This window comes from Venturia canescens, chromosome 9 (assembly GCF_019457755.1).
Source record: "Venturia canescens isolate UGA chromosome 9, ASM1945775v1, whole genome shotgun sequence".
Taxonomy (NCBI): domain Eukaryota; kingdom Metazoa; phylum Arthropoda; class Insecta; order Hymenoptera; family Ichneumonidae; genus Venturia; species Venturia canescens.
This window is the reverse complement of record NC_057429.1, coordinates 13,306,909-13,447,912: the sequence shown is the minus strand read 5'-3', so window position 1 is coordinate 13,447,912 and position 141,004 is coordinate 13,306,909. Positions and strand designations below refer to the sequence as shown.

Sequence of the window (141,004 nt, the reverse complement as noted above, 5' to 3'; positions counted from 1 at the left end):
TTGTTACACCGGATCGATCATGGCCTTCATCACGGTTCCCGTTTATCCCACAGCGATGGAGACCGCCGATCAATTGCATAGGAATCGCTATCAAATTGCAACACTTGGTAACGTGCCGCTGTTAAATTGTTGATTGTTAAAAGGAGGATGCTCGAGTGGAAAATGAGGGATAAAAACTTTGATGGGGTCGCTTCGATCGTGGCCTGGCGCGCAGTTGTTTCGGCTCGGTTGGGCAGTCGAGTAGAGCAGAGTCCGATGTTGGCGTGGAGATTTCGTGCTTTCGTGTTTATCGTGATTTTTATTCAGCATATTTCATTCAGTGCATTTTTTAACGATCGTACTGAAAAATCGTTTTTGTTGATACTCTGAATGAAACGATTCTGCTTCGTAACACAGATCACGACGGATGGGAGAAATGGTTCAATTACACGAGACTCGACGACCCACTCGCGATAAAACTGCTGAAAAATCTCGAATACGTGCCCACGGTTAAAGAAGGCGTCAGGAACGCTAGTCGAGCTTATTTCTGGCCTTACGCCTTCCTCGGCTCTCGAATACTCCTCGAGTACATCGTCCAAGCGGATTTCGCACCCAAGTAAACATTTTTGGTCAATTAACCGCGGGATTTCGCTCGATAAATTCAATATTTTCGGGGGTCAGAAAGAATTTAGCTGAATCGAGTTTTCCGATGTGATTTTTTTAATTTTCTTATCAACGATCAACTGTACGCGGTAATTAGCCAGTTTCAGTAAGTTCGAAGTTCCCAGATCATTAAAATTGTTTAATCATAAATAAAGTTGGGCCACGAAGAGATCGCTCATGCACATAAGCAGCGAATGCTTCGTCCGATATGAGGTCACGATGGTTCTGCCGATCGAATCGATTTATACCGAGACCTTTAACAAAGTGATCATTCGAGCTCGGCAATCGGGACTTGCGCAAAAAATCGTTCGCGACGTTGAGTGGGACGTGCAGAGATCGTCCACGGGAAAATTATTATCGGTACAACTTTCACATATTTATTTATCGTTTACGCCACCATTTTCACTGCTTCACTGATAAATATCCGCTGAAAAATTAACTTGCGCAGCACCGAATGGAACGAATGATTTTTCCGATCGTCCAATGAAGCAACCAAAGTTTATGAGACTTTGTATAATTAATTCCTTTCTCCAATTAAGGTTTCCGGCGGAGTCAAACTTCAACGCGTTTCGGTAGAAGAACGTCAACTCGCCCTCGACGACACTCAGGGAATATTCTTGATCCTCGGGGCCGGGATCCTCATAGGATTTTTCGTTCTTTCGATCGAATGCTGTTTCCACCGCGTCACAATGCGCTGCAAAGCAAAACAGGTTTACGATGACTCAGATATTTCTTCGGAGAATTTGTACCAGAGAAATGTGGACATTTGGGTAAACGACCACGAGGAAAATACGCGACGCAGATACTCTTCGAGCAGCGTTTGAGACCAGCTCATCACTCCAAAAAGCCAATTACAAAATATTTACTGGACTCAAATTTACTGGACTCCAAGTGGGTCAACAATCATGCAGTTTTTCTTCGTCGTTATTTTCTCCAATAATTACTCGTAATTGGAGTTTTATAATTATCAGTGGCAAATGACGGCGCTTTTCTGGCGATTCTATTATTCAATAATTATTTTTGACAAATTTTGCAGAGGCTAGTTTCATCAAAACTTGAGCGAGTGATCAAATTAATTTTGTATGTATAATTTTGTTTTTTTTTTAATCTATCCAACAATTCGAACAATGCTGAGTTTTTTTTGGCATATGACGTCAGCCAAGAACTTGCAAACGTGTAATTAAAATGTAGAATCTGAATAAACGATGAAGCATTTTGAGGATCGACATTCATTTTTTTCACCGTGAGCGATAAAAATAATTTGACGTTTACGAGGAAGTTAATGTCCAAAGACGCATAACCCTGACCTCATTTTCTCAATTGTCGACAATGTTTCGCCTCAGGATACTGGAAAAGCTCTCGAGACTCGCTTCTCCGAGTAAGCAGATGGAGAAATTTTCAGCGTTGGCACAAATCGATGGACGGCTCGGTGAGTTGCGAAGAGTCATGAAATATATCCGGGGAATTCTGGTCGATCGATAACCGACTTCTCGTTCGACAGAACACCTTTTCTCCGCAGAATTATCGGCTTTCAAAAGATCAGCTCATACCGACATACCGCCACCGGATTTCGACGATTATCGGAGAGAATCTGTGAAAAATCCTAACGTTCCGGCCAAATGTAGCTCGCAAGAACGCAAAGTTGCCATGTACGTGACGTCGTTGGGTAAGAAAATTGAGGAAACAAATTTCCCATCTAAAAAACATTTGATTTCAAGCGACTTTGTTGCAAATCTGCATAAACAATGTGCCTCTTTGACGTCGATTGATGAACATCGATCGATCGATACAGCCGCCGGTGTCATGGGCCTCTACGCCTACAAATCTTTCGTCGTACAGCTTGCAATGTTGATAGCACCGTCACGTGACGTTTTGGCAATTGCGCAGACAGAATTCAAGATAAAAAACATCCCCGAGGGGAAGGTCGTTGTGGCCAAATGGCGGGGCAAACCAGTCTTCGTTTATCACAGGTAAACGAATCCTCGATGTTTTTTATATTGAGAGAGCGAAAAAAGAAGATCCTCGTATCAATTCAAAGATCTCGTTAGAAGTGAAAAGTTAATACGATCCATCGACATTTCTGCCAGTCAGAGAGTTAAAACAACAATCGGAGAAACTCTCGTGCGTCATCGCGAAAGATAAAAGTAGCGGAGAGTCTAAAATCTTTAAACAACAAAATGATGTATCGCATACAATAAACGTCGGGTCGTTACAGATCGCAAGAGACAATAGAACAGGAAAGGACCACCAACGTGATGGAGCTTAGAGATCCCGAAGCGGACGAGGCGAGAGTTCAGCGACCCGAGTGGCTCGTAGTTATCGGTATATGCACACATCTCGGCTGTGTACCCATACCTGGTGCAGGTATTATACGCGGAGGATTTTACTGTCCATGTCACGGATCTCACTACGATGGGGCGGGACGAATCCGCAAAGGACCTGCCCCAAGAAATCTCGACATACCCGAGTACCATTTCATCGATGACGAAACCTTGCTCATCGGTTGAACGAGATCGCTGTGAATTCGAGTAAATGTACGAAGGAGAAGAAACTGTGTCTGTATAACTGTTTGATCGTTGCGTTTTTATTTGCTTCCCGCTTTGGTGAAATCGTTTTTTACTACTCGAGTTGAGGCTGGCCCTTGGAAATTTTGTTAATTTATTTTTTCTCCTAAAAATCGTGTTTTCGCGTGCGAACGCGAGTATTAAAAAAAAGGGAAAAATTTCATCGAATCCTCGCTTTGACAGAATCCGTTCTGGCCTGAAACTCACTTTTTCACTTTCCCTCAATCATCCAAAATAACGAAAGCAAAAGAATGAGTTTGAGAGGACAATTTTGAATGAGCTTTATTCGGAAAAGTGTGACAATATGCAACGTGAGTTTTGTACAAAATATTCTCAGCAGTTTAGACAATCGTAAAAAACGAGAGTGTTTTATTGAAAATGTGAATTTTCAGCTATGAAAAGGGGTCAAAGAAGGCCGAGTGCATCTTCACTAATGAAAGGAATTCAATATCCGGCGTGCCAAAGATCAAGAATTTTCTACAGTACACCGTTATTAAAGGTACGCGAGACTTTTGTGTCTGTTTGAGAGGAGAGGGACAGTTTGGTGAAAGGTAAATGCGGCTTTACGGATATCGAGAGTCTTTATTTCTGTTGGAGAAGAAAAAATGAGGAGTCTGCGCTTCATTGCTCAGTGTTTAATCATCATTGCGAATTCGTCGTTTGTTTATCGTCGTTGTTGACTGAATTTGGAGTCGTTTTTACTGTTTCGATCTGCTCGACGCCCTCGAAGATGGTCTGCTGGCATCGTCCATTTTTTTATCCAAACTGTGAAAAAAAATCAACAGTTTTTGTCAAGTGTTCGAGCTATTGATTTTCGTGAATGATTTATTTCTTTACCCGTTGCTTCTTGAACTTCGTTTGAACATGTCCGTCAACTTTTTCTTCAAATTTCTCTTCTCGTGCTTCGCCTCGTCCGCAGTGATGCTGGCCTCGGAACCGGAGGTCTGATAAAAAGGATTTTTCATAAACATGTACGACGAAAATGAATGAAAAGTTGGTTTTTGCTAATCACCTGCATGGAATAATCGAACGACGCATTCGGATCGTCAACGCTCGCTGATTTAGTTAGTTTCGTCGTGATTTTACGAATGATGTTTTTATTGTATTTCTTGTCCCTCTGGAGCATTTCGCTCTTCGTAGAGCCTCCGGAGAGTCGACTGAAAAATCAGAGTTTCGTGATTGAAATAAACGAAGTGGAAGTCAATGAAATTTCGAGTAAAATTCCTTCGTTTTTTTCACCTGTCGACGCTCGAGTCCCTCTGCATACTGAAGTGACGGGAATCGACCTCGGAATCCAGAGACTGCATGCTCGAGACGTTACTGTCCGTGCCCCAGATTAGCTGCGATGAAAGAAAGAATTGAACGAACAGCAAATTCCATCAACGAGAAAACGAGAAATAAACATGTTCTAAATCATCGATTTTCACTCGAATTCGTTTGAATTTTACCTGATCATTCTTCCCAGCAGTTTGTTCCAACGACAAACTCTTCCGTTTCAAGCTCGGCTTGCCTCGACTCGGGGTCGACCCTCTTCCACTGTCATTATCGATGGAGGTCGACCTGTAAGCAAAAGTGGTGCGATGAGCACAGCGATCGTTTGCAGCTTCCAACGCGAAATAATTATATTATCGAACGTTTTTTACCGTTTGCCAAACTTCTTGGATCTCGAAGAATTGCTGTCGTCAATCGCTTTCTTCGAGTCTTGGAGCTCTTTGGCAACTTCCATGAGCTTGCCAATCGTGTATTCAAGTTTTTCCGTCCTTCCTGCCAAGTTCGTTGTCGAACCTGAAGAAAAGTTGAATAAAAAATCGTATTTTCACCGAAAAATGTGCTTTATATTGGCGCAACAAATGATCGTTCGACAACGCACCTCTGATTTCGTCTTTTCCCTCCAACATCGGCGAAGATTCCCTCGATTTTGGTCCCTCGAAAGAATAACAATGTAAAAAAAATACTCCAAAAATTGTGCTTTTTAATATTTTTAAAAATAATTTCCAGACTTTTTTTCTCGCGATTCGAAGCATCGAATAACCTCTCCAATTCGTCAATGTCAGTCGATCGTTAATAAAAAAAAATTCTACAATCGTGAATACCTTGGTTCTTCGTGGCGGTGTTGGAGTATAAGTATCAGGCATTTTTCCGTCAGTCCTATTGGTGCTGAGCTCCGGAAAGAGACGCATCAAGTCGTCGACCTGTTGAAGCAAAACGTTAATGTTCCTCGCCTCTGCTTGCTCGAGACGTCTCTTGTTGCTGATAACGTCGCGAAGTTCCTCGCGTTCCCTTTCATGACGCTCCTTTTCTCTCCTCATCTTCTCGTTGCTTGTTCGCAGCTTTGCATGAGCGTCTCTCAGCTCGAGAAGATCGCATTGCAGCTAAACGTGAGAAAACACGTTACGGACTCATTATTTACACAATCCGTTGAGATCCTTAATGAGCATAATTCAGCTACATTTCGTCGAATAGTTCGTTTGCAAATTCATCGATTAAAAATAACCTCAAGGTCTCCCTTCGCATCGATTATTCGACCGGAGTTCCTGTTCTATTCGTCAATAAACATTTCTCGAGCGTTTGACAATTGAAAATCACGATGATTCGTTAGTTCGATGAAAATACGAAAACTTGAATTTCATGGGCCACTGTAAATACTGCGTTTCGATGCAACGATCGCTATTCATAGAACACAGTAAGAAAAAAAAAAAGGATTTTGAGATGACAAAAGTTCAAGATTACTAACTTCCACCAGTTTCTTCTTGTTTTCGTCTTTCTCCTCGTCGAATACTTTCTTCAATTGATCCTGGCGTCTCTTGTTCTCAAGACGCTCCTTGTCACGCTCCCTCTCGACCTTTGAAAAGCACGAGGTGCGAGCGAATAAATTGCATTGTAACATAATGTTATTACGAATAGTGTATGCACCCTGGATTCGCTCTTATCGTGAATAAAACAAATGGATTCCACACAAAGTTACGTCGAGAGCCAGTTTTCGTACTGAGAGAATATCAGGTTCATCGACAGTGTATATATTTGTATATATATATGAGGAAGGAGTATTATTTTTGAATGGTGATTCATATGCCATTTTATACCTCGAACAGAGTTTGCCTGAGATCTCTCGCCAGAGTTGCAGTCTCCTGCAACAATCTCTGCTGCTCCTCTCGTTCTTTCTGCCAGGCCAACTCCATGCGAACTTTTAGACCTGGAATCTTTGTTCTTCCACTTGCGAGTAAACGTTCTTCTTCCAGCTGTAATTATTTTTGAAACTGAACAACGAGTATGAGGAGCCTGGAAAAGCTTCGAAATACTGTTTTGAGCCTGCGAGCGAAAAAGGATCGTTAATTTTTGTTGACACTATTTGTTAGTCCAATTTTTTCGTACATTTTTGGAAATGAGCAAGTTCTAATTCGTGTCCCTACGGCTGATAATTTACTGTGAACTCGGTAATAACGAATTCACAAATCTCGTCACAGCAAGCGGATTAAAGTTGAAAATAATAATATAACGCCGTTTGAAACATGGAATATTCGTCCCTCTTGTGAAACCTCAGTGGCTTGCATACCTCGTTGATTCTGGACTGCATCTCGGCGAGTTTGATCTGCCAGCCAGACTTCTCGGAAACGAGCTCGGTCTTGAGCTTGGATGCCTCGAGCCTGCTCTCGGATAGTTCGTCCTCCATGCAGCTTATTTGTCTCTCGAGAACCGAGACATTTGTCGTTGATGAATTCTCGTCGTCCTGCGTGAAAACACAAATTGTGTGATAATCGTTCAACGGCCAAGGGAATTCATGAAATCCGTCGTTTTGATTCGGGTCCGATTTTTATCCTCGCACGAAAATATCGTTCGACAGAAAAATCGAGCGATTTTTTCGAAGAGCAAACTCGAAAGTTCGAAACAAAATTTCACTCGATTCGGGTTCAAAGCTAGAAACTTTGGTAACATTTTTTTTTCCTCGATCTGTTCGATTTTTTCTGATGAATTCTCACCTCGTCGGATTTTCCTGTGGATGTTGTCGACTGTCGTCTCTGCCTAACGACTTTAAGATCAGCGATAGTTTTCTGAGCGCCCTCAAGCATGTGCTTGTAAGTGTCACGTTCTCTCTTGTATCTCGATAGCTGATTCTGTATCGACTGTATCTCATCGTTTATCGCCTTAATCCTGTGCTCGTAGCGCAATTTACACTGTGCCATATCGGCCTTCTTCGATTTCTCGGCATTGGCAAGCGCGTTCTTGGTACGACGAAGTTCGGCCTCAAGAGCATCGGTGTCAGCTGTAAAGTTACGTTGGACTTTCGATACCGAATTGTAATCTTTTAGTTTGCTCGTGAGATCTTCGTTCTGCGAAAGAAAAAAAATTCCATTTGCTAATGAAAAATCGCTTGAGGTCGAATTCGATCGATTATCGAACGACAAATAATCGATGAATTCGCTTAAATTATTGACAGAAAAAAATTTTAAACATTCAATGATTAAAGATTATTCAAAATGAGATTGCTGCTGGTCTTTCGTACTTTCGAATCAATAATTCACTCACCATTTTCCTCAAATCGGATAATTGATCGGTCAGGGAATTGTTCTCTTTAACAAGACGATTTATTTCCTCCTTAGCTTCGGTCAGCTGGAAATTGCTCTGAGATTTTTCCAGCTCTCGTAATTTGTCCTGAATAAAAATAAAGACGATTGGCTTTCGACTTTTCGATCGTTTTCTCACCTGTTTAATTGAGTTTCTACCTCGAGTCGACTTTTCTCCTTGGTCCAAGCACTCATTTGCGAATTGTGAGTTTCTTGGAGTGTCTTTAATTCGCTCTCGAGTCTAACAAAGCGTTCCTTTTGCTCGGATAATTTGCTGCGTAACGGAACAGAAAAAAAGGGCAATAGAGAGATAATTGTGATTAATCGGATCGGTTTTCGATCGCACTGTTATTCTACACCTCCAAAGCAAAGTCTCACTTTTCACCTGGTTAGTGTCTGATTCTCGTTCTCGAGACGTTCACGCGATTCGAGCATCTTTCCATGCTTCCCGTTCAATTCGTCGTACCTCTCGAGGTTTCGCTTCACTTCGTCCTCGAGATCTGCACAAATTGGAATAACAGCGTAGGATTAAGAAAGTGAGAAAAAAATATTGAAAAACGACCTCGAACGAAGTTGTTTGAAAATTCGATCGAAACATTTTTAGGAATCATTCGATAATGAGCTGATGATTCTTTCATTCCCAAAGAAAAAAATACTCGAAATTACTCGAAATAATTGAATTTGTATAATTTCTATGTAAAAATGACTCACGAGATATTCTATCGGTGTAGCTTTGCTTCAATTCGTTCATTTTTTTGGCATTGAGTCCAGCCTTTTCCAAGGAGGCCATTTTCTTTTTCAAGCTTCCGATTTCAGTGTCTTTCGACAATTTCTCTTCTTCCGCTTGCGCCTTAATAGTGTCTCGTTCCTTCTTGACTTCTGCTAGTTCGGCTGTTATTTTAGCGAGTTTGAAGGACGTCGAAGACTTGGATGTTTCCAAGTCTTGTTTCGCGCGTTTGAGTTCCCCTTCGAGCAGAACTTTCGTTTGTTCCACCTGCAGTGAAGAGAGAAAAATGAAAAAAAAAAAAAGAAAAACAACAACGATGGGGAGTTGGGGACGTCAAGGAAAAACGCGAAAATTAAAAAAAACTGAGGGCAGGGGAGTGAAAAGGGACTCAAGCGAGCAAACGAATGATTGGCTGAATGCTCACTGAGGCGATTGTCTTGGACATTCGGCTCTCTCGGTCCGTCGACGAGTACAAATCGTCTTGGAACTTTTTAGACTTGTCCCTCTCCACGGACAATTCTTTTTTCAGCTCACTCACCATGACCTCCATTTTCGCTGTGTTCGTTTCCGTGGACGTTGCCATTTCTGTGTAATTAACAGTTATGGAAAGATTAATTGGAAATTATTTTAAAAAGTGCCGAGAGTAAGAGCTTGATGATTGAGAAAACGCTCGTTAAACTTACCCAAATCCTTTTTAAGTTGTGTAACCTCGTTGTGAGTTTTGAGCTTCTCAGCCGAGAGTGACAACAATTTCAATTTCAATTTTTCTTTTTCCTCCTGAAGCTTCACTCGCTCGGAATCCCAAGATTTTTTCTCCAATTCTCTCGTCGCCATGGAATCCTCCAATTTTTTCTTCACTGCCATCGCGAGCATGCAAATAGTGTCATTCATTCTTCAATATCCTTCCGTATACACGAAAAAAGAAAAAAAAACTTACGACTTTGAGCATCGGCGTTTTTGTTGTCGACCACCAACTTGGCCTCTGCTTTCTTCTTCTCCTTCTCGATCGCTAATTCCTTCATTGTGTTTTCTAATTTCAATTTCACTGTTTCGTGCTCCTTCAGAAGTTTCTCGTACTTTGCATTGTTTTCGGGACCCTTCACTGCCGTCGCATCAAATCCTTTGCCTTCAATTATACTCGCGAAAATACCAAAAACGTCACCTGCAAGGAGAAAATTCGCGAGGCTCAATAAACTCTGAATCTACGATATTTTTGTCGAACTCAAACCCTACAGCCAAGTCGAAGGAAAGACCAAGCGTCTCGTTGGCTTAGTTTCTTCTTTTTTTTCATATTTCCATTGATTTTTCGATAACGAAGAAAATTGTGAATTTAAAAAAGTCGGAAAAGGAGCTTTCCGCTTGGTTGGATAAAGTTTTGAAACGTTGTTTCGATACTCACCAATTTCTTTCTCCATGTCTTCGACCATTTTCTTCAGTTGAACCCTCGTAGAGTAATCAGAATTGGATTTTTTCTGACTGCGATTTTTGTACTCGTCGCCAAACTTTTTCAACACTTCTTCTATCCTCTTAACCTCATCATATTTTTTCTCGATGTCACCTTTCTCCGTTTCCAATTGTTCAGCCTTGCGTTCAATCTTTCTTAGTTTGAATGACAAAATGCGACAATTTTTGTTGGACTGTTCGAGGCTTTTTCTCAAGCTGGTATACTCGTCGGCCTGTTCCTCCCTAAAATTATCCTGCATCTCGTAAATCTCTTCCTCGAGATCTCGTATTTCTTTCTTCATGTCCTCGTTCTCATCCATCAGACTTTCGCAGAGTGTCTCGGCTGCCTTGAGCTTCGATCGAAGCTCTTCGCTCGCTTTTTCTCGCTCGTTTCTTCCGAGTCTAGAATTCGTGTCTCTCTCAAGGTTTCTTATTTTGGTCATCAAACTGGTCTTCTCTTCGGACAAGGCTGTCGAAAAACATCATATTCAATTGAGAACGAAAATTAATACCGGGAAAAAACGTCCACGAGTACAAAGCAAACAGACGAAGGATAATCTTACTCTCGTTTTTGGCTTGAAGCTCCTTAACAGTTTTTTGAAGTTTGGTCAGTTCGTTGCTGGAGCTTTTGGAGGACACTGTATCGATCGTTGCCAAGCGTCGCAGCAAAATATCACTCTTTTCTCTCTCCACACGCTCGCATCTCGCTTTCATGTCGCTCAATTGTGCCCTCAGTTTCTCAATCTCGTTCTTAAACGATAAATTCACCAATATTTATCGGGATTCGCGACAAGGAACGAGATTCGTTTCGTTAACCCCCTGTGGCCAGCAGGGGTCAAAATGACCTCAAGCGCAACGTTAATCTAGAGATTATAAATTACTGGCGCCCGAGGAAGCTGGGTAAACCATTTCCAGAATTATTTCAGTGAAAAATGGCTTTTTCTTAAACATCGCCGCGTTGCTGATTTTTTTTCGCCGCTTTGAAAATTGCATAAAAATTTTTCCCATGACATTTTTATTTGGGAAGGTTCGAAATAATACCCTGAATTTTTATGTGTCGTTCGAAACGATACTGGCAACGCGGTAAGCGTTTAAACATGGCTGGGCTCATTCCGACCCCGTGTGACCGTGTGACCACGGAGGGTTGACATTAACAAAAAAATCAGCGTTTTATCTTACTTTTTCAGTTTTTCCGCCCTTCTCCGACATCTCAGGCGGTGCCTCGTCGCCCGGTCCGTTGTTTTTACTCGCGACATCGTTCGACCTCGATTTCCTAACTTGTATAATGAATTCAACATCATGATCCGAATTGGTTCCATTGCTATTGTCAATGACATTTTTTATTTGAAGTTTCGGGGGTCTTTCGAGCATGGTTTCATCGATCGAGTGGCGTCTGTAGTTGAAGCTGTCGGATTGGGAGCCCGCGTAGTTCCTCGATCGCTGGCCGGGGGGAGGGTTTGCGTCCGAGGCAACGGAGGATTCTTGTGGATCTTGAGAGATGTCCAATGCCGAGCTCCAGGTCAAGGAGGTGGTAGATTTTTGTGGGCTTTTCTCGTCCTTCGTAAGATTCGAGGTCGAAGCCCACGTCCGCCTCGACTCCGGGCTCTCGCTCGAGCGTCTTGTCAATTACAGCGAAAAACAAAAAGAAAATGAGCATCGCAATCTCCGAGGAAAAATCATTGAGAAGCCCAAAATAACTCGTATGTTTACCGTGTTGGGGATGCTTCCCATGCTTTTCCCGAGAGGCTCGGCGACGATGCTGTCGTGTCTTTCAGGCTCCCTCGTTTCCCAACGTGATCCTTGTAATCCCTGATCAAATAAAACCAAACAAAAAACTCCCTTCTCAAAAGAGATCGAGCAAGATTGTCGTCCATAACGCTCATACGTGAAACAATCGTACGAAATTGGCATCGCTTCCATCAAGAAAAGCTGCCAAGAATTTGATAAAAGTGGCTGCTCTTCGTAATTGAAATGAAGGAGAAAAACATTGCGATTTTAATGACACGCGGTGATAGAGAACACCGCGCGAACGTGAGAAATCTTGGGTACAGTGGCTCGTTAAAAATGAGCTCAAGGTCAATAATTTAACACCTGAGTCGCTGTGGCCACTCGTTTATATCAGGGGAGTCCTGAATACGAGAATTCCCTCGTAAATATCAGTGGAACACATCCTTGGATAAACGGACGATTTGTATTCCGTCGTTAAAAAGTATAGATATATGAAGGGAGGAAACATGTTACACAGATATGTATGAGAGCCCGAGAAAAGGGTAGTCTCGCTCCTACGTTTCCGCATATTTTTCTTCCTTTTATTCCGCTCCCCTCCCAAGTATGGTGTTACCACTTTACTCGCGCGTATTTACAACGGCATAGTAGAACACGCTGTTAACAAGCGCAAACTATATGCGAAGCTCGCCGTTTAACTCGCAATTTATCGAACGATCGCGTACACCGTCCGAATGGCATATTTCGTACAGAAAATACTCCAAATGGAAAATAAATTCGTGCTGTTCTATATACGGTAATAGTGTGTTCACCCAATGAGAGCATTGCTCGTAACACACCTCGTTGCAAATTGCTCTAGCAAATGGGATGTCGCGTTTATTTATGAGGCTACGAATTCACGTGTGCAGCCTTCACGCCTTTTCTCCTTCATGGAAATTCAATTGACGATGAGAAAAAGTTCTTTTTGTCACATTCCAAGTCACTAACTCGCACGTTTTTCTCCTTTTATCCAAGTGCGCTTGCATCCTTTTTAGTATTAAAAGTTATGAAGTCCCAGTCTTTTTTTTTAAAACGGAAGCAAAAAGTCTTCTCGTTTGTGGTTAGCTTAGGAGTCTATGTGTACCTGAAACAGCGTTTACATCGCGTTGGCCATCGCACCTGAGGATGAAAGCCGAGGGGACACAAAGTGTCGCCCGTTACCGAACCGTACGCTTTATGGTGCATCCTAAACGTTTTTATATTTTCAATTTATTTTTCTTCGTACACCAAAATTTCGTTACAACGTTTGAACTTTGTTGAGCATCGTTCTATGCAACTTCGAGCAAATTTACGACGATTTTTAAGAAACTTTCATCGGCATGGGGATGCACGATTCGAGGATCGAGGGAGCTGCATGGATTCGTTTCGCTCAACAGAGTGAACGTTTTTTTATGAAGACAGTAAATAATTGGAGCACAATGATGATGCCAGGTGAAGCCAGAGAGACTCGGAAATATGACGATATGTTTTTTATGAAGGTAGTAAACGCCGACGGGATGAACATTGCTTACGTTTATTCTCGACGCTGGGACGCTCTCTCAGAGATCTATCTTTAGATCAATCATAGTAAGATTTAGTGCGGTTGAATGACGATAGTAACTCAACGTATCCGGATGTTGCACCTTCCGAGCATTCACAATGGTTTCAACGATAACTCACGATGAAATTTTTACCACGAATCGACACTATTCAATTTGGAAAATTCCTTCGCTATTATGTAATTAAAAAAGAAAAAAAAACACAAAAACAACACACGCACACGAAAAGGCAAAGCGTCGGCTCGCGTACGAAAACTGCTGGCAAAGTGCACTTTTTTCTCTATCACATCACGGACACTTCTCGCAGTCACCCCTCTCGCCAGTTCACCGCATTCGTCGACTCGGTTCTCGCCTATTTTCCTCTGGTTTGGTAAATTATTTATTGTTATTTTTTTTTTTTTTTTTTTTTTTTTGGAAAACTCGAATCTCACTTACGTAATTAGCTCATCTCGGACTATTCTAATTCGTCGTTCGCGTCGACGTCGACGACGACGAACTTTACTGGCATTGCCGGCTCTCAGACTAACGCGTCTCTTCGTTCTCTAACCCAAATGCAGCGTTCGACGTGATTAAATTTATCCCCGGGATTGTACGAGCGCGTGTTGGGCCAAGAGCTTCGAGTCTCGGTCACCAACTTTGCGCGCCCTCATCCACCACACTTCTCGAGCTACTCTCTCGCTCTCTCTTCCTCACTCTTCTATATTTATTAGTGCCACGAGACTACGAGAATAAAAAAGAATCGACGATCGTCGCGATCCTCACTTTTTTCAACTAGTTTTACAGGCTACAAAAATTTCAGGAGAACCAACGCATTTTTCCAAGAGTCTTATCTTCTCGATTTCATCTCCCCAATCTCGCTTCATCGTAGCAAATAAAATAGACTCTTTCAACGTTCGAGACGTTCCCACAGCTCTCCGCAGGGTCACGAAAACATTTGAAATCTTCGGATTTAAGTATTTTCCAATTTTTCGACGTTGCTACATGAAATTTCTGGCTCCTCACGTACGAGTTATCAAAACTTTTATACACCTCCAACTACCAATAACGATATCGTTTGCCTGTCGAAAGAAAACTTTTATTTTGCCTATTTCTGTCCACTCGGACTTGGGCGATCTGTTTGAGACCGTAAAATTCTTAGAGACTCGTAAAAGTCGATCTAAAAATGATGTTGTGCTAGAAATGTTTGCTTACAAATGAACACGAAGCATTAAAAAATGTGGAATCCCAAGCGTAAAATTCTACGCGTTTATTCAACATGCCAGTTATGTCCGTGCTGGAGAACTCGATTCGATTTTTTCGTAGCGCCGTGAAACTCGAAGGTGTTTTTTTATGGGCTTATTGCTATTACGAAATTCTCGCGCTTTCGGGGCGTATGATATCGCACACTTGGGCTCAAAAGTAAGGGAATCTCTCGGGTTGTGAGAGAAGGAAGAGCGAGAACGAGCAAGCTTCGATGTAGGAGGACAGGAGGAGCGAGCATGCACGCTGGATTCTTGCCAGATTATATATTTATCTCTAGGATATATATAGTTCGTAACTCGAGGGCGTAAGCTCACGAGCGCCGAAAGTTGCATGTGGATGCTAAGCCGAGATCGAGCAAGACTCGCGTCCGCCGGTCACGTCGTGCGAAATCCTGTACGATTTATAAATCCAATTAAATTTGAGGCCAGATGATCGGCGGCTATCCTTTGGTTTTCAATGGAGGCACGAATTCTTGAGTTCGTTATTAAAATTTGTCGATCAAAGTCCAACGAGATTTGGAGTCACCGAAGACAAAACTTTTGCTTTGAAATTCTGCGAGTAGAAACGGAGTGTGTTGCTCCGGCAATTTCGAACTCTACATTATCGGCCTCTGGCTACGATATTCTTCGGGAAAATTGTAAGCTAAAAGTGGGAAATATCGCTTTTGAAAGCGATACGGAAAGTGAGCGAGGGACGGAACTCCTTTTTAGGGTTTGCGCGTCATTTAGCGAGGGATAAAGTTGGAAAATACGCGGAATTCCAGAGACTGGGAATTTAGATATTCAATAAAAATCGTTGGATATAAATAAACTGAATAGCTTGCGGAGAATATGCGTGGGAACGGCTAAGCGCCGATGATTGGAAAAATGTGAATGAAAATGAAAGAATAAGTGTTGGAGCTTAAATTTAGTAGATAAATGTTTATTTGTATATTTATTCTGAACTATGAGAAATAAATGCATGGGGGAAGTAGGAGACGATGTTAAGCTTGTCCGAGGTAGAATGAGTAAGCGGTGGATAACGTGCCCACGCATTTCGCGAATCTCCATGAGAATACAAGAGTGAAAGAGAGAGACGAGGCGGGGAGACAGGAGGAAGGATGGAGCAGGAGAGAAAACGAGTGAATATGAAATTCCTCGCGATCCACTCGTGTTTTCTTCTTTTCCCCGCGTAGTTTCATCTCCTCCAAAGATGGGAGAGAGCAAGAGAACGAGAAATTCTACCAGGGCGTCAACATAACACGTCCGTATATCTTCGCCCCTGAGAGAGAGTTGCATTGACGAAGTTACGTGCGCCGCTTTGAGCCAATTCAGAGATCTTAAATTCCAATCGATGACGCGCTTGTTTTATGCTTTTGTCTTCATCGTCGGCATAGATCAACATTTTTCTATCCACAATCCTACAAACGACTCAATGCTTTTCATTTTTTCGCCGTGCTTCATCAACGGTTTCGACGTCCTGAGACAAAGGTAATCCAATCGTTTCTTGACAAAAATTTTTTTTTATCGAACACAGTGAGAAAAGGTTTTCAACGATTTAACAAAAATTTTGTTGAATCTACAAGTCTCCGGGGACCAACCGAAATTCGTTGAAGTAGAAGACAGAAATTGAGTTCATTAAAATACTTAATTTGTTGACTCAAATAATGATTTCTCACCGCAACAAAAGCGTCGTGGTAGCAAAAAAAGTTTTGTTGAATCAACAAACTTAATTTGCTCGTCAAACGAAAAAACTTGACGGATCGCAGCTAATTTCTTTTCTCAGACCTCCAAGTTCGATTTTTCGGTGCATTTTCCTCAAGATTTTGTGACTTCTGAATTGTTTGAGATAATTGTTAGATTATTTACAAAAAAACGTTTAATCGCGCACATCCCGAAGATATTCGCGTAATTTCTGTCGACAACGACATTTCTGGCGTTCCGGCTCCTCTTCGACAGAACAATTCGATGAAGCATACCCGCTGACACGCATAAAGCTTCTGCGGCATGAGAGGAAAATATAGAAAGACGCGCCGACGAGGCTCTTCAACGTCCGGATAAATCTCGACGCCGCGCATCGAGATGAGTTGAATGAAAAGAAACTATTAGAGGTGTCGGTACATCAGTGAGCGTAGCTACTGAAAGATCCGATGACGTTTCATGGCGTCACGCCGGGGCCTATCGCATTCACCTCCAACGTACTCATCTCCTGTGCCGAGAGAGCGAGAGACGAAAAAAACGTTAAATAAGAAGTTGAAACAGCTCGCCTACGATCATAACACACATTTATAAATCAACTGTATATACAGATACGATCATAACGGTCCAACTGAAGAAGCACCAGCAGCATCAACAGCCTTTATACCGGGTGACCAAAATTCAAAATTATGTCAATAAATGACGAATGAATCTCGTGCGTTCCATTGAAGAAATTTCGTGCTGCTTTCGTTCGCAATTTCTCGATTAAACTGAGCGCGAATTTTCTTTGTTTTTTGAATTGGCATTCTTCAGAAATTCAAGAGCAGTGAGAAGAGGAAAGAAAACGTACCGCGGTCCAGACACCCGGTAGAGGCTTCGAATATTGAATTTTGGAATCGTAGTCGCTGGAGAAGAGTGTTTTACGATTACGTCATTCCTCACCTTGGTTCAACGATTGCTCGAAGCCGCTGCCAATTAATGATGCACTCGAGAAGTATTTCAAAACAATTGAATCGAGGCAGGCGAGGACTTGACGCGCAGTTTCAACGTGCCGAATTTATTTATTCCATTTTTCAATCGTTCTGAACGAACAATCGTTGAGAATGTTTCAGCGGCGTGCTCATTGTGTGACGAAAATTCCACAATTGAATAAAAATATGTGGGAACATCCACTGGCTCATTCCCACGTGACAAACGAAATTCGTATCGAAGCAACAAGATTTTTCGCTCCTGAAATACCGCTCGAGTTTCTACGCCTCGTATCCTCCAGGAAAGTCTCTGAAAGAATGCTCAAATGACGAAAAAAAAGTGGTTTCACTCCTACCAAAATCTCCACTTTTCACGACCATTTTTCCCAACATTTTAACCCGAAAATCCCGAAATTTTCGACCTCCGTTAAAAGTACTTTACTCCCCCAAATATTTCGATTCGAAGCTGCCCACGTTTCGATTGTAATCTCATTTTTTTATGACATTAAAATCAAATTTGCAATGACGTCGAAGAATTTACTGACTCTGCGCTTCGAAGAGTCAGTAAATTTATGAATTCGTTAAATTTGAGTTTTAAAAAACTTTTACATCGATGAGAACATCACGAAGAATATGCTTTCATTGATTTTTTTTTTCATTTTTATTTATAGGCATAACATGTTTGGTAACGTATAGATCTGCCAAGCGCGATGACGCTCGCGCATCACGACATAATTACGAAAGGATGATGAAAGATTCTCCTTCGAGCATCGATGATGGTACAACATAAACTGTAGATCAGTGGATACAGTGCGAGGTGAAAAGGTAAGAGGCGCAATGGGCTGCACTCAAAGTCAGTTTATCGAGCGGGAGAAGAAGCATGTTGTGTTCGTCGTTTGGTTCATGGAGTTCGTAAGTGTCGAACCGTAAATAAAGGACACCGAGAGCTCATGGGCTCATTACAATTACGCCAAAAGGATGGGCGCACTCTTCATTAAACTATTACGAATTATAAACCGAGCGGTGCGCTGCTATTCGCAAACGAGGATTTTCTGCCATTTTTACGAGCGTTTTACAATCACGTTGATTACGAGCAGAGCTTTTTCCTCTCGTTCTCTCCGACTCAATATTAGTCGTATTAACAGACTACTGTTAATCGTCCAGGGAAAATAAGTGGAAAAAAATATTTTTCCACGCAGTTTGTATTCGTGAAATGAATTATTCCTTCATCGAAGCGTGCTGGTCGATCGAAAAATACCGAAAATTTGTCTGCATCGTCGGTGCAGTACAATTTCTCCGAATCTTGTCTCGTTGAAGGAAAATTAAACTGAAAAATTCATTAATTTATATCTGTGCTAAGTCATTAGTTAAAACAGTCTCAGGATACAAAGTTCCTTGTCCCGTGGGGAGATAACGATCGGGACAACTTATCGGAGGGTTCTAATTGCGACCTCCTTAACGAGGCAATTAGCGAGCCCTTTATGGTGATAAATAGTTCTCATATATTGACCATTCGAAGAGTCTGCGATCTCTGAATTATCCAATGTAAATGAGATTTTTCGAATTCATTGAGCTAACGATGTTTCTATTGAGTGCCAGCTCTGCTGATTTCTAAGCTCATTTATCATATTCACTCTCGATAAATCTTCCGATTTTACTCGTATGCTAAATACGAGAAATTCAAATCAGCGAAATCAGCTACGAAATTTCGATTCTCGCTATTTCTGTCGCTTTACCAACGATCTTCAGTGAGCTTCGTTCCAAAGCAAGCTTCGTATATTATCGAAGTTTCGAAAACTCTTCAGCGATTTAAATCTCATACGATCTATTTAAATAAGAAAAAATCGTTGTAGACGCTATAACGGAGCACGAATCTCGATTCCTTACGAAAATCTCGTCTGAACAGCGAACGACATTGGTATCGTTTACAAATGTCATATCAGAAATAGTCTCGTAAGAAGCTTAGAGAGACGCCAATCGATATGAGGCTGCTCCCTAGGGCAGAATAAATCGAGAAGGACGTTGGGACTGTCTCTCGGTGTTTTTCAATCGCACGAGGGGTATATCTGTATGGGGACATATATAAATATACATAATAGAAGTGAGTAGTGGAGGTCCAGTGCAGATCAGACAAGACGAGGAACGTGTCGGGCGAAGAGCGGAGGCGGAGGGGACGAGAAGTCGCGACCACGAGCAGAGAGCAAAAAAGAATGAGAGAGAGAGAGAGAGAGGGAGGTAAAATCAAGACAGTTCAGTGGCCCCTCTCTTCATTCCTCTCCGTTCACCGCGCGCGTCCGGACTCTCGAGTTTAGCCGTCGCTACTTTTACCGTGTGTTCTGTTGAGCTGTGTGGCTCTGTCGCTTTTATGTGCAGCTCCGCTCTCGGAGTGTTGGGATTCTCTCGCCCCTCGCCGCGGCCGCTGCGTCTCTCTCTCTCTCTCTCTCTCTCTAGCTTGCTTACATCGTGCGCGATCCCTCCCACGGTTTCGTAGGATAAGAAGGTAGGATATATAGAGCCAAAGGCCACTAGCGCCTTGTCCTATTTCTGACGTCACGGAGCCCGCGCGAGCCGAACCCGCGAGAGTGCGCCAAGCAGGAAAGGGAAAAAGGCGCGTACATGAGCAGCCAGCGAACAACATGCCTCGAGCCCCTCCTCTCACCCAGTAGTTACGGATATCAAATTTTCTGCACACCTACGTCTACTCACATACGAGAATATACGAATACAAATAAATAATCGTCCCATTGTAAATGGAGAGATGAAAGAGCTCGAGCGACCTTGGATTACGGTTCCATCCTAGCGCTTCCGGCCCATTCCTTCGACAGTTATTTGTACGCGTTTATATCTGTGTTTGGACAGTTATTATATAGTCAGCGAGAAAATAAAAAAAGGCTACACGATGATCTAACGAACGGTGTCTATTGACCCACGCCCTCTTGTTTCACGGACAAAGCGATGCGCGTGATTTTTGAAATTTTACCTCCCTGGAGCCTCGATTAGCGACCAAGCCTCGTATACGCCTTTTTCATTATAATCGAGCAATATTTGAAGCTACGAGGGCTTTCCGGGCAAAGAGCTCACAGGCTACCCGCGGATAACGGCGCATGCGCGGGCCGTTCACCACTCCGGGCTTACCCACACCATTGGCGCAAACTTTTCGTTGCTGTTTGAGTGAACGCGCGCGCCCGCGTTCACCAACATGGTGAACGTCTCTTGTAACTCTCACTCACGGCAAAGCTGTCTCCGCGCGCGCGCGTGTCCCGCTCCAGACTCAAAGGAGGAGAGACTCTCCGAATCTTCGCGACGATCTTGTCCGCACTCAATGTCCGGATAGATTAAAAACGACGAGGAAACACAACTGCGAGGGGCGAAAGGGAGGGACAGAACCCGCGGAAATTTGACTCTCGGCTTTTCCCCGCGTTTCATTTCCTTCGCGCAAATTTATGTCGCTGCAAAGTGCTCGCGCTCGTTTAACGTGCCACAGATTTTGAAGAATTTTTAAGAATAACAGTGACGTGAACCGTTCGCGCGTTTATTCTACTTTGTTTCTCATACGAAATAGTGCTGTTGATAGAATTTTTGTCAAGTGATACCAACCGAGTTTTCCAGTGAATTGAGAGGAACGAAATTCAGGATACTTTCTCGAAGCCTGTCGCAGTCCTCGTTTCCACCGAATTTCCGCTCCAACTTTTTGTGTGTTTTCTCCTTTCTCATGCTCCAACGCAACCGTTTTGTTTTACTCGCGTTTTTGCCGCTCTGTGAATCCTGAAGAGGAACAACGCCGTTGCTCAATAGATTATGGAAGCTATCGGTGATACCAGGAAACACGAAAATATTTGACATCTTACGAGGTTTGAGAGAACGCTTCGAACCCTAAGAGGGGACCATATTGCGGTGAAGGCGCTACGACGCCTACGTCCAGATCTCCTGTCACCTCGCAAAGGTATGTAACCACACCACGCACACACTTCATGTCCGCAATAATATCGCTCTATAAGGCGAGGGTGCCAGTTACTGACCCCTCGCCGCGCCGCCGCCAATTGCTCTACGTTTTAATAACCGTTAATATTTCGTCCTTCACTTCGGTTAGCCAATTCCACCTTGTCTCATTTGAATAACACGAAAACCGTTCACAGCTCATTTTTTTACTATCCCTCAAGACGGTAAGCCACGTTTTCGTCGCTCTTTAGTGCAACGCGGCTCCGAAATCCATTTGTTTCGTAACCGTCATTCAAATCTGGGTATCGAACAGGATGTTTGCACGAAATTTTGCTTTCCCCCAAACTTGAGCCTCTTTTCGGGACAAAATATCTGACGAGTCGAAATTGCCGATCGGAGCCGAAGAAATCGCTCTCCGAGCGATGAGCACTTTTGACTGTCGTCGACGATGATTTTTCTGGGGATTTATGGGACATGATTAGAACACGATCATCTTCCGTCTGATCCGAGGCCAAGAAAGCTGGCGAATGAGCTCAATCTATGGAGCCAAAGTTCCATTAATGAGAACGTAAGAATTAAGGTCGAGAGGCTTCGACAAAGTCCGGATGTTCGATCAACGGAAACGCATGCTAATTAAATATAAATGTCAGAATTGAATGGGGAATAATTGGAGCAGATATTTAGTCCGGAATACGAATATGGCGAAGCACTGATGCAACTGTGGATTTAATGGTTTTAATGTAACGATTCGACGTGGCGAATAGATGGCTGGTACAATGCACGATATAGAACGAGCGAGCTCGCTCGATCGTTAACGGTACATATTTTCTCGAGGCTCGTTTGCTCGCGCTATGAATACTCGAGTACGAGTTACGATGACGAGACTCTCTCGCGGCGTTCGAATGTACACATTCGCACGCAGCCAGACAGACGCGAGGAGCGTGTGTTGGTGTGTTAACGCATATTTGCATAGTCTTCCGATTAACTATTAGAAGCACGAGCTTCCACGGAAACGTGAGGAAAAGTAAACGAGGACACTGGTCCTTCTCTCGATAAATCGCACTCGCGAGCTAAGAGTGTGTCACAAACGAGTTTTACGTACTAAATTCTCGTGTTAAGGGTAAGAAGAGCCTCGTCCTCTGTTAACGAAGACGAGAGAGTGTGAAATTACGCGCTGAGTCTACTTCTCTGCGGGCCCGAGACGAGAGAAAGATCAAATGAGATTCCCTCGCGCGCGCGCGAGTGTGTGCTGTAACCAGAGGAAATTCTCGTGGCTCCTCGCTCAACGCATCTAAGCACATTGGATTTCTCTCGATTTCTTTCGCCCTAGATATTAAGGAAGCTTATTATTCAACAAGCTGTGCGTACATACCCATCGGTCACTCCATCCCGCGGAGAATCGTTTTCAAAAACGTTCGCGTTAATCCGACGTTTGTGTTGATGGAAGCGTGGCTCAATCGAGAGAAGATGCAATAGAGAATAAAACCTTCGATTAATTATGCACGCAGTAAAAGCCGCGATTGCGAAGTCATTTTGATGCTCTAACGTCGCAGGTATGAATCTGCCTCGTGATAAATTCCATTTATTTCAATATTTGAAAAATTTTCATATTTTATCAATTAAATTCACGTGTTGAGCAAGAAAAAAATTTTCGTAGTAGTAAATTCATTGGATCGACAAAAAATCTGGTGGATTCAACTAAATTTTTGTTTTTCCATGTCAAAGCATTCGGTTTGTTCAAATAAAAATAACCGTCGAATCCGCAGCACCAATTCATGTCCAACTGGGTTTTGTTCGACGAGTGGTTTTCTCGGTGTGCGTTTGTAAACTTCAAGATTGAGTTATCGGCGGGAAACAATAAATCATCGACAGATGAGACTTCTTTCGAGTCCAATCGCGCGAAGCTTCAATATCTCGAATCGATTGCTATCAATAACGCTGATAAAATCAAGCGATAGCGAAGCATTATAAATCAATAATGAAATCCGATGATTAAATAGCAATTGGCGAAGACGCAACAATTCCGTTGAGAAAGTGAGGAGAGGCTTCGTTGAAATTTTATTATTAAATAAAGTCTATGCTAATTTGATGTATATGAAGAGAAACCGAGTGGAACGAGAGAATGGGAAAAGGGAGAGAATGAGCAGGGGAGGATTTTGTGCGAAGATAAAAGAAGGAGCGATGATCGGAATGGAAACGAGCGGTATGTGCGTGTATCTATAGAGACGGAGAGATAATAAAAAGGAAAAGAAATTGATAAAAAGAAGGATGGAAGAGAAATGCCAGGATCGACGCGAGCAGGGGGAGGGAGAGAGAGAGACAAAAAATAATGGAAACAAAAGTGTTTTCTTCTTTGCAACTATATCTGTATTTGCATATACATTGTTATATATACACACATATATATATATATATAAATAAGAATGGCCCATAGGACAGCCTACACTGGAACGGGCGCGTCCGTGCATAACCAGTTTCTTATTCCACTCGTTGAAATCTCTGGGCGGTCAGAGAGCCGCGAGAGAAGCCCAGCATCAGCGGTCCCCACTCGTTCAAATCTCTCTCTCTCTCTCTCTCTTGCTCGCTCCTCGTTCCTTTTCGCATGCAACTCTTCGATTCTTCGAGCTGGGCGCATTTCGAAGTTTAAATCCGACGTGCTATAATTAACCCTGTACAATCGGTACGAGGCTTATCTCGACGTAGTTCGCAAATGTCGTAATTCCATTTAGTTTTTCTCCCTCCGGATTAAAACAATCGTAATTATAACTTCGGTGGCGCAATTTTTAGCGGAAAGAACGAGAAGCACTTGGGAGCCGTGACACAGCAGTTATTTTGAGTGAAAAATTACGAAAGTGCTGAAAATTTTGCGTATCCAAGTTGCACAGGTCACTTTGGTTTTTCGAATGTTTACAAAAATCCAAATTCACTCGACGCTTTCCATATTCGTCTGTCCAGTCCTGTTCGAATTCAAATAAATAAATGTGTTCGTTTGTGAATCAATGTAATTTCATTATTTTTTGCATAATACGAATATCCATTTATTTGAATTAAAATTGTATGCACGGAGGATAAGCAATTTGCAATGAAAATTACTGTAATATATGATTAATCAAGTTAATTCAGCTTCTCAATTATTTTCGTTTCATTTAAATTGATCCTTTTTTTTCGCTTTCGTCTCTCATGCCGAAGAGCTGGAGAATGAGCGCGAACAAGCTTCGCTGTAATAGAACTCCACCGAGAATTATAGCGAGTGTATATAATGATACTGCCTCCGTGCCGCTCTCTGTAGGTCTGTAAGTCGGTGCATGTGCACTCTCGCACCTCTTGAATGTGTGTTGCGCACCGTCGACTTCACGCTCCCGGCACTAACTATTATTACAATATATATATACGTATATAAATATTGCCAGGAGAGCAATCTCCGTCTCTACATCGGCCCTTCCGAGTCGAGTCGACGCGGAGCAGAAACGCGATAATAAAAAATGAGGAAAAAAATCAGAACTTGATCAATCCTTCCAAGTATCAACGCAATTTCCGCTCGCTTCGGTCCCTCCAGCCAAGAATAATTATCTGAAACGACGAAACTCAATCGCGAACAAAAATTATCGATCGATTTTCACCTGGAAATACCTCGCACGCCTCGAAAAATTGATTTTTAACTAAAAATATTGATTTCAGACTTCGAAAAATCGTTTTTCAGGTACGAATGCGCTCGTTTCGCTCCACACCACGGGTTTTTACGTTTCGTATCAGTATGATTGGGCGTAACGACGGTGTTTTTAGTAACCGAAGTTTGAAAAATATTGCATGAAAAGCAATATGAATTTTCTCATCTTTTAACAAATCGTCGAAAACCAAATGAACTTTTAAGAAAGCACGACGAGAGCGGATGATCACGAGTTTGGTATTTTTTATGTTGTTACGATTATCGAGAATCTGACATCGATTGGAAATGCGAATGGATAAAAAAAAAAGGATTATATGAAAAGAAAGAATTGCGAAGATGATTGAGATCGAAAGAGCCTGTACAAGTGCATGTACACAGACAAAGTGACGGTATAAGCTTAGTAGCATTCTGCGGCGTGCTACTCGAGCCCCGTAAGAAGTGAAAGCTAGCTGTTTCAGGGAAATTCTGACGCGATTCGCTTGCCACAGCAGCCTCGCGCGCTTCTACCTGTACATATATTCACGAGGAGTCCCGCGCGCAGCAATCTTCGGCCAATTTCTGTATAGAGACTCGTTTTGCCGATTTTTTGTCATCCGTAGTTTCACGCCTATTTTTTTGCGTTTAATGTTTTGCCGCGGCCACTAATAGCTCACTTCCAGGAGAAAATTCCCGTTCGCTTGGACCGCGACCTTAACCGATATAAAAGCGATAGCCGTGCGAAGATTGCGAATCCCGGTATCGGGAGGAGAAATGTTCAGAGCTTTCATTCGACAAAGATGAATAAGCAAAGTCGAAGCGACGCTCGATAATCGGCTGCTCTGTACGGAGTCTTGCGACCGTTTCTAAAAGCCTCGTGAAAAAACACAAAGTGGACGCGAAATAGTGATCCGAAACTTTCTAAACTGAAATTCTCGAGTCGTAAAAAAGAGAGGAAAAAGAAAAGGTTATGAATCGGTAAGCGATTCGTGAATATATTCGATTGAAACTTTAGCCGCGTGTGGATCCTCGATTCGAGGTGTCGTCGCTCCTCCGGCGCGTATCACACGCTGAACGATAGAGGGAGAGAGGGAGAGAGCGCGCGAGAAGTGAGAGCGTGCAGGGGATAAGACGTGCCGATCGAAGCCCCGAAGCGTGTATGGCGCAACGGAAGACGCGCGAGAGAATCGGCCTTCAGAAAACAGGAGGTTATAAATTCTTCTTTTTTATAATATTCTGAAAAAATAAAAATGAAAATAAAACGATAAAAACGAGGAGAAAGAGTGCACGCACTTTCTTGATGGAAGTTCCTTCGTGCACAAGTGAAAGCCACCTGTCTGAGGAAAAATTTCCGATCGGCTGTTCCTACACAAACTTGCAGCCTCTTAAAGCCGATTTGCAACGAACCGATCGCTCTCGCGACTCGCGCGATTAATTCGCGTGACGCATTTTCTATCCCTTTACTCATTTTTTCGATCCAGGACCGGTACATAACCGGATACAATTCACTACGATCTCGCGAGGGAACAAAAGACCGTAACCCACGTGATTTTCACGCGGCGAACAATGTGGGCTGCCGTCGTGGCCTCCGATCGATCGCTTCGCATCGGTATATCCGCACCGTCCCCCCCCTTCGAATCCAAGACCCAGTTGAAGTGCCCGCGATCCCATCGAAAACGGTGGCGAATCGTCCTCGAGGTCGCGTCATTACTCCGACAAACTTTATACATACCTCTCGATGCCGCTGGAACTCGAAGCCTGCTCTCGTACAAAAACAGCAGAACATGCCGCGAGAGAAGCCAGCGCGAGAGGATCCGTCAAAAGGGAAAGTTAAACTCGGCTCGGGCCCCGTGCACCGTCGCTGTAAGCCGCTGCATGTACCTACTTACGTATCGTAACGATAGTCGCCTGCTTCTCTCGCGAACTCGCTCGAATCTTCACTTTGTTGGCCCATTGTTTCCCATTAACATTCATTTTTTCCTGCAAACCGTTTTTTCAACGTTAGAAAAAGGCAATTTTACGTTTTTGCTTCCTCATCGGGTTCCTCATCGTTTCGGTCGATTTTTTTTCTCCCCCCAAATATGCATGGTTTCGAAGAATTATCGTAAAAATAATCATAACGATTGTGAAGCCTCATATAATGAGGGGAAAAAGAACTTTTGTTTGTTTAAAAAAATTCTAAGTTCCAATTCGATTTGCTTTGACGGATTCAATTCTCGAATTTTTCATGTGAAAAAAACAAAAGTCACGAAAAATTCTGGCATTTTGTCCAACGAATATTCCCTCTTTTGAGTACCCGTTGAAAAAGATCTTGCAACGTTTCGTTAAATTGGGCTTACCGTTCAACGAGATTGGCCCCCAAAATGGGCAGCCTTAAGTCCGGTGACCTCAGACTTCATTCGGTCCATTAAATCGCTATGAAGATCGACGGCGGAGCTCGGAGGATAGGATAACATGACATAATATCGTTTTTTTCTGTAATTACTATACTTTCCGAGTTTTTTGTTATCGTTGTAAAAAAGTGGTACACACACGAGTGTGAACGTATGTAAAATGTCGATGACCCTGCGCTACCGAACCCGAACGATATTTCTTTGGTGAATTTCATTCCGTTGAGCACGATGCCCTCCGATGATCCTGGTCGATGGCTCTCTCGAGATCGCTAAAAATATCTGAAACGCGTTCGGCTGCTTAATAAACTTCTGGCGAGTCAGAAAACGGCTCCCTTTTTTTCTCTCTCTCTCTCTCGTTCTCTTTTTTTTCGCCACCCCACTGTTTATCCCTTTTCATACTCCAGTCCCCGCTGATAAGATTCGTCCTTTACGGCCCTTTTTATCGAATCGTTTCCGTCCCCGGTGCACATTCCAACCGAAAAACAAGTATCGAGATCGTACTTGCCGCTGGCCACTCGCGATGAAAAATAATTCGCCTGGAAACTCGCCGAGCGAATAATCTCCACCGAAAAACGTCAATTAAAAATGATTCACTTATTTATGCCTCTAAGATATGGTCGCTCAACAAGATTGTTTTAATCCCATTAAAAGGTTTCTTTCGTACTGAGCTGTGAATTTATCGGCGGATTCATTAAAATTCTTTTCCCACAAAGTTTCGTTGTATTCACTTTTAATATTTAATGCAGTAATTTTCGAGTGCTATCACAGCGGAAATGAGGACGTGAAATTGAAGTGTAAGAACATGAAGAAAACTGTTACGAACTTGAGGGAATACAATTGTTTGAAGAATCGCCTTGACCTTTCCTTGCTCCACCTAACAAGCTGACGTGAAAATGACGCAATTGGCCGAATGCCAATTTGGGAAGATCTCGGTAGCTGGAAAATGTATGACAAACGATTAAGGCGGGATTCCCGAAGAAGTTGAAAGGGGATCGTCGAAGTGACGTAGCCTTTCGGCCTCGAGGATGATCGTGTCTCGCACTTCACACTTGCCGGGATCCTTTTTTCAAGGTCTCCCACTCGGTGCTCGTTCAACTGACATCCGGTTGTCTCGGGACACCGGCTGGGGCTAGTGAATTCCTCTAAAATGCAAAGCACCCGGACACGAGAGTGGCCGGCTTTTTCTCTCTCGATGCCAAAGCGAACGGAGATTTCATCAGTTATTAATATCGCACCTCGCTGCGGTGACATTAGAAAATGCCGTTTTTTCCACTAGATTTCTTGAGTCATCAAATACCCTCGACCGGATATGAATCGAGGCAACGCACTCGCTGGGGACGAGTTTCTCCGGTATCCTGCTCGGTTCAAGATCGCAGCGCTGGAATCGAATCGATTTTCATTCGTAACACACACGCGCGCGCGCACCACGCGAGTTGTCAATTGCTCAAGAATTTTTTACGACTCGTCATCGTGCAGGATCGAGTTATACATTTCGACACGTTAAAGGTGTGGATTTTATCGTGCTCCACATATGTACAGGGCTGCTACGTAAGATACGTCTAATGTATGTATATTGATTTGAGAAATCGAGAATGCAGATGTCGAGTGCGTGCTTCAAAGTCACGTACCATTCATCCTTATTCATTACATTACATTTCACCGTGATTTTTCTTCTCATACTTTTACGAATAGAAAGACTCTGAATAAATTTATGAACACGCGTAACCACTTGGCCAATTCTATTTCGTATTTGGGATCGTTCTTTAAACATATATCGAATAATGGGCACTGAGAAAAAAACGTCGAACAAAATCTGTTGAGTTGGGCGGAAGGGAAGCGGATGCGACTCTTCCGTGTGTCGAATGAACTGAATCGTTTGATATTTCAAAAATAAAATCTTCGGATCCTCCTTGTCGTTCAACTGAATGGATTTTGTTCGATTAACAAAACTTTTTCCCCACTCACAAGAATGATTTTGATACTCCATTAAAACGATGTTAAATTTATTCGTTTTTCACTTGCACTTTGACTCCGTTGGAATGCAGACAAGCAAGGTTGCTCGACGATAATTGATGGGTGATTGCGACAAGATTGACAGTAATTTGAAAACAATAGAAAGTGACGTTGGTACTTTAGTTCCTCGGATATGTTGAATGGGAAAGCGACGAAGAAAAATTATCATAAATTAATGAATTTCCGACGTTTCTTCTTCGCTCATCGATAATTCCGGATCGTTGCGGAGATTTTTTCGTCTGTATACCTTGATATTTGGGTTTTCGAACGGCATGCCTCGTACCGATAATTCGTTGAGCCACGCAAGCCCGGGAAGCACGCGAGTGCTACAGCGCGTTCGTGCAAAGTGAGCAAGAAGTTTGGCGCAAACTTCGGCCTCTTTCGCTCGCTCGCAACCCCTCGTCGGGAGTATACATTATGAAATCCGTGAGCTCGTTCGCTCGTTCCGCGACTTCTCGCGTTATATAAAAGCCCCGGAGGTGTACGGGTGTCTCGTAATTGAAGAGTGAAAATATGAAAGGAGTTTTCGTCGACGTCGTCTCGCGTTTAGTCGCGGCGACCGCGAGACAACTTTTTTCCCCTGGCTTGGCGCTTCTTTTTTTCGCGCAAAAACATAAACACAAAGAGCAACACAAAGCGGCAATGTTCGACGAGATTTTCACGTACGTGAAAAAAAAAAAAAAAAAAAAAAAAACTAGTAAAAACGAGCCTAATTTCATCAGGAAAGAAGAATCGAGGAACGAGCGTTGCAAATTTAAGGCAAATGGCGATAATTTATTGTCCGGAATATAAAATTTCACGAGACTTCCTTACACTTGTACGATATTCGCCCCCGTCAAGCCTGCGAGAGGGTATCGTACGATCGTAAATTCGAGCGTAACTTTTAACAGTCCAAAGTGCAGTAGTTCAGCGCGTCGGAGAGTCGTCGAGTTATTAGACGAAGCGCGGAGCTCCGGGGGCGTGCGTATTCTCGCCGGAGAATGACTCGTTTCGTGCCAAATTCTCAAGTTTATAATTGCGAGGCTTAAGGTATCATTAGAGTCGGTTGGAGTGTGACGCACAAAGCAGTAATGAGCTTGTTGCCGGCGTCGAGTATTTGCTCGGAACAATGATCGGGCGCGCGTTGCGCCCGGCGAAGAATTCGAGGGGATCGTCTCCGCGCGCGCCCTCGCGCGAATACTTGGCGTTAAATCTTTCGACGGCGTATGCCCGGCGCGCATATACACACACGTACGGGAGAAGCGTTCGTAGCATATACTCGGATACTTTATATGACTGTGCTATAAAGCCTCGGAGGGAAGATATTGCTCTCGAGGAATTGCACCGAGGGATATATACGCGTACGAGGAATATTATTATAAAATCTTATGCGAAGGGGATACAACGCACGTGCGAGAGCTTTGCACTTTTTCTCCGTGGCATATGTTGCCTGCAAATACACACGAGTACAGATGCGCGCCGCGGTACGTAAACGTACGTACACGTCGAGAGGTACACCTAATACTTGGATTTTATATGTGCTCGCGCCGAGTGTCGGATCGGAGCCACGTATATGCGCGAATTGCAGTATATTCCTTTCTCTTCCCGCCTGTGTACAGCCGATTCGGCGTAACTCCCGCGGCGAGAGTTATACACGGCAGCGTTAGCTCGCGCGCGCGAGCCGCCGCGGATTAAAAGCCTGCTATATTGGCGATGATGGCCATCCTCAGATTCTGGTGTGTTACCGACGAGTAACCATACACGAAAGACCGGTTAACTCGCAGCTTTTAATACGTACAGGCACTTGAGCATGTGTGGGCGCGTTGTCGCGCACGAAAAGGGCGTAACCGAGGGCCCTCCGGGCACTAAATTACCTCGCGGGCTGCCCTTCCGTTGCCTCAATCCCGATTTATACCGGCTTCACCATTCGCAATCGTGTACCTACAGATATGAAAATATTCACGTACGTGTGTACGCGGAGGGAGAAAGAAATACGCGGAAAGGGAGAGAGAACGCTTTGACAGCATGCACGGACACACACGAGCCGGACGTTATCGCCGAATCGTAACTTCCGGACGTCCACTTAAATAATATAAACCCCACAAGATCGAGATAACTCGAGGATTTTTCCACTCCGCCCGCTGGCTGGACCCAGACGTGCATGCTGCGTTACAAAAAGAGTCCGCGTCACGTTATTCCCTGGAGATAAGATTACGAGGCACTTGCGAAAGACACGAGATTTTTAAGTAATTGCTATTGTTATTTTATCTTTATTGAAAAGGCTCGCGAAGCTCCGTGGGAAGCGAATTTTACGGTGACGGATTTTGCAATGAAACGTTAACTGACTTTGTTTCTTCGGACTTTTGTTATATTGAAGAACGTTTTGTCGCACATGCGTTCGGGCACCAAGACCCATTTTTTTCCATTTTCCAATGTCCCGCCCCCGCGTCCCATCCAACAGTCAAGTCTCAGTGACAATAGTCGAAAGAAACGAAACGCGAGAGGATTGGAAACTTTCGTTTGCAAGCGCGCGAATGACTCTCGCGAGTTTACTCGCTGTATCATTGTTTGCTAATGTTCCCTCTGACCGGGAACAATTAAGTTAATGGGATTTCGGAGGGAACGCGCGCGAGAGCTGCAGAAACTCGGGGTACTCGCTACCGTGGTTTGCCGTCAGCGGGGAGATATATTCTCGCGCGTATACTGTTCCAGAGGTGTAGCCGCGTACGTCGGTGAAAAGTTTTTTTCACGAGCTCTCTCCCGCCCGCGTATGTATGCCGCGTGAGAAAAAAAAGTCGGCCAACTTTTCCACTCTCTAACGATCGTGATGATAAGTCAGACGTAATGTAACAATAATAATAATCGTTACAATGATAATCATAACGAGAGAAGTGAGACGACGGAGTATAAGAGCAAAAAGTACAACGTTTCCTGCTGAAAAAACGTTATTTCTATAATATTTTCATTTTTTACGTAAACTCATTCGCTTTGGTGAAGGAAACGTGAGGACCGATGGGGACAGTCGCAAAGATGAGACGCGTCGAAACTCGGCGAAGCAAAGTCGCTTCAACGTTCCTTGAAATTTAGCATCGTCTCTTGAGATCCTGAGCACTCGGTTGGAAACACGTTCATTGAAAGCCGTGCCCAGCGTCGCAGGAATAGCAAATCATGAGAAAATGAAAAGTGCAAGCACATTAATATCGCGGATGAGAGAGAAAAGAGTAAAATTCAGCGCGCGGGGGGAGGGTGAAATTGGCTTGACAAAGAAACTTGGAAGATCCGGGAGGATTGGTGCATCACGCGCTGCGAGAGCCGCCATACGGGAGGCTCGCAGAAATGCGTTTCAGGGTTAAAAACCGCATAAGACGAAAGGGAAATCCTTGCGTCTCGCTCTTCTCCCTCTCGTGGCCCCTCTCGCTCGCGCAGTCGGTTCCTGATCTCGCGGAGGCTGTGAGAGTCGTCGAGTCGCCTAGAGCCCAAGGCCGTTGAAGGTCACTCGAGTTCATTTTCTTCTTTTTTCTTTTCCATTTTTTTCTTTCCTCGTTTTTTTTTTTTTTTTTTTTTTTTTTTTATTTTCTACTCCTCCTGTTGGATCTGCCTTTCTCCTTTGCGGTGTCCGGATCTCAGCCTTGAGTTCCATATTCTCGATTCCCTCGAGCGACCGAGAAATAGTGGTGAACGCGGTCCTGTCCACGAAGTGGTCAACCCAGCCCTTGTTTCGTGTATATATAAATATACAATATATGTATGAATATAACTACCAAGCAATAAAGTCCTTTTGTCTCGGAAACTCTCGAAGGACTCCCATTTTCATGTTTTTTTTTTTTTTTTTTTTTTTTAATTTTTTCCCCTCTTTTCTCGGTCTGTCCTCCGCTCTTATCTTCCCCCGGTTCTGCGCCCATTACCTCGCGTTCACCCACAAATATATGTACATGCACGCAGTAGAAATGCAGCGCACAATCTCAGCACGCGCACGCATACTTTTCCTTGGCATAATCTCGTTTGCGCATTTAACTTGCTCTGAAATCGTCTTACACGCTCGCAAGCAAGATCCCCTCGGTGTCTGGTGAGCGGTAAAAAATCTTGGCGTACTTGAGACCTCTTTAAACCTCGAAATATCAGGCTTCCACATGTGGCCCTCGATATATGAATTTCACGCCAATTTTCGTTTACGACTTTCCAACGTCGAGAACTCTCCGGAATTTTTTTCCTTCCCTTCCCTCGTCCCCGGAATGGCTGAGTTCCTCAAACGATTTTTCTCGCAAAAAAGCACGCAGCCGTAAATCACGTATGGGCAAGTGGAAAAATAGTGGTTGCGTCCGGTACCGGTCCGACTAGTACGATCGCTAAGGAGATCGTTCCTGCTTCGCCTTAAATGCGCACGTCGATTAAGCTCAGGAAAAAACGTGCACGAGCTAAGTAAAAATGTGTCGATTGAGTTTTGCTGAACCAATAACTAATCGCGTCGGGAAGGCGATGAAATTTCTGAAAAAACCCAAATTCCGTTGAATTCAATCCCTCGACTTATAGCGTCCTCAAATAAACTTTGCTCACCGCCTCGAAAACGCAAGATTCAACGAAAGATCAGTCGAGTCAACAAACTCCGTTTCCTTCGCCACGATCCTCGATCGAACGAATACTTCGTCGAATCAACCCCGTGTGCACGCCGGGAATTCCATATCGTGAATCCGACCATTTCACAGTTTCTTTCGATCCAAAGTCCATATCCCGATTGAGAAATGAAGGGAAAAGTAGCTCCGCTCCGCAGATTCCGTTGTCAGAGCATTTTTAATTGTCTTATACCCGGCGTCGTTAGCCACCGAGTAAAATCCCAAAAAAACGGCGTTGCGCATAATTTTACAAATTTATACGCGGTCTCTCATGTGTAAATATACTCGATAAGTGGTCATTATTATTTTTTAGTCATACAAAAGTTTTTAATGGAAGGATCGGGCTGAAAGTTTGGTTGCGCGGGGGGGGGGGGGGGGGGAGGATAATGGCGTGCGTGGGCCAAGAGGATCCCGAGGGTCCAGCGGTAACAAGAGACGCTATAAAAACCCGCAAGGTGTAACACTCAAAAGGCCTCTCACGCGAAATCCTTCTAATTTTCTCGAGGAGACCAAGAAGAAGAAGAAGAAGAAGAAGAAGCAGAAGCAGGCAAAACGAAGACGAAGCGAGTGAAAAGGACAAGGATGGACCCACGAGGTGAAAGCACCACTCGCTATAAATAGCAACGGCCCCACAACGTGATTATATACATTCAACCGGTACACTCGCGCCACGTACGTACGCACACATGTACACAAACTGCAAATATCCTTTATTTTTGTTATCCGAGCATCCGATGCATTTGACAACGCGTGAAGGCGTTGAGTAGCGTCTTCATACAGTGTCTGTATGTATATACATGCCTACCAAGTACATATGTACCGAAGCCGCGCGCAGCAAGAGCAACGAGCATTTTTATGAACATAAAATGAGGATCCCTCGCAATTTAAACCTCCCTCCCCCATTATCATCGCGTTTCGTCGAGCTTTAAAATCAAAACGCCCACCGACCAGCTTTAACAACTATTTATTACAAGCTTACTTTCCTCCGTTCATGACACGAGTGCGACTCAATCGCGATATTCTTCGAGCTCTACCGTCTTGCACAACGTAATTAAATGCGTTATATATATTTATGTAAATACGATTCGACGTTATGAAACTTCTTCACATTTTTGTATAACACGAACGAATTTTCGTTATACTTTTTTGAAGAATCTTCCGCCAAAGTAACATTTGAAGTTGCAACTCGAAGTAAAAATATCACTTACGTCGAAGTCACGAGTATTTGAAGTATTTTCAAATATGTGTTTCAACGATACCGAGACGTTCAGCCTATCGCCGCTCTACGGTGAAATTCTTTTTTGTCAAATTCAATGGAAATTGCCATCAACGGCCGCGTGTACTGCGAAAAGATACTTTGTCCGCGCACAAAATCCAGCTGCGATCAAAAGTGTGCCGGATTCGGATTTTTTGTTGAGCGAGAAAATGATTTGTCATTTAAAACAACGTTTTTTATTTTTATTTTCACTTTTATAAACGACGTTTTATTTCGTGACGAATGCGAGTTTAGAAAACGGCGCGTTCGGCGCGTCAGTGGCACGTGGAAAAGCAGAATGTTTAGTGCAGCAATTGCATCGTTTTCGTATCAAAAAACGATATTTTCTGTGTACGTATACGAGCAATTTGCGATATCCAAGCGCATTTACAATCTCCCCGATCGTTTCTCGAGGTTGATCACTGTGTGGCGGTCTGCGCCGCGACGTTATAAATTACCGGTTGGTAGGCCACTCCTCGTCGTGGCATTTGATGAGCCCTAATAGAGGACACACTGGAATTGCGATGCTTTACCGTCTCCTCAATGTGTGTTAACTCCACCAGGCGAGTAATACACGACGAATTTGGGTTAACGACAAGCGGCTTTAAAAAATTGCACTTCGAGCGCTCTCCCTGCTATGTATATATTTATAAACGAGGGTTTATGTGTATATTTATACGTACAGGTGCACAGGATGCTGCATACGCAGTTACCAGCTATCCTCCAACTCACTCGTTTTATATGCATCCACAGCCACTGTGCAGTGGCGAACGGGCGTCGGGGACAACATTCTCTGAGCACGCGCACACGCACACACACACACACACACACGCGCGCGCGCGTGTTTCGTATGCCCCATTCACCGCACACGTATTTCTGGAGAAACGAAAGAAAATGTCGAACCAACATTGAGAAACGACTTCAGTCAAATTCAAACACGAGATTCGTCAAATTTCATCGTTTGCAAAACAATTGCAAAAAGTGTATCATTTTTTTGAAAATTTGTCTTCTGAAAGTTTGCAAAGTCCATTAGAAAAATGATAAAAATAAAACAGTAAAAACAATTGAAGCAAACGAAGCTGTTTGCAAATTTGGTTTTTTACAGCCGTTCAATGAGGGGAGGAAAAGCGACTCGCCCGTGGCGTCGGACCTCGCAGCTTTTTAAACTGAGCTCAATTCATTTTTTCTACTCTTAGATTCAAAGTTCGTGAAAAGAGCCGGAACGCTCGTTTTCTCACGGTCATTGAATGGGGCAAGGAAAAACGACTGTTTCGTTAAACTTTTGCTTTTTGAGCCGGGCTCGATCCAATACTCGTACGCTGCTCCCCGTTTCGTCATGAAAGTGAAAAAAAGATTGAGGAAAATTGCAGTAATGAGGGTACCCGAGGTATTCCGAGATATCTAATACAACAATGTAATAAATGAAACTCAGAAATTCCCATAGGGAGGCATACCTACGTATTTCTATGTCTGTATCCACTGGAATAGTATATAAGAATCACGTGGATATGGATCTCGATATATTTATACGTAGTCATGTGCGGTTCGAACAATCACGCTTTTAAACCGCAGAAGTAAGTGCCCACACGTCGGGCTTTTCTCTTCATATTCACCCGCAAATATCCAAGCTTCTTAGAGCCTGGGTACGAGAGCATAACGACGCAGAGCTAACAAAGGTTGCTCCGTCTCAAACCGGCCAGATTTTAAATCTTCCATTTCGACTCGAACCCAAAACGGATGGGAGCCGACCAATGAATTTTCAGTCGTACCAAACCAACCAGAATCCTCGTTAATTTACGATCGAAAACTCACACTTTTTCGGACCTTCTTTACCAAAGGTCCAGCCCGCTCCTTCAACCAATTCGAAAAGCCCCATACGCCCTCGTAAAAATACGAATATGTGACGCAAAGTTCTCCGCACTGCTGCTGTTCTCCTGTCCAAACATTTACATACACGAGACTCACGTGGCTATAGCTACATGTATGTACTCATCCAATAGACTTACATGCGCGCATGAGCATGTATAAACGCGTACATAAACTGACACGAAACTATAAGCTGGCCTCTCGCACTCGGAGCTTAGCCTACGCGAAACCGGAAATAAGGAGCTAAACTGCAAGCGCTCCTCCGAGTATTGGACCCCGAGAGATCTCTGTACGGCACATAATATATTTCAATATTTATGTAGACAAGCGAGCAAGCGAGTCTGCCTCATCGATGTACTTCTCTACTTGGAGGATCGTGTACACCGCGCGCTATTGGTTTTTAACGAAACTCGATACCTCGTAAACATTTGTCGATCCTCTTCTCCTCCGCTGTGTATATACAGATCCATTCAGAATCATATTTGTTCAGTTAGTTACTAATTTAGGCTCGGAATCACTGGAAAAAATGTGTTCGAGCACAAGTTCTCCGGGGGCGAGGTGTATCGTGCTGTTCAAATAACTGGGATTTAATCACGACTCGATTCGAAACTAGCGAAGTTGATTAAAACGTAAAGGAGAAAACGCGGAGAGTGCAAATTGCAGATTTTATTATTGCAGGCATTCAGTCTCGTCGTAAATTTACCAGGGAAATTCTGCGCTCCACAAAAATATCCTTCGATCACTGTTTCGAGGTTTCTGTACAAATCCCTGTTTTTACGCAACACGAAAAAAATTGACTCGTTGCCCCGGACAGTTTTTCTCCTGACGCGAATTTTGGGAAAAATGAATTTGAAGAAAGCTTGGAGCAGATGATAAAATTATAGGAAATCGAACGTTTGCGATCGCGATGCCGATCAGGACCGAAAATGAGTGAAGATTTGTTCCACTTCTCGTTTTGAACGGACCTCTATGCACCGAATGGTATCGAGTGTAGTCGTTGGGAGTGTTCTATATACCAGTTTGTGAGGAGGATGTTGGAATGGTTGGAAAAAGTTCTAGAGGACAGAGGACGAAGACATCTCAGTATTGAGGTCTGCCCATATACGTGCAACTTTCGGATGTATTAAGCGCATCAGGAAGGGTATTCCGGTACTCGTTGGACGAGTATTTGTACACACGAAGCTGAAAGGATCGTGGCAGAAAGTGCAAGTGGATCGAGAGCGACTCGCAAACTCTCGCTGGTTACAAGAGCTTCGAGATGCAATTCTTGGCCTGCTCCGAGACTCATCTCGCTGGATCTTGAGCATGCGAATATTATCGACGTGTGCATGAGGATTGCACGAATACGTTGCTTCGGTGGGACGAGTAAAAAACTGTTTCTCGTTACGAGTTCCAGGTACGGCGATTATTTTGCCAGGCCCCAAAGGGCTTGGGTTTGTCGAGAGAAATAAAATATGTAATCGCTGACCCATCCATTGTCGTTATTTATTTATTTTCATCGGTCGCCACGTAACTTCGCAACATTGCACTTGGCTCGCACATCGAAATGTTATGCGGTATGCATACTCATGGGATAATTATGCTAAGCGATGAACGATCGTTGTTCGATCGAAAATGAACTCGTGCGATATGTAAGTTTTGTTGGGAGGCATTTTTTCACTGGAATTGGATAACATTATTGTTCAGGTGGGTCGGGAATAGGAATTACTCGAATGAAATCGTGCTCGCAGACTTTATTCATGGGAGAATCGCGATGCAACTTTTTAGCGCACATTTTTCGAGATGCTCAGTCATCGGTTAGAGGACTCATTGACGACTCGTTGCGTCACGGAGCTCGGAAGGAATTTTTTTCTAGTTTTTATGCCCGGATCTAGTGCGAAGATCTGTCGACCTACTTATTCGAGTAACGCGCACCCGATCGGCGGGTAATTCATCAAATGAATTCGCCTGCGGGCCTCACTGAGCCGACGATTATTCAGCGATCGCATTGAAATCGCTTAAAAATCGTTCTCATTGAGAAACGAGGAAAGCTAAATTGATTCCAATGTGAAAAGATATTTTAGCATAACGCCCCGGGATCGTGGGGCAATTCCGAGGCTGCGTGAAGAAAATAAAATTGTTTCGTTCCTCATCCTTGTCTCTTGAACCGTGCAGTTTGAGCATGATGCTCTTTCCGAGTGCGGGTCGCAGCATAAATTCCAGCCACGCTCGTAACTCATCCGGCAAACGATGCTCGGAAGATTCCTCGTACAGCCGCGCCGGTGTCAAATCGCAGCGCTCGCTTCGACGGAAGAGAGATCGCCCTTTGGAAAATAAAAAGAAGAAATATTTGAAAAAAGGCGTCGAAAATGGAGGCTTCCACTCTGACGATTAGAAATGATTCTCAGAATCTCTGAACGTTGATATAATCCACGTGGCATCGGAATGGGATTCCGAGATTTTCGGCGCGCGGAGCCTCGCCGCTGCTGCCCTGTGCAACGGAGGATCGAATTTCTTTCTACAGTCGCAAACCTCTCGCTACGCAGTCTCAAAGACTCGATCATCTTTACTCAATCTCAAGTTTGCAGCGGCGAAAGAGCTGCGATTCCTTTCCAGCCGATCGGCTCGAGGCGGCAAATTCGCGAAGTGCAGTAACCCGGACACCCTTCGTATATGAGAATGAAGAATAAAAAATGTGAAGAGGGAAAAAAGTGAGCGGGTTCAGAAAATGATAGAGGACACGAGAATGAGATGAAATAAAGTGGCGAATTTAGATTCATCCGCGGTAAATTGGCGAGGTCAACAAACAGCAATCGGCGTTTGTTTTTCAACGGGACACGAACGAGCGTTTCTGGGCTGCTCCTCAGGCTCTTGGTATTCGGAGCACGAGACTCCCAAAACTGACGGGAGTTAAGAATGCGAGAAAAATAAAAAATCGCGCAGAATGAGTGCGCGGCCTCGTGTTTCGCGGAAAAAAAAATAAATCGTTTCCAAAGATGCGTCAGCGCGATGCAGTGAAGCGAATAAAAAGATGAAAAAAATCATGTATGAAAGAAAACAAAGTTGAGCAAAACTGAGATGAACTTTGCAGGAGCAATTAGGCGGTAATTATGAGTGGAAAAAATGAGCTCTCGAACGATTCGGTAAACTGTTTTTAATGATCTCTCTCTCTCCTCGCGTGAAAATAAAACTTTGGTAAAACCTCACGAAATATATTTTAATTGAGCGTAACTGAAACGAACTATGATTTGTCATCGAGCGAACAAATATCCCATATAAATAGGTGTTTAAATAATTGTATTTCGTTTTTTCAAGCGTTCGCAAGATAAAAAGAAGCAAATGTATGATCTTATGAAGAACTCGAAGTCGGTCCGCACAAACGGACTGTTACGTTTCCTTCTTTTTATTTCGTCTCTTTATTCGCCAGTCCTTCTTCGTTCCTTTTTATCCGTTTTTTCTTCGCGGTCGCTTCGCGTTCGCGATTCATCCTCGTTTATCCTTCTTTTTCTTGCCTCGCCCTTTTGTTCGACGAGCAATCGAGAGTGTGCCTTTTCTTTCCGATCGCTCTTTTCGCTACTTCACAATACACGCACCGCGTGTGTCTGTACCGAATGTACATACGCACGAGAGAGCGAGATCCATTCTTGCCCGTCCACCCGAGAAATTGAGATTAGCATGCTTTTAGCGCGAGCACTCTTTGGACTTTTGCTTTTGGGAGTCTCGAGAGAGACCCACACGAAACGCGGAGAGCGAGGGACAACGAGAGAGCCCCGGAGAGACCCTGTACAATCGCCATTGTTTAGTTCTTACAGACTCAAAAGAATGACGAAATTCGTCCTTACAATGCAACAATGAATTTGCCGAATTGTTTTTTAGCCCCCAGAAGACGATCGATCTTATCGCGCGAGCTACATTTTCCTGCGCGTAGACGTTTGACAAAAACGAATGATCCTTTCGTTCCGGATCGCGAGTGTCGAAAATTTGAAATAAAATCGATCTAATTACAGACGAAATCGATCGAGCTCTCGATTAAATACCAATCAAACGTTTGCCTCTCGGTAGCCCCGCGGAAGATTACACTTTCTCTCTCGACTTTCTCGCTTATTCACTTTTCGCGTCCGCATCCCACAGTCATGATTATATCGAGAAAGTCAAAATTGATTGATCCCCCGGTAAACGAAAAACGACGAGAGATCAACTGGCGAGCCTAAAATTAATTCAACACAGTAAAGCGAGTATTTACACGAGATGCGTATCGCTCAAGTTCCTCTTCGCTCTCCGTTATGCCTCGACGCACTTTGCCCTCGAGCCATGAGCCTACCGATGACACTTTACATAACGCACTCGAAGCGCGATCTTCCTCTCATAAAAGTCTCTTCACAAATCCCACTTTTTTCATTCCTTTACTTTGTTTCGTTCTCCCTTTCGCACACTCTCGTTTATGCTAATCTCTCGCTTGTTCGTTATGCACAATTTCTCATCTCCACGCTTATCACGCTCTATCATACCTATTAACATGTGTACGGTAAATTAACTATCCTCTCGTAGAAGTTCAAGGCAAACGACGATAAGCACACATGCGGTAACGCTCCTTCGTGTGTACGCGCGCCGCGCTGCTGTGCCCGGACTCGTCAATGCCGCTTAACGGTACTGTCACGTCATTTTCTATGTAAACCAATCATTCTCACTATTATTTTATCGTCTTTTCTCGCTAATCGTCAAGTTTTTCTTCCTTTCTAGACAAATATGATTAGTGACGATAGCAGCCAGTGAGCAATGATGCGTTCGAGACGGCTTAGCACTGATAAATATTATTTCATAACGTTTGTTATTGTTTGGAATAAGAATAAAGGGATTTCGAACTTCTGAACACAGCTAGTCAATTCACTGAAAATAAATTGATAATCGTTCGAATGGATTGGTGAATCAATTTGTTGGAAGGAATTTAAATAAATTTTTGAATTTAATAAATTTATAAATAAACTTATTTTTCAGCGAATTAAATTACAAGCCATTAATTAGACGGGGATCCATCACTGACTGAAACCAAAATTTTATTCGTCCCTGGCCAAAATACCATAGTTTTTATGTAAAAAATCGCTTTAGAGAGCGCAAAGGGAAATGGATCAAGAAAAAAGTGTTAAAAAGACAGAAGGCTGTGACACGAGTGGACCAAGCCAAGAAGAAACAAAATTCTGAAATAGACAAATGTGAGGAAATAGACAAGTGCTCATTTTACTAATTTCGTTCAATCTTTAACGTAATATATCTTATATTATATACTTCTTTGTTATTGTGTACTTTTTCATAAACTTGGTAAGAAGCGTTCATTCGTTATATGGAAAAATAAACAATTTTTTACGCACAATCCCTTCTTCATATTTAAACACATTTATCCAAATAACCAATAAGACGAACCCTTTAAGATTTAATATGCGTGTCAGTCGACCACCGATTTAAACTCTGTGTAAATTTCAAGACTGTCTTAATAAATTAGTTTCGTGCATGAACTGCCTTAATAGAGTACGAATTTAAAGAAAGTGAGTTAACTGATTGTAAAGAAATTTTAATATCGAAATTCATCGAGCTAATAAGAAGTTTGAAAACTTTCAGAAACAAGGCTAATTGCCATAAATTTTCAAACGACGAATTTATGATCGTGAAATATAAAATAAGAGGAGGCTCGCGACCTTTCGATGATCGGCAAAGCGGCCTGTTAATTGAGCTGCTCGCACTTCAATTATTTATCCCACTTTAGAGAAGGATTTTAAACAGGCAACCACAGGAATGTACTTAGCCGCCTTTTTCAGTGAGAAACTATGTTCACTGTACACGTTTCGTAATTACAAGTTTCTAGCACCTTTGCTACTATGCGAGGTACCGCTCGGCAACTTTCAATTTCATTCGTACACATTAAAATGAATCGATGAACGATTATACCAGTCCCCTGAGAACCCTCGTTTTCGAGCAGATTTATTTTTATGATCGAACGATTTCATTATTTTTTGTTTGTGCGAATGCTAAACGAAGTTGCTATTCTACACTTTTACTTCCAGGCTCTTTATTTGTCAGTCAGAAATAAACAGACGGTCGCGCCGTTTCCTGGAGACTTTTATAAAGCAAATTAATCATTCATGAGATGGAAAAAGTTGTCGAGACCTTTACAGCAGAAAAACGGTTTCTGATTTACCTGTTTTCGTACGTTGAAAAATATCTTCCCGCCCTTCGGCCTCTCAGTTCTTATTGAACCGTCACTTTTGTTCGTCCACGTTCCATGGACCGTTTTGGCCTAGAGGACAAGCCGAGTAGCGGCGTAGCGATATTCGATAGAAAACATGCATTCCGAATGAATTGTAGTAACGCAATGAAACGCGATTGGAATTCCGACGAGTGTGTGTGTGGGACATGGCGTTTTAGGTCATAATTCGAAAGCGAATGAATTATGGAAGCTCGTTTCTTATACTATGTGCGCTCGTCAATTATGTGTGTTCTGAATGCGTGTGTAGGAAACGTATGTCGAGAATCCGTACCGAACTAGCCCGAGTTTTGCAGCAACACAATGAGACGACGTCGAGCATTATACGAGTTTGGAAAAGAATTTCATAAGTGTGAGGGAGAGAGAGAGTCGACATATTATGGCACAGAACGAATTTTTTTCTCCTTTACGAAAGACTCTTTCACTCTCCTTTTGCCCCATACCTCGATAAATACGTATCGCTTCAGTTATTTTTTACCTCGAGGGCAAAATATGCTGGTTCGAAATAAACGAATCGGAATAGTGCATGGAACGGCCTGTGATTGGGGTCTGATTTTTTGAGGTACGAGATTATGCACGAATGTTTATCGTCGAGGAAAAAAGCAGCAACGGTAACGAGGAATAATAATAAATAATATTCCTGAGGAAACGATCGACCGAACCACATTTCGATTATATAGTGAACGTTCATTTTTGGGTTAAAATGTGTGAAAAACTAAAGGTAAAAACTTTGATTGCTTATCGATATTTTTTTTGGCCCATTTATCGAAATACTTTTCCGAAAGTTGTACCGATAACGAAACAACTGTAAAGCCTGCCCGTTCTAGTGAGGAATCTTTGGTCGACGTGAGTATCGAGTTGTAATTACGAAATGGCAAAAGCCAATTAAGATTCGTTCAATAATTAGCAGTTCTCTATTTAGTTTGATTAACACCATTAAAAATGGTATTCTCCTCGATCGAAGTTTTGTAATAAAGTTTCACGATAATTACTGCAATTATTAATTATTTCGTAAATGTTTGACGAAAAATTAGTTGCGATCAACGGCTCTCCTCGCTTCGTCGTGATCTCTTGGCGAAGTATTTACGCAGAGGAAAGAGGACAAAGGAAAAATGTATCGGATCAATTGCCAGGACGTTTAAATGAGTTTCCCGTGAATCGATCGAGCATTTTATAGAACGAAAAATAGCTCAAGCGCGGTGAAAACTGCGCTGTATTTGTGGTATCGTTATTCCAGATCAGCTGAGCTCAATTTCCGTTTCGTACGAGTGTTGTTTTCTGCATATATGAGAGTTTTACTAACTTTGAAGAGAGAAAAAATGGACGTACGATTTGTGTTGACCAACAGACAGGCTGCTCGTTCGAAAGAATTTACTTGCAGCGCTCATTCCACTTACGCCTTTCCGTTCGTCGTGGTTTCGATGATCAACGAACCGCCTCGCACCAGACATGATCGACTTTTCACAGCGTAACGCGGCCACTCAGCCGCGCCCATGCTAATTCGCTACAATATGCAATGAGAAAGGATTACCTGGCTTGTGGCACTCTCCTTCTCTCTCCCATTCTGCCGCCTCAGTGAAAGTTCAGAAAGAACGAATGCGCGATATCGCTCTCTCGGTCTCTCGTTCATCGGAGCGAGCCTGCTCTACAAGCTCTCAATATTTATCGACTAATCCATTCCCAATAATGTTTCGAGACCTTTCTTTTGACCTCCGGTTGCCTGGCTTTGGCTCATTTTGACTCGGCTCAATACGCGGCGGTGCGCGGTCCTTAACTCGATTCGGTGCGGTTCGCTCATTTCGATTCAGCTCGATACGATTAGCTCATTCGAATTCAGCTCGATACGCGATTGAGACATTTCGGCTCAATTCGACCCAGTTCGAATCGGCTAGATTATTGGATTGGATCATTTTGCCCCAGAAGCAAGTGCCGAATTCGCGTGAATTCCAAATAAACTAACTTCGCACTAGGACCACCAAGGAACGGAGTGTTCGGTGACACGGGGAGTGCCTGACACCGCGAGGACTCCCAGTAAGTGAACTCGATTTCTTTTCGCCAACGAAAACTCCTCGGGGCTGACGTGCCAGGGAATACGAAGGGGGCAAGCGCGAGGCAAGATGAAAGATGAGAACTTGAACAACGAGAATGGAAGAGGGGGCACGAAATTCCAGAGATTCAGATGTTGGATAAAAAGATTCATGAATATAACGCTCCGCGGAGATTCTCTTCGTAAGATTCCTCTGCTTCCTCTCGTATTTGTCCGATACATGAATGTAAATATTATGCAGCAAAACAGAAAGAAAAAAGAGAGAAAGAGGGGAAAAAACGAAGCACAGAAGAGGAAGAGAAACGCCACGTTGGGCACATAAATGCAGGCAATTTTTAACCTTTTTTCTTCAAGTCCGAGTACGATGACACGGGCAGTTGGCACATATATTTATTGCATGAGTATGTACCCACGTTTTTGTATTTTCGTATGTAATCCTGTATATATTATTCAACAGTACTGGTTCATTACGTGGAATCGCGATTTCAAGTCTTCCGCGAGGATTCTCGTGTTATGCGGATTATAAAATCAATGAAAATCGTGATATATGTATAAATATAAATATGTATAGACGATCGGAGATCCGAGGATAAAAATAACTTTTTATCCTCGTTCTCCTCTCCCAAATGAATGATCTCTCGTTTATGCGAATCCGTCACTGTTTTTATGCTTTTTTCTTCCTCTCTCTCTCTCTCTCTCTCTCTTTTCTCGTATTTTTAACTGCCATTCCATCAGGTTCTTTCACATTTTATACACACACTAATGAAATCAAATTAATTCAGCAGTCCGGAGATAACTCGTCATCGTGATCAACCGCACTCGAATTTCAATATTCAAAAGGTCGTATCTACACTTGCGGCTCAAACGAGACGCAAGGCTCTGCGTACGAAAACCGCAAACCAATCATTTCAACGATCCATACGCACGTGCTGCATTACACACATGTGGGAATACCGCGTTCGTGTTTAAGTTCCGTGTGGTCGCCCAAGTGGACCACTGCAAATGTAGACACAACCGCCCCGACACCGCCACGATTCTCACGAGAAAAGCACGCGTAGGGAAATTGTTTAGCCCTGCAAACACTGATCGCGAAGCATCCGTCACATTCGACTATGGATATTTGTATGCAAATAACTCAAAATCGATTTTAACAAAGATTTTAAACATGGAGATAGATTCGAATAGTCATTTATCTTGATGAAAACTATTTATTGGTTCTTTCATCTGAGAATATTGAAATTCAAGTTAATTGGATATATTAAAAGTAAAACCAGAACTCACAATAAATAGTTGTTCATTTTGAATAAATCATAGATTTATAAAAACGAGTATTTTAAATTATGAATCCAACAAGGTCTCACCACAAAATCGACAAATAAAGTCCAACTAGAATTTTGTTTAACTGATCACTAATGTAAGTCATTAAATCAGACACGATTTTGCCTTAAATGTGATCAAATTCAATGAGCGAAATTGTTTCACCGTGAAATATCCGTTGACAGTCAAATCAACGATAAACAAATTGATGTTAAAACCAACGGTTGAATACGTTCGTATGTCGTGATCTTATTTCGTCGAGATTTGTCGATTGAAAAATCATTGAGCAACCAAACAACAAAAGCCGTATCAAAACTATTTTTTTTTTTCACTCATTTCTAGTTTCTTATGTTTCAGTAAATCGTCAATTATAAATCGGCAATATTCACACTGGATAATAAACGTCGAATAATTGACGTCGACATTTAAGATTTCAAACGGTCTGATGCACTCCGCAAGAGAATTTATCGTATGGAAACGATAAAAGTTTGAAACTAAAATAGCTGAGCGTGGAATTTAGATGAAATATTTAATCGGTGAATACGTTGAGTTAAAAATTCGAACAAAAATGGAGCAAAAATTTAGTTTTCATCGTACAATTCGTAAAACCCATTGGAATTAGGTCGAATCTGTTATCGCGTAGTGAAAGGATTTCCTGTAAGCTCGGAACAGCGTTAAACTTTATTCCCAAAGTAATGAAAAAAGTGTGAAGAAAAGGCAACGATTATGGATTACGTGAACAATAAGATCGAGTATTTCCGCGTTAGTGAAAAGCCGGACTTTTGGTTGGTCACGACAAGTCCGAGGACATAGTATATGCGGTGGTCGGAGACACAATGGGCGAGAAAGCAGAGTAATAAAGTCGAGCAGGAACAGCTGGCTGACGAATGCAAGTAGAAAAGCATTAAAGGAGGCAGTGAAGAGAGGAGAAAAAATGGGATATTACAAAAGATGCAATGACCACACGAGATCGAGAAGCAATAAAAAAAACTAGAGAACCACTAGAAATTCTCGGTGCTGGTTACGTGTCTGTAAAGTCGGATAGAAAGTTTCCATTCATGCTCGAACGATCATCGATCTCTTGAGAGCCGGAGTGCGCGAGAAAATCGCACAATGCAATATACAACGTACACACACACATCAACGTCGTATATCCGTCTATAATTATTTATTTATGTGCACGAAAGTGCAGACTAAAAAGACGAGTCTGCAGCGGATGGACCACGAGCCTTGAAGCACTTTTTTCGCAATTCCCATACAACAACCTCGCACGCGCTCGCATTAAATGAGTAATCGGCCGAGCTAACGCTCGCGCGTGTGCGCGAATTTATGGGGTTACAACTATTTATTACATTTTCCGGGCTCGTGTACAGCAATGATCATTATTAAAGACCGCATCGAGGAGGCTTTATATCCTGCACAATACGACTGCTTACGCGTGTATTGTTTTCCTTCGATAGGTAATTACCCATAAGACTTTCTACCGCGGATGTATGGACCGTAAAATATCAAAGTTTTTCACCGAGTTCCGTTTTCTGACAAATTTTCGAGTCACCGAAGCGATTTTCATTCTTCTGTTTTCTCGTCACTCGTTTTTACTCCGTTTTCGTCAAAGTGCAGATAATTTATATTCTTCATTTCTTTGCCCAAATACGTTTTTTTTCCTCAGTCCGATCTTGGGTGAAGAAAAATCTGACGGAAGATTCGTTCCAAAGTCTGTTTTCGTTTGGGAAATCCCAACGGAAATGGACCAAAGCGATTCTCAGAGTGAAGCAAAGATTCTTGGCTCACGTGATCGATGCACTCCGGTTCGGAGAATGCGACATGGAATCTCCCGCTGCACGAATTTGAAGGTAGAGAGACGAGCTGGTTACGCACGTCGAGCTCATCGTTAATTGATTCTTGACCAAGGACGACTCTTGACTCACGTTCCCACGTTACAATTTTCTAGCGGCGTGTATACACGCTCAGGTTCTATTATTACCCGTGCGATACGAGAAGCCGGGATGGCGCATCTGAAGCACAAGTAAAAACAATAAAACAATTTGCTCGAGGCGGTGGTGGGAAAGAGTCGTCGGTTGGAAGAGGCGCGCGAGCTTGTCTCGTAATCAGCGAGCAGGGCTCGAGCCTGCTCGGCATTTTCCAATCAACGGGTGTACTTAGCTCTGCGCAATTCTCACCTTCGCAGCTCAAAGTTTCACGCAAAAACGTGTAATTTCGTGGGCTTGCGTAAGTTCCGACGTTCTTTACCTCCCCCGTGACCCTCGGCACAGGGAAAAGTTTCTTCTTCGACAAAATCCGGAGATACGAATTATCGAAAGTCATTAAAATCGATATAGAAAGCCTTAATCCCTTCTCGTCGATTAGCGAAGCCTATCAGCCCCGTGAAAACGAATTGAAAACCCATAAATATTCACATTTTAATACGCGCGTACAGCGCGCCCTCTCTGCGTAAAATCCAACTCTATTTTTCTTCCATTAGAGCGAACTAAGCGGTAGTCCGAGAGCGAATGCTCGATCGCGCGTTACGAGGCAGCTGCAAAGAAGGTTTCGAACTTCTCGAGTGCTCGTATGAGTTTCTCATATGAACCGATGCCTAAGAACGGTCATAGCATTAGCGGTACTTTTTTCCTCTCATTCTTCTTTTATATTCTCATAAAGGCTGAGCAGGCACGTACGTTTGACATAGACGCGCGGGATGGAGAAGGGGCGATAATGATATTCGAGGGGCCAGTGCGATGGAGAGAGACAAAAGGAGAGAAAACACGCTCGCGTTGGAGAAAGAGCGAGAAGAATGTTGCGATCGTAGGCGAGCGTCGGTTTTGAGGGTCTCATCGATACGAAATATAATGAGAAGTTGCATCGAAGAATGCAATGCACTTTGAATACGTATAAGTCCGAAAGAATTGTTAAGTTTCGAACATTCGAGTGCTCGTAACGGTACCTTTTGGCCGCACACGAGTCGCGCTCGAAGCGACGCGAGCCCGGGGAATAGGCCGAGCAGCTCGGCTTCCATTCAGTAATTTACAACATCCGACTTCAATCCGAGGGGGGCGGATAAAAAATCCGATGAAACGTGGCTGGCGAAGAAAAATCAGACGCTGCGCCGACAAACGCGTGGCCTCCTCTTTCCTGTCGTTATTCAATTTCTTGTCCAACCATCGTGTCTCGTAAGTTCATTGCGAGTCGACGAAATGCACGACTCGAATCGGTTCGTTCGGGAATGGGACACGGAGGAAAAAGCGGTGGGAATTTCGAGAGCTGCGCCCAATCGTTTGATCGTTTTTCGCGGGGAAGAGAAACCTCTTCCGATGCGATACTTATTCACGCGCCCCGTGCGTGCAGCTTCCGATGCAGATTTCTTCGAATCTTCGCAACGGAGTTGCTAAGCAACAGCGCAGGAGGAAAAAAGTAGTGACTGCGATTTGCACAGTCAAGGGCAGACTCGCGCGGGATGATTGTCGGGTGGCTCAGGGGGCCGGCTCTTCTCCTTTTTTCCCCGCGATTATCGTACGGCGAGAAAAAACGTGTGGAAGAGACCCCAATATTTTCTTCGGCTTCGAATATCGCGGGGAGAAATGAATAAGATCCGTTGTCTCAGGGACTCGCGAATCGGTTTTTCTCTCGAGAGCCTGAACTTCGAGGTGCGAATATCTCCAGGGTGACTCAACCCCCGGGACATGAAGCATCGGACAAGCATACGATACGAGGCTCCTGGCATCCGATTAACGATTTCGTAAGAACTTACGTACGAATATAAGCACGGCACAGCTGCGCGCAGGGACCGGGCGGTTGCGAGCATCGATCAGGATCGCCTACAGGCTTTACGCGCACAAAAAACTCGCCACACATAATGCACGTCGGTGAATAAGCGCGTTGAGCGAGCGTGTGTACATATAATTGCGGCGCGCGATGTCGGCCGAGAAAGTTTCGCCGCGTATGCCGGGGTCGCGATCTATTGGCCGTTTGATCTTTGGTCATCGAGACCCGCATTCGACGTAACATTTTTTTCCATTAATTATTATCGAATTCGACATTGACAACTGGTAATAAATAAAAGGAGAATGAATGATGGACAACGCTAAGGAGGAATCCGACTTTCACGACATTTCACTTATTCCACACGATTTTCGACTCGTCGAAAAAACTAATGATAACGCAATTTCGCTTTTTCTCACACTCTTTTTATCGAAGATAAATTATCTCGCGCGTCGAATATTCCCAGGGAGAAAAGCAGCCGTAAAAACCTCAGCGTTTATTCTCATTTTCATTTTTCTCGGCAACACATACCTTCGCGGGTATCAATAAAACACAGAAAACATTATACGAAACTTGTTCGATTTCAGCCTGCCCATTTAACTGTGTCTGCCTTCTCATTAATCCTCATATTACGGAATAAATCGTCGCGAAATAATTACAACTCGAGGATTTATAATGCACAGAGATAAAAGAGCTACGAGAGGCACGTGTCGAGCATTCTTTCTCTCGGGAGAGCCTTAATGACGTTATATGCACACTCTACTTAGTCTGTGTGTGTGTGTACTTTGTGTGGACGCGCGACACAAAGTTGACGCGTCGTCTGAGGCTGCGACGAGGGACGACACGCTCGTCTCCGTTTTCCTACCGGTTCACGTAAGCAAGAAAATTGGTATGGTAATTGTTTTGTAATGGAGCATCGAAGCGTGGTGCAAAATCACATAAGAAGAATAACGGTCTATCCTCCGCTCATTTTCTCTTTTATTTCTCTGCTTTTATCGAGCTGCATTTAATTAATGCACTCGAAAGAGTTTACTTCACTGCTGGCGCTGCTGCTGCTGCTTTTTATTGTCATCGTAATATTCCGGATACGAGAGCCCGACGCTCGAGGATCACTGCCCGGGATTATACTTAGACTACATTTAATACCCATTCATAGAGAGACTCCATATATATTTTTATTTCTTACGTATTGCCCGTCGTGATGTACGTGCTTCTCCGAGCATGAGGACATGCCTGTGCTCCACATACAAGGAGAGGACTGTTCGGCTCAGGCCTTTCATATTTCGAGAATAAAAATTTCGTTTTCCAACGTTACTCAACACTCACCGCGATTCAGAAGTTTTTCACGGAATTTTGAAACGAATTTAGAAATTTGAGTTCCCGGAAAACGCACTAGAGTTTTTCACCTATTTTTTAATTTTCACGCCGCAGGGCTCGAACGAATCGACGAGGAAAAGAGAAATTGAGAATTTCGATCACGTTCTCGATCGAGAAATCGGTACTTTTTTTCGTTTTGTATTAGATTTTTCAGTATCGAGCGTACCGACGGACATTGAATTCGGGGATCTCTTGATTCAAAGGCCTCATGAACGTATTCCAGCGGAGTCTCGTACGACGAAGAATGCACGAGAAGTGCTCGATGGGCCACTTTCGTACACCTCGAGTACGTGACACTTTTTCGAGGGCCTCGAACATCGTGAATTTCTATTTTCTTCGACGCTCGCTGTGCGGAATCTTCGACGCACCTCTGAAAACCAGTAGCTCGTTCTGTCGCGCGATGCAAGCGAAAAAGTACCGATGAGAGTGGCCAGATCTGGGGAGAGAGCAAGAAAAATATGAAAATTAATTATTCGATAAAAAACCGAACGGAGAAGTGAAGGCAAATGGAACGAATTGCAAATTTCCGGTTCGCTCGTTGCGAAAAGTTCTTCGGAGCGGAATTAAAATGGGGGAAAAATAAGGAAACCAGAAAAACTCGAACAGCCGCGCGACCAGAACGCTCCTCCCATATCTCACGTTCGAATCCAGTTCTAAATATTGATTCGCCGGTAAATCGACAATATTTAATCCGCTACAACTACAAAGTGAAAGGGACACGTGCGCGTTTCGAAATTGTTAAAAACCAGTAAAACCTTCGAGCCACGAAATTTTTCAAACTCGAAATGAAGCCTGATCGCGATTCCCGATCAATCTGGAGCACCTTGCGAATGAGAACCGCTGTCCTCGGAGCTCCGGGGTGCCTTTCCTCAACGCTGCTTTGCTTACGTTATACAACGCGCGCGCGCGCGCAAGACCAACCGTAATTTCTACTCGCCTTCTCGTGACTTTATGTACCACCAGTTTTGTACTGTTCTACTCTCATGACACGACGGATATCACATTCAGTCGTCAGAGTGTGAGGAAAGTTCAATTCACCGGAGCTTTGGGGCAATGAGAGTCAGCCCTTGGAGAAAAAATTCATAAAAATGGTTCAACCGAGAGAAAAACTTTGAATATCCCAGTCAGCGACGTAACGAACGCAAAGAGCTTTGTTGACACGGAATATTACGCCGGTCAGACTACTCTTCTGTTCATTTTATTAGAGAAACCTGAAAAAGCCTCATTTTCTCAAGAATTCTATTTACCAATCGTCTATTTTTATGTCCCCTCGGACTCGAGTGATTAAAAAATTAAAACATTTACTCAACAATGACTGAAAGGATAATTGCAGTCGTCGAGCTCACCCGAATCACCCGGTCACCTGGAGGAGAAACAATTGTTCTTAATAATCAGTTATGCCACCGCGAGATACGTAATTACCGTTTATTTTTTGAACTTTACGATTCCCTCGGTTGTCCCATTGAAATGCTCTCGATTTACGGTGTCATCGATCCACTGTCGTAAGAGATTTCCAATGTTTACGAACGGGATCACTTTCCTTCTATCTGGAAGGAGAACGGCCGTAGAAATTCCGTGATTGTCTCGCACCAATTGAGAAAAGCCTGTCGCGCAAGTGACGTTTGAAGCTTCCGTAGCTCAGCCACGAGCAAAGCTTACTCGAGAATTAATTTTTCAAGAATCCAGTCATCGGTGGAGGGTTCATTCGCCCCAAATTTTTTGATCCCCGCGTCGATCGTTCTTCCTCCTGCAAACAAATTGCGAAATTCATGAAAAAAACCATTTCGAGGAAATTTTATACGAGGATTCGGACTCCGAAGATGGGGAGATTCACGAAGGAGCGAATCAACGAAGGAATCCTCTAAATTGGCGAGTTTCCAAAACGAAACGGACGTCCCTTATTGGGTCGACTCGATCTGCAACGGAATTGAGTTTGACAGCGATGGATCGCAGTTCCCGAGAGTACTTGAACGCAGATGAAATTCGAAGTGTTTGTAATAGCAGTAGAAGTGGGTCGGCCCGGATTCGAATTACTGTGCAATTTCGTCAAATTCCCACCGTTCGAGTGTGCTTCCTTCTGAAAAAATGAGACGGTGTCAATTAGTCATGGCAAAACGTAAGCGTCAGCTCTTGAGTTGAGTATTTGAGAGTTTTACGAGCGCGGAAAAGAAAGAAAAGGGATCGACATTCAAAGAAAAGTGAGAGACGTGGAAAAGTGGTAAGCAGCGTTGCGGAGCGTTTGACGGCGCGTGTGGTGCACGGCAGTACGAGAGGCGAGCGCGCGCACCGGCGGTAGCGCGGCAGCGGCAAAAAGCAGGCCTTCGCATTTTATTAGAAGTGAAAGTCGCCGGTTTTAGGTTGGCTACGTATAAAATATGCCGTACTACGAGAGCGAGCTCGAGCTATGCGCGATTGCGAGGCTGTGCCGCCGCTGTTACCGGGGCGCCTCGAAACCTAAATATATCGCTATTGAAACACTGTTCAAATGTCCACAGGATACGCCAGAGATATGCTCGTACAAACGAAAAATCATTCTTATCCGGATCGATACTTTATTCCAGTCATTTCATTCGTTCTCTCGGTATTTATCTTCGGGAAGTGTCCATTGTGTGCTGTTAAAACGATTATTACAATTGTTATTATTCGCATTGTCGTTGGTCTCCGATTGTTGAGGAGGTTTCGGTCTGGTTCCGTGCGATGGAGACTCGAAAAGGGGGCTCCTTGAGAGAAACTCCTCGAATTTCGTTCGTTTTTGTTTTCGCTTGTTCTTCTCGATGATTTCCGTCCAGACTCAGGCCGAGAGACATTTCGTATACGATATTTTGTAAAATTCAATGAAAAATGAAGTTTCTTCGGAGGTCGAGTCAGAGATCGAATGTGACAAGATAATATTTCTCCGGAATGACGCTCGCGTCAACTCGCTCGAGAATTAATATGAACCTTCCTCAAGGAATTCTCCGTTGACCAATATATCGGTGGCGTGTGCAAGGCGAGAAGGCCTCTCGTTGAGAAGATTGAGTCCCTCCCAAAGGTGGCTCGTGCTTTATTTTATGGGGTATCCTGGTGCCGGGGCGAGATATAAATAGGCGTAGAATGAAAAGGACGTAAGCAGCATCCCTCTGGAGAGGCTCGATCGCATTGGTCCACTTCCTTTCGTTCGTTCGCGATCGTTTAACGTGTCCTATATATCACTCTCAACATCTTTGCCAAAGGAGTTTGTATTGTGCACGGGGAATATACAGTTGGAAAGTACTCGAGGTTCTTACTTTCGAGATTGTCGATTCCAAGTTTCCTCGTCAAGGGCGACGAGCCGAGGAATATTCTCCTTCCAAGCCTCTTCGTGCTCGAATATATACGATGGGGAGACACACCCACACTCTCCGAGGCAGCGAACTCACATCTGCATTCGTGCCTCTTTGTACGTGTAAATTATATTTACAAAGACGCGCACACGCACTTAGAGCGCGAGTCGTGGCTCAATTTAATGTGACTCTTTATGTACGACCTCGATCTTTGAAGCAGTGGCAGCGTCTCGTTAGAGACAAGATTTTCTGTCAATTTGTCATCAATTTTGAAACGATCGCTTCTGTGTCTATTCCCTCGGATGATTATTTTTGCCATAAAATTTCTAGCAAGACCGAAACGCTCGTAAAATCTGTACACTTTACGTCTCCTGGTGCTGGCCAACTAATCGAGCCCCCGGGGGTGAACATTCCCAACTTTGTGTTTCTCAAAGAGCTGCGCGAAAAACAAACTTTCCAGTTGGCTCTCTTCGTACCTCCGGAAATGAGTCGCAACGCGAGGAGCAAACTTTTCCATTTTCTTTCAGCAGAAAAAAAGATTCAACCTGAATGAAGAAATCCAGAAAATATTCACTGCTTCCTGCTCAGAAAAAAAGGTCTAGCCGAGTACCTCTCCGTAAAGGAGGAAGCGCAGGGGCATCAGCAGCTCCGATAGAATTGACCGTTCGACCCGAGGCTACGGTAAACCGTAGTTCGATCCGGAGAGAAGTCTTGCGACACATCGGACGAGAAGGAGGCGAAAAAACCTCCGCGCGATAAAAAGGTGGAAGGTCAGGTGTGAAATTCTTTAATGATGTACAAGCTCCGAGCCGAGAAATTAGAGGTCCATCCGATCTTTCGTTGTGCGTATGTCCATTTATAGACCCCGAGAGCTACTGTTGCCTCGACCGTCCTTTTCTACGTGTGGCATTCGGTGACATCCGGGACGAGAGAATGAGATTGTGATGAGTCCCTCTCGTGCTATTTAATTATATACATAGCAGTCGTGATCCTCGAGGAGGATGCTGCGAGATAAAACGAGCGAGCAGCACCTTTCGATTAACCTTCCCGGAAGCGAAGCAGTTCATTTGGCTTCTCACGGCTCTCGACGAGGACTCCCGATGTTTCTTCTGCTGGGCCAACGTAAATCCATACGTTTGTACCTTCAGGTGGCCTCTCGTAACGCTCCTAAAAAATGAATGAAAAAATGAAAGATTCATCCAGATAAACGAAGAGATAAATATCTTCGTACATACATTTGGGTCAAAGATCGAAATCTTCCGTCATCTTACCTCGATCGAACAACTCGAACATCCGGAGTCTCAGGCTCGCATCAACAAAGTCGAAATGCCCGAAAAATTCCCATCTTTCTTGTAGGCCGAGCTATTTTTCTTCCCATATCCATCGCGCTTTCTATCGCCTGCTCCTCCAAGTCCCTCTCGTAACGTTTCGAAAGTGAGAGTCTCGACGAAAACTTCCAGCATTCGCAAGGTCGTATCACCCGAAGCGACATTTGGTCCACGTCTACAGGAAATAACTGAGCCAGCGACGATTCGTTCTCCGGTGGATCCTCACTTTCGCCTCTGCTATAATTAACGAAAAATCATAATAAACTCGATAAGTTTATTGGAATATATGGAAATTCTCGGATTTTCGTCGAATGGTTCGATCATCGTTGACCAACTGCGACGGATGCTCCACGAATCGTATTTAAATTTCTCAATGACCTTTCCATTCTAAAATCTACTGGAATTATACACCGCTGTAATTTTCGTATCGACCTTTGTTACTTTTTTTTCTCTCTTCTGTAGGAGGATTATCAATTTGAATGGTAATTTATCGATGGTTTCGCGACTCCGTTATTGCTTTAAAGGTTCTCATCTCTCATTTTTTAATCGCCTGATCGGTAACAGCTGAGGCCTTCGAAAACGGTTTATTTTCTGAAGTTATAAAAATCATATTTTTTTCACAAATTCTTCAGCAATATTCGACTTTTCGAACACCCGGTTTCGAGTTGTTTTCAAGGCTTTCTTGTCACCGCTCGAATAAATTGGCGCGGTCGGCTTCCAAAAAAAAGATTCGATTATAAAACTGCTCAGCCAATAATTAAACAAGCCACGAGTCTTACGAAACTGTTGCGAGAACTCTTTCGGAAATGGGGAGATTTTTAAACGGCGTTTATGGAAAACTCGATAACCGGATTCTCGTCAAACTCGATCAATATTCATTCCTATTTTCATAAACTTTGCGACTTTTTTCCCTCGAATCCACCGACGAAGCGCGTTTGACATTTCATTTAAATATCCTGTCCTGACATTTAGCGAGACCGAATGTGCTGAGGAGAGAAAGGAACGAAGTACGACTTCACCAATCGATATGAGCAGAGAACTCCAGCGCATTTTATTGTCAAAACTTTAAATGGGCTAACGAAAACTCGTTCGCCGGACGTTCCCCATTCGGGAGCCGACCCATTTTTCACACTTGTCCGAAAGTGATCATGGGACTTTTCATCGCGACCAACTTTGATTTCTTTCGTAACATGACGATTATCGTTTTCGATGAGGCTGAAGTTTGCAACGTTGGAGTCCAACGAAATGATCCAAAAAAATTCTCCAATTTCGTTTCCTGGCGAATTTGCAATTCGTAGTTTTTCAAGCTGCGCTGATACTTTGTGAAATGAAAAATTGGTGAATTAAAAATAATGTTTTTTCCGTCATTTCGTTGGACTCCAACGTTGCGAACTTCAGTATTGTCGTTTTTTAAAAAGCACCAATAAAATACTTTTCAAACGTAAATTCATGAGTCTCTACACGATGAAAAGAGAGTGAAAAAATAATGTCATTTTCATCGACATTATGCGGCTCCGCGAATCGATGAATTTTTGAATAAATACTGGAAAAAAAAATTCGTTTATCGAAACAAGAATTTGTTGGATTTTCCAACTGAATCATCAATTTTAATTGTCAACATTTAATTATTAATTATTATTTATTGACAAATCATAGTCGTCAATAATATTCAATGAAATATTAATGTCAATTGAAATTAATTGAAAACTCGATTCGTCGGCTCGAATGGATCTCGCAACACCGCGAAAGCATCGTTTAATAAACAAAAGTTTGGTTGACAACCAACGAAATTTAAAGAGTTTCGGTACAGAAGTCTAAACATTAAGAAATTGATCAAATTTGGTGATAATGTTCTTCAACATCGAGTGCGAAAAGACAAATTTCTTCAAAATTTTCTTCTACTCAGTTATCGAGTAATTACGCATTAAAGCAGATTTCTTATGCCCGGAAACGCTATGCTCATAAACGTGAACTTTAGTGATCAATTACTCGATAACTGTGTAAAAGAAAAATCTTTAAAAATTTGTATTGTCAAATTTGGCACTAAATAATATGTTGACCAAATTTTATAAAATTCTGAGCTTTTTGAATTTTTTATGTTTTTAGCATGGTTTAGCATGGCAATATTGTATCGCCTGTACCGAAACTCCTTAAGATGATGGATCAGTCGGTAATCACAACCGTGAGTGCGAGAGAGATAGCTGCAAATTTTGAAAAGGAAATTTTTCCACATAGAGTTTGTCTGATCGAAAAAATAAAAATGTCATCGGATTTTTGTGATCGTGCTGCGTACGATGACATTTTTATTATTTTAATCGGACGAACGATGTCAAAGAGTTTCAATTTCAAAAATTCGAGGTGTGATTACCAACTGATCCATCATCTTAAGAGTATGGATCAGTCGACTAACCTCACTTGGAATTTTCGAAATTTAAATTCTCTGACACAGTTTGATCGATTGAAAAAAGGCTCTGTCAGCCTACGCAGAACGATGGCAAAAATCGACTGACAGAGCCTTTTTTTAATCGGTTAAACTGTGTCAAAGAATTTCGATTTCGAAATTTGCGGCTGTCTCTCTCGCACTCACGGTTGCGATATACCAACTGATCCATCCTCTTAAGAGTTCGCCACGCGATTTGTTCAGCCGAAAAAAAACGTTGGCAAATCCACGAATTTCTTTTCTCGGTGCACAAATGATCGAATATTAGCCAGTGTTTATAAGACAAAGCGCCGCGTGTCGTTGTGTCTCGTGCGGAAGCTGAAAGTCGTAATTGAAGACGAGAATAATAAATAAAAAGGGTTTCCCATTATATTGTCGGCTGTAAAAGCTCTCGCCAGAGTTTTGTTAAGCGTTGCGCAACAATACGTTCCTTTGCACGTGGTGGCGCGGTGAGAACAAACATGTTTGTATATCTATAGATATAGAGCACCGAGGAACTATTCAGCTGACCGTTACTATGCAAATATAGTTGAGTATATACGGCAAATGAAAAAAAGAGAGACAGAGGGAGAGAGATTAAAAGCCGGGAGCGATACACAAGCGAGTTAAAACGTTCGTTGATATGGTCGATTGTCTTAAAAGACCGAAAGTTTCACGGATCGTGATTTATACGATCGTTGAATAATTTAATTGTTTTCGTGTAGTCCTGTCAACGGTTATCGTTGCGAAATCAACCTTTCGGTATCCACACCCGCCTGTGCCGTATTCGTGAAACGCCAAAAGTCGTGAAAAAAGCAGAAACCGTATTTTCGAAACGTTCTCGTACTCCGGGGCAACTCAATCCATGCGTGGGAGAATCCTTTCGCCGCGTTATTGCTTTGTAACGGTGTCGAAACCGTTGGCAATATTCGTTGACGGAATTTTTTCGATGAATTGGACGAGCGATGGTAAAATTGTGAGGAGCTGTCAAACAAAAGCTGTTTTTTCGATTTTCAACGGATTTCCAGGTTCGATCTGTCGTCACTTGGGACGATGAAAACAAGATAAATTCGTCCTCGTATTTTGTTGCTTGACAACTGTCAATTGTGGGCTCGAAGATTTTACTCGACAGCGTCCTATGGAACGATTTATTTTCATAGCTCGAAGTTCAGTTATCAGAGATAATCGAATAATGAAATAGCCTAGAGTAAAATGTACGAGTTCACTTTCTTTCGAAATTAATAATACGGGGCACCGGTTAGCGTCAATCTCAATATACTGATTTACCGATGCCCCGTAATTCTCTCGAGGCTGCTTTTATTGCTCTCGATCACGAGAGACTGCACGTCTTGGCATATAACAACTTTTGCACGATTCACGATCCCACACACTTGAGCATTTCCGAATTGGCAAACCGTGACGCATGTAATTTCACGAGCAACTTTGGGCCACTCGAAAAGCCGTCATTAGGACACAATTGGGCACAAAGCGATCGAGAGTTCGGAACACGGGAAACCTCTCAAAAGATGATTAATCGGTTAATCGATAATTCGAGAATTGGAATTGTCAGTCTGCGAAAATGACGGGGAACAAAATCTACAGCACTTCGTTGACCTTTGAATATCCTCAAATGTCAATATTCTTTCGAAAATCTTTGTAATTCCGAGTTTTGTTTATCACCATTTTCATAGCCGTGAACAACAACTCGATATTGAATTTCAAGATGGCGAAATTAATAAGAAGAAATAACATAATTATACATAACCTCGTTAGTAAAACGCGCGGACGTGATTGAAAAAAGGTTACAATGCCACCCGAAACAGCCGAGGTTTAACGAATCCTTGAGTAAATTGGTTGTCGTAAAAACACAAAGATCAAGAGTACAATCTTCGTTTTATTCGTGGATATGATTTAAACCAGAAGCTTTGGGTTAAAAGACCGTTTAATCAATCATCGAGCTGCTCAATCTCGTTATCCCACACTGCGCGATACGATAAAATCGTTCTCGCGTTACGTTGCAACATGCGTATATAAATCATAGAGCACAGAAGCATTGCAAGAATGGATTTAATCAACTCCCTGAACACTTCCGTTGCCCTTGACAGTTTTTTTTTCGTTTGTGAAATAACTTTTAAAAACTCTACGCACAAATCACATTCTCCGCGCGTTCTTTGACGCAAAGGCAAGCCTTACGAAGCTTGGCTATCTATTGCCAGTCAAGATCACAGTTTATTCATCCGGTACTTAACGCGCGGGATTAATATTTTCCAAACATTTCATCAACACGTCAACGCACAGAAATTTCTTCCTTTTTTTGCCGCCAGTTTTTAAGTATTACACTTTTCACATCTTCACATATTTTCAATGTCTTAACGCATCCATCAATAGCACTTTGATTTTCTCATTACAGATTTACGATTGAAATCAACGCGAGCTTGAGCCATGGTGTCGAGGCGAAAAATTTTATCCCGCTCGAGGGACAACCTCGCCGAGGCTCAATACGAGGAACAAGAAGAGGAAGACGTCTGGTATAATTTGGACAAACTTTACAAGGTAAATTATCATGAATAAATTTGAACACTCGTCATTTTTAAGTGGTCAAAAAATATGAAAAATATTTCATATCCAAACTTTCCATTTCAATTGTTCGATGGAAAAATTAGATTCTCAACGACTCGTGAGTCGAAATAAACTGAACTGAGGTTACGTTTGCCGATCGCATCAGCTGTTACGCGCCACTGCGACCATGCCAAATGCGTTGGTGCTGCTCCCTCCCTCTTTGGCCGGAAATTGAAATTTTCGCGTAACATTCTAGTGATCGATGTACACACTGCGATTCTACTTTTCCATTTTTTTACGATATCTATTATATTATGGCTAATTTACGAAAGTTCTGTTACTCGAAAATTCTGTTCACTGTGGCCTAGCCCATGACGTCATGAGCCTAGTTTCTCAAGACGAAGTTTTTGCTTATTCTTTACACGCAGTTCGGTAGTTCGGTGTAATAATTCCCTTTTATAACCTTTTCATCAAGGTTTAAGATCGAATCATTCTCACTCGGTGGGAACGAACGTGTCTTACGGTATCATTTTTTTTCAATATCTTAGGATCACATACAAGAGGTCCTCGACAAATGGAATCAGATCGATGACGAGATCTGGGCTAAAGTGATAGTCTTTGAGCGAAACAGACGAGTCGCCAAGGCATACGCGAGAGCTCCGGTTCTCACGGTAAACGGTTCGAACGATGGTTTCGATGGGTTTAGGTAAGCTTGTTCGTTACAAACGATAACAAATAACAATTAATTAGCAGTAAAAAAAAATGTCCTCGACGTCACCCGACTAATTCTCGGTAATAAGGATTCATAGAAATGTCGCGCGTTCGCACGAAGGAAATTGAAAGGGGCGACAGATCGTGAGAATTGCCATTGAATTTGTACAACGGAGAGTGATTTTCTTTAAGGCTCTGTTTTATGTTGACCTTTCAAAAATTCAGATGGACTTAATATTAGGAAAAAAACATCCGAAAACATATTTTTAATTGAAAAATTGAATAAAAATTCAAAAAAATATCATTCGGTTGATAATTTTCGCTACTTTTCACTCCGCGATTCAAACTCATTCCCGCAATGTGTCCGAGTGCGAACCGAACCTCTCTCTCTCTCTCTCTCTCTCTCTGCCAATCTTGCAATTACATCGAATTGGTTTCCGGGGCATTGGTAGAAATTAAGTCGTTCGAGACTGAGCTCCAAAGCGCGAGAAACAGAGGAATCCTGTCAGTGAAATTCGCGCAACAAAATGCAACGTTTCCCCGTCACGCGAGACACGCGAACCTCGTATAACTTTTCTCATGCACAATACTTATTCGAGCTTCGGATATCTAATAGCGATTTTATTAATAATTACCCCTTCGATTCCTCGAAGCTCACCCCAATCTCTCGGCTTCTCGTAGCTGTGTAATTTCCCCGCGAGATAAATCACGCCACACAATAATATTTTTCCCTTCGGGAATCGCGTGTTGCAAATTCAGCGGTTCGTTGCGCTCCTTCCCCTTTTTTTTCATTCAGTGAGCATTCCTTATTTTCATTTATAATTCCACCGAATAATAATAACGTTTGTGGGTACTTTCTTTGAGGAAGGAAAGAAACTGTGGCGACACAAATGTCAAAAACGTCATTTTAATTTGGCAATTTTATCGAACTTACAGAATAGGGCTTTGCGGCTTCGACAATCCGATGCGCGATCCCAAAACTGAGGAAGCGAAGCGTCACATCAACCAAGGCGTCAAAATAAAAATGGACGACCAAGGCAACATTTTGATCAAGAGGTTGTGCAAAAGCAACGTCTACATCAAAACAACGAATCAAGAAGACAATGCGATCGGTGGCGAGATCCTACGGAATTCGCAAGGAGCACTCGAGCTCGAGAAACCTGGAAAAGTGAGTCCCACGCGCAGAATGAATTCCAATTTTTCTTAGTTTATGAAAAATGATTTAAACGAAATTCATCCGCAAATGAAATCGGACCATTTTTTCGGCGAACTGAAAAATTTCGATTTCAATTATTTTCTAATATTTTAACGTAATTAAATTTATTCCGTACGGCCAAAAAGCGTAAGTTTTCATCGATTTTTTTTCACAAGTTGCAAATATTTTAACGGTTTTGTATCAATGTTAAAAACATTATTACCGAAAAATGTGTTACTTTTTAGTCAGAAGACGATAAGAAAATTTTGGTCTTATTCCAGCTGTTTGATATGAACAAATATCAGACTAATTTATCGAGAGAAACGAGAAGGGCGTATCCTGACAGGCGGAGATTGGAGACTCAGTGCCTGAGCGCAATCGTATTCGTTCGCACCGAAGCGGACTTGCTTCAATGTCCAGTTTGGGTTTTAATCGTAAACGTCGTTGGTCTTGACATGCTCAAATCGAAGTTACCACCAGTACTCGCCCTCCAAAGGCCTGTCGACATTAAAAATCGTCCACGAATCCCGATCCCTGACGAGGATCCCTACAGCGTTGCTGGTGTCTCTTCGTCCTCGGGCCCCAGCGAAGCTTTGAACGCGGCCAGAGATCCGCGCGAGCAAATATACGTCCAGTCCGGCACTTATCAGCCGCGAAGAGGCGAGAGACCGCCCAAATTACCACCGCGTGAAAATCTCTATGGCCACGACATCTCTCACATTCCTAAGGTAGTTTTTTCTCAAATATATTTAAAATATTTGATCCAATATTCGCAATAAATCATTTTCACTCGAAACTCCCATTTTTAAAATTATTTGCTCACAATTGTGAAGATTTTTGTTTCAAATTTTTATTACTTTTACATTTTCGAGCTCGTTTGACTTGCGAACTCTTTTCGAGTAATTTTTTTTCGACTCTCTTGTTATTTGGGAACAGTGGAAATGTTCATTTTTGTCCCATTTTTATTCAATGGATCTTCGGAGGGATTCGTTCCTCTTTTGATTGGAAGAAAAATTGAGGAGGACATTTTTGTTTTGACATTTGCAGCCCGACTACGACGACATTGAGGACGATTATGGAACGAATCACCGACAAGCTGTGATAGTGAACGAGGAGAAGAAGAGTAAAAAGAACGATAGTAAAAAATATGGTGCGTTTTAGAAAAGAAATATTCAAAATGAGAATAGAAGATAAATATTGGAGTTTGGTCAGGTGGTAAAAAGACTTTGGTTTGAGAATAAATTTCCATTTGTACAGACGATCCTTATTACTGCGGTCTGAGAGCGAGAGTACCGAATTTCGTGAAAATGGCGAAAAACGGTCACACGAAAATAATGTCGCCTCATGGATACGTTCGACCGCAACCTGCGCCTTCCTACGTGAGCAACGGCAACGGCGGATACGTCAGTAGTCAATCGTCACAAATTTATGGTCATCACGTGCAAACCAAGCGACCACCCATTGTCTATCACGCGAGAAGCTTCGAGAGCGGACTCGGTACGTACGTAACTATTTCTCTCTCTCTCTACTTTCCTCGCTTCTCTTTAGCCCTATCTTTTTGTTCGTTTCACTTCAAAGTTTATGGACAGTTTATTTTATGACTTCTAAAAAACGTGCAGAGTTCCGAGGTTCTGGCAAATCAGAGTCGAAATGGATGGAAATCTTCTTTGATCCTTCAATACTTTGGTCTCGTCGGTTTTTTTGTATTGTCACATTTTTTATGTGGCTTAGAAATTTGTACGTAATTCTTTGTGCGTATCTAAGAGACTCAAAAGTGGCCGAGCAACGAAAATTTTCATTCGTAAAAACCTTTTCGGAGTTGATGAATGTTTTTCTTTTCAATTAGAATTCATTTGTTTGAATGGAAAATATGATTTCAGAGGTTAGACTAAATCGAAGTGATCGAGAGGTGTGAAATCAAAAGCTTTTCGAGCTTCTTCGCTCTTCGTTTCAATTGAATTTTAATATATGAAGTAAAATGTGAGTGGAGATAACGGAATTGAAATGCGTTGACGAAATAAAAATCATGAATAAATGTACAGTTGGAAACTCCCAGGAAAAGCATTTTTCCTTTCTCTCCTCGGGGTTTCATGATTTCCTCACTAAAGTCCAACAACGTAAATTGGTATTTTTATAAACAATGAAAAACCATGTAAATGATTACCGCATTGAGTGAACCATATTTTGAAACAAACTCCAAAAAACTTTTCTACTTATTCAAATTTGATGAGGTCTAACTCAATAAAATCGTGATTCAGGTTTTTTTTAACGGAACTCAAAGTTGTGCACACCGCTGAAGAAAAAATTGTTTATTTTTTTCGAATGGAAACTAATAACTTTCTCACCCATTTCTTCTTTTCGATTGAAAATCTGTGAAAGAATGTTTCGAGTATAAAGAATCTTAAAAGTGGCGAATATAAAATGAAGCGATCGTTTTCGTTATTTTAATCAACCTAATAAAAAGTTCCTGTTTTATTTGAATTTTTTCAGATTCGGACGACAGAATTGATTCTCCGTACAACCACATTTATGGAAGGTTACCCATCCCGACGAGAGGCGTAATTCCACCAGCACCCCGTGCGATGTACATCGGCGAATGGGATTAATATTAAGTGAAAAATATCTTCGTATCTTGTACCTACAAACTGTATATTGTTAATATACCACATAAATACTCATATTTCTTATGTCGTTTCCTTACAGTCTTGATATCGTGTGTGCATTTTCGTTTAATCATGTTTTGCGTTAGTCATACATATAAAAATCGAAAAAACTCATTGAATTTCTCTTATTTCATGAATATTGGCTAAAAAGTTTTCTGAAGTTCCGTGTATATAAAGCGATATTTAAAAATTGAACCAATTTTGCTCTATTTTAATGTGCGAGATCGATACAACGAAATGGATCTTATAATTATTAAGCCACGTTTATAAAACTCGCTTATCTTTTTATTCGTAAGAAGGAAAATTTTCGTCAATGATACTGTGGTACGTATTGAATTATTTGGAATCGATCGCTTTACCATGATATTTCAAAGTGTGATCACGATAATCTCATTAATTATTAGGGAAAAATATCGGTCAGATCTGTCAAGGCTGAATTACGAGTGTTGATCGAATGATTTTTGGGATGAGCACTCGCACCTCGAACCCGCTGGAAGTCCACAGAATAATCTCACGATAATTCACTCTTCGTTGCTCCTGTCTTCTTGTTCTTCGTTTTCACGATTTTTTAGTTTCCACGATTTCGTAGATCATTGACTTTGTAAATTCGCACCAACCAGTGCTCCGTAGTGTACGCTTCTTCCAGCGTTTCCAACTCGAAATCTTTGTGCCCTATTTCCATGTTTCTTACCCTGTCGTATCCCGTTGGCTTGCCTGAAAATAAGTCGATTCGTAATCACCGGAAATATACAAATATCAAATTTTGAGAGCATGGAAATTGCGTTTTTCTTACCTCCTTCGGTGTAAACTTGACCGAATTTATAATAGCACAGTTTGTACATTAGACAATTGAGCAGAGTCGATGATCCTTCTTTATCGACGCGGAATTCGCCGGTGGGGTTGTAATAATCCCACTCGGTAATGGTTTTTCCTTTTTCCGTGGATCCACCAATGCGCACCATCCATAGGAACTTGTTAATGTCTAGATAAGCCGATAGAGAGCAAAGTAAATATATTTTTCAACATTTTTTTCCAATGGGCAAATAAAATCATATTCATTTCTTGCTTTTTGAAAGTACAGCACGTCCGTTATTTCACTTGAATATTTACCATCCGACGAGTATCCAGTAAGACCTCCGAAAATCACAAGAACGTAATTGACGTCAAGTTCTCTCATAATCTCGTAAGCTCGTTCTTCGGTGCTTGCCATTGCTTGGCCAACTCGAGAGATATGAGTATTGTTCCACGTGTTATTATCCACGAGGATAGTGCGATTCGCCATCGCCGTTATTTGGTAACCATAATCCCACCAAGACATCACTTTCGAATCTTCCGGAGTATTCATTCGCAGCCAGTAATAAGCTTCTCGAAAATCATCGAAAATCATTCGACCACCGTCCGGCGAACGCGCCGAAAGTACGATACTCGGTGAACTGTACGCCTCCGCTGTTACCCATGTGCAATGCAACGTGTACGAGAAAAATAGAATGCACATCACGACTACGAACAGGGTGGCAATCTGAAAAATACCAAAATCCGAAATAATTATTCACAGTTTTCGGGATTATTTAAAAATTTTCTTCTACTTTATTTGTCACGTGAAAAAACAGTGTTCGACTTCTGTTAAACCGCTTACCTCGCTCCTCAACACGTAATTATTTTCAAATTTGCGTGATTTCTTGTCAATCACTTTTCCACTCTCGACTTGTTTCATGTAAGTCAGCAACAGCGACGATGCACCAATGCCACCGAGGATACACATCACAGGTGCCAATACGAGCATCAAACGCACCATGACAGCCTGAAATTGAAAAAAAAAAATTCATTCCATTCATTTGTGTTCATTTGTTCACTTCGATTTTAATAACGTAGAGAACAAATGTTTTAACTCACTGCAAAGTAGAGGCTCGTAACACCGTAAAGAATGAGAAAAATGTTGGAATCCGTGAGTTTTGAAAAGCAAAAGTACAATCCAGCGGGAAAGAGGAAGACAAGTATTTGAAGATCGAAGTAGAAAGAGCTCCACGAGGTCGGCTGATGTTCCGAGACGGAGGCGATTATTGGAATGTGATTTTTTGCGTACGAAGGATCCAAGAGGGAATAAAATCTTCCGGTCCATGGCGATATTTTACCTAGAAAATACCAATTGAAGAGTAAGCATTTTAACATTATTTACGCCTAGGGAGCAGGTTTAAAAAAAAGTGTTACAAATGATAAAATGGAAACATACAAAGTAGGGAATTAAGAAATGAAGTTTCTACCTGTAATTGTCAAAACACCACCAACGGCAAACGAAGCCATAAGCATAGAGCCTATCAATCCCCGGAAAAGGAGATCGAAATCATTTTCGGAAACTTTGCTTCTCAGATAATCTACCAATGCATGAATTTGGCACAAGCCGAAAACTCCCAAAGCCTTGAAAAGAAAATAAACAGAATTATTTAAAAACTATGAAATCGATAATCTGATAAAATATCGATGATTCACTCACGAGCATGTGTTCGGAGCTCTGGACCGGTTGAAAACCGACGAACGCTATTTGCATCGACAAAACTGTGCCGATGCAGTAAAGTATGCTGTAAGCGATGTAAATTCTGTGTGAAAAACGCCCGGTAACCATGAGTGTGAGCACGTGAAGGGGTATGAGATTTATGAGGAAAACGTATCCACCCCACGAAGACACCATATAAAAATAGGCCAGCGCAGCACAGGTTGACCAAAAAATAGCACCGGTTTTAACCGCTTTGATCCACATGTAATACGTGAACAACATGCAAAATATTGCTATTCCTTCGTTATCGTAAGATCCAGCTACAGATCTCGATATATATCCAGGAACTATGGCAATCATCGCTGCCGCAATCAACCCTGAAGCGGAATCCTAAAAAACCGTTTTTTTTTTTTTCAGAAATTTCAATTTTCAGATTATCGCAAATTTACGTCCATTCAAAAGAAACGTAGAATACTTCCACCTTATTTTTATCTACATCTTTCTACCAATTTCAAAATTTATAAATTTTTTTTATCTGTTAATTTATAATTAATATATGATTACCAACCTTCAGTTCTTTAGTCAGTAAGTATGTGACTATGGTCGTGAAACTCGAGAACAGCGGTGCTAGGAAAATGCACACATTGCGTATGTCTATGGCAATGTTTAACCATCGGGCCACATGATAAAGCGTTGCCGATGTTACCATGAGTCCAGGATATATCGTTCCTTAAGTAAAGACAAACATTATAGTAAAAACAAACAAAATTATCCCAATCATTGTTCAACAGACATTGAAAATCTACTTTTTCTTTTGTGATAAAAGTTCTTGGAAATGTGTAACAAACCTCCGATAATCCTTCCAAGCGGATACCAAACTCTATCATCGAACCAGTTGTGAAAATTGTAGAAACCTTCTTCAGCCAGAAACTTGGTTGTTCGATAGTTGAAATAAGGATCAAATTCGTGAATAACACTTTCGTATCTCAGAACCGAAAAAAGACGAGTGGCAAAAGCTGAAAAAAATATAACAATTGGAAGATGAGTGAATTGTTTTCTGGCATTTTGTTTTACTGATTATTTACCAAGTTTTCAATATTGATGAACTTACACAAGACTGCAGCTAGAGAAAGTATCGTCAGCTTCAAAAGCGTTTCTTGCTTTTGAGCCGACATTCGCAGGCCCCTAACTTTAGAAAGGGTCACCATGATCGGCCTTAAATTCAAAATAATGAATTATTTGTCAGTCGTACTAATCATTGAATAATTACATTGAAAATTGAAGGAATTTTTCATCAACGACAAAAATTCTAAGTAGCAAAAATCTGCTGTGTTATGCATTGCACGCCGTTAAAAATTAGAAAATGTTCATCAATTTGATTGTGCAGTAGCTTGACTTTAAGAGTGAGGTTAGAAATTCCATGAGTTCTCAAAAGTACATGAAATAACGGAAAAACGGAAGCACGATAAGTGAAAACTAAAAAATATCGTTTATTTTGATTATTAGTGTGCTTGATTCAGACAAAAATAAAGATTGAAGCGAAGCTTCCTTGTCCACATTTCGACCACGTACACAAAATTACCGGCCGGCATGTAAAAAGCATTTCGCGCATAACTACAGACCATTAAGATATTTCAATGGCACAAACGTCGTTTTTATTTCATAATATTCATGTAAACAGATATTTGTACTTACGAGTACGATATTTAAAGGTAAAATATGAAAAAACTAGCTAACTGTCGATACCAACAATCGAGAAATGTCACGTTGAAATGTAACTGGAGTACATATAAAGGTATATATATGTAGGAAAATACTCGATACGTTCGCAAGAGGCTCCACCATCGCGATACGACATCTGTAGTAAAAAATTCGATATATTTAATCGGAACTTTCGTAGAGCGGTGTGTTAATTCCCAAAAATAAGTTCAAAAAATGAATTTTTCGTTCAGAAAAATTGTTTATATTTAAATCGTGATGAATTTCAACTTTGCTGTAGGGTTTTGAGTAAGAATAATAAGAAATCCTTCGAAACATCAAATCAATTTAAATACGAGAAATAATTTATTCGATATCGTATATAAATATATATAATTCTACATGTATAACAACATCACACCAAAATCTCCATCAGAAGCATTGTAAACGTATATAATTGTGTATAATTTCAAAGATGAAAACTCGAGAAATAAGTTTCACGCGTGCGCGCGACACATCAAAAGACCGTTTCGTTGCGAGGTTTAATGGCAAATAGTACGAAATCTCTTCAACGAAAAGAGAAAGAAAATAATGATTTGACATTATTCGCGGCACCATTTTCATTCAATTTTTATACTTAGGTAAAAAAAAAATTGCACATGTCTTTTGATTGCGGTCATTTCCTACGAATAGGACGATTTCCTTAAATATGCACCAGCTGTAAAAATACTCGAAAACTATTCCGCCCATTTTCTCCTAGTTTTTAATCTTCTTCAAATCCATTTTCTCAATCACCAGCTCGCATTCAAACATATTGTATCGTAAGTACAAGGAGCCCATTCGGCGTACAATCATCTCGTATCACACTCGGAGACGTTGGAAAGAAAAATCATTTTTTTTTCGTTTAAAATATTATTCGTATCACGAATTCTCAAATTACCACTATTTTTCACATCCAATCGATGAATTCGAGTGAAAAAATAATTGCTCTCACTCAAAATCGATTAGCATTCAGAAAACAATCTTTCCGGGCGTTTTTTCAATTCGTCGATAACATTATTTGTTTGGGTTTGTTTGTGTTTTACACCTCGTTGTTAGACAAAAATTTGGAATCGGCAGAAATCCCAGAAACAAATCAGCAATGACGAAATAAGCCTGAATTTCATTTTACACAAGGAAAACGGTTCACAAGTTTTTTAAAAACAATACGTGTGTGAGCAGTTCGTTTTGCAATTTCGAGAGTCTATTTTACAATTGAAATTCGTCAAATCGCTCAGTAATTTTGAGGAATTTGTAATAAATAATTGATCGGACACCTTTCGATCAAAACTTTTGCCAACGAGTGCAAATGCTTTTTGATCGAGCAACAAAAAAAAACGTAATACAATCGCAATTGTTTCCTACCCTAAACTGGCTTCGTCCACGAAGTCTCGAATTTACAAATCGAATATAATACTGACTATTAGCAACGCTGATAAATCATTCGGATTGAATACATATAAATTATGTATGTGCATATTAATTTAGTACGAAACTTAGTCGTCTGTTTTTTCTTTTCTTTCTTAAATAGGCACCGTTCGCGACTCCGCGACAGTTTCCAACGCTCGGCTGAGCACACGAAGGAAAAATGTTTTTTCTTTTTTTCTTAAATAATCGCTTTCGCTCGGAGCGTCGACCGTATTAACGCGAAGGAGAGAAAAACAACGAGTCTTTCAATAGATGCGGTAATTAAAAATGATTCTCGCTCTCGTTGCCATTCTCCACGCTTTTTTTCGTCGCTGCTATTAGATTTTCCCACTGAGCAATCAACGTGCTTCGTCTTCTTGGATTCGGCTGAAAAAAAAAAATTTATTCAATCCAGCCGTTTGGAATTTGAAGATCGGAAAATCACATTTTTTTCATTCATTCGATCGAAACTTTTAATTCCATCGATTTTCTCATTATACTATTCGTGAATCTATTAATATTTTCTTCTTGTAACATCCCCATTCTATCGACATTCTCCGGTACCTTGTGTTTCCCTTTGTTTTCTCGCTCCAACTCGTCCTCGTCCAAAGTATTCGAAGACGTCCCACTTCGCAGCGAATTGGCACCGTCGTAGATATCGGAATCGTTATCGTTACCGATGTCTAGTAAATTCGGCTGGGATTTAGCCAGCATTCGCGATCTCATTAATCTGAAACGAAGAAATATTAAGAAATTAAGAAAAAAATGAAGAAAATTAAAAAAATTGATTCAAAAATACGAACCTCAATTCGTTTTCTCGCTCTTTCATCTCGTTCAGTTCTTTTTGAATTTTTTCTTCGACGGGAACGTAGCCCTTGCGCACCGGCGGTTTTTTCGGCTCGTCGTCCTGCTCGATTTTCATGTCCAAAGTTTTTCCAAAAGCTTTGAGACTCAAAGGATTGAGTGAGATCGTTGGCGTGGGCGGTGGCGTTAAAGGGTCACCGTCGACGGTTTTCGATCTGAATATTTTACCTCGAGTCGCGAGGAACCTGTGCATGAGACCCTTCTGGCTCGGAGTCGTGGCGAAGCGCAATGGCGTCGGTGTCGTGCGTGCCGAAATCACACCGTTCGTCATTTTTGGCGTTAAACTCGGTGTCGACGGGCTCAAGGTCACCGGCTCGAGAATTTGGGGGGTCGAGGTTGTTCTTTTCAGTCTACCGGACACTAAAGCCTGTGGCATTCGTCGAACCTGTCAGTTGAAAAAAAAAAAAAAAAAAAAATACAATTTTTTTGTCAAATTACAACATTTTCGATCGTATTAATTCGATTCGTTAGTTCGATTTTATTAGCATGTCAATTGAGAAATTATTCTGTCGATTTCCGAGTGAAACTTCGCTGCTCCGCGGATTTATAAACCGAGCAAGTCTTTCGAAGAAGAATGCACTAACGAAATATCCACTTAACCAATAAAAAGTGGCGACACCGACTTTCTGGAAAGTTGACAAACTTCAACGAATAAGAGGAATTAAGAGTGAAAGAAACGAACGAGGCGCTACACGAAAAGAGTTTTTATGTAATTCTGGCTATTCTAAAACAGAACACAAATAAGCCCCTCGTCATATTACGTGAATAGAATTGTTATGGAGAATCGGGACGTGACCGCGTGAGTAAACAGACGATTGGCCTTGTGTTTGGTCAACGAATTTACGTGACGTTTTACTTTTTTTTCAAAGCCCTTGCCCCGGAGTTTAGTTGGAGAATTTCTCCATATTTTTCGTCCAATAACCGAGAAACTTGGAAAAATATGGAAACGCCATTATTTATAAAAGTGAATTCTTCTCAAAATCTACTCGATCAAACTGTTTTCGAATGTTTCTCTTCATTTTTAATCAGCCGATTGGTCTCTTTGCCATTCCTGGAGATTAAATTTTCGTAAACGTTTTCTCCCCCCCATCTCCGGATGAAGAACACTTTTTTCAATACTCATCAGCTCAGAATACGACACGAGTCACGTTCATTCAGAATGATAGGAAATTTTGACAGGTGTTCCTAAACAAATTTAATCCACGTTTTTATGGCTAACGACCCAAATATCCCACTACAACCGAAAGCTTTTCACTTCTCTGGTAGTACATCGTATACCATGCGTTTCATTGCCAAGCGTATTTAATTGCTTTACGTACGACTCTTCGATCACTCGTAAAATTTCTCGTTCGCCTTGTCTCAAAAATCTCATTAATCATCGTAAATGAAGAAAACTCGGTTGATCAAATTTTGCAACTTATTTTTATGTGCACTTTCGAATTCTTAATGAATCTGTAGTTGTCGATAAAATCTAAAGTATCTACGGCCTGGTTCATTATTTTTAACGAAGCAATTTCATTCTCGGTTAATAAAAGTGTTATTAATAATAATTGAAATAATAAATGTACCTTGGAATCGACGTTTTCGTCCGAAGTCGTTTTAATGCTACCAACGTTCCTGAGCTCGAGTTCTCGTTCGGTAACTTCCTCAATTTCCTTCTGTATCCTATCAGTAGCTTTCTTCAACTGCTCCAGTCTGTGATCACGCTAAAAATCGGTTAAATAAGTAGGCACGCACGCACTTATAACGATTCTTCAACGAGAGTCGCGGATTAATGATTTATCAACAACAATCCGGTGTGGGAATTCGGACAGTTTTTTTCTAAGTAATCCGTTGTGTTATCAATGGACTCGACTTTTCTATTCGAAGGTTAGCGATCGTTGTTGTTTCGGGAAAAAAAAAACAGAATTTCTTCGGTGAAAGAGGTGACGAGAATCGTAAGGATTACCACGAGCGTGTGCTTGCGCGTTGCTCGACCAGCACGGTCTCTCTCAACTGCCGGGCAAGAATGTCGGCGTTCGAGACGATCGCTCGGCGAGAGAGATAGAACGAGTGGGTGGGAGAAGGATGGGCAGAGCGGAGAGAAAACAAGAGAAAGAGGGAGAGAAGAGTCCTCTGCGGCGGAGAGCGAGTTAACTGTACCCATCGCATGTTTCCTTTCTAAAAAAAAAAAATGGGCCATACCGATCTTCCTATACTCTCAGGAGCTACTGTTGGAATCTTTCGCACAAAATCCACGCATCTGTCGCGTAAAATATCTTGCGATCTTCGGCCCGACGAGCTGCGCACACGCACCAACGCGAAAGGACAAATTTTTCACTTCGCGTCCTTCGCGAAAGTGCGATAAACGGACACATCGAACGGGGTGTAAGTTTTGACAAAACGGTGAAAGTTTCTCTGCTTTTATATTTATCTTGAGCTCGAACGGTTGAGAATGAGAGGATGTTACATTTCCCCAATTTATTGTTTGCATTAATGTGTCCTGAGGGTCCTGAGATAGTACGAAATTGCAGATTTCGAGATTTCTCGTGCAAGCAGCGGCCATTGTTTTGAGGTCACGTGCAGCATCGTCGCGGATATTTTTTGGAAGGTCAGACATTTTTCGAAAAAAGCCGTTCCATTTTGATTGCTGTGGGAGCTCTACTTTTTTGAAAATTAATGTATGGGAACGAAATGCAGAGAAGCAGAATACTTTCCCACGGAATAATTTCGTTTATTTTCGCATACTAAACTCTCGTGACGACTCTTCGAGTCGAATTTTCAGATAAAATCAGTTTTTTCTTTATCTCTCCTTGGCTTCATTACGAACGTCCCCACTTCCAGAAACTTTTTACCGAGCTATAAAGTTCTATTTCACGCTTGATTTTTTTTCTTACAACTTACATTTAAAAAATTCATAACCCTGTACCAGACGACGACGAAAATCGAGAAATCGTGCGTGCCGGCTCAAGCCAAGCGCGTGTGTGGCGAATAAAAAATATATGGATCTCGACCGATTTAAATAGCGGTTCGACTGCTTCTCTTTTTAAGGTCATCGGCTCGTCATATTTTCTTTCAACCCCATTATTAAACTACTTTGCATAAATTCAAGTACACGTGAATTTATTCTTGCGAAAAAGGATCAATTCCAATATGGAACAACTGAGAATTCCCCTAACCTCAAATACACTCGCACACAATAACCGTCGCATCTTCATCGTCGTTTTTTGCTACATCCTAAAAGCCCCGATAAAACTCGTATCGTGTATGTCTTCGAGTTTGACTTCATAATCCATCGATTTCCTCGTGCTAAAATCGTGGAAAAGTGAATCACCAAATAAGTCAACGTCTCGAGTCATGAAAACGTCAAAAGCAGTAAGCTCGAAACATCAACGGTCGCCATTTCGTTGTTCTGTTTATCCAATCTCGAGCCAGTGAACGATCCCGTAAGTACAAAATACAAAGCCGTTTCGACCAGTACACGCCGTAAGTAGTTGATATTCGATTTTTTAACTCGCTCGCCACAAAGAGGTTAGAAATAACAGTCAAACGAGTGCGGAGATGCTACGTGACGTAGAATTTCACTCAACTTACCTCCATTTTCATGGTTGCCACTGCTTCGCTCGCGTTTCCGTCAAATTTCAACTGGCTCAAATCAACGTGTGCCCTTATCAGACTACCTCTACGATAGCGCACTTTAGATAGGAAATATATACATACACGTACAAGCATTTGTATCATACACATGTATTTATATTTATGTAGCTTTACGAGCGAGCCTGCGTGGATACGAAATAAATATAAAAGTGTGTAATACTTCGCTCGGTTTATCTGATTGCGAACGACGCGCGCGCGAGGGCTATGATTATCGTCACTTTACTTTAATATTGTTATTATCAAGATGTAAAGTCTTATTACGGGCTTATGTCACTTCTCGAAAACGGTAAATTTGTCGGCTCGCTTAGGGAAAAGTACGTTGAGAACCGCCTCCGTATATTATTTTTTCATTTTCTTTCACTTAACAACTCGTGTCCGTAAATATGATTATTACAATTCTGTTTCGAGGAATCCGCCAGCACTTTGTCGTGAGCGTGCAAAAGTGGGGGAACTCGAAGCGACGTTGAAGTGATTTTTTCACTGTGAAATTAAGGCCGATGCCTTGATGAATTTTGAGTTCTTTCTAAAATTCTTTAGCCAATGGAACAATAGACGATAAACGGCATGGCGAATGATTCTGACGACGATTCGACGGATCAAAATGAACGTCCGAATTTTTTATTCCGAACTTTCGCTAATAAAAGTGAAAACATTATTTTGGCGTCGTTAACGAAGGTCGAAGCCCCGAAGAGTCTTCGCGGAACAGAAATTTTCTTTCTGAATATTCCGTTTAGTCACACGCGTGCGCTACGATTTTGTGTATGGAAAAAAGGGGGCGATGAATTTTCATGGATATCACTGGAATACGAGATTTATCGTCGAATCGAATTCCACAGGACCTGGAGATTCGCCTGACCGAGACGCGCCTATTTTTCACTTCCGATTTGCACGACTCCGCGCGGGCACACTCCGCTTCACCGCAAAGATCGTTTTCCTCGTCTCTTTATTTTCGTTCTGTGTGTACGTTTTTTTGCTGTTTTTTCTCTTACCGCACGAGATGCTCGTATTATACGATCGCGCAGGCTCGTAAGCAACTCTCTCCGTTAATGCAACTTGTCTATTTTCCGCTCTGTGACAGGTTAGAAAAATAATAATACGAAACTTCAACACGAGCTACGTCACACATGCACATTCCCACTCGTACGTGTGGCTTACGCTGTGACGTATACATTTGTGTAAAACGCAGCGTTTTACTTCGTACGCTGCTGGTGCACCAACAACTACTGCCATTTTACCTGGTGCGTGACCTTGTTCTCCTACCGTTCTCCAAACAAAAGCAACGAGATGAGGTATATGGCACGACCCTCTCTCAATATACGTATATTCATCGCAGTATACGTCATTTCCAGTTAAATCAACTTTTCCCACATTTTTTAAACCGTTTGATTATTTTATTGCACTTTTTATCACTGATATAACGTAGAAATAGTAATTCCGCCGGAAACAACGTCATGATCAACGTCACGGTGCAAGGTCGATGAGTTAAGGATATTTTAAATTTTTTTAAGCAAAATTTTTATTTTCGCATTTAGGTTATTTTAATTGTTATTTTTTTGGCTTATTGAAAAACGAAAGTTTGTTCTAAAGATGATTTTCTTGTCACTTTTTATGATGGTAATTATGCGTAGTTTTGCCAAATTTTTGTTCACGAATCATCGTCATTCGATATTCGTCGATCGTGCATTTTCGCTTCCCTTGTCCTGGGAAGTTATGATGTTTTCAGAAAATAAAGGAATTTGATGAGTTTTCCGATTTTTTGGTCCGGAGAAATGGAAACTGTATAAGAAAGTCGAGCGAGCTTCCTCTCCACTCGGAACGCCCTCTAGCATTCTCGCAGGTTCGCTCTATATAGTCGACTTTTTTCACAGGTGACTCCTGACTCTCGGGAGTACTCGACTGTACTCGTAACGCTGGGGCACCGCCTCGAGTCTTCATCATTATCTACATTGCAGAATACATACGCGCCTCAAGATTCTTTGCTCTTATGCACGTGATTCACGAAATGAAGATTATACAATTTTACGAGTTTTCTTGATCCTCATATTTCTTCCCTTTTAATACGATTTTTATGACAATAATATTGTAGAGTAAAATTAACCAGCCAACGAGTGGGAGTTGGGAAAAATACGTTACACTCCGAAACAATTCTAAAAATTCTATACTGTTGAAAAAAACTGACAGATTCGATGAGAAATAATTTCACTTGATATTTTTTAGAAAGAATTGTTGTAATTGAACAAGGGGTTTGTTTGAAATAAAAATTTCAGACGTATTTAACCAACAAATATAATCGAAGACTGGGTTCAAACATATTTGAAGAAATCAATTTATTTTATACTTCGAATTTATCACTCTTGGAAAAGATAGTTTGCGTTGAAAATTTCTTTTCGACGTGCGGACGATAGTAAGATCGTGCACATATTTCAGTAGCGATTCACTTATTGAAACGAATGGGCCAATTTTTTTTAAAGCTGTACAAAGAACTGTTCACAGAAAAAAACTATTTTAATTCCTGGAACAGAAAAGAATTTGTCATCTGATATATTAGGTGTATACACTTATATCTTGGTTTATTGAAATGCATATCAGAAAATGGAATGTGAGAAAAATCCCATGATTGAATGAGATTTCTTGTTTTCATGCACAAGTTCCATTCAAAAATTCATTCCAGAGCTATCTTTTTCCATTCGTACCGCGACCATTCTCAAGGTCGCGGTACGAAGAGTCATCGGAAGAATAAAGGAAACTTGGAGGTTATGTATAGTATTTGAGGTTATGTTGAACAAACACAGTAAACACACCGCTTCCTCATGACACTGTTAGAAGTTTTGGATGTTCTGATATTTCGACAAATGAATCTATTCGTTTATTTTTTCCTTTAAATTCCAAAATTGCGAAGATATTCAATCCTCCAGGATTGCAGTTATTTTGCGCCGGAAAATGGCTCAGTTTTCGCCGATTGCCAGTAAGAAAAGTTCATGAAAATAACGAAAACATGAAAAGAAGATTCGAAGTGAAAAATCGAGTGAATCTTTATTGAAAATGGAAAACAATTGCAGAATCTCCGGTGACGAAAGGATCGCAACACAAAAATTTGACAGGTAATCCTAGAATTGTGAGAGATTTGGCAGCAACGATACACTCGAGTGTTCAACAATGGAACAACATTCACCTACACGGGCTGTCAGTTTTGAAAAATATAACGCAAATTAAAAACGACGAAACTTTTCCTGACGGCCTGCAAGACCTGTGCGATGATTTATCGAGGGATTGTGATAAATTGGTAAAAAAAATCGATTCACGTCTGTTTAATGAAACATTGAAACGAGTACTTCCTACATTTGCTCAAAATTCTTGAATTTTTCCATAAGGACGAAGTTGTCTGCAATTTGAAGCAATCGGCCGTTCAAATGAGCGCTGTGAAATCGTTGCAGAAAGGGAATGGCATAATATTTCAAACTTGGCCTGTCGAACGCTTCGGTAAGACTGGGTGTGCAGCAATGAAAAAAAAATGAATTTATCGAAAAACTAAAACGAATGGAAAAAAAATGCGATTTTAGCACAAACTGCAGAATTAATTTACGAAGCGTACAGGAACGAGGTGGAAATAAGACGTAAAATTTTGGAAAATGTTGCTCACGATCATCGCGATTCCTGGAAAATGTTGCACCTTGCAGCTTGGGTTCATCAAATAAGAATACACGATGATGTAACGATGGCTCTGGAATCCATGCTGTTAGAAACTGGCCATAGATAATTGTTTCTTTAGAATAAAAATTGTACTGAAAAATGAGTTGAACGATTTTCTGAAAACATCGGGTTTCATTGAGAATTTTTCCATTATTTTTAAATTTTCTCGGAAAAATTGAACAAAAAAAAAATATTTTCGGATTATTTTACATTTTTTCTTGTCAGTGAAAGTCATTCATCAGTGGATTTGGAGGCATTGATATAATCGCTTTAACACAGAGAAAAAATTTTGATGAAAAACGATTTTTTCTTTACCATCGTGTTCCTGTAAAATGTAAATAAAACTGTCAATTTTTTTTCTGTGCGACAGGCTTCTCGCGACCTCTATTGAAAGAAAACTGTGACAAATAAAACGTTTTTATATTTTTTATTATAAATTTCTTCAATTTTTTTTTCACTCCGTTCTTACGTTACCAGAGGATATAATTTTTCGATAATTAAGCAAAAACTATTCTACGCGGTGGGGAGCAACCGATGCAACGTTGGAATAAACATAATTTTTTTATTATTTTTGAGCGCGTATTTTTCTCGTCTAATTATCAGGTGAAATCGCTTTGGAAGCACTGCTCCTTGTCAATTATTCATACAAAAAATTCGTGGAATAATAAAAAAAAATGTATTGCCATATTTACACACGAATAAAGGTCTATTCCCGTAAATGCTTGATTCTGTAGACAGAATCGAGGTTGCAAATATTGTTTTTTTTTTTTTTTTTTTTTTTCATTTTCCCATTTAAGTCTCCACAAACTCCATTTCGTATCAATTAATAAGAATGTGCCGTTACATCTTTCGAAAACTCTATACGAATTTTGAATTTCTTCGTGACGTCTGCACTCGCGTGGATCAAGATATGAATTTAGGAATTTTATTGACTCGATTCATTTTTTCCCTTTCGATTAATCGTTTTGTTGCCTTTTACCAATTTTCTATTTCAAATTTGCCAAATGTTTTTAAGGTTATCCTAGGTGCCAGTAAATTATACGAAAGGTTGCCGGTAAGTGTTGAATTATTTAATTTTCTAATGAAACGTCCAATCATTCGACGCTTCGATTTTGTTATTTCAATTATTTAACACTCGTGTATTTGACACTTGAGAACTGAAATACCTCGATAATCGAACGCTTTTGTCTCGTTGAGGTATACACTTGAAAATGATACATTTTTCGAGCCTCTTCATAAATTACTTTAAACTTGGCAACAGCTCTTAAACGCTCGGTTATTCGAGCCCCGCGTAACCTTCGTCATACCGCTTTTGAGTAGTGTGAAGGCTTCGCGAGTTTCGACCTTGACAAATATCCTGCTAAATAGGCCTTTGGAAATCGTTGAGCCCATTAGATGTCTCGTGCAATTTTTCAAAATCGTTACGTCAGAGCTCGTTCGATTAATTAGACATTTTTCTATTTTTCAGCTCTTAAGATAGATTTTATTAAGCCTTTTACGTTCGAAATAAGTATCACAATTATTCTAAACAATAAATTTATAAATAATGAAATATCACTGAAAAGTAAGTGCCCGAAGTTTCATTTCATGGATAAAAGTGAGGAAAAAAATGTTCGTGTCAGATGAAATGGTCACTGAGCCTTAAGGTCGATTTTTCCACGTGGGAGTCTCAATATTTTCGACAGAAAACAAAACAATTTTGCAAAAACTACTGCTTCAAAAGTTGGAAAGTCAAAAATTCGATTTGCATGAAAAATTTTGCTTTCACGGTTATGAGAAATGTCATAAAGTTACGTAAACAAAAAAGAAAAATTCTATTAAAAAATGAGCGTTTTACAACGATAGAAAAAATATGGAAAGTTTTTTTTTGGTCGTGTGAAAAAAACGAAAATGGGAACGAGCTCTGACGAAATTGACGGATTCTAACATTGATATTTAAATTCTAAGTTCTTTTGGGTCAAAGTAATATTCAACGTTCAGAAGAACGAAAACGTATTTAACGATAAAACAGTCATTGAAAACAAAAGAAATTGCCATTTTACGTATTACACAATTTACATGTTTTTTTCGGATTGTTATAGCCGCCGTTATAAGTTGGCTCGAACCGTTCTATGATCTAGTCTTAAAAAATACTTCTTTCTAATTGGAATTAAGATAAATGTACTTTAAACGTATGCTGTACACAGTTATTATCTTATTTTTTCGTATTATTTACAGAAATAACTTAATTTTCCGTCCTCCCTATCGCTTTTTTTACGTTCACACAATAAAAAAAAAAAATCTAACAATTTCATACTAATCAATACATAAGAGATCCCAAGAGTAACATTGGAATTTTTCATTTCCAACACTCGCAGACTAGCGTACTTGAATTGTTTTTTTTCTTCTTACTGTTTGTTTTTTTTACAACTTGCACAAATTCTATATATTCTGAAGCGATACAACGATCGAATCAATCGTCATAGCTGGCCGATTTAAAAGAATTGATCAAAAAAAATCATTCGTCCCAGTTGTGTGTGTGTGTGTGTGTGTGTGTGTGTGTGTTCTAAGAAAAATAATCTGCTCTGCTCCAACTTGGCAAAATTCATCGTCAAGACTGAGCTTTTCATCATCAGCCTTTTACAAGAGTTATGCGAGGAAGTTATATTTTACAAAAGTGTAGAAAAATTCATGAGGAAAAGAGAAAAATATAAGGAAAATGGAGTTGCCCGTCTTAATTTGCACTTCCAGTGTAAAATAGATGGGAAAGTATGCGACTCCTTAAAAGATTCTTGGCGTTATGTCAGGAAATAAAAGAGCAATTAATCGATAGATTATCGTGGTATGGAAAGTGAGTGCGTTCGAATGCAACGAATGTTTATTCATTCATTCACCAAGTTCTCGACAATGATAAAAAGAAAAAGGTTGGGAAGAGTGGAAAACTTGATAAAATGGAAATTCGCTGCACTCTAACAATACACTGATTCTTATATTGTGGATAATTAAAGTATGGATGATGATAGGGATGACGAATTCGGAGGAAATGCTGAATTTTTCTGTTCCCATTTGTATAAAAATATGAGTGAAATAATATAGTTTTTCATACGGTAATCAACTCCTGGTATTTCTGTTAAACTCTTCGCTCAACGCTTCAAAATCAAGATCAGCATCCAAATTAGCACCGTTTGTGATTAAATTGCTGTCAAGAATATTGTCCGGCATGATGTTTTTGAGTCTTTCGGAAACGAGTTCGTCAACGAGATTGGTTTGGTCTACGAGGTGCAACTGTTCCACTAATTTTTCATCCATCATCATGTGCTTGTCCATTACACCGCCGGAAGTCAAAATATCCAAATGCGGTATGTGATCGTAGCCTGTAATTTTGGTAATGTCGAGATTATCGTTGCTACCAAAAATACTGGTGTCGCAAGAATTGCTCATTATTGGAACGGAGTCTTGGAGAATGGGGAGAGCGTCTGGAATTTTGCAGATCGGGGAATCGACCAACATTTTTTCTTCGCTGACCCCAAGCCTTGATTCTGCAACGTTCTTGACAGAAATCTCGCTCACATTCAGGGGCTCGACTTTGGTGATGAGCTTGTGGAAACCTTTGACAAAGCTCTGGGAACTCGTTTCAAGGTTTTCATAGCTGTTATCAATTTTCTCGTAATTCTGGGAAGTTTCCTTTGCGTAACTACTGACGGCTGTGTTTTCGAGTTTGAAACCCTGCTCCATGGGCTCGAGCTTAATGAAAGCTTGCTGCAACGTGTCGATCGTTGGCAAAGATTGTTTCGTTTGCTCGTAATTTACGTTCAGTTTGTCAAAAACACTTGAGCATCCGGAAAGTTCGAGGCCTTCAGCTAATTTGGTAAAACCATCCTTGAGATTGTTCAATTTTCGATAAGATTGAGATTTCGTTGAGCCGATATCGATTTTTTGGAAGCCTTGATTCTCGGATAATTGATTTTGTATTTCCGGATTTGAAATCAACAATTTCGACATACTGGATGATTTGGTGAGCTCGGGATTCTCGTCGGGACTGTGATTTCTCGGCATTAGAGTCAACGCCATCAAAACTTCGGGGCAATTAGTATTAGCGTGAGAATCGCTTTTTCTGTCGTTCAGAAAGTCGGAAACGCTTAAATCGGAACTTTCGGAAAACCCGCTCGACATCCTCTCCTCAAAGTGTTCCTTGGATTCTTCTGAATTGTGAGTTTTTTGTAGCTTCATTGGAGGCTCTTCGATCGACGTGTTCAACTCATCGAATATTTCTTCCGATTTATTGAAAGCTTCGTTATTAATGCGGTAAAGACCCGGATCGAGGCCCAGTGCGTCGCAGAGAACGTCCTCGTCGAGGTTGACGAGATCGTAATTGTCGCTGTCGATCTCATTCGCCGTACTCAACATCGTGCCCACTTGTTGACGTATTTTGTTCATAAGATTCTTCAGTTCGGTGAGAAAGTTTCTGACGTTGTGATCCGATTTGAGAATCAACAGATCGAACATCGATTGGGCGTTCAGAACTGGTTTTGCTGCGATTTTAACTATTTCGAGATTCTCACAGACGGAAATCGCCTCTTTGAGCTTCGACTGGCGACGTTCCGATTTCGCTTCCGGTGTCACGTAAGCCCAAGGCCCTCGTTTCTTCCCTTTTCTTTTCAGCGGATCTTGCACGATTGCTCTTTTCAATTCAGGATCCGGCGTCGGAGGCGGAAGCTGCTCCGGGCTCCCGTGATCCGGATGCATCTCGAAATGCCTCGCCATACGCGTTCTACCTAAATAAATTTTGTTACACGTCGGACAACGGAAGTGATCGGATATTTTTCGCTTCGGTACTTCGAGTCCGCTCAGTAACTCCTTCGACGTTGGATCGCTCTCCAACTTATCCGCGTTCGTGTTGTAATCGCTGTAACCACCGTCCGAATCGTCCAAATCCGGCTGCATGAAATCCAAGTGGTGAAGGTGCTTGTAATCCCTCACCATGTGACGCGGAGGTCGCGATAGTCTTCCCGACCTCGTTCGCGCTATTACTTTTTTCCGATCATCCTGTAGAGTCGAAACATCGTTAATCCAACGGCATATGAAGACTTGTGTAATAAAAATAGGGATTGATGTTCGGAATGATCTGAATTATTCACTTCATGAGAATTTCGGGACTTGTTACGTCAAGTGTTACAATAATAAATTTTTAATCAAAATTTTGATGAAATATTATGATGGATATAAATGGATTTGAAAAATTTGAAAAACCCAGGTTACAAAACAGTTTCGCCTTCAATTATGCATTTGTTGTGCATCAAAATACAAACCTTTGTATCTTCGTGTTCCTCCTCCAAAGTAGTTGGCATTTTTGGAGCTGGTACTGGTGGCCTTACTGCCGTTTTCTTTGGTCTGCCACGTTTTGCTCCCCTGCCTTTCAATAAGTTGGCTGGATTTCTCATCCGAAGATCAAGCTCTTCGGGAAAAACGACTCTGCAATGAAAATTGATTGTTTACCAAGCTACGAAAGTGACTTATACTCTGATTTTTTTAATTGATTTTTCACGATTCTCCAATTGTACATCAACAAATTTTATTGCAGGACTCCTTTAAAAGATTTTGCAGCATAACAAAACCTTCACGATTGGCCAAAGTTGATTCGATAAGTCAACAAACGAGAAAACAAAGATTATTTTGATTGCAAACCTATAAACGATTCTTTCATTGGGCATGGCAGCCTCTTGACTCCTCTGTTGTAAAACATGTGCAATTTGCTTCAGCTGCGATTGGGTAAGTCTCTGCATACTGTGGAAAGTGTGGCCCTGTTGAACAATTTGAATGGGATTTTCACTGGAGCCGAGGGGTTTGGTAGTGTCCGTTTGTTCAGCGGTTAGGGCAACAGGACTGTGTAGTCCAGCGACTTTGGCCCGTTTGAGGACTCGAGCAGTAGCCAAAGTGGCTTCATTCCTTTTTTCCTTATTGCCATTTTGCAGCAATTTCGTACGTTCTGCTGTATCATTTTGTACACAGTTTGTGGTTTTTTGAACGACACGTGGATTAGGTAAATTATTAGCGATGCTTGTGACAACATTTTGACTGTTCATTAAACTTGGTTTGTTTTTCATATGAGAAACTAACTTTGTCTGTGGTTTGAGGATGGAAATTGGGTTCGAGGGACTCTGAGTAGTGGGACGTAAAATAGAAGCGGAAGTGGTGACGGGTTTAGCATCTTGAGCTTTGAGAATAGAAGCTGTTCTCAGAATTATCGGTGAGTTCGTAGACGTCGTGATTTTAGTTGTATTTGCGGGCACAGTTTTAACAAAAGCTGTTGCTGCATTTCGCAAGAATTGTGCAGGTATCTGTACAGATTTTAGGAATGAACCGCCAATCCCAGGTTTTCCATTCCCATTGATCGTTTGAATTGTTTTTACAATGTTACCCGTTTCCAGATTCGATTTGAGGGCTGGCAACACAAACTGTTGGTTGTTACCAGTTCGAATGATCCCTGGTGTCATTTTCAAACCTCCCACAATAGGAAGACTGGGATTACCAATTCTTTGAACCGACCTTGTAACGCCACTGGTATTTCCATTACTTGTGCTAATATTCTGATTAGAAAAGTCACAGGAAGTTGTCAAAACTTGTGAAGCATTCAGCAACTGAGTCGATATTGTTCCTCCGTTGATTAATTGCGTTGTTATAGGAGTGGCATTGATCAAACGTGGGGCAATTGTATTCAAAAGCGTTCCTTTCGGCAATAAGATTGAATTTTGACTGGTGATATTGCCATTCTGAGTGTTTTGGTGCAAACCATTAGCAGCGTTTGTATGAATGGTATTGATTTTACTAGTGCCAGGTAAAATTCGAACAGTTTTGGCATTTTTCAAGAGAGTTTGAGTTGGTTTGACAATAAATTGAGAGGATGGCAAAATTATGGGTAATCTTTGTAAAATTTGAGCCTGTGAATCGCGCAAATCAGTTTTTTGATAATTTTGGGAAGTTTCTTGAGGAAAACGAATTTCTTCACTGCGATTCGGAGGTCCTGCAGGTTTGAGGGAATTTTGGGTAGTTAAGTAAATTTTCTGAGGTTCATCTCCTTCGGTAAGTTGTTCAAGCAATTGACGACGAGCAGAATCGTTGTTTTGTGAGAGATCAAGATCGTTCATAGATATGGTTTCGTTATCATGATTGTTTGCTAATGATTGAATGGACGATTTATCGTCCGTCCATTCGAAATCTGAACATTCGACCTTAATGTGTTGATTGTCATTTTGGAAATGAAGATTTTCCAATGGTACGCTGGTACACGATGGATTTTGTGAATTTTCGAGGTTCGTCGTTCTTGTTATTTCATCGAGTAATGTGTTTTCCTCAGTTTCGTAGGTTATGTCGTGGTTCCTATCGTCCACGGTATCAACTTCAAAAGTTAACCTCAAAGCTGATGCTTGCGCTTGCGTTAAATGTATCGTCGGCGAGTCCTCACCGTCACCTTGCAAAAATGCAACAAACTCATTCTCTTGATCGTCTTCATCCACTACCTCCTGGAATGCTTGACGAAGAAGATCCGAAGTTCCACACGAGACCGACGAACCGTTTGTAAACACTGTCGTGTTCGCTATATCCGCCATATCGCCGACCATCAAACACGAGTCTATTTGGAAACACTTATTTATTCAGCCACTTTTATCCACCTTACGATCACTCCAACTCTATCGATTTGATGTGTGTCTAAACCCTTACCACAAATGATACAACTCTAATGTTATTCATTATTTTTATTCGTCTACTTAATATCGATCCCGAGGATTCACGGACGATCAATTCTTGCGTCCACCCCGAGTGTGACGGAGACAGCAAGAGAAGATTAAAAAAAAGATAGAACCTTTCCCGCGAGTTACATTTTACACCATGGTGTGTATCGAACGAGGAGGTGTGCATCAGCCGCGTCAATTTTCGTCACTCAGGTCTTGTTCACATGCAATGCATCGCAGTAAAGACACGTACACAATGACTGCGTTCACGGCGCTCTTATTCCGGTTTTTATAACTGATGAAGCGCTCTTCTTCAATCGAAAGAACCAATCAGAATGAAGATCGAAAAAAGAATAAACGATAATGGAAAACCATTTATTTTCCCATGCTGGATTTTCGTAAGAAGTGAAAAATAAACTCTACTTACAAAATTGCTGAATTTTCTTGTCGTGTTTTTAAAAACCCCGCTAAAAATTGCTCATTGCTTGTGATCAGATCGATCGAAACATCACAGAACTTTATTTGAATGTGTATGCGTTTGTTTACTTCTGCGGTATATTTTTATGTTATCTCGGTTTTCACCGTTTTCACTATTCTGTCATAATGGCGATGGGTGAAAATGTCGAAAACTTGAATCCGAAATTGTATCAAAAAATCGACGATAGAGACATAACAGCAGACGATGAAAACGAGAATGTTGTGGATGAGTTCGATGCCAGAGAAATATTTGGTAAAATATGATTCAAAGGAATTTCAATTAAAAATTCGTAAAGTACTTTTATTTTGGTTATGTCAACATAAAAGTTGTCGTTTTAATTTAATTCATCTCTGTTGTATTTAGATCTTATCAGAAACATTAACGATCCCGAACATCCATTGACTCTCGAAGAACTTCATGTTGTTGAACAGAGCCTCATCGAAGTAAGTTGGAATTTTTAAGGAAGAAAGATGAAGTCAGTAGCAATCTCCATGTTGAACTACCTAATTAATTTATATAACATTTCAGGTTGACAACAAAAAGAACACGGTTCAAATTAGGTTCACACCAACAATACCGCACTGCAGCATGGCCACACTAATTGGTCTTTCCATAAGAGTTCAATTATTGCGGGCTTTGCCAAAAAGATTCAAAGTCCAAGTTTCCATAACACCAGGAACTCACAATGCAGAACACGCAGTGAATAAACAATTGGCTGATAAGGAAAGAGTTGCTGCCGCTACAGAAAATAGTCATCTGATCGGCGTTATAAATCAGTGTGTGAGCATCAAAGGGTGAAATGGAATAGTTTATATTTTGAGGAATTGTGTAAATAAAGTGTAAATGAAGAAATACTGCAAAGAGAGTTCGCAATACTACAGACCAAAAGCCTACATTTATTTATTTCCCTTAAATTTTTCCTGAATAAACATTATTTTTACTAAAAAAAAATATTTGAGAATGATGGACACATTGTGCGGCATCTTTCCTCATACTTTCAGCTTCAGAAAAGATTCTTTTGCCTTTTGTTTGAAATCAATTACATCTGTTATTAAAAAATAAATAAAAATTCAAGCAACGTTGCTTAGAGTTACAGCATGTTAAAAATGATGAACAATAACAGCAAAGTTTATAAAAAAAACGTAATCAGCAGAACGGAATTGAAGAGCAAACATGTTGGTTTTAAAGCTATTTTTAATTTTTCCAAATCTCACATTCGCCTATAACATATCACTGGAGAAAAGCGATAGAGGATCGATGGAGAGAGATTTTCAAACTGCCAGATTCATTTTGGTCTCTTATTTTTCTATCGTCTATAATTTCGTGTATTTACAAAATCAAAAACGGTGCTGGAAAAAACTAATTATCTCTTCTTTGCTTGAACGGCATCGGATCGATGAAATTGCTTTGTAGGATCGTATGAAAAGGTTTGCTGAACTGGACCTCTTCCTGCCCTATGAAACTGTACTTCATCTGCGACGTATCTCGCTCTCATTTCCCGGGTTGTTCTGATGTTTGACATGGCTGGAAACAGAAATATTGTAATTTTTTTGCATTGTAATAAATATTATTTTTTTTCAGATTTTTGTTTGGCCAGAACAGTCTAGTCGATAATGTTCAAGACATTGTTAAAGAATTTGTTTTTTTTTTTTTAAGTATATACTAACAGGTTTTAGCACTCTCAACAAAACCCTTCTTCTGGACTTGTTTGTTCTGCGGATGTTTTACGATGGCTGGAATATTGAAAAATGTGCGAACTTTGGGTATCTTCAGAAGACCGACTTGAATGAGCGAGAAGAAATTTGACGAGCACCAGTAGCATAGAATGGCCTGAAATAAAGGAAATGAAATTTCAATGGAATTATTGATTACAGCACGTTTGAACACTGTAACAGGAAAATCTGATAGAAGTTTCGCAGATGTTAAAAACATAAAATACCTCAAAAAACATTCAATTCTAAGGTGATTAAACAGGGTTTATGGAGTCAAATATGTTTTTTTCTCGATTTAACTAGCAAGATCATAACTATGCAAGCAAAGTATACAAGAAAATTATTTGGATTGAGACAACCGTAGCAAATCTTTCATCATGTTCTACGAAATGTATAAATTTACTTTTTTACGTACCGCAGGGAAGTTTAAAGTGAAAGGAAGGAACACGAAAGGCATAGCTCGAAGAACGTATCGCATCATTCCAAGGGATTGGGGATTAGTGCCATCTGTTCCAAGCTCGATAGTTGCTGAGAGAGTGAGGGTTGTGAGAATAGGCAATAGGTAGTACGGATCGGCACAGGTGAGGTCGGTGAACCACCAAAGTCCTCCTTGTGCCATACTTTCAACCGGTAAATTAGCCATTTGTCTGATTCCGAAGAAAACGGAGATAAAAATAGGAGCCTGAAAACAGAATGAATGTAGAATTGAGTAGGGGAACTCACGTCCTTCCATGTTGTGAACTTACCTGACAGAGTGGCACAATCAAACCTTTGGCAGGATTGCAATTTTTCCCTTTCATGAATTTCATCAACTCTTGTGCTTTTCTAGCCGCTGTAATATACGAAAAAAATCAGATCAGAATACAAAAATCAGGATACAATTTTTTATTTCATATCCATTTCAACGTGATTGTTGATGAATTTTTGATAAATATAACTTTGTAAAAATAACGAAAATACGGACCTCCCAACTGATCACCTTCTAGTCGCGCATCTGTCATTTCTGCTTGTATGCGCGCTAATTCCGGCATATTGTTTGATAATGCAGCATTGTTCTTTTGGGCAAATATAACCAGAGGAAAAAGTGCAAGCCTCAGGGCTAGTGTACCTGAAAACGCACATCATTTTCGTTCAATTATTCAAAATTCTAAACGTTCTATCGTTCATTTTAGTTTTTTTTTCGCTATTGCATTTTGAGGGTGAATTGATTGTTCTACCAAAGTCGCATAAATTTAAAATTACACTATCAATTCGTGCACGGATTCATAAATCAGTTAGACGAATTAGCAGTGTATTTGTATAAGATTATGTCTGTCCACTTAAAAGAGTTCACTTATTTGAGATTCATTTTATCGACCGTTACAGCCAACCGTTTAATCTCCAGCACTCATCCGTTCAGTTTGAAGCAGTCAATTTACTTTTAAAATAAATAATTGATAAATATACCGATCATTATGGATTCCCACCAAGGTAAGCCGCATGATATGTGCAGCCATTCCAAGCTTTGTTGAACTATTCCTGATGGCCACCAGCTGCCTAGCCCAAGAGATACGAGAGATGGTTCCCCAACATATGATATTGCTTCCACTACCGGGGGCACAGGTGCATCTACTCATAAATGATTTTGAAATAATTTAGTAATTATAGTAGCAAATATTGTTGATCATAGATGTGATGTGGACTCTGAATTGAATTGCATGGAAAATATTTTAAAATTGATACTATAATGAATGAAAATTTGTTCTCTTCTCGTTTGACTAATTGATATGTAGATTTTTCATATCCTATTTAATTCTTTATCCATTATTTATACAGCCTTTCTTCTAATGGAAAGTCTAAGAATATCGGAAGCTTTTCTCTTAGTGAAATTTTGTGTGTTGGCTTTGTTTGGAATTGAACTTCTAATCGTTGACTCACCCGGTAGATCAAGGAATGATTGTGGAGTTGAGGCTCCAGCTTTTGTCATAAAAATTTATACGCCGTTAGTCGTTACCAAATACTTCAAAATTGTGCACTGACAAGAAGACTGACTTTGACTCACTTGGTACGTTGCTGATTACATCCAAAGTAGTGGCTTACCGGATTAAATTTAGCAATCATTAATCATAGTAAAACGCTATAAAGTTTAGTGTGTTTTGACAAATTGTAAACTCACTTGGTAAAGTCTCAATAGAATTTGTCATGGGCTCTTCAGCTTTCGAAAGGAAAATTCATGGGATTATTGGTTTTTTCAAGTAATCGTTAAAATGTTGATTAATTTTTTACTGGGCCAGTTAATTGTTTATTAATTTGAATTGAATGAGATATCAGAATATCTTGAAAAATTTTGCTCACCAGATAAAGTGTCATCCGCTAGATTTTGCTCAACTGATTCAGCTTTTTAATAAAAATTTTATGTATTGTTAGCTGTAGTAACGAGAGGCCCAAATACTGAAAATCTTTCAGCTCACCTGATATGTTATCAATCGTTGCCGGCATAATTGTTTCAGCTTTTTAGAAGAAATTTTAGGGGTTTTAAATTATTTGAATTTTTTGCTGTCACAATATTGACAAAGTTATGACTCACTTGTTACATTGTTGACATTGTTGAATGATTGTGTCATCGGGGATTCAGCTTGTTAAATTAAATTTTACAGGTTATCAGCAGTTTAAACAAACAATGTAATTGACAACAAATATTTGACTCACCTGGCACATCATTAAAGGAAATTGATACCACATTGTCAGCTTGTGTGAGGAAATTTTCAGATTATACGCTTAATTGAATATAGAATTTTAACCTCATTGGAATTTGCATTGTTGGAATACGAAAGAATTCCATTGTTACATAGAAAATATCTGTTTTTGTTAGATTTCAAAGCTCTCAAATAACTTACAGTTTTTTAATGAAAATTTTGTATAATACTAAAAAAAAATCGTAGATTTTGGGTGTCAAGACTGCAAATTTTTCATAGTATATTTTGGAGTATCATAAATAAGTATGTTACCTGGTATATTTTCGATTAATTTCGATGTTAGACCATCAGCGACGGCTGAGGTGGAAACGTTGTTGGTTGTTGACGAAATAGCTTCATTGGTGACTTTAGCGGTGCTGGAATACCTCTTTGTACAGGTTCCCAAAACAGGAGTGTATTTTGATAGTTTGACTGAAGAATTGCATTTAATTCCGACATTTCGTATTTGACACGTGATGTGCATATGTCTGAGCAGGATTCTCTGCGACTTTGAGGAAGAAAAAAATATTTGTAGTGAATTCCTTAATAATTTAAGACCGGCCAACATAACCTCGGATTATAAAAAAAACATAATTTTACCTGCGAGACCGCGTTGACATGCGACAAAGCTTGATGATTAATGCACAACGCAGTTCGCGACAACATTGTGATGTTTTTGTTATTTTCGTTAAGATTTCTAGTCAAGAATTATGCAACAAATTGCCAAAGTTTCGGAAAAAAAGCCTGCTGGTCGCACCACAAAAGCAGAAGATGCAACTCGCTCTTCTTAAAAGCCGGTGGAGGGAGGGGAGTAAGAGAGGAAGAACGACACGAGTGTTTCTATTTCGTGTTGCGCGAAGATAAAAAAGACAAGACGAGCAAAAATTTTTAATGTGAAGTTTGCTCGGTAAATCTGAAATATCGGTGGCACTTTTACATTTCTTCCAGAAATATTTTTATCGAAATTCCTTTCTACCAGAAAACATATCAAAATTCAATTATATCCAAAAAATAATACATTCGTAACATTTATACTATAATCGAATATTCCTATAGAAAACATTTCTATTACATAAATTTTCTATCGTATTACGTCTCTACTCGACTCTACCTCACTTCCGTTGGTAAGGTAGGTTTTCCAGATTAGCAACTTTTATCAAAGAATAAATAAAAAGAAAAATCAGAACGCCATTAATAGAATATAATTTTATTGGATGATAGTAAATTTTTTTTTGGTTCAGTGCATACATTTTTGTGCACTGATAAAATTATGGCAATCGGTCAGTGAGGGAAATTGTGTGATAAATAATTCTGAATAAATATAGGATAATTTGTTCGGTTTGTTTACGTTTATTACGTGTTTATGTTTCACGGTCGTGTTCGAATTGTTTTGGCCGGTGAATTTGCTTCGCGTATAGCGTGGTAGTCGTAGTGGAATGGGGATAGAGGCGTTCGGTCAGTCGTCAGCCAACGGCAGAGTGGGGGGAACGCTCAGCGCTCGCCGCCGGCCTCGTCACGCGTGGAGAGTGGAGAGGGGGAGACTCGGGTCCGAGTGCGGGACAGAGAGCGCAACACATTTCGCTTTCGTTTCGCTCTGCACTCACCGCCCGGCGGGCGTGGCGTGAGGACTAGCGCGGAGCGTGAACGGCCGGTTCGTGTGGTTAACGCAACGCATTATCGTTTGTAGATTCCATAGAAATTGAGAAACCGGAGCATAAAATATGACACGTGGAATTCTACTTTAGTCTTAGTAACTAAAATAATTCTACGATTTAATTTTTTTGAATCGATCGAAGAATTAATGGAATTATGAATAATAAACGGTTAAAAAAATAATAAAAATAAAACTAATGAAAATTGATAATGGTCATAATTATTATAGAAACAGTTCTTTCACTCCCACTCAGGCAAGTGATCGAACGATCACCTAAATTACAAAGCAAAAGATCGAAAAAAAAGTATGATCGTGAGTAAATTGATAAAAGACACAGTGAAATGAGTATCAATTTAATTTATTACAATTGCATGAAAAATAACGATTCGTTCGGTTTTGTCGTTCGTTATGAATGTACAATTTTCGTTCCTTTCATTTCTGAGATTCTCGTTTTTCGACGCAATTAAATGGATAAGTCGATATGGAGTCTTCGCCCTCGACGTTATTGTCGTCACAAAATTAGCTCGTGAATAAATATTTCCAAAATTTTGGCGATTCGAAAATAGTATCGAGGCAAGGGCTAGTAACAGAAACATTTAAGTGACACCTGTAACACAGCTTCGAGAGTCGTGTGTATGCTCGCACGCGCGCGTGTTCGCAAGCGAGCTAAGATGCAACCATGCCCCGAGCAACGCAACGCAAAGCAAAGCACCTAACGCACGGTCCTAAAGCCATGGGGTTGTCGGCAAGCGAAGACGGACAGTCAGTAAATCTACTCCATAGCGGATAGTTTGACACAGTTCCGAGCTCGATACAGTTTCTGTATCACTTTGAAGTCGCGCAGGCAAGATTCCATGCAGATAAGTCGGAGTTGCAAACGCTGCACGCTAAGCAACGCACGCAACGCGTATAACCGCAGCTATGTACAGCATTACGAATAGTTTTTACTAGTCAAATGCTAACGATAGGACGCGAGCAACCGACCACGTGGGCACACACGCGGGCACGCTCGATTCTCTACGAAACGGTGGTACAGGTTGTCACTAAAAATGTTTCGGTTACTCGACATTGGATATTATCCATTTGCGCAAAAACGGTTTCCAGCGGAAGGAAAAATTGTTACTTTGCCGGGGGCTGCTCCACTTTGCCCCAGTCTTCCTTATGTTTCAAAAATAAAATTAGATAACGAGTTTTCATTCTCGCGTCGGTAAAGTTGGATTTGTGGCGGAAAGTCCCAGGTGTGTTCTTGAAAAAGAAGCCAAAAAATTAAAATTTCCGATAACGAATTGATTATTTGTGTTAAGTAGTGAAGTGACATCGAGTTTCAAAGGTAAAGTGATGACAAGTTAAAAAACACGGGAGCACGAAAAGAACATTGGAAGAAAAGTGCGTTGACAACCGTTGAAGATGTGTGGAAAGTTTTTGTGATCGGAACCGTGGAGTAGAATGGTGAAGGAAGCAGGGATGAGAGCAGAGCGAGAAGATCGACGACTGCACCGCTGTAAACGTGAGTAACTAAGCCAACGATTTTTCTCAAAAATATGAGTCCGTCATTTCTGCCAGAAATGTAAATGTGTCGTATTGGTTGCGTTCAGTATGGCTAGTATATTAGTAGGATGAGAATCTGCTGGACCGGCCGAGTTGTGTTGGGTAAAGATTTATTTCTTGAGTCAACCGCTACGAAAAAGCGCCGTGTTACTAATACGGACTTGCAACAAAAATCTTCGTACTTTTTCTGTCCACTATTTTTTATCCATGTTAGAAATCGGTAATTTTTAGTAAAATCTTACATAAAATGTAATTGAAAATAGAAATAATTCACTTAAGATTGATGGTCTAGAAGAATCCATCATAATCGACGATCGATGTAATATCAAACGTGAAATCCTTGTGAGGAAATGTCGCCGACACTCGCCAGAGGGCTCCAGATGTATCGGCAAATGGCACCCAAAGTGCAAAACCGACTAAATCAAAACGCCTCTGAAATATCGAAGGGAAAATCATTTTTTATCGTGTATAAACAAAATTGTTAACAAGTGAATTGTGACAAGTAGATCAATGTCAAATTATCATGAAAAATCATTTTTTTATTCAACGATCAACTCGGGTTAATTGAAGAAAACTGAGTCCGACATTTTTTCGTAGTTCCTCACAAGTGTTCATGGTACAGAGTTTAGTGAAAAGTGTCTTCCTGTTGTCGTTGAGGATTTGATCAGTGATAGAAATAATAACAGGGCAATACTGAAGGACCTGATGTGAACCGAACGTGTGTATAAATCGAGACTACAAAAGGCCCGAACCGTGCGATGCTCGGTCTCGAATTATGGGTCCATTTTACGACCCATAACCCCCAAACACCGAGGCTTCCGCGCTTTTTTTCAATAATGAATATAATTATCGAACCGGGAGAATGGTAGTGACCCGTTTTCGATTCAGCATCATCGTGCTCCAATAAAAAGAGTGAGGATAAAAAAAAATGAAATATTAATAGATGCTATTTCGTTATCGATGTTGGAAATTCATCGAAAAAAGGTTCATTCAAATATGGACGATTCCGAACAATCGAAAATTACGACATTCAACCATATTGAGATGTAACTATAAATAATCCATCAGATTACACTAGTTTTGCTCAGGGTCAGAAATCATCATTTGAGCTAACAAATCGAGTGATACCATTGACTGAATCTTTGTTCGAGCCCCAACGAGTTCCATATTTTTCAGCAAACTTAGAATGACATTCCACCGTTATTACTTTTCATCAATTTTTTTCACGAAATTATCGCGGATAAGAATACGATGAACGGAAAAATAACGGTGAACTGTCAATTTCAGCAATTCTCTCATAATTATTTTCACAAATCGTCACATGAAAAGCTGACGACGTGCACGATTCGCTAGCGGTAATATTGGTCAGATTTTTACCACTGCTACGCAACCAGCTCGACTCTCATTCGTTTTGTTCTTCCTTTTCGTTGATTCTTGCGTCCATTGGCTCTAACAGGATTCGAAATAATTTTTACTCGATGCACCGTTGAAAGAAGGAAGAGTCACGTTATCGAATCTACTGCAATGACATTTCGTTCGAACGCCTCGAAAAGGCCTGCTCCACGGTCATTAAGCCGAGACCCGCTATTAAGGACCCCCCTCGCCCCACCCCCATTTCGCTCTTCCCCTTTCCCCAGTCGCATCCGAATATGTATATACTACAGCACTGTCCTTCTGTGAGAGAAAATAAAGAGATCGGACGCGCTGCCTTTTGTTGATTCCAGTCGATAATACCTGGCTAACGTCGGGGCTTTTTCCTTTCTCGTCTTCTCTCTTGCTTTTTTCTTCTCATCGTTCCTTTGCTCTATCAACGCCCCGTTTAAATGAGTCTCGAAATATACGGCGCACGATCATTAAGCCACTTCCTACGTCGTTTTTTAATATCATTCGAGAGCATCGATACATTTGAGTAGGAAAAGACGAAAATTTGGAGTCAACGATATTTCGATCGGTGGATCAACCGATCGTAGCGAACGAAACGAAATTTGTTTATTCAACGACGCGGAAAAGAAGCACGAATTGTAATTAAATTGGAATAAATTGAGTCAAATCTCCACTCACATTAATACGAAGAGGATTTTAAGGGAGTTCGTCTACGAAACGATTTTCTTGAGAAAAATTACACAGTAATTATCGAGTATATAACGGAGATCTGGGAAAAAATTGAGACGATCGTCTTACTAGTAACATGAAGATATATTACGTTAATGATTGAAAGAAATTGGTTTAATTAACCACGAAATTTTGAATCGAGAGACATTGAGAAATAACGTTCCTCAATTTTGGAGTTTGACATTTGAGAGTGAAAGTACGAATTGATATTTAACTAATTGAGCAACTGGGTGAATTTAATATTGAATTGATTGAACCAATGACAGCGAGAATCGAATCTTCAGTTACTTACAATTTCAATTGATGCGTCAACGCTTTTGGGAGGCAAAAAATACGAAATAATTTGCAAAATTATCGTTGAAATTCGGGGTTAACGCTCCAAACAATAATCAAGTCGAATAATCCATTATAAAACTAACCCAAATATCAAATGGTAGGTAAAAAAAATTGTGCGCCCATCGAGACTGCTCCTATCATGAGATTCAGCTGAAACTTTTCGCACATATCGCAGTCGAATAATCACGGCAACGATTCGCCGAGAGAACGTTTCTTTTCTTTTGCTCCAAGTTCACATTGTAACGAGCGTATGCGAGTAAGAAATGGGCGAGTCCCAGCAGGCTTTTTGGAGTCGATACAATGAGAGGATCGGCGGGTTGTCCCGGGCAGGATTCACGCAGGGTGTGTGAGCTGTATAATTTCACAGATCGGAGTCGAGCCAGCGCAAGGGCTTAACTTGATGATATTTTCTTGCTAAATTGAGTTTCCATCGCCTCTGGGGATGGAAACATATTCTCCGTTTAATATAGGAAACCCCAAGGGGTTTTTTCGTCCCTCAAAGCTCGCAGAGAAATATCGAGCGTAAACTGCTTTTGCAGTGGGCTGGCCAGTGTCCCACAGAGTTAAACACCGGCGTATCGCACTTCTTTGCTCCTCTCGTGTATGGGAACCACGAATCCATTTGACACCTAAACCTCCGAGTGTTTGGCGAGAGCTTTCGGACGCAAGCAAAATGGCTACTGTGACGTTGAAATATTTCTGTTGACGTACTTTTTTCACGGTTTTATTCACCCGTCACATTATCACATAAAACATTTCTCTGTCTCTCCCCGCTCAAACGACTCGTGAAACCATCCAACAACTTCTAATCTAATTAACATTCTCATGACAAACTCGAACGTGGGAACGAGCTTAAGAACTTTTTCTTATTAATCTATACTGGAATTTTTCGGTCGAAGGCACGTGAAAATTCGAGTATCGGGTTATCCCCATGCCTGTGACAAGCTTGTGGGAATTTTCACGAAAATGCGGCCAAGCTAATAGACACATTCGAACTCTCATACAAAACATCGAACGTATCGAGGCGTTGCGATTAAGGAGTTTCGGTACAGAAGTCAAAATATTAAGAAATTGATCAAATTTGGTGATAATGTTCTTCAACATCAAGTGCGAAAACTCAAATTTTTTCAAAATTTTCTTCTACTTAGTTATCGAGTAATTACGCATTAAAGCAGATTTCTCATGCCCGGAATGTATGCCTATATATATGGAAACGCTATGCTTATACACGTAAACTTTAGTGATCGATTACTCGATAACTGTGTAGAAGAAAAATCTTAAAAAATTTGTGTCGTCAAATTTGGCACTAAAGAATATGTTCACCAAATTTTATAAAATTCTGAACTTTTTGAATTTTTTAATTTTTTTAGCATGGATTAGCATGGCAACATTGTATCGCCTGTACCGAAACTCCTTAAGGAGGGTGGCTACCGACGATACAATGTTGCCATGCTGCTAAACCATGTTAAATACATTTAAAATTTCAAAATGATAAGAATTTAATAAAATTTGGTGAACATATTCTTTAGGGCCAAATTTGGCAATACAAATTTTTAAAGATTTTTCTTCTGTACAGTTATCGAGTAATTGATCACTAAAGTTCAAGTGTATAAGCACAGCGTTTCCATATATACAGGTATACATTTCGGGGATAAGAAATTTGCTTTAATGCGTAATTACTCGATAACTAAGCAGAAGAAAATTTTGAAAAAAACGGTGTCTTCGCACTTGACGTTGAAGAACATTGTCACCAAATTTGATCAATTTCTTATCATTTTGACGAGTGTAGCCACCCTCCTTAATCAAAAGTCATTGATGCGCCAGATCGAGCTTCACTCTTACCACGCAACGTTGAAATTTCTGTTCCCTCTTTTACCGCGTGGCGTGTATACCAAAATTTACGAGTCTATAGAAAATACTCCTTCGACTGCGATTTATTGCGATTATCGTTTACGTCCGCAGCTTCGAAGCCTCGATTCGATGCTCCTCGACTCTTTGTCCTTTTAACAATATTTTTAAAAATCTTCGTTCCGCAGAGTTAGAAGATGCTTCAAACCCCTTTTTTCGCGTGAAGATATTAATCGATGCGGAGGATTTCAATGAAAATTCGTTTCATCGGTCGTGCTGAGTGGCTATTGTTTTCTTTTTCTCTTCATTTTATTTTTATTTTTTCACTTCGAATTCTTTCAGTTTAAAGCATAGACGGGAATTCGTCGAGTTAAAAATGTACCGGCTTCCTGTACAACCTCACGACCGCGCACTATGTTTCACTGTGTTTCATGTCGACAGGTCAGTTTTTCGAGAGAGAGAGAGAGAGAGATAGAAAGCAGTGATCGGTTGGAATTGCTTTCGTGTACTGTCCCACGTTTTATATATCTAGCTACAGATACACCTCGGAGGACGGCGTGTGTGTATATATACGTGCGGGTATCTACACGCGCCCGATCTAGTGAAGCTGTCAGGGAAAACGGATGACACCCGGCCCCAGCTCGCTATCAATGTCTCCTCCCTGATCGTTTGATCTCTCGCCGGCCTCCGAAAAAAAATATATTTCTCGCATTCTTTTTCCACTTTTTCCACGTTCTCTCGTCCCGGCTGTGTCGTCGGAGCGTGCGCCCAATTCACGCTCGGACGCGATAGCAAATCAACATTGTTTTTAAAACTTGTTATTTATTGGAGGAATAAAGAAATTTTGAGGAGGCCCGGGCGTTCGAGACGGCGATGATCGAAATATGGAAAAACGAGTTTTCTCTCTCTCTCTCTCTCTCTCTCTCTCTCTCTCTCTCTCTCGATATCGCTACTCTATATATTAGTTTAAAATTTCTATTGTAATCTGCGCATTGCCTAAAAGTAAAACTGAGGCAAAGAATAATAAATATCAAATATCAAATATCTCTCTCTTTCTACATACGAGAAAAAGGAGACTTCGTATAACGTCGCACGCTTATTAACGAACACATTTTCAGATATACGATTTCGATTTAATAAAATAATCGATCGTAATAACCCGGCTTCATTATACTGCGCTACAATCTAATGAAACTCGGAATGAAAGTTGCGTATACGCACGCTTTGAGATGCGAAATTAAAAAAAGCTGGAGATCGAGAATAAATTGTTGGTTTTTATTCGTCATAGATTAGTTTTTACGTATATATCAGAAAGAATACGAGGATACTCGACGGGTTTAAGCAACTAGAATCGTTAAAGCGGTATCGTTACGTACATCATATGCGCCGGCGATCGTACGAGCTGTAAGTCAGAGAGAGAGAGAGAGAGAGAAAGAGAGAGAGAGAGGGAGGGAAAGAACACGAAAGTGGACAGAGACACGAGCACGAAGTGCATCCACGCACATGGAAGAAGGAAACATAAGTAGTGACTCGAAGAATCGTTTCGACGAGGCCTCGCTCCGAGATGACTTCATTCTGGTCCATGGGATCGTCCAATTTACAACTCTATCTTTATCCCAGTTTTGCTCTCTCCGTTTCTTTTACCCTCGCTAGGATTCGGTGGGTTAGAATCTCAGACGCTCTTCCATTCAGGTTCGAATCAACCCCGGCACGAAAAACTGCGAGCGTCCGAGGGTAGGCGGTCCCACATTTACGGAACTCGCCCTTCCACTCCGCTCGAAGTAAAGGATCCGAAGGACTCGAGTTCCGTCGAATAAATCCTGCCGATCTCGCCCTTCTCGTTCTCAACGATCGATCCTCGCACGCTCCGCACTCTCTCTCTCTCTCTCGTGCACGACTTTATACCCGCGATGTATGCTTTTCGGTGAACAACCCTATTCATCCTCGTCCTTGACTGTGAAGTCGCGTCGGCGGCATCTTCGCTTCGAAATCTCTCAGCAAAGAGAGAAAAGAGATTAAAACGGAGGGAAAAAGAGAGAAAGAGAGAGAGAGAGAGCCGTCGACTCGCCTCTCTCTCTCTCTCTCTCTCTCTCTCTCTCTCTCTCTCTTTCTCTCCTTTTCCATAGGCCACTTAAACGTCTTTATGAGTTTCGGTTGTTAACACGGAAAACAGGTCCCGCTCGCGCGCACTCATCTCTTTCATTCTTTTTCTCCTTCGCTCAGCCTCTTCTCCTTCTTCTTTATCTTCTTCCTTTTTTTTTTCGATCATTCGAGCCCCGTATAGAGCCTAAACACAGACGTTTTCATGCCCGTGTGTATATCCGTTGCTCAGCTCGATCCTCGTACTCGTATTATCTGCATGAGATCTCGGTGGCTGTGCGAGAGAGGAGCGGACATTCGAGAGGGATAAAACCGTCATTGGCCGGAAAGAATCGTTCTAGCTTCGGCTTATGTTCCCTCGTGTTTCAGCTCTTCCTATATGTGTGTGTGTGTGTGTGCCTGTGTGTGTGTGTGTGTGTGCGGGTATCTCCGCTAAGATTTGTGACAGAGGACCTTTTGCTGCTCGCAAGAGAGGCTTTTGAGTGCGTACGCCCGCGCGCTCCTCTATCTTGTGGGAAAAACGAGGTGCACGCTCTGCGTCTTCGCGCGGGGTTCAACTTTTTCGATAGAGCAAATATTCTCCATTGAGAGGCTAAAATTAAAAAAAATTTTGCAATTCCCCTCGAATCGATGCGAAATTAAAAACTCAATATATTTTTTTATCTCGTTTAATTTCATCGTTTTTCTAGCTTATCTACCGCCCGGTGATGGACATTTTTTTCCAATCTCGAATTTAATTTCGTTATTAATTAACGCTTCTGAGCACTCGCGATCGTTTTATTTCCTCTTAATTGCGAAATGGAAGTACTTAGCGTTGCGAATAAGCCAGATTCGTATCTTTGGGCAGCGGGTGTTGTTCTTTTTCGCCCTCTCTCATTCTCGCTCTCTTTTCTCTTCTCCGCTGAAAACTTGAGTTATCTCTTTTCTGTTACTAGGCGCTCGTACATTGTACTCGGATGCGGTAAAAAAATATTGTGTGCATCGAGCGCCGCATGCACTCGAGTCGAAAGCGCACAGTTGGCCGTGGGGGAGCAACGCGTTTTTATTTGGCTCTCTCGTTCCTCTTTGCGGGGATTCGATTTTCCCTCGTTTTTTTCTGCTTCATCTACCTCAGCAGCGTCACTCGCTCGATCTCTGATTACTCCGAAGTGGCATTCGAACGGTGAACCGGGGGCATTTTTCGATGAAGAATTGGCGCCCCTTCACAATTCTCCCAATATATTTTGTTCACCGAATAGCCAAGAGCAGTCAGACAAAAGTTTATCATTTTTTATTATTTTATATTCGAAAGAGTTACGTGCGCAGCATATAAATGACAGTGCGCGCAGCGTGCATGGAGTAATAAAGATTGCGACGATGGCGTGATCGTCGGTGGCGCTTGAATCTGCTTAAGTGTGCTCTCCACCGCGAACTTGAAGGACCGTAACTCACGACTCGGAGACCTTGTGTTCTCGAGACCGGCGTGCGCGTACGACACAGTCGCTTCTCGTTGAACGGATATATACGAGCTTGGCACATCGCGGGCAAAAGGTGTGTGTGTGTGTGCGTGTGTGCGTGCGTGTGTGTGTGTGTGTAATTCGAGGCTCCTCTCTAATGTGAAAAGAAAATGTCTCAATACCGCACGAAGCCTCCTTTTTGTCTCTCACCCGAACTATATTATCCCTGTAAATATTATACTTTATAGCATATATTCACGCGTGTGACGTTGATGATGAAGAGATTCGGCTACCGCGAGGACATTGAGCGAGATGCGTGACTAGCGCGTGTAACGTTCGAAGTGCATACAACGCAGAGTGTAATTAAAAAGTTATTCAAATTGAAGGGGGCACGCGACGTTTATTGTGTCGGAATATGAGAGATTGGCATCTTTCGAGCTCGTTCATTTCTACAAATCTGTTTTCCTCCGCTCCACGGCTGTGAACGCACCCGCGAATGAAAATTTTCATCTTATTTCGTGTATATAGTCACATAATTTTCAATTTGCTCGGAAAGCGAAAGCGAAGCTTGAAAAGTACGAGAGGATTTTTATAATTTTGGAAAGAATAAAAACAGGGAATCGCACAGGCGATGCGAGTCCCTCCGCAACGGAGACAAACATTTTCACAGAGCGCGTGTTAACGCGAGTGACGAAAGGACTCGGGGCCTGGGGAAACAGAGCGAGGGGGGTCGCAAGGCGAATGTGTCCGCCGGAAAATGTAAATGAAGAATTTTCCGATATAAACTTACCGCGCGGGGCGCGCACAGGACACACGCTTCTACACATCCTCAAGCGGCAACGTAATAATTCCGTGTCGAGTACCGTCCTCGCTTGCGTGTGTGTCTGCTCGAGCCCTTGCACACTTTTTTCTATCGCTCCTAACCGAGGTGGAATCGTATCAGGATTATTATCTGTGTGGGTACTTCCGCAGCGAGAAGAAAAAATATGGAGAATGTGGGGGGGAGAGAGAGAAAGAGAAAAGGGAGAGGAACATTAATTCGCGAATGTGCGCGCGCGCGCGCGCGCCCGCACTCTTTTGCACTTATACGATCTCCATTTAGATAAATACACGTTGCCATTGCAATTAACGACTTCCATTTGAATTAACATCTCGAATTGTTACCCCTCCCCTCCTTTCTCTCTCTCTCTCTCTCTCTCTCTCTCTCTCTCTCTCTCTCTCTCTCTCTCTCTGTCTCGCTCTCCTTATTTTTAGCGACTCGCGCAAATAGCGTGTTTTCTTATCCACCCCGAATTAGTTATTCTCTCGTTCACGATATATCATCCGGACTCGTTGCGTTACTCATAATTTCAAGAAAAAAAAAAGAACGAGTATATGAATCAATTGTACTAAAATATAATTCACTCGGTGGAAACGCGTGTTTTTTATCAATAGAATTCGTAAGAAGATATTATTTTTAGTAACTACTCACATTTGATATCTGAAAAAACATCTTTTCGCTCCGATTTATGCTGTAATACAGTTCATGATATACGCTTCGTTGTCGTTCGGGCACGAATGTGCTCGTGCACGAGAATTGCTATGAGAAAATGGAATGAATCCAATTTCTCGGTTATTCCATTGGTAATTTTTGTATTTTAAAGTCCAAAATGATCCTCGGACTCGGATTTCCAACTAGAGTTATTCTGCAATTGCGCGAGAGCATAGCCGATTTCTCGTTGAACCGCCAACGAGAATTTGATCGCAAAGAAAGGGCTATGCTCCGAGGATACCGGAGAAGTGCGGCGAGACCTTTCTGTCAGAAAGTCTTGGCTTCGCGCTCGTACCGGCACGAAGCCACTAGTTATCGTAATGCGTAGGTACGTAATGCGCGTCACACGGCAAGCTCGCGTGCACAGAGCCGAGAAGCGTAGCACGCGTGAGACCAACGAGACCTCCCCCGACAACGAGATCTCTCACTCGTATGTGCTCACAGAAAATAAGTGGTGGAAATATGAACCCTTCGCCAACTTCGTTTTCATTTATTCTTGTGACAATCTTCCTCGGGAACTTGCATTTTTATGGAATCCTTCGTCCAGAAAATGTCATGGTGCGTCTATTTTTTACAGAAACTACAGAAAACTTTCCAACTTTCTTCCCGAATGAGATGCAAATGAATTCTCAACTACTTGGTGCACTGAGGAAATCATTTTTATTGAAGAAAATTCATTCGCAGTTGGGCCCAAAAATGGTCGAATCGACTGTTCAATCGTCGAAATTTTCCCACTGAAATTTAACTCTTTGAAAAAAGTTGTTTTCCAAACACCTTTTTATCAGCGTGGAAATTTATTGATCGATTTTAAACTACGGTAAGAAAACGATGGCTTCGCTCCAGTGAATTTTGAAGCGGGGAATCCGTTTCTTCTCTTCCTCACGCATATTGAAAGTTTCGTTAAACTGAAGCGCGGCTCATATTGCCACGAATTTTTGTATCGTAGGATACTGCAATGATGAATAGAGTGCATGTGCGAACGAATACATCGTTAGGGTACACAGGCTTGCGAAAACTCCGACGTAGACAAAATCGTTCTCTTGGCCGCGAGTGTGCGAGTGCGCTGCGAAGTTCAATCTCATCCATAAGAGCTCGTACCACGTCGGTGTGCTCGTACGGTGTGCATGTGCGCCGGGAAGGTGGTCGAGAAACGAATATTTTCCCACCGACAGTTCCGGCGGCTCTTCTTTGAATAAGATATGCGCGGACGAGATGATTTCGAATTAAATTAATCGTCGATCTGCATCAGACTAGAAATAGGCGATCGAAAAAATTGACGTTTCATGGTGATTGAAGTAATTTGGGAAATTTTAATAAAATGCAGCGATTAATTCAAACGATGATGGGGGGAAAAAACGAGGAAAAATGAAGACTTTTTTTGTCGTCGGTCATCGTGAATTTTCTTCGGTCATGATTACACCTTGGAAGAGAATATTTAAAAAACTGTGAAGTCCTCCGGATGAGCTTTGAATTGTTCTCAAACCCTCGCTCAATTCTGCTTCGAGGAGCGAATAAATAAATGAAATATTTCGAATAACGACAGGGAACAGAAGCCTTGCCAAACGGACAGCAATGATCTTTGGAGGTACGATAAATAATTTCAATTTGGCCCCGAGCTGCGGTGGCGGCTCTCGGTCGCCAATTTTCGGAGAATATAGAAGACTCTTCGTATTCGGAATCGTATATTTATAATGATATCATCGATCACTAAAGTGAAAGATCGTCGAGTTACCGTGCACGTACAACGGGAATTGTGGCTAAGAGCCAATCGAACGAAAAATCCGAGATGCGGAAAGAAATGAAACGCTAACTCATAGTTTTGTACGTGCATCGTTTTCCTAGAACAAAAATGGTGAAATTTATTGGCTACGCGCGGAGGAACATTTAACCGAAGAATGAAGAACGTTCATCGGTACTTGACACCTGTTACGGGTTTATTAAAAATCATTTTTCCTCCAAATTACGCACTCGAAGGTACGAGGTCGATGCTCACTCAACTAATTCACAAATTTCATTATTTTTTTGGATATTTCAATTATTTCGTAAAGTGAGTAAAAATTCTACGTACAGCAAAGTTTTTCTGCTGTATTGCACGTAACTATGAAGTTTGCGTACAACGCGTTGACCGTTGTTGCAGCACGCGGGGCCGAAGTAGCAGGTGGATTGAGGTAGCACGGTGCCGGGCGTGCGGTCGGCACCCTCGCGACGAGACTTTGCGTACAAGGGAATAAAATTGGGTGAGCAAGGAATACGGAAATACGGAGATGCTTTCGCGCTCCCCAGACTGAAATTGAGATTTCTCTGGATTTTGAATTCTCCAGTTTATTGCAGAGAGAAAAGTTTTCGACGAAAAAACATGGAATCTTTTCACTCATCTGCTAGTTTTAACTTCAATTTACAATATTTTTTTATCAAATTGTCAAATCCTCTCAAATTAGCTAAGATTTAGGTTTAATCTAGAGAATCATGGATTGCAGTGTTTTGGGTTTTTGTGGATTGAGCTCTCAAGGACGCGATAATAAAGAAATTTGACGAGATGGTGTGACGAGGGAGAATTTTGAATAATTTCGATACTGTTTCCAAGATGACGGACAAACGAACCTCAATTTTTAACGTCATTTTCGAATAAATTGAGAAAAATACATTTAACTTACAAAAATGAGTAAAAAAAAATGTTTCTCCCCATCTTTGAAAATAAAAAATAACGACAGCTCAATATTTCGGCGCTTGTTAATTTGTTGCTGTTGTTGAAAAAAAATATAAAATACCGCTGCGTCGATCTTAACGTTAATATTTTTATTTTTTCCTCCTGCAAAATACTCTTTTCGTCAAAAATTTTCTCGCAGCCGCGTCCTTATAACATCGTTATGGAAATTATTACGTTGTCAGTTACGCAAGGTATTGATGCATGGTGTAGTAGATAATGAAATGACAATTTTCGAGCCGATTGACTCAACCGCGAAGTTTCATAATCAAAATAAAACCGATCCAGGAAACTTTGAAGCAACCGAAAATTCTCAAATAAACGTCGATCCGTAAAAAACAGCGATAACAAAAAATCGCTTTCAACATTTTCCCAAATGATTTCCTTCATATTTTTCTCGTTCGTTGTGCCGAAAGAATGTTTTACGCTCGCAACTTCAGTAACGACCAAGTTCTTTTTCGCTTGGCGTGCTCGCACTCGTGCTCGAATAACAAAATTACGCGTAATATTCTTGAGTGCTCCTCTCTCACCGGCAATAAAAAAAAAAAAAAAAAAAAATAAAAAAAAAAACATTCTGTACGCTTTATTATTCGAGTAATTGTGGCTGAGTAGAGCATTTTGGAAGAGAGAAAGGGAGAGAGCGCTCTGAATAACATCGAACCTGCCTAATCTCACGAATTATGCAGAATGGAATAACCGAAGCGAGTACGCATCCAACTCGGTTTCCCTTTCGCGTATCCGCAGCAACTGAAGAATATTTTCCTAAATCTAAGCGAAAAAAGGAGAAAAATTGTCATGACATCGATAAAAGCCCTGAAATTTAAACAAAAACAAAAAAGCAATTCGAAAAATCACTCGCAATAATCGTTCAATTCATTTTTTATAATATTATAATCCCAGAAACAAAGATTTAAACGACGATTCAGGAAACGCACATTTACAAAAAACCAAAAGAAACAGCGCCTGTTTCACCAGAATTTCGAATCAATAATTATCGATAATAACAACAGCATCAATGACAATGAAAAAGCACGTAAAATCGTAGCCTTCCACGCACGTGATTTAACGACGCATTCGCGTTTTTTTCTCTCTTCCTTTATTGTTTTTTTTTTTTTTTTGTTATTTATAATGAGCTCCGCGCCGCAATGAATTTCGTTTCCAGTGAAACTCGCATCGTATTTGGTTGAAGATGAGAGTCGCGAGTCGTCGAATGAGAGAGGATATATATTTATTCTAGTAACGCACCACGCTGGATAATGTCACGAGGCTCTCTCGCGACACGAGATAGTCAGCACGAGGGTGAGCAAAAAAGTGGTGAGAGTAGGGGATGCTGCCGGGGAAAAAGGATCGGCAGCGAAAAGCGAGAGGAAAATAGGAGCCGGGAGGGAGCGAGAGGGACAGCCGAGGGGAACTTGGTGGAGAGACTTTTCTCATTTTCGCGCTAAGAGGGGTGTAGAACACTCGGTGTAGTATATACCGCGGCTGGAAGTGTAGCGACGTTAGCCAAGTCCTCATTAGCGCATTCCGGTGCGACGCCCGCGACTCAAAGAGTCGTAAAAACAGCTGAGATGTGTGTGCAGCATCAGAGAATCGAGCAAGAGACGCGGCTATCTCGCGCGGTTTTCTCGAGCTCCTGCGCACATTTGCTCGCGGAATACAATCGCTCCGGAACACACGAAACACTGGAAGCTAAAAAGTATCGATTGTTAATGAAATTCGTTCGGAACTGACACGCCCCTGGTATCTGCCAAATTTATGACTTTAAAAGATCAATTTTTCTATGGAATTGATTGAAAAACTATTGAAAAATGGAAACAAGCGCCCAGCCATACTGCTGGTTCAACTGCTTGTGCGGCGAAGCCGGTACCGTGATGGGTGACCGTGCGTTTAACCGTCCACGAATACGTGCCTCGAGCGGAAGCGAAAAACATTGGTTCAGAGTTTCGCTGTGTCGCTGCGTGGGCGACTGCAAATCGATGAAAATGAAGCAACGTTTACTGCTGAATTCTCGGTGGTTTTGCCGGCACTCACGCGCGAGCACGTATTCATACGGTGAACGAAGATTCACAAAGAAGAAAAAAAATGTTGAAAAGCACGAATAATTCTGATATCGTCGGATTATGTCGAAAGCTTATTCTTCGGTTCTGTCAAATGCGGTATGACGCTGTTCGGGAAAGTGGATGGAAAATAAAGAGGAGAAGCATGTGCGCGCGAGGAAATGTATGGCGTCTGAATCCCAGTGCATCAGAAACTAATGTAACGTAAAAGACTTGAAGCCAAAAAAGTAGTTAGCCGCATAGAGCGACGTGTGTGTATGTGTTCGCGGATACAGAGGCAGCTTCCGTGGAATCTCTCCGAGGGGATTTTAGATTCATGTAGCGTGAGAGTGTTTATAAATACGGGAAGCTGGGAGATTTGTCACGTCGCGGTCTCGCGCGAACGCTTTCGCGGTTTTGCCGCGTGCCCCAAGAGCAAGAGAGCGAAGTGCGCATCCCTCTCTCTCTCTCTCTCTCTCTCCCTCTTTTGCTTTTTTTTATTTTCATTTTTCGTCCCCTCTCTCTCTCTCTCTCTCTCCACGGTCTTCTATAGCGATGAACGACGGGCAAAGTGCCACGTGCGTTCTCTCGGCACGAGCGCCGAGCCGATATACACACAGCATCCCGTCTTGTTGCTCGCCTCTCTCGGTGGCGTATAGTCGTCTCAAAGGGCGCGTATATACTGCCGCAGTAGGACGACGGGCGGGGCTATTCGCGGCCGCTAATGATGCCCCGAAGCGTCGAAGTAGACCTCGATCTTTCTCTCTCTCTCTCTTCCTTTTTTCGTAAACTCTTTTGCTCTTACTCGTACGGACCTATCGCTCTCTCGCTCAATCACCGCGCGCACGAGCCCGTAAAACAGTGTTACGGCTGAACGTAAAAAGATGATGAGAAAAAAGAAGCGTCCATAGCCCGCCCATAACCGGACGTTGACCGTGTTTTCCTCGATGACCCTATTAGCCGTCCTCTCTGTCCTGGGTGTTACTCGCTCTCTTACGGAGATACGAGCGTGATTTCTTCTTTCGCACCTACTTCCACCGCGATCCTACTTTATCGAACTCTCCATCACTCTGTGCCTCGAAATTGATAGATTTCCTCTTACTTTATCCTCGCCTTTTCTTTCACAATCAAGTTTGCTAATATGAGAAAAAAAGAGAGCAGCCCTGCTATTTCAGCGATGAACTTCGGCTCGCGCGCGCGTGCGTGTGTGCACTCGGCAAAAAAATCTAATTGCAAGCTCCTTCGTTGGAGCAATCGCTTTTTTTGCAATCGAGTTTCTCCCTCGGGGATAAATCGCTGAGGTTTTGTTATTTTTATTATTCACGAATTTCGTCGAATTTACAATAAAAGATAAAGTCGCTAAGCTTTTCTAACGACTCCACTGTTGAGGCTCATTCTCCCTGAGCATTGGCGGGGGCTGAGACCTTCCAGTTTTCATTTTACAATCAAAAGGACCCCGCGTTACTTACTTGAAATGTGTAAATGGATGTGTTTGCATAAAGAGCGTTGCGAGTTGAGATGCGACGGTTGGTCTCTATCATCGTATGACGAGAGCAAGTATCGTCGCCGTCGTTTTCGTGGATATTCGACGATGTACCAAGATAAATTTCCTTTGGGCGGACACCACCGACGCCGACAGATCTGTCAACTGCGGCCAGATGAGAGCGCGAGCGAAAGGAAGAGCAGAGCAGAAGCTCGTCTTTCGTCTCGTCTCACGCACGCCTTCTCACCGAGATTTACTATTTTTAAGCAGCACACACGAAAAATGAAAAAGCAAAAAACAACACTCTTCAAGTCTCGAATGACAAAGTAAACGACACTGAAGCCGCTCGTTGAGGGAGAATCAATAATGATATTAGTAAGCGATAAGTTCTCGTTACGACTCATCAAAGTCACCGTTTTTAATCGTACATGTTTCTCATAAACAAAACATATTCTGGTTCGAAAATTCGGATGAGTTTTTGCTCGGATCTATGGAAACTCAATGAATAATGAGTTTTTACGAGCCCACACCCGATCGCTTCGGTTCGAGTTTCATCTCGATCCAATGAAATTCCATGTTTCCCCTGAACTTCCCAAGAACGAAATGAACCGCGGAAAACTCGAAAAATCTCGAGAAACTTCGAAAGAGTTGCTTCGACCGAGCACCCGGCGGCGAGTGCTGTCAGTCATTCGTTTCGATGCTATTGATTTTCTCGGGAGCAGCTCGCACCTCGTTAACTCGATGTAACAGTAGAAACGTCGGAAGCGCAATGCACCTCCCGCACGACTCGGCTCCCGATCAGAGAAATCGATAAAAACTAATGTAAACACTCGCTCCTAGTAAAATTTCTCCGGTTATTGACTGATGCGAGAGAAGATACAAAGTTTGCGCGTGAAATCAGTATGAAATGAAGGGAAAATCACCTGCTTCGCCGGGCCACAAGAAATATATATGCTCGGCAGCGCACATGCCCCATTCCCAGACGGAGTGCCTCTTACTTCCCACTATAATTTCCCTAAATACACATATATATCTATAGGGCGATGAAATGTCGTCGTTTATTTGCGACTCAATGGATAATAAATACACCGTTTGTCCGCCGTGAAATTGCCAAGTATAGTAATCGCTCGTCTGCTCGTTCCCAGATGCTCTCCGGAGATCCCTCCCTCCCCCCCCCCACATATCCAGCAGGAATAAAAACGAGCACATACACACATTTTGATAATCACGATAAGCGAGGGCTCTCTCGCACTCGATGTGTTTTAATTCAAGAAGCGCGCGCTGCTCTTGACTCTCGTATTACATAGTTTAAGGTACGGCCTCTCTCGCGCCGCGCGTTCACCCGATTATCTTTTTACCAGGCGCAGCAGCACCGCACCGGATACGATGGCTTGTCACGAATATTCTGCAACGCCAACGGCTCTGCTTAATCTTCCGCTAAATTATAGGGAGGACGGGGGCCGCGCGGGGTGGGGTGGGGGGGGGGGGGGGATGAAAAGAAAGGCATAACTCGCGCGAGTCTCTTTCTCTCGTCAGGACTCGTGCGCGGCCCATGTCCGCGCACCGAGAAACGTCACTTTATTTATCTCGAACTCCGCTCCTCTCTGCCGCCCGGGATATAAGAGCCCCGCACTTAATACGAGACCCATCGACGTGTACCTGCTTCTTTTCATTTATTCAAATCTTACCCCCGGCTTGCCAGACCACGAATTACCGATGCAAATGTCTTCGTCGAAATCCAACCGCGCGTCCGCGATTCTCTCCAAGATTTTAACTGGTTTCTCGCTCTCTCTCTTTTTTCCTCCTCATTCCCGCATATATTGAAAAGTAGTGCGTCCGAACACGCACGCGGAATCCCCGCGCGTTTCTTCCGCGCTCCGAAACTTCGAGCCGGTATCCTTGACCGCTCTGGAACTTCATTCCTCCCTCGATATCGCGGAAATGAAACTTTCAGAAGGTCCCAGTTACTTCCGGCTCTAGGATACTCCTTCAATAAGTCGCGAGCACCCATGTACGAGTCCATACAACATTTCTTCTTCTTCTTCTTCTTCTTCTTCTTCTTCTTCTTCTTCTTGACCAGCCATCGCAAACAATATCCCGTCTGCGGAATATTACTCACACGCACACTCGCAAACGCTCAAAACACACTCAGCACAGCACAGAGCATAGCTCATGTCTGTATCAGCACGGAGGAAAGTTGGTGCTGCGGTTCTTGACGGTCCACCACCGCGAACCTAAGCCAATTTGATGCTCGGATGCTCTCTCCCAACCGAGAAGATACACTAGACGAGGGAACCCCCATCGCTCTCGCATTGCGAACACGAACAATAGACACCCCGTGATTATACGTACACTGTTAAACCAACCCCTTGAGCTCTTGGCCTCTTTCTCTTCCTCCACTGCATTGGGGCGAGAGAATATGCTGCGCGGCTGATGCTGAGTCCGATGTTTGGATCCGTGTGTAGTACGTGCGAGTGCGCCCGCAACCACAGCGAGGGGTTTGTGCATCGTGCCCACCCGGACGAATATTTTACACGCTTGTGCAGCGACTGCAGGCTGCTCTGCTGCAGGTACCAGGGCCGGAATTATCGAGCGTTCGTCCCACGACGCTAATCGTCACTTGAATTTTCGGAACCTCCGAAATGCCATTAAATGTCTCGTGGCAAAAATGTTGTGCTTTTGGAATATCACAAGCACTCGTAAATCCGATTGTCAGTAGGTTCGACCCGGTTGACGAATTTCATGAAAATCGAATGTTTCGTGGGACCTGGAGTTTCAAGTAGAAGTTTGAATTTTCACACTATTATATATGTGCGAGAACGATTCGAAAGAGCGGGAAGCGAATGCTACACGAGCCAGAATAACTCTGAGAATTCATTTGTTTGAACACTCCAAACAAGGAGTCCAAGTAAATCTGATTAATACTGTTTTTTTTTTGTTTTTTTTTTTTTTTCCATTACTCGAGTGAAATTTCGTTGCAGAAAGAAAAAACAAGTTCTGAGGGGCCGTTTAAAAATTGTGGAGAGGTGCTCGAGCTCAAGTCGAGTGGGTTTAATAGCGCCTCATTGTCGGTAGGTGCGAGGAAACGAGGGAAAAGATTATTTTTGACTGTGCGACTTGAAAATTGATGCTGGTCAACTCTGAAAAATGAGAGTCCTGAGGAAGCTCAAGTGCGAGTGCACTTTTTAGGGTCTCACTGTCTCGCGGTTATCGCGCTCGCCATTATACTCGAATCGGTGACACGATCACTCTAAATCCAAGTGTGTTATTGCTAACACACGTTAAGTGTGTTGTGTACTTAGCGCCATAAGGAAACTATAGATTTTTAACACACCATAAAACGTGTAAAAAGTGACCACAAGAAATCTACAATTTGCTTACGGCATTAAGTACAGAACACACTTTACGTGTGTTGGCAATAACACACTTGGATTTACAGTGATTTCTTGGGTCCGCGCTCTTTATGATTGCCGAGAGAACAATGGCGAGAGCTGCTCGTTTTGTTATTTGATTTACTTTATTTTCGTTATTTTGCTTCTCTCGATTTCTCATCGCTGTCCAAAAGCATCGTGAATCACTTTTTCCGGTACTCGCACCTCCCGATCGATGACACGCATGTTTTCGACTGAAAGGAATATCGATCGCGGGAGAAAAAGAGAGAAGAATAAATGACGTGTTATTGGCTCGACAAAAAAATATTCGAAAATGCGCAATGGCTGAGTGCACTCGAACGGCCGACTGCCGACAAGCCGCGATCGATCGAAGCCCTCTCGAAGGGCGCGACAAAAGAACCTACCGGCTCGCTTGTGTACGCGTGCGTTTTTCAGTACGTGCAATTCTGCGGCTACCGACAAACTCCCACGGTTCTCGCTTCAGATAACGCCACGGATAAAACTCAAAATAGAGCGTGCACCTCCCGTTGTTCAACCATTTTCGTATCAACCCTTCACCCTGTCCTATGCGCCTGTGTACCGCAGCTTCCCACACGTCCTTCATTCTACTCCCAAAATGACGTTCCAATTGACGTATTTTATTCAGATTACGAACAATCGAAACAGATTTCTCTACCGTAGTCCTGCTTTCAATGGTTTTTTCATGGCAAAACTGTACCGGGAGAATAATGCTGGATAAAAAATGGTCGTTTTGAAAGCACAGCTTAGTGAAATAAAATTTCGACAAAATAAAATCGATTTTTTCACTAAGAAATCTGTAACAATAGATTGATTGATTGATTGATTTGATATATTTATGCCTTAGACTAGGTCTTTGAGGCAACGAAACAATTTTACAATATAACAGTATAATTTGATTCAAAAAGTATGAAGTAATAACTTAAAATAATGTGATAAGTAATAGTAATTGCTAGTGAGTTTCAAGTGTCGCAGAAAATAGAGAGAGAGAGAGAGAGAGAGAGATTGAGGAAAGAAGATTTTAGAAAATTTTTTGAAATTTCAATTACACACGCAAATAAAATCACATTTATTGGTGAGGATCCGAAAATTTATCGGGGTGATTGGAATGTTTTGATTCCTGATAGAATCAGAGTTTCAAATACTTGCAAGATTTTTAGGCCCTTTCTTTGGTGAAATTGTAGTTTTTAAATGAAGGAGAGAAAGCAGTTTTTGGAATTGCAAACGTTTCGACACAAAGTCGAAAAAATGCGTGATTTTTTTCTGAAGAATCGTTCCACGGATTTTTGACAGGATTTTTTACTTCGTTATCAGATTTACAGCTATACACAGAATTTTATGTTGACCCGGAGTAGCACTATAGCGACGAATCGAAGGACCCGACGTTTGTGTCCCAACACGCGTAATTACGCGCAAAACTGATAGAATCGATCCGGCCTTTATCATGATGATCAACCCTTCTCGAGGCTTGTGCGGTGTGCCGTATCGATGCATCGACGTTCGCCCGTCTCTTCTCTTTCCTTCTCTCACGAAATCCGCTTGATTGGGACTTCTCGTGCTGAAAGACGCTGGAACGGAGAATGAAAAGGGGTTCGGGAATGACGAAATGTTTTTCATTCAAAAGATTATGACGAGTTTGTTAGCGCGATTGAATGAAAATATGGTGACGGAGATGTACAAAGATTTAAGAGGCCCAATAAAAACTACTCAGCAATTGGCGTACACGAGCAGCGACTGATTTCTCTGCACGATACTCGATAAGGGTCGTCGTGACTCTCCTTTTTATCGCGATAACTTTCCTTTCGTTCGAGGCTTTCATTATATTTTGAAAATAGCAATTCCAACCCTTTTGAATGCTTTTTAACGAGCACCGAATCGGCAATGATTGGGAAAACAGATGGCTCAGATTTTGGGGTGGAAATAAAAATAATTTGAGTTTTGACATCCGATCTTCCGAAGTGTGGAGTTTTGCCATGAATCTCGAATGATTTATTGCCAAAATGATGAGCCCATCGAGATTAAAATCCATTCGTCATCGCAGAACGATCAATTTTTCGAATCAATTGAGTCGAAATTCACATTTTTAAAATACGATCGATCAAATCGTGCCTCGACAGCACCTTTTCCGACCGGAAATGTGGTCATTGGCTACCGAGAGAAAAACGTTATTTCGTGAACCCGGAAAACTCTGCCTCGAATCGAGTCTTCGCTCTTACGAGACTTTCTCGCAACTTGCCGAGACGTTTTTCTCTGCCCCCGAGGGCGACGTGCCGTTGCAGATGCTTTCTCCAGGGGTATGCAGCCCAAATTTTCAAGCGATTCCTGCTGAGATGTCTCAACGTCGCGTCGGCATTGCTGGAGAAAAAAAGAAACGGAAAAAGGAGCGCACCTGAATGAGTCCTTTTTCCCCGGTGGAATGTTACCTCGTCGTGTTTCATCCCCTGCCAAGGGTTCTTGTAACGTCTCACTTTCGGAAAGTCCCCTCGATCGATTGACTCGATCGGAGAAAAAACATGTCGAAGAATCACATCCGGAAAGTCCGACGGTCCAACGGATGTTTGTTTTTACAATCTGATCGCTTTCGAACGTTCGATTGATACAATTGTAAGAAAAATGAGAAAAAATCGTCGGATAACCCTGAATCTTGGGAGCGAACAAGTGTCCAAAGTTTATCTGCTTCAATTTTCATTTGATTTAAATTTGAAATATTCCCGATGCAAGAATCGGCTTGAATCTTGCCTCCGAAAATGTAGAAACGAATTCGACACTAAATTGAGTTTTCTGCGAGGAAAAAATGGTGATGCTAACAAGAAGAAAGATCATTTCGAGGCGAGCATTACTGAACACGTGATATTTTTCAAAGACATATCGCTAGCCGCGATCTCTTGATTACTCGAATTCGAGAATCAACGGCAGCATATAAAACAACGTGCCGGGTTAAGGATAAAACGATAATTGCGCTAATTGCAAAAGCGATGAGATTATACGGTGAACATGGGGGAAACAAAAGAGAACGAGAGATGAAGAGAGAGAGAGAGAGAAAAGGAGAGAAAGAGTTGTAGAGTGAAAAAAAAGAAATGTGTGCTCGCTGGTCTGACGTCCGTTATCGTGGCGGAAACTGGCCTCACCGCGATGCGCGAACGCGCGACACGCAAAGCACAAGCCCCCTTCTATTTTTCCTTTCATTCTCGCGGGAAGGACGTGCGAGAGTAATTAGGAGCAATAAAATCTACGGTGACAAAATATAAAGAGTTGTTACCTTTTCTCCTAATTTGAAAAAAATAAATGTCCCAAGAGCAGCCACTAATTTGTAGCAATAAAAAGGAAAAATACACGGATTTCTTGGAAATATTTTTCTCAACGAATAAATCATTAGGAAAAATTCATAAAAATCCTAGCGAGCGTTCGGTGTATTAAGCCACTACGAATTCAAATATTTCGAAAACTCAAACATCGCATTTTCTATTTTCGATTAAATTTTACTGGAAATCCAAAGCAATTTATACAAAATTTTTAACTGATTCGAAACTTATTGAAATTTAGTTAATCAGCCTCTTCAGCAACGCCTCTCCGTTTTCGGATATTCGTTATTTTCAACGTTTGAGCACATAAGGCGCTAGCACGAGTATTTAGCTCGAAGCAATTCCCACACTTAATAAACCTATTAACTTTTATCTTTTCGTCCTTGTTTCTCTCTTGATCTGGGGCCAATATCTCGGTATCTTACGTATCTCGGACTCTCTCTCTAGGGAGTAGTGTATACTTTATCCGGGTGTAGGTTCAACTGATGAGTATAATTCAAGTTGTCAGTTTATCTGTCGGACATCTGCTTGTAGTGCGAACCCAAAGCCACGTTTATATACGTATACATATGGGCCTGCCTCGCTCTGTATCTCGTACTCTCTTATTTCCAGACTCGACAGGTCTTGGTCGAAGGTAGTACACGAGACCATAGATTTTAGGTCGTGCTGGTCGCGTGGCGTTTCGTACTAAATGGATATGCCTGAGCATTCTTTCGACCTCCATTTTCGGGCCATTTTTCTAAACCTTTTTATCCCTCTTTTTATTTTCTATCCTCGTCGTGTCCGCGACGACGATTTCAACTGCAGAGTGTTGTTCTCTCTACACGTAAAACTCTTCTACCCTCGCTTAACGGGGGACATTCAACGACTAAATGCTATCTGATGAGCCGTCTCTGTTCATAAGCTTCAGCCGGCTCCGAACCCGCAAAAAGGGTATTAAAGACTCGCCCCTTTAAAACGCATCTCCAAGTTTTCACCCGCATAAAAAGCCGTTAAATAATACATTTTCTGTATTTAATATCGAAGATTGAGCCCTTTTGGCTCAAAGCAGATTTCGATACGACGAGCTCCTGTTGAAAAACTGTTTTCTACGATTTTTAATCGTATAGACGAACTGCAGAAACGGACTCTCCAGTGTGTACTGAAAACATAATTATTTATCGAACTAAACTCACTTTTTTGTACGACAACTCGGTGCTGGATCCGGCAATTATTTTTTGCTAAATTACAATTGGTTTGTCGTTAATAAATAGTTTATTCGGATTTTTGGTATTTGTTGTACGCAACGAAATATTTTTGGTTGTCCTAAAGGACGTTTGATTCGTTCAACAAAATTTTAGTCTCACTCCGCAAGCATGAAAAATCGTTCGCTCAGAAAAATCCTGATATTATTCATATCCTAATGCGCATTTAAACCTGAATTTTCTCTTGTTTTTCTATTTATGCTAACAATATGAATAAATTCGAAACATTGTACGGCGCAATTAAAATAACGGCGAGTAACGAAGAGTCGAATAAACGTTAAGGCGCTGCGAGCAGGAAAGTGATGGAAGAATGAAAACGGATGCGATTCTATTACGGTCTCTCTGCCGCTGGGCAAGAGATCGGGGCCAAGAGTTTCGCATTTGCGGCGACAATAAAGATTGAGACATTTTCATGAAAATGCGCTGCTCGTCGATGCTCACCGGGATACCTGAAATTGCAATAATCGCTCGAGCTTGCTCACACTCCGAAGAGAGCGAGAGAGAGAGAGAGACGAAGTGAAGAATGAAGAGCGGTTTCGCTTTTTGTCACAGCACTTAAAATATATTTACAGCAGTACTGTAAATTCGAGTTAAATGTGCTGGCAAGCCACAGCGCACTCGTGCATGTCTGTATACATCTGCGGAGTTAAATGTTCCCCTGTCAATTAAAAGGGCGTTATTTCCATTAGCGCTGAATGGAAATAGTCCGAGTTGCGTCCTTCGGTTTGCTAGAAATGAAAATGCATACCGATTCGCTGGATCGGTACGCGTACAGTACCCCGAGGAGCGCTGCACAGTCGTCGGACTCGTCGATGAATCCGGTAATCCGGCCATTTGTAAGCCGAGCCGTGAAATGTGTCCCTCTTAAATATCATTAACCGGTAAATATACTTTGCTGGCTGGACTCGAGTGCAAAGGAGACAGAAAAAGTGCAGTGCAGCGTGCTGCTGTATATGGAAATGAATGAAGAGAGAAAGAGTAAAAAGTGGAAAGATTGTTGAGAAAAGGTAATGCAGCTAAAGGCTCGTAGCGACGCCGGCTTTTGTCGGCGCGAGCTGGATTATCTTTGAAGAAAATAGGAAACACGCGTTGCCTATTTGTAGCGATTTGCTCGACAGACCTTTTGGCAGCACACAAATCTACGGTTACTCGATGCGCGCGCACCGATCTTCCGCATAAAGGTGTAATATAAATGTTCTTTTAGTGATCTTTTCTCTCTTGTGATGGAACGGTGCTTATCGAAAGTAGAAGCGGAAAGCGATTAGCTCGAAATAAAAGAGAGAGAGAGCGAGAGAGGAAGAAAAGTCTCGTAAGAGACGCTACAAAAACGAGAGTATTCCGAGTGCACCAGGTGCGATCTCGGTATGCCCGTAAGCTTGGACACGTTTTCACCGCACTTTTTCGAACCTCCGAGGCTCCCGTCCGTACTCCAAACCGTTTTTATGCCTTTCAAAGCTACGTTTTTAAGCCACGAGCTCTCTCGATAGCTGCCAATGAGATCACAACCACCGATGGGAATTCACAAGCTTTTATTGAAGACGTTCGAACTCGATGTTTTGTGCGTGAGCGGAGATCGGTGAAGAGGCGAAACTCGAAACAGCACATCCGGTTGAAAGACCCTTTTCCAGCCCTTTCGTTCGAGCCTGCTCCTCCGCTTCCAGAGTACTCAATAATTTTACTGCGAAGCGCGGACTCGCCCTCGAATCGAATCGAAACAGGAATTCGGGGGCTCGCGAGGAAACCACCGGAAAAGGAGCTTTTCCTCGATGTCTTTTCCCATTTTTTATCCTCACTGTTTTCAATTTCGATCATTTCGTTGTAATAACCTGGCAAAAATGGGCGACGAATTCTCCCTCGCGCCCAGCCGGGTGTGCAAAGAGCCACGTTCTCCTCCGTCCACGTTTTTCTTCTTCTCATCGCTCCCTCCGATCTTTTTCACCGTATAATAAAATATCCCGGGATCGCGCGGGGCATCAATTACCGACCGAAAAGCAGCGCATCCACGGAAAACAGTAATTTATTACGACATTAAACGATCACACGTTTACAAACTTTAATTGAATGTGTCACTCATTCGTTTCTTCGGCACATTCCCGAAGCCAGTTTACGGGGCTTTTCGCCTCTGGACAAACCCCTTTTCTTATCTTCTTCACCAATGCGTTTCGATGCCATAAATTCAGCCTCGAATCGTTGGCCAGGTGAATGAAGAACGATCTCGAAATGAAAAATGAAAATGATCTTTAAACTCTTGTTTCCTTTATCTCGAAATTTTCTCTCGAAAAATGTTTTTTTATCTCATTTTACGACAAATTTTTCTATCTCAATTCTCTTTTTTTATTGTTTCCCTTTCCGATACATTTATCATTCACCGCGCGCTCTTCTTGCGAGAATAACTGCGAGAAAGGATATATGAGAAAAAAATTGAATGGAAAGTCGATTCTATCGATTCGCACGTAAGTCAACCGATGCACGTGCGTTCTTGGGCATTTCTCTGCTTATTCTCGTAAAACGGATGAGCATACACGTTCGTCTGTACGCGTTCGTGTACGTTTTATATATGCACAGGCCCCGGGTGCATTATTTCGTGGTTCTCAAGACAATCAGTTTTCTCGTTCCCAGCTCTCGATGCGCAAATTGCTTTAATTAAATCCAGGATATCTCATTACGTTCCCGCGCGCGTTCGAGGGTACATATTGCTCCGTCGCTCTAGCGAGCCTCTTTTTTTACGTAGTTTCGTTCGGTGTTTTCTCTGCAAATCGATTCGCGGCTCGAACCAGCTCGTTCCATCGATTCTTCTCATTATTTATATCCTCAGTATTTTTCTCCTATTACATGCGCAGCGCCTCATCTCAAAAACGCAATAAAAAAAGAGGAAAAATATATTTCAGAGCTCTCGCACCAGGACCGTTGTGAAAACCTCATGAAAGTTTTAACGTTCAAATAGTTTCTGAGGAAATTCAAGGCGCACGAAGACACTGGAAAGCTTCCAGAATCGCGGTTGTAACATTTGAGGAACACACTAAAACGCGATTGTGCACTAATAAAGGAAGCAGCAGCATCCCAGATTTTTTTGTTGCCTCCGGAAAAAATGTTGCCCCAAGGAATGACCCAAGTCTCTAGAAACCCTCGAGACAGTGTGACCGAAAGCGAGAAGCGCTGAATCGAGGCAATCGCTGAGGCTCGATCGCGTTCGATTTGCGTTGGGCGAAAGCACGAGCGTAAAGATCGCGTGCTCTCCGAGCATTTAGCATTAATTGCATATCGGTTTTGGCAGGTGGCCGCCTACCATATCTGATGTACATTTCCACTCAGTAACCGGAACCTGTATCATCACCCTGGATGATGAATAATTATTAACTACCGCGTTATAACGAACTGCATATATTTTGCAACTCGTGTTCTCGCGAGAGCGCTTCGTGTGTATGGCGCTTCGTGTATGCGCTTCGCTACATCGATTTTGTGCTCGATCTTTTATAATATAGACACATTAAGATGGTGCTACGGTGCGCGATTAATCTTTCGAAACATATCGCGAGAAAGCATTGGACAAACGACGCGATTCCTCGGAAACGTACGTGTCCTGAAGATATATATTTATGCAAAGCTATGACACACAGATCCATGAAAATCGCGATCTTCAATTACACGATTCGAGGCCGCGAGCGAGTACGCAATAATGATAATTTAAGTTGATTATATTTAGCGTTAAATTCACTGTTTTATTTACCGAATGTCTTTCGACTGCTGGGACAAAAGTTAACGAAAAAAAAATTCATTCCTCTAAAGCACTGTTAAATTTTCAATATTTTCCGGAATTTTTAGTTTTGTTATTGTTAATATTGCAATTTGTTAAATTTACGCTACGTATACTTAAATTTAAAAAATGTTTAGTCCATTTTACGGTGCATCACGGTTGAATGACTTTGTCCCAACGTAGGTATCGATCACACGCTTCCGAATTCCGTAGCGCGCTAAATCCGTGATTCAACGACACTTCAACAAAGGGCTGAGCATATTAAAACAATGGGGAAATTGGCCGATGTAGCGACAACGTATCGCTGCGATGCCCCTCTATTATCGCCGCATCCTGGCATAAACATTCGTACAAAAATGGTTAACGGTGCAGCGCAGTAAAATTCACCGTCACGCTCATGTAATGTTTCGAAATAAATATTAAAATATAATCTTGCAACGTTTATTTCGGAGATTTATCTTAGAGATACTTTTAGACATTATCCGGCAAAAGTTCCTACTTCGAACAATGAATATTATTCACCGCACTATCGTTACTAGACGATAATTTTTCAAATTTCATTCTCTCTCCGTGTTTGTACGCACGAATTTTGTTGACGGTAAACACGAGCTCCGATTTTATGCCAATTGCTCAATTTTTATTTCCCAATAATTTTACAATCGTGGATATCATCTCTGGATGTCTAAATAACGTTTTTGACGGTTCCGGTGGATAAACCGCGCTCACAAAAATGCAAATACTATTTTTAATCTGCGTAATCCCAGTGGCAGAAGTGCCGATATTTTTTATGAGCGATTATGCGCGAAGCGTATTCGCCCTGGCCCGATATAATCATCGACGCGTTGCCATCGCGCGCTCCATATATTTCGTCCTTACGCCACGATAATCCCTCTGCATCTCTCGTATTTACCTGATTCAATCGTCTCCGCACCGACTTATAAATTGTCATTATTTCACGCGTTATCACAAATGTATTCGGCGAGCTCGTCGCGCACTTTTCTCTCGCTCGGCGACTCCGCACACGCGCATGCACTCGCATCTGTGCATGCGTCCTCTGCATCGGAGATGGCGAGCTACCGCAATAATATCGCGTGTGCTCGCGCGCACTCGAGAAGCTTGGACACTTATTCTCGCGCTCCTTCCTTACGCTCACTCTTCGCCGTGTATTATTGCATATTTTTTTCTCCACGGATCGCTCGATTCACCGATAAAATTGAATTGCTCTATCGGACGAGGAACGTCCTTCGCGGATCAATTTTAGTACCTCGAGATTCATCGTCGTCGTCGTCGTCGTCATTCGGAATCGATTGATCGATCATGGAATCGATTCTCGCATATTTTTGTGGCTTTGTTTTTTCGTTCGTTTACCAATTTTTTAATCATTCAAATTCGAGTGGTTTGAGAGTAGTCGGGTGCATCGAAACATAGCTTTTTTCAGACACACTCCCGTTTTCGAGGGCCGCGATTCAAGTATGGTAATCCCCGGTGCAATTTACCCGGATACAAAGAACGAGAGAGACTCTCGCGCGTTGTTAATACACAAATTCCATTATCGCCGGGACGTTTAAACAAGCAGCTTAAGGCTTGTGCACGGCCACCTTGCGACGACGCGTTTTCAGCCAGTGCGCGTAACCCTCCACTTCGTAACATGTGTTTTGCATACATTATTGCTTATTATCATTTTTGAAGAAACGACATAGCAGTTCGTTGCTGAATCTTTAAACGCGATTGAGGCGCTCGCTTAATGAATTGCCCTTAAAAATACGAATTGCTGTTAACTCTAATTGCACGGGTCGTGCCAAACGACAGATCGGAGCTTGCCACGTTGAAACGTTCGTTGGAAACTGAAATGATGCGCAAAAATGTTTATCGCACTGCAACGTTATTTGACAAAAATTGATTTTCATTCGTCTCATATGGAGCTCGATATCAAAGTAGCTGCGTCTTCAACGTTCCCGCTCGAAACTCCACTTTTCCCGAAAATCTGCTATTCCCTCAAGCCACTTTAGAGAAAAAATAGTCGAAATCGAATTTTCAAGATTCCTGCGCGTGGACGTCCACCCTTCGTTGCAGACACGTCGGTAGCTCTCAGGTGACTCGGCTCGTTCGATTAATATCCGGGTAAGAAAATATTGGAGGCTTTTTCGACAAGATATTGAGTGGCAAATAGATGCCTGAGACTTTAAATGCGAGAGAGGAGTTGAAGAAGCAGCAGGTTCTATACACTCCATAGAGCAGGTGCGCGGCGTTTCGTCTGTAGCACAATTTCTTGATGCTGGCCAGGCTTGCGTCGAGTTTTTCGTCCTTATTTGTCTCTCTCTGTCCTTTTTCCTCGTTGGCTATCCAGCCCTATACATACACGTACATTTATCTCGGGCACTTTTGCTTCGATGCAAGCGCCTCTGCGTTAATAAGAGCCGAAGCCTTTATGGGCCACTTTGTACGGGCAATTTGTTCTTAACGAGGACGCGCGCGCTTGTTGTTATGGTTAAAAAGAGAGACGCGAGCACACATTAGGTCAGGAGTGTTGGCCCATCGGTAAAATAACATATCGAGGAGTGCGAGCAGCCCGGCCGGTCCAGCCAGCATTTAATGAACGGTAATCTTTGATTCAATTATCAAAATAAGAAGCAAGAAGAGTGTGGTTGATGGAACGAATGGAAAGTAGCGCTGTAAGTTTTCATCGTATCGACGCGATTAAAAAAGGAAGCCCATTAGTTACGAGGCGTTACGGGGGAAAAAAAAAAAAAAACAACACTTCATACCACCGAAAATATATTTGGTTTATAATCATCATTTATTCATCATTATCTCGAGCCTCTCCCTATCAATTGTGAAACCAATTGAAATGCTCGTCGCTTTTTTTTCCATCGAGATAGTCTCATTAGAAAAACTCATTTCTGGAATATGAGAAATCGTGAGAAAAGCTTTAATTATGTCGATAAATTGAAGAAATATTAGTCAAAGCTAATGCTGCGCCAAGCTAATTTTGGATTAACATTTATTCAAATGGCCACATCAGTGGGAACCTTTTTCGTTCCCCGAGACGTTCCGCAGTTTTAATGAAATTGTTTATTGAATATTCATATATCCTGGCTGCACGACGAACGAGAACAAATGCGATTGTGCTTTTGGAGTGCGCGCGCTTGTAGAATCAGTGAAGAAAACCAAGGCGATCCATATGATTCGACCTTATATTATGCAGGACGGAAATAAAATGTGAGCGATGCAGTACACCGACACGCTTGGCTTTCAGCGCCGCGCGTTTCCGCGTGAATCTGCTGCTCCGCCACCACGACTCGGCTATCTCCGCTCATCATTCTTATACGACAAGCTGGCATATCACGAAAATCTTGCATAGATCTCACGGCTCTGACCTCTGTTAAGAATCGTCCGCGTGCGTTTATTCGGTTGGGGTAAGTACTGGATATATATGCGTATAATCGCGTGAAAAAAGGAAGAAAAATCGCGATGAAACGGCTCGCGCACGCAGGTACCCCGTCAAGCCGGTGGGGTATCGCACGAGGACGCGTTCGCTCTAGGCATGCCCAGCGAGCTTATCAGATTTATATTTTGATACGAAGAAAAACTATGAGAAGAGAATCAGCTTCTTTCTCGTCTTCCAACTCACTGTTGCTGCGTTACCTCAGCATATTTGAAAAGCATTTGAAAAGTAACAAAAAAAGAAGAAAAAAAAAAAAAAAGAAAAAACAAGGTAAAACAATTAAAAATTAACAACGCGGGTGCTTTGAATAAGCAGTTCGAGGAATTCACTCACGCGGACGGTGAGATTTAGAAAGGAGCGAATGGCAGCGACAACACATTTGATTTCTTTATTTTACGGGAGATTTAACTCCGAATCTCATCTCTCGCGAATGTATCATATAATTAAATCACTCCGCCGAGATCTCTTGACCGTTATATTCTCGAAGGTCCGACGAAATTATGTTGGTTGCTTCCATAACGATCGAGAGCGAGAATAGCTCGGTAAACCAGGTGCTAAAGACACCACGCTCTGGAACACACTCGGATGTGGCCACAGATTTTCTCGCGCGCACGCAGACTCCCCCCCCCCCCCCCGCGCCTCTCGCGGCTCTCGTCATCTCCGCGTTTCTCATTGCTGACGGGCTTGTATATACACGGAATTTCGTTACAATGTTGAGCGCTGCGCGGACAATATACGAGCAACAGTTGAATTCCCTGCGATTTAACCACAGCCAGCATCCCGAAGTGGTCGAGATTTTTCTTAACTTTTTCTCCCTTCCGCCAAAATAGCTGCGAGAGCAATTAAACGTAAATATTCTGCTAATTTTGTTGTGTTCTATCGCCACTTTTATGATGTTTTGCAAGGAATGAACAATTGTGGAATTCGATGAAGCAAATGAGCGTAAACTCTGTCTAATGTGACGTCGATGTCACATTGCATAAATACAAGGATCGCGTAGCAGTGACGGGGCTCGAGCAGATGGCACCGCACGCGGTACGGCCTGAAAATTCATTATTAAACCTATCGAAACGTACAACTGTTGCAACGTCTAACTGCTCGCGTCAAAGGAAAAAAAATGTTGAATTGTGGAAGCTTTGACTGTATACAATATCTTGTAATTTTTGCCTGCCCCTGCTCTCCACCAGGTACACTCGTATATGCCACATGTACACGCATAGATACACATGCATGTATATTTCTTTCGTATTATACCGAAAAACATAAGCTAACAGTTTTATACGCCGGAGCGTGGTATAAATATGAAAGCTTACGAGCTCGAGCTATACCGGCGAACACTTTGGCCGAAGGATATACAGACGGTGGTGCTGCGAGGAGAACTTTTTCACATGGTTATATTGGCGCCCTCCGCGCACGAAGAAATCCTTTGGACGGTAAAACTCATCGTACTTTGGGTCCGATGTTGAAATGGAGCTTAATTTAGGCTGCATTCGTTTATTATTTTTATTTTTAGTTTTTTTACTTGTTTCGCGTTGTCAAGTGCGCGCGCTGCTTCCGCGACGAATCCCATTCGCTCTCTTTTTCTCTCTCTCTCTCTCTCTCTTCGTCGTAACGAACGGGTCAACTTGACAGTCGAGAATGCGCGAGGGGGCAAGCTCGTGGCTCGAAAAATCGCCATTCCGTTAAAGCAGCGTCCCGGGGATTGTGAGCTTCGAGGATTATGGTCACTCCTTTCCAGAGGCTTCACTCGCTCATGATCTCTCTCGCGCGCCGAGGAAAAATCTTGTTCTCCTTCCTCCTCCTCGTCAGAATGAAAGTTTACGCTGAATTCTGCCCGGAATATGATGATCTTCCGCTGGACAAAAGAACCTTCACTCGTCCGGGATGTAAAGTGTCCAGTGATGTGGCTTATGAGGTTTCCCTTGACACTGCGGCTCCACATTACGGCTGTGCATACATAAAAATATGTATTTTACTCATACGTCCATGCTGCACGATGTTATTGCTAGTATCTGGTGTCAAATTCTCCATCGCCCGTTCAGCTACCATCCAATAATTCGTTGAATTGATTCCACTCTCTGACGTCCGACATTTCGTGCATTTTATTTGCTAAAAACGGTGACAACTCCGACGACCATCGTCTGCTCCGCAGCACCGGCAAACCTATTCTCCCATTTGCCTGTGCACCGAGTCTAGCATAAGGCCTCGCGACATCTACCCGGCGATCAAATTTCCAGCTTGCCGGCTATTGAACCCCGCGAGTCGTGCCACTACTTTTATCCGCTTCTTCGTAATGCGAACCTTCCGAAGGCTTGAGACGGAGAAAACACTAATACACTTTGGTTAAACGATTAAGACGAGAATCGCGAGTCGAGAGTGACTACGAAACTGTGAGAGTCTGATTTCCTTTGGGCTTTACCGAATCGTCGTTCGAGCGTTGAAGTTTGCGCATTTCCGCGTAGTCCCCCTGAGCGCCCGCTATTGCATCAGGATATTCAATGAAAAACAAATTCAGAGGAAAATTTTTTCCCCTTTCCCTCCCCTCGCATAGGCTAATCAATTGTTTTGATACACTTTCGCAACCTCGTTCGTTTATCGTCTAGACGAGAGTGCCAACGTTCAGACTTTTGTGGAGCAGAGCAACCCTCACCCGCACATGCACCACGACAGATTTGTGGAGCGTCTTCCTCTCCACGTATTTATTCATGTTTATACACGCACTCGTGTGTGCGCGCATACAGAAATTTACTGGCTCCTTCGCACTGTACATTACATGGGCAATTGCTGCGTGCGTGCCCTCCAGCAATTCAAGACTCTCGCCGTGCGGTGCACGGGGAGAAAAAAAATAATATCGCGCGCCCGAGAATATGAAGAGCGAACGAGACAGCTTCGCGGCTCTACCGCGATTCACCGGTCGCGGCGCGGCGGAGGAAACGAGCTTGCATTGTAATACTCGTGCATCAGACTCGCTTATTACGATAGGCCAAGATAGCGAGCCCGTATCCCATGGCTTTTTCGCTCGTGTTTATATTAACCCCGACGAGGAAACTTCACTCTCGTACAGTCGAGTCATATTCCCGAGCGACTTAATTTATCAAGCTTGTATCGTAGATCCAACGCTAAACGTTTTACAATTCATTCAACTCAATTAACCAAACAAACTCATCTAGCTTGAGAATGTTTTTCTCGAATTACGACTCTCAAGTTATTCCGCGTCTGCTCTCGCACACGTCACGACTGCTCCTTCACAGGCCTGCGGCAAATTATCGTTTCTGACGAATCCTCCTCCAAATAAAATGGGAAAAACAACAGCGAGGAATAATGATTTATATTTTATCATTAAAATGTGACAGGCGTGACAAATAATTTTCGCTGAATCTCGTGATTCGACGCTCGCGACGATGCTCCCAAAATTATGGCCGCCGCCAATTCGATCGAATTAACGAAATTCGAATCTCCCTCTTCGAGTCTCTAGAGATTCTCTTTTTTTCTCGACTAAAATACACCTAGAAAATTTGGCTGTTGCGAATGCCGGTACACCATTATAAGCAGACTGTACCGGTAAAGTGTCTCTTTGATGCGCGTATTAAGCGCGGTAAACATCACAAGCGAATCGTTGGGTGTTAGCCATATAACCGCGCGCGCATCCTCCACAGCACAGAGGATACACAAAGGATACGGTTCACACTGCCGTTTAATGGCTGTAAGGCGAAGCCGCGAACTAGATCGGTTACTTTACCCTCTCGTCGCGAACCTCACTTTTATTTTATTCAGATATATGTACCGCGCGCGCAACGCACAACTATCATTCTTTTTTTTTCAATGAACGCCACTTTTTTCCAGCCCCGTATCGTTGCCGATCTCTTTACTGCGGCAAAACGTACATTCCTCGGATTCAGCGGTGTTGTTATTCAGAATTTTGGAACGCAGTACTTTTTGTTCGGTTCGCCAGTTTTTTTGCTTACCGGACGATCGAATGAGCGACGAAAATGAGAAATTTTCTCTTGGATTTAAATCGAAAAATACGTTTATTTTTTTTTATTTTTTTTTTCCAAATTATCGCATTCGTTGATTAATTCGTAGTGATCATTTGCGGTTGTAAAATTAAACGCACGATCATTATGAAGCAAACTTTCAAAGATCTTGTATACTCGAACAAGTGGAAACTTAGTGAGAGGTTAGCAACTATAAATTCAATCTTAATTATCCGGGAAACGTTTTGTGCAAGTAAACATCGTATGTATTTTCAACACAGAAAACGTAAATAACTTTAAATGGCTAACATATTTATTGTTGTAAGTTAAAATGAAGGATGGCTCGCGCATGAAATTAGCGATAAAGCAAGCTTAATTGTTATTGCTTGTACGCTAGAGGAGAGAAATACTCGGAGATTGTGCTCCGGCGTTTCATGGAAAGGTGCGTTCGAAATTTTCATATTAAAAAAATGCATTACGTTTGAGATCCTTCTCTCTCCCTCGGCTTTCCCCCTCTATGAGGATTGTCCCATCGAGCGAGCTCGCGGAATGAAATCTACGAGCGAGCGGAAGCGAGTGCACAGATCCGTCCGCTTTGCGTAAAACCGCTACACCGACGACTTCCGCTCTTCTTTCTTTACAGCCAGACACGTTCTTTCCCTCCGTGCGGCTCCTCCGGAGTTTTTTTCATCTTGCGATTCCGTTCAACTCGTTTTCCTCAAACGATACTCGAGAGTTGGACGGATTTTAGAAGAGGCCGAACCATCGATATGCTCTATTTTGCCTCAAATATTTAAATCCCCAACAATAATTTTTCAAGAAAAATAATATTTATATTGATTTCTCATCCAACTAATTTGTCATTGCGAACTTTGAAACTGATCGCGCTATAATTGACTATGAAAATTTGCTAATAAACGATAAACTCTCAGCCGGAAGTTCAAGCCTATTTCAGTCGATTCGAGTTAGCTCCCGTTTCGGATCACGATGTTAAGCATCATCATCTCGTGCTTGAGAGTCGTTAGAGAGAGGAGATGAGCTACCGGCTGAAGGGCGGGTTGCTGTCATGCGTTTAATTACCAATCAGAGACGCTAGGACCGGCCTCCGCACTGTCAGTAGCTCGATCCACCCGCATGAACCTGCATCGAGAGCTGCACACATTTGTGTGTGTGTGCGTGTGTGTGTGCGCGTGTGCCTGCGTGTGCGTGTAAATATAAATAAAATGCTCGAATAACTAACCATCCGTTTTCTACAACGCCTCGGTCGATTCCTCCTCGAGGGAGGCACGACTCTGTCGGGGCACGGAAAGGCCGGAACTTCCTGCGCGCTCGCAAATACATTCTTTGCGTACTCAAGACATACGCAGTGGCAAATGAAAAAAACACGCAGACGCATGGAACGCGTGTAGGTAGATCGGTTCTGGACATGGGCAGAAACAGCTCGTGATATTATTCTCATTCTATGCTCATCGAGCACGGTTGCTCTCTTATGCTATGCGCACTTGTATATATTCGCATACTTTTTATGCACGGAGGGGAGACCGGGGCAAAATGGGGTACCTAAGGAAATATCGTGAGTTCCAGAAGTTTCAAAAGCAGCTTCGTGTATTCCTTATTCTCAAAGAGCAAGAAACGATAAGGAACAAAAGTTCTTCAACTACAATGGCGTGACCCTTGAAAAATGTTGGATTCTTTTTTTACTGCGATGTCAATTCAGTGCACTTTGACTGAGTCTTTTAAAAAGCAGTTGCTAAAAGAGAATTCCCCCAAAATTGTTGTTTTCCAATTTTTTCGAAGAATATATCCAATTGCTAGAATGAAAAAAATGATTTTCCCAATTTTTTAAGGACCCCGTTTTGCCCCGGTTCCCGTGCATCTAAAATTCCTGGAATCTATCGTAACGCAAAATTTGCCACGATACTTTCTTTTCTCCCGATTCTCAATAACAATCGATGCAAAAGATTCCAGATTGAAAAGTTGTAATCGACGATCGCGTCTTGGGGAAGTCAAAATCGATGTACTCTTGCGTCATTGAAAACGCCATGAACGTAGAATTTTCTTGGACTTACTTACGTTCAGCGAACAATTTTTACGAAGTGAGCATAAAAGATCACCCTTATCCACGTCGAAAAAGCTTACTCACTGGAAAATCACTCTTTCGGTTACGTCGAACAATGTTAATATCTTTTCTACCGCGAGCTACCGGATTATACACTCGGAGAGTTTCTGCATTATAATTTCGTACACACACACACACACAAAAAAAAAAAAAAACTATTCCGAGTATAAACTTCCCTATAAATGCACCTTACATTGTTTCATTTCATCAAGCGGTTCCTGTAGAGCACAAAGCAAAATGAATGGGAAGGGAAATGAATGAAAATGGGAGATCCATAGCCGGTAGGATGGAAAAAAAACTTGGCGAAATCAACGAGCTGGAACATCGCTAACGAATGCGCGTGCAACGGGCTTGTATCAGTGGAACCTCAATGAGCTAAATGTTCCATCAAGTAGCACGGACATTTCAATTTATATTTATGTATGTGTAAATAAAAAAACTTAGTTGAATAGAATTGTCAGAATGAATGGAATTGCCGGATTTATTGATTCAGCCGACCCAATAAATCAATAGTTTAAACCAAATGAAATTTCGTTTGGAAAAACACTGGAAAAGCCCAGGCCTCTCGATGGAAAATCGTCCGATTATTAGGTTTTTAAGGAAGTTTGATCGAGTCTTCGGTTCTATATTATTTTCTTTCTCGAATCGTGGAGTGCCAACAGTTTTGTAAAGCCTCAAAAGATCGCGTCCTTGAAAAAAATGGATACTCAAATAGTCGAGGAGGCCAATAACCGTATCATGAGAATAACCGACTCTCTCAGTTTGTTTAATCCCGAGTGCATAGACCGCGTGGATCTAACGCTGCACTAAACACACTGCGATGAATCTGAGGGAGAGAATAAAAAAGAGGGGGAGAAAGAGAACGAGAAAGACAGACCGGACAACGGAATAAAGGCCGCGAGCTAGCGGTTCCTCCAGATCTAGATCGGAGATTTAAAGCCTAGATAATTAATTGCGAGCTCTATTCCGACGCCCCCGCGCCGTCTCTCAACACAAACGCTCGGGCTCCTTCGCGTCTAACGGATTACATAACTCCCATTGATTCTACTCTATCCCGTGTCCCAAAAGTCAAGCAAACGTTTTACAGACCAAGCTCCAAAGCGAGATTCGGGAAAAAATATTCCTCACGCAACGTTCGTCCTGGTAGCTTCGCTTGATTTTTTTCAAATGTTACATCTTTTTTGTTACAACATTATCAAGACTCGCGGCAATTGCTCGGTACCAAGAAAAAAGCCAAAGAAAAAGCTAAGAAAAACCTTCGGACTTTTTCCTACTTTCAGGACCGAATTTTTCAAGACTTTCTCAGTTTTGGGTACCAGAAACATTTTTTAATTTATTTTAATCAAACAACATCGGCCCCGCATTTTTCAGGCTTCGAATTCACGCAAAAATCCATCTTCCCGTTTTCCGCTACTTCGATCCCCCCCCTTTTCAGGGAATCAGGAACTTCGATAATTTCGCCGATAGTACCATTCGAAAATGGAAGATCGCAAAATAGAAATGATCCTCTTCCATCGGTGGGATTCTTCCAAGCTCGAAATGTACCAAAAAACCTCGTAATCACAGAGCTCTTAGATTGTAAAGCGTTTTTAAAAATGCTCGAAAATCCCCAATGCCCACTTTGGCAACTTTAGGGACTGCCTGTAGCGAAGAAAAGCTTGCGCTTCAATCGCCAACCGTTCTCTCATGCCATACCGCTTAATACATACACAGTTTGTACGAGAGCTTGTGTGTTACTGGAGACAGTTTAGTTATTTACGAGATCTTGGTCACTCCTGAGACTGCGTGGCTTCAGATTTCATGATACTCTCACATACCTGCAAGGATAGGTACACAATGTGCATTCGCGCATATAGAGTTGTATGAGGAAACATATAGACGGTGGATAAGAGCTTAAAGTACGGCGTTCTCGTGGTACGCTGACTTTATCTCTGAGCCTGATACGTGAAGGGATGAAATAAATATTCGTGGGATATTCGCGAGAGATAATGAAAAACTTTGAGGAGCATGCACTAAAAATTGGGAATCGAATTCTTTTTTTTGGTCATGCGCAATCGAAGTCACTTTCGGATATTCAGTTGGCAACGAGTATTTTTTTTTTTTTTTTTTTTTTTTCATCTTCTCACTAATTAAAATTGTTGAAATGATGCTCGAACGCGGCTTCTATTCGCCGAGGAAAATGATAGCACTTAACAGGCAGATTAACATGGCAATTTGTACGGAATTAGCCTTTTAGTGAAATCACTGACGAGAATTGGCATGTTAAAATTATTCGATGCTAGTTTTACTCGATTTCGATCGGTCGGTATCGTTTCGTAGCATAAAAAAATAATTAACTTTGAAGCATCATACTCTCGTTGGAAGTGAATAGCGCAATTAACGTTGTTGTTGTTTTTACCCGTGGAAAATATGTTGGCTCGAGTTGCACTGCTGGCCTATTCGAAGCTTCCCTGCTTTCTGTGTGTGCAAACGCTGATCGCGCGCGGCGTTTGAGGACTGCATTCGGAACGCCAAGTCGCATGCGGCTACGCAACGAGATAACCTTTATGAAGAGCTGTCGTTCGAAGCTCCTTGGCTCTCGCTTACACCGCATACACGCGCGGTCCGCCGAATAAAATGCTTGATTTGTTGTAACGCCCGGGTCTGTAGAACGGTTCTGCAAACCAATCTCCGCGTCTCGTTCACGTTACAAAGTTAAAATTCCTGAGAAAATTTTCAGCGTTTGGAGACATCCCCGCTCGAATAACAAAAACCTTGAGAAAAATCGAGGCGCTTGCTCGACCGAAATTTAACAGCTATTTGTTCAAACGATCGATAAATAATGCTTTAATATTTGATAAGAAAGTTTGAAGATGCTCGCAGAGGAGTTTGCTCTTTGCTCGGATAATTCGTCGCGTTCAGGGGCTTGTAATAATGGGGAGGAACGGTGTTTCGAATTTCAACGAGAAACATTGGAATAAATCAGCAAAAACTTGATCTCGGGCGTTCGTACAATTTGTTTAAGATAATTGGACCCGGTTGCAAGGATTAAGAATGTCTTTCCACAAGTTGCTACTTTGTCGCTGATAATGTATTGAGAGATATCGCAATAATTATGCGATTTCACGATATTATCTTGTGGTGAAGAGGCTCGCAGTTTGGAAGCGTTGATAGCCGGAGGAGAGAGAATCGATACTGAGCAGCAGATTTTCGTTCGGGATTATGAGAATAAAATGCGAAATTTCGAACGTCCTGACGTTCCCCGGAGCGCCTATTTACGAAAACAAAAAACGAAACGAAAGAAGAGAGAAACGCTGAAAGCGTTTCGTCATAAAGTCTCGAATCGTCGAATTAAAGAAATAAAAATCGATATACCCGGAGCGCTTGCAACAGAGAAGTGAAACGTTGAAATAATTCGACAACGAAACGACGTCAAGAGCTCGTCACACACGCGAATTTTTTAGCCGCTCACAGATTACGAACGACGGGATGCGCCAGCGATGGGCTTATAAAAAGAAGTTTTTGAACTGATAAGAACTCGGAATCTCGCTGACTGTGTATACAAAGTGCCGACTTTTATCCCTTCCCATTTTTCTGATTGTACCGCGAATGCAAGAAGAAGAGAAAAAAAATAAAAATTATTGAAAAACTCGTCAACGAGCATAATGAGATCCTTCAGTTCGTGATGAGTTCGACGCTCTAAATCTCAACGGGTTCGGCTTCTTCTTTTATTAATCGTAATCGTAAAAGATGAGATAAAAGCCGAAGGATATTTCTCGTGCTGTTAAAATCACATCGAAAGATTCTTGAAGAAGATCCACGCTGCGGAGCTGGCGATACAAAACTGTACTTTTGCTTCATTTACGACGAGAATCGAGCTCTGACTATCTTAAATAAATATAATTTTTGAAAAGGGTAACAACCGAAGACCCGTTCGGGAGCCAAATGGATCGAGGGAGCGCGATACGAGGCTCTCGATAAACCGCGCGCGCGCGCGCGCGCGGTGAAAAACAGAAAAATGCGAAATTTCACACTTGCACGTTGAAAGAAAAACTCGAATCGTCATTTCGACAGGAAAGTCTTGTTAGCGAGAAAAAGGCGTGAACGAAGCAATACGCCACCTGTTTTAAGGCAGCAGCATCATCCACCTAAAGACAAATTAGAGGTTGGATGTATGCGCGACTCGGAGCCGCAGAGAATATAGACGAAAAGTAAAGTAAGACACAGGGCAAAAGCAAAGTCTGCTAATAGTCGGGGTGAAAGAGCCAACACTCGAATTCGCCTCCCTGTCTGACTTGTACCTGCCAAATTAAGGACTCGTGGCTTCTCACCTGTAAAAGCTTGAGCGCTTAGCTAAGCTCTCCAACTATTTTGGGATACCTGGGTGCGGGAGTCGAAAGAAAAATTAGAGCTGGCAGGATGACGAGAGAGGCGTCGAGCAGCCAGGAGAGTCTTTAGAGAACAAAAGTGAATATTAAAACAACAGGAACCATGCACGAGCAGAGTTTGTCGATTCTCAGAGCTCTCCGTACGATCCACCATTTTGTGCCAAATTTACCGAATTCCTTTTTTTCTTTCGTATTACTATTTTTTGCCAGAATTAACACTTCAACATCGACGCATATATCTGCTTCTCAGCGACTCGGGAAATGAACCCACGACAGCAATGAAAACACGAAAATAATATTGCTACGATTCCAACTCTACGAAACTCGAATTCAGAGCCCAAAAGATTCACCAATTTAAGGAGTTTCGGTACAGGCGATACAATGTTGCCATGCTAAACCATGCTAAAAACATAAAAAAATTCAAAAAGTTTAGAATTTTATAAAATTTGGTGAACATATTCTTTAGTGCCAAATTTGGCAATACAAATTTTTTAAGATTTTTCTTCTACACAGTTATCGAGTAATTGATCACTAAAGTTTACGTGTATAAGCATAGCGTTTCCATATATATAGGTATACATTCCGGGCATAAGAAATCTGCTTTAATGCGTAATTACTCGATAACTAAGTAGAAGAAAATTTTGAAAAAATTTGTGTTTTCGCACTTGATGTTGAAGAACATTATCACCAAATTTGATCAATTTCTTGATATTTTGACTTTTGTACCGAAACTCCTTAATCACCTTGGTTTACGTCATTCGACCAGAAAATGTATAGCTGCCCTCTCAAATCAAGCATACATCTGTAATGTCACTGGCACACTCCGCCCCGCTCTCTCTCTCTCTCTCTAAAAATAAGTATGTATTCTGCCGGGAGGCTTGAAAAGTATAAGGTGGAGCATCAGATTCCCAGAGGGTCTGTACACCAAAGGCACTGCGGGGGTCCAGAGAGAGAGCTACCTGACATGTTTATCACCCTCGTTTTTTCGCCGCATACACAAGCGCGCTCCGCTCATTTTTCTCAATCACTAAACATTTTTTTATGTACTAACGCGCATTGTACATTATTCGAGTGGTTTGTGGACATTAAAATCGCCGGGAGTTACGTATGACGAATAAATCACGAGAAAATCACTGTGGCATCCACGATTTTTCATTTTTATCTTCGAGCAAACGCTCCGCCAAGCGTTCGGGGTGAAGAACACACTTGTTAACAGTTTCCTGTACAAATTCTCGAGACACGAATCCGCTATGTTTACACAACGAAGGAAATGCCGATGGAAAAGCGGAAGCTTCGTGTTGCTACTCCTCGGAAAATGGAGCGATTCGTATAAATTAAGGTCCCAGATTAATAGAAGGCCATTTCTCCCGATATCTCTGACATTCGATCGCTCCATGCCCCTCGACGAGCCTCTTGCGCTTCATCCTCGAAATCGTTCAGCTCGGCGAATAGTAGAATAATTATTAACGCGGGGAGCGTGTTCATACTTGGAGCCTGCAGACACGCCTGTGTTTTAGAATATTCAAAATCCTGTTCAGCCTGCGAGGTAAATCATTAGATTCGAGCAGCTTTTAAAGAATGCAGGAAGACCCGACGCTACCGCCCGCCGTCACAAGTGAATATATGTGAGTATTACGTAAGGCACTATAAGATATCAAGATTACTCGAGGGTGTAACAAATACTGTGTTTTATTATTCTATTTTTCTGACTTTGTGGCTATCGCTTTTCGTCATCTTTTTTATTCATCTTCTCTCCCTCTCTCGCTGTATCTCGCTCAACCTCGCTGGACGCCACTCCATAATGTGTGCTCGCAACCGCCACACGAGATGATCATCATCGTAACATCACCAACAACTTGGAGAGTTTAAAAAGACACGACACGCATGAGCTTTCCTGTGTATTTTATAAATATTCTCACGCTTACACGAACAAATGAGCGCTTTTCTTTTTCAACTCGTCTTCTGGTCCTGTCAGCTTGTATTGTTTCATCTCACGGACAAGTTATTCATCTCGGATTATCGCCCGAATCCAAATGAACTTGGACGAGGCCACGGCACTGCTCGTTTTCGTACGACGATTCTACGGGACTTTGGTAGCGAACTCAAGTCACTTTGTTCCATAATCGTACACGAAATTTCTAGTTTTTATTATCTTGCCCAACTTTCAGTATGTAAACCTTCGAATTAGGGGCTGGGGGGGGGGGGGGGGGGAAATAAAATATTTTTTATGGAAAATCAAAGAATATTTTGATTTTTATTACTTCGTTTGGATTCGATCATTTCGGATGAAGTTGAGGAGATCGGAGACGGGCATTTTTCAATTTTAATGCGATCGAAGGTTCGCAGACAACCCTCGAAAAATCTGCAAGAAACGTGCGCTTTCTCGGGTTTGCAGTGATGAAGAAATATGGAGAAATGGATTTGGGAGGGTTCCGATGTTTTCGGTTTGATTCACCTTTACATCTGGAGAACATGCGACAACTCGTGGGGAAATAAAAGAGTGGAAAGAGTATATGAAATACAGATGAAACGGGGCGAGCGAGATGAAAAGAGTAAAATCCAAATATGGCGTTCTCGTGTGAAACAGAAAATCACAGAGTCATTCACGCGCGCACACTCCTCTTCTCCTAGAATTTCTCTCGAAGGTAATAGTCCGAGTGTCGCGAGAGACACAAAATTCAGAGGGAGCGAGAGAGGGCAAAGAAAAGAGATGGGCCATGGATACGAATATATTTGAGATTTTACATTCGGCTCGCTCGTAAAACAGCGTGGAGAAATCATATTCGTGTCGTTACCATTTTTTTTCCTGCGTCTCTTTACTGCCTTCCTTCGCCGCCTCTCTTTTTCTTCCTCGAGAGCCAGATCAAGATAGTAAGATGAGGAGGCTGATGACACACAGACGCATCTTTGATACCGGCTCTCGTACACACGGCGGGTCAAGGTCGTTCGTGACTTGTATTGTAAATACGAAAAAAATTGAATTTATTGCTCGACTTGCAATCGTAAAACTTTATCTTTTTTTTTTTTTGTCACGCGAACTCGCGCGGTAGATTTTATCTATTTCGAATGGTTTATTTCACGAGACTGTGAGAAATGCGAACGAATTTCTATTTCACGTTATCTAATCGCGATGACACGTTTCTTTCAAATTGAACACTCGTTTGGCTAATCTAATTTCCGTACTTTAATTTCTCGGTTCCAACATTTCGTGACGTACTCTGGGTATGGGTCGAGGGATTAATAAAACGAATTCCTAAATTTGTCGCTCTTTTTATCGTTATTGCTCCCCGAGAAATTTGTCCGTTTTCTCGGAACTCGACGTGCCCCAAAAATGGAGTCGGTTGCTTTTATAGTTGGGGGGATAGGAAAACAAATGATTTTAAAAATGGCATGGATTTCTCGTGCGCGGTCAGTGGCGCGTTCGAAAGTGGCGATTTAGTGAGTGGGTGTGACAGAAAGCCGCAAGGTAAATCGATATAATTCAATATTTACTTCGTGTCATTGTCTCGATTACGATTCTCGAGTGGCTTGGGCCTCTTTCCTTTCTCGTTGGCCACCGTTCAAGACCCGCCGAGATTTTCTCGCCGCCTAAGAAAATATTGACTCGATTGTGGCCTCTCGAAAGACCCTTGTGGCTCCGAGATTCGAACGCATTTTTCGAGGACGGCGTCAAAAGTCCTTTCGACAGGATGAGCCGACGATGCTCCCCGACACATCGCGCAAAGTGTGCAGAGTTTTGCCTCGTGAAGCAGGGAAGAGACGAAAAAAGTGGGCGGGTCGCTGCTTCACCGCTAATCACAGGGCCCGATGTTCTGCCTTTTCGTCATTCCCTTTTCTTCGGCTTCGCTCTACTGCACCAAGCTTCAATGTTTTTCCAAGATCAGTCGAATCGAGTCACGAGATAGAGCATGAACGGAACCGTGACGACTGAACGAACCAGCCTCTAATTTCTATTGTATTCTCATCACAGGGAGAGGAGCGCGTAAGATTCACAAAAAGAGACACCAGCATTCTTCGCTCGTTTATTCGCACTTTTTCGACACCGACACGTTCCCTATCGCCGCGCTCAAAGCCGAGCAGCAACGCGCTCGTGTTTTTCTTTCCGCCAGCAGATACCTATTTTGCCTTATTCATATTTTCCATTCGCTTTGTTCTCTTGGGAATCGAAAAATCATTCACAATTCATTTCTACTAATGAAACGATTATAAGTTTTTTCACTTGGAATCGCCCCGACAATCAGCCGCGAGGCAAGTCGATTATTTGAAAGGACCGTGTTCAACTGATCCATTGATTACCGATCATTCTACTCACGTGGACGGTTTTTTCTACTCACGTGAAGCAAGAATTTAAACAAAGTCGACGCATTCTCAGCACAGAAATTGTTTTAATATTCCTGTATCTTTAAGAGCATGACAGAGTCAGTATA

At 41.8% G+C, this 141,004-nt stretch overlaps 10 protein-coding genes and 1 long non-coding RNA gene across 16 annotated transcripts in view; 5 read left to right on the top strand and 6 right to left on the bottom strand.

The window, feature by feature from the left end:
* Ir21a (Ionotropic receptor 21a) overlaps positions 1–1,864 on the top strand; it is a 4,689-nt gene extending 2,825 nt beyond the window's left edge. Inside the window, exons 6-9 of the mRNA XM_043429658.1 lie at positions 1–107; positions 397–595; positions 798–1,002; positions 1,182–1,864. The exon at positions 1–107 is cut by the window's left edge and continues 34 nt beyond it. Of these exons, the coding sequence (XP_043285593.1) occupies positions 1–107; positions 397–595; positions 798–1,002; positions 1,182–1,466 (796 nt within the window). The 3' untranslated portion in view covers positions 1,467–1,864. The remainder of the gene's footprint in view (positions 108–396; positions 596–797; positions 1,003–1,181) is intronic.
* Positions 1,865–2,014: 150 nt separating this feature from the next.
* LOC122415974 (cytochrome b-c1 complex subunit Rieske, mitochondrial-like) lies at positions 2,015–3,149 on the top strand. The gene is made up of 4 exons (XM_043428597.1): positions 2,015–2,071; positions 2,144–2,308; positions 2,435–2,612; positions 2,858–3,149. The coding sequence occupies exons 1-4, from the start codon at positions 2,029–2,031 to the stop codon at positions 3,147–3,149; spliced, it is 678 nt and encodes a 225-aa protein (XP_043284532.1). The 5' UTR covers positions 2,015–2,028.
* Positions 3,150–3,768: 619 nt separating this feature from the next.
* On the bottom strand, positions 3,769–13,781 carry LOC122415973 (plectin). Of its 2 annotated transcripts, XM_043428595.1 has the most exons (26): positions 13,676–13,781; positions 13,214–13,600; positions 12,787–12,888; positions 11,649–11,747; positions 11,118–11,556; positions 10,502–10,688; positions 9,895–10,407; positions 9,433–9,657; positions 9,179–9,352; positions 8,920–9,080; positions 8,480–8,762; positions 8,154–8,268; positions 7,928–8,042; positions 7,731–7,856; positions 7,184–7,534; positions 6,760–6,933; positions 6,290–6,445; positions 5,941–6,048; positions 5,300–5,578; positions 5,077–5,131; positions 4,850–4,991; positions 4,655–4,766; positions 4,446–4,546; positions 4,219–4,363; positions 4,044–4,150; positions 3,769–3,971 (listed from the first exon to the last, which is right to left on the bottom strand). In XM_043428595.1, exons 3-26 carry the CDS (start codon positions 12,885–12,887, stop codon positions 3,905–3,907), a joined length of 4,335 nt encoding a protein of 1,444 aa, XP_043284530.1. In that variant the 5' UTR covers position 12,888; positions 13,214–13,600; positions 13,676–13,781; the 3' UTR covers positions 3,769–3,904. The 2 variants fall into 2 exon arrangements, with proteins under 2 accessions (XP_043284530.1, XP_043284531.1); XM_043428596.1 differs by having other exon boundaries at positions 9,034–9,080; positions 13,214–13,781.
* Positions 13,782–20,339: 6,558 nt separating this feature from the next.
* On the top strand, positions 20,340–65,753 carry exp (expansion). Of its 2 annotated transcripts, none has more exons than XM_043428568.1 (8): positions 20,340–21,069; positions 61,019–61,161; positions 61,716–61,873; positions 62,815–63,046; positions 63,355–63,801; positions 64,121–64,223; positions 64,331–64,574; positions 65,564–65,753. In XM_043428568.1, exons 2-8 carry the CDS (start codon positions 61,051–61,053, stop codon positions 65,580–65,582), a joined length of 1,314 nt encoding a protein of 437 aa, XP_043284503.1. In that variant the 5' UTR covers positions 20,340–21,069; positions 61,019–61,050; the 3' UTR covers positions 65,583–65,753. The 2 variants fall into 2 exon arrangements, with proteins under 2 accessions (XP_043284503.1, XP_043284502.1); XM_043428567.1 differs by having other exon boundaries at positions 20,343–21,069; positions 64,331–64,570.
* LOC122415957 (uncharacterized) lies at positions 51,336–55,853 on the bottom strand. The gene is made up of 2 exons (XR_006262032.1): positions 52,982–55,853; positions 51,336–51,995 (listed from the first exon to the last, which is right to left on the bottom strand). It is a non-coding gene; the product is annotated as an uncharacterized lncRNA (long non-coding RNA).
* On the bottom strand, positions 65,704–70,049 carry Stt3A (catalytic subunit 3A of the oligosaccharyltransferase complex). Its single transcript, XM_043428566.1, has 11 exons — positions 69,923–70,049; positions 69,339–69,442; positions 69,076–69,243; positions 68,796–68,956; positions 68,228–68,617; positions 67,998–68,151; positions 67,630–67,868; positions 67,373–67,537; positions 66,847–67,255; positions 66,530–66,718; positions 65,704–66,450 (listed from the first exon to the last, which is right to left on the bottom strand). The coding sequence occupies exons 2-11, from the start codon at positions 69,433–69,435 to the stop codon at positions 66,305–66,307; spliced, it is 2,118 nt and encodes a 705-aa protein (XP_043284501.1). The 5' UTR covers positions 69,436–69,442; positions 69,923–70,049; the 3' UTR covers positions 65,704–66,304.
* Positions 70,050–70,268: 219 nt separating this feature from the next.
* Positions 70,269–77,147, bottom strand: mdu (meduse). The gene is made up of 5 exons (XM_043427641.1): positions 75,809–77,147; positions 73,804–73,941; positions 72,175–72,620; positions 71,936–72,101; positions 70,269–71,758 (listed from the first exon to the last, which is right to left on the bottom strand). Exons 1-5 carry the CDS (start codon positions 75,959–75,961, stop codon positions 71,654–71,656), a joined length of 1,008 nt encoding a protein of 335 aa, XP_043283576.1. The 5' UTR covers positions 75,962–77,147; the 3' UTR covers positions 70,269–71,653.
* Positions 77,148–78,639: 1,492 nt separating this feature from the next.
* Positions 78,640–79,998, top strand: LOC122415506 (cyclin-dependent kinase 2-interacting protein-like). The gene is made up of 4 exons (XM_043427642.1): positions 78,640–78,836; positions 78,931–79,154; positions 79,243–79,351; positions 79,432–79,998. The coding sequence occupies exons 1-4, from the start codon at positions 78,812–78,814 to the stop codon at positions 79,626–79,628; spliced, it is 555 nt and encodes a 184-aa protein (XP_043283577.1). The 5' UTR covers positions 78,640–78,811; the 3' UTR covers positions 79,629–79,998.
* Positions 79,973–87,373, bottom strand: LOC122415503 (uncharacterized). Its single transcript, XM_043427635.1, has 3 exons — positions 85,226–87,373; positions 84,850–85,012; positions 79,973–84,586 (listed from the first exon to the last, which is right to left on the bottom strand). The coding sequence occupies exons 1-3, from the start codon at positions 87,157–87,159 to the stop codon at positions 82,652–82,654; spliced, it is 4,032 nt and encodes a 1,343-aa protein (XP_043283570.1). The 5' UTR covers positions 87,160–87,373; the 3' UTR covers positions 79,973–82,651.
* A 224-nt stretch (positions 87,374–87,597) lies between these two features.
* On the top strand, positions 87,598–88,628 carry galla-2 (MIP18 family protein galla-2). The gene is made up of 3 exons (XM_043427643.1): positions 87,598–88,000; positions 88,112–88,191; positions 88,277–88,628. The coding sequence occupies exons 1-3, from the start codon at positions 87,874–87,876 to the stop codon at positions 88,544–88,546; spliced, it is 477 nt and encodes a 158-aa protein (XP_043283578.1). The 5' UTR covers positions 87,598–87,873; the 3' UTR covers positions 88,547–88,628.
* A 296-nt stretch (positions 88,629–88,924) lies between these two features.
* On the bottom strand, positions 88,925–93,020 carry OXA1L (OXA1L mitochondrial inner membrane protein). Of its 4 annotated transcripts, XM_043427636.1 has the most exons (15): positions 92,775–93,020; positions 92,448–92,682; positions 92,149–92,187; positions 92,027–92,074; positions 91,911–91,949; positions 91,795–91,836; positions 91,616–91,654; positions 91,502–91,534; positions 91,378–91,416; positions 90,907–91,068; positions 90,425–90,568; positions 90,207–90,292; positions 89,876–90,142; positions 89,416–89,578; positions 88,925–89,272 (listed from the first exon to the last, which is right to left on the bottom strand). In XM_043427636.1, the coding sequence occupies exons 1-15, from the start codon at positions 92,838–92,840 to the stop codon at positions 89,112–89,114; spliced, it is 1,563 nt and encodes a 520-aa protein (XP_043283571.1). In that variant the 5' UTR covers positions 92,841–93,020; the 3' UTR covers positions 88,925–89,111. The 4 variants fall into 4 exon arrangements, with proteins under 4 accessions (XP_043283571.1, XP_043283574.1, XP_043283573.1 ...); XM_043427639.1 differs by lacking the exon at positions 91,795–91,836; XM_043427638.1 differs by lacking the exon at positions 92,149–92,187.
* Between the last annotated feature and the right edge of the window lie 47,984 nt (positions 93,021–141,004).

Excerpts from the sequence above, each read along its gene's own strand:
- LOC122415974 (XM_043428597.1), top strand. The coding sequence starts at position 2,029 with ATGGAGAAATTTTCAGCGTTGGCACAAATCGATGGACGGCTCG. Across the intron at positions 2,072-2,143 it reads ACAAATCGATGGACGGCTCG|AACACCTTTTCTCCGCAGAA; the intron begins GTGAGTTGCGAA and ends CTCGTTCGACAG. Across the intron at positions 2,309-2,434 it reads CATGTACGTGACGTCGTTGG|CCGCCGGTGTCATGGGCCTC; the intron begins GTAAGAAAATTG and ends CGATCGATACAG.
- LOC122415973 (XM_043428595.1), bottom strand. The coding sequence starts at position 12,887 with ATGCACCATAAAGCGTACGGTTCGGTAACGGGCGACACTTTGTGTCCC. Across the intron at positions 6,049-6,289 it reads TCAGGCAAACTCTGTTCGAG|GTCGAGAGGGAGCGTGACAA; the intron begins GTATAAAATGGC and ends TGCTTTTCAAAG. Across the intron at positions 4,364-4,445 it reads AGGGACTCGAGCGTCGACAG|TCGACTCTCCGGAGGCTCTA; the intron begins GTGAAAAAAACG and ends CTGATTTTTCAG.
- exp (XM_043428567.1), top strand. The coding sequence starts at position 61,051 with ATGGTGTCGAGGCGAAAAATTTTATCCCGCTCGAGGGACAACCTCGCC. Across the intron at positions 61,162-61,715 it reads ATTTGGACAAACTTTACAAG|GATCACATACAAGAGGTCCT; the intron begins GTAAATTATCAT and ends TCAATATCTTAG. Across the intron at positions 63,047-63,354 it reads AGCTCGAGAAACCTGGAAAA|CTGTTTGATATGAACAAATA; the intron begins GTGAGTCCCACG and ends GTCTTATTCCAG.
- Stt3A (XM_043428566.1), bottom strand. The coding sequence starts at position 69,435 with ATGGTGACCCTTTCTAAAGTTAGGGGCCTGCGAATGTCGGCTCAAAAG. Across the intron at positions 68,957-69,075 it reads GCTTGGAAGGATTATCGGAG|GAACGATATATCCTGGACTC; the intron begins GTTTGTTACACA and ends TCTTTACTTAAG. Across the intron at positions 67,869-67,997 it reads TGGTGTTTTGACAATTACAG|GTAAAATATCGCCATGGACC; the intron begins GTAGAAACTTCA and ends GGTATTTTCTAG.
- mdu (XM_043427641.1), bottom strand. The coding sequence starts at position 75,961 with ATGTGTATGATACAAATGCTTGTACGTGTATGTATATATTTCCTATCT. Across the intron at positions 73,942-75,808 it reads TGGCAACCATGAAAATGGAG|CGTGATCACAGACTGGAGCA; the intron begins GTAAGTTGAGTG and ends ACCGATTTTTAG. Across the intron at positions 72,621-73,803 it reads ACGAAAACGTCGATTCCAAG|GTTCGACGAATGCCACAGGC; the intron begins GTACATTTATTA and ends TTCAACTGACAG.
- LOC122415506 (XM_043427642.1), top strand. The coding sequence starts at position 78,812 with ATGGCTCAGTTTTCGCCGATTGCCA. Across the intron at positions 78,837-78,930 it reads TCAGTTTTCGCCGATTGCCA|AATCTCCGGTGACGAAAGGA; the intron begins GTAAGAAAAGTT and ends AAACAATTGCAG. Across the intron at positions 79,352-79,431 it reads TTGGCCTGTCGAACGCTTCG|CACAAACTGCAGAATTAATT; the intron begins GTAAGACTGGGT and ends ATGCGATTTTAG.
- LOC122415503 (XM_043427635.1), bottom strand. The coding sequence starts at position 87,159 with ATGGTCGGCGATATGGCGGATATAGCGAACACGACAGTGTTTACAAAC. Across the intron at positions 85,013-85,225 it reads AATGAAAGAATCGTTTATAG|AGTCGTTTTTCCCGAAGAGC; the intron begins GTTTGCAATCAA and ends TTTTCATTGCAG. Across the intron at positions 84,587-84,849 it reads AGGAACACGAAGATACAAAG|GATGATCGGAAAAAAGTAAT; the intron begins GTTTGTATTTTG and ends TCGACTCTACAG.
- galla-2 (XM_043427643.1), top strand. The coding sequence starts at position 87,874 with ATGGCGATGGGTGAAAATGTCGAAAACTTGAATCCGAAATTGTATCAA. Across the intron at positions 88,001-88,111 it reads CGATGCCAGAGAAATATTTG|ATCTTATCAGAAACATTAAC; the intron begins GTAAAATATGAT and ends TGTTGTATTTAG. Across the intron at positions 88,192-88,276 it reads TTGAACAGAGCCTCATCGAA|GTTGACAACAAAAAGAACAC; the intron begins GTAAGTTGGAAT and ends ATAACATTTCAG.
- OXA1L (XM_043427636.1), bottom strand. The coding sequence starts at position 92,840 with ATGTTGTCGCGAACTGCGTTGTGCATTAATCATCAAGCTTTGTCGCAT. Across the intron at positions 91,950-92,026 it reads CAATGTCAACAATGTAACAA|CTGAAACAATTATGCCGGCA; the intron begins GTGAGTCATAAC and ends TCTTCTAAAAAG. Across the intron at positions 91,069-91,377 it reads ATCATTCCTTGATCTACCGG|ATGCACCTGTGCCCCCGGTA; the intron begins GTGAGTCAACGA and ends ATTTATGAGTAG.